We start from the raw sequence: 144,179 nt of genomic DNA on the forward strand, positions 1-144,179 counted from the left end.
ACTATATTGATATTATATGAAGTAGACTTCGGAGAAAATAAAATTATTAAAGATAGAGAAGGAGATTAATAACAAGAAAAGTTTAAATCCATCAAAAAGACAGAAATTCTAAATGTATGTACACCAAAAGACAGATCAGCAAAATAGGTGAAGCAAAAATTGATCAAACTGAAAGGAGAAATAGACACATACATAGTTATAGTCAGAGACATGAACACTACTCTCTCAGCAATTCATGGAATAAGTAAAGAGGATTTCAACAAAGATATAGAAGGGCTCCACCAATAAAATCTAATTGACATTTATGGAACACTGTATTTTCTTTTCTTATCTTTTTTTTTTTTTTTTTTTGAGATGGACTGTCACTCTGTTGCCCTGACTAGAGTGCAGTGGCATGATCTCGGCTCATCGCAACTTCCACTTCCCGGGTTCAAGCGATTCTCCTACCTTAGTCTCCCGAGTAGCTGGGATTACAGGCACCTGCCACCACCCCTGGCTAATTTTTGTATTTTTAGTAGAGACGAGGTTTCACCATTTTGGCCAGGCTGGTCTTGAACTCCTGACTTCAGGTGATCCACCCGCCTTGGCCTCCCGAAGTGCTGGGATTAAAAGCATGAGCCACCGCACCCAGCCAACTACATATTATTTTCAAATCATACCTATACCAACATAAACCATACTCTGGGTCATAAAACCAACCTCAACAACTTTAGAACAACTGAATTTATACAGAATATATTCTCTGATACAATGGAATTAAAATACAAATCAAAAACAGAAAGATTACAGAAAAGTTTCCAAACACTTGGGAACACATTTATAAATAATGCATGGGGTCAAACAAAAGTCAAGAGAATTTTAAAAATTCATTGAATTGAATGAAAATGAAAATACAATATAACAAAATTTGTGAGACACAGCTAAAATTGTGCTAAAAGGCGAAATTATAGCCCTAAATGCATACATGGGAAAAGAGGAAAAGTTTGAAACCAATAACCTAAGCTCCTACCTCAAGAACCTGGAAGGGAAAAAATATTATCCCAAAGTAAGCAGAATGAAGACAACAATAAACAACAGAAATCAATAAAACGGAAAACAGAATAGAAAAAATCAATGAAACACAGAATTGGTTCTTTGAAAAGATCAGTAAAATTGTCAAAATTTGTCATTAATAATTTTCAAAAAGAAACCTCCAAACCCACAGGGTTACATTGGAGAATTCTGTCAAAATTTTTTAAAACAACATCAATCATACACAATATCTTTCAGAAAAAAAGAAGAGTGAACACTTACCTATCTATTTTATGAGGCTATTGATGTGGTTTGGCTCTGTGTTCACACACAAATCTCACTTTTTTTTTTTTTTTGAGCTGGAGTCTCACAATGTCACCAGGCTGGTGTGCAGTGGTGCAATCTCGTCCCACTGCAACCTCTGCCTCCCCAGTTCAAGCGATTCTCCTGCCTCAACCTCCCAAGTAGCTGGGACTACAGGTGCCCACCACCATGACTGGCTAATTTTTGTATTTTTAGTAAAGATGAGGTTTCACCATGTGGGCCAGGATGGTCTCGATTTCTTGACCTCGTGATCGGCCCACCCTGGCCTCCCAAAGTGCTGGGACAACAGGCATGAGCCACCACGCCTGGCCCCAAATCTCACTTTGTATTGCAATAATGCCCATGTGTCATGGTGTTGACCCAGTGGGAGGTAATTAAATTATGGATGTGGGTTTTTCCCATGCTGTTCTTGTGATACAGTATAAGTTTCATGAAATCTGACGGTTTTATAAAGGGGAATCCCCCTGCACATGTCTCAGGTCAGCCACCATGTAAGACATCTCTTTGCTCTTCCTTCATCTTTTGCCATGATTGTGAGGCCTCCTGAGCCATGTGGAATTGTGAGTTTATTATACCTCTTTCCTTTACAAAGCACCCAGTCTCAGGTATGCCTTTATTAATAGCATGAGGATGGACTAATACAGTAAATTGGTACTGGGTAGTGGGGAGTTGCTATAAAGATACCTGAAAATGTGGAACTGGGTAACAGCCAGAAGTTGGAACAGTTTAGAGGGCTCAGAAGAAGATAGAAAACTGTGGGTAGATTTGGAACTTCCTAGAGACGTGGAGGGCTCAGAAGACAGGAAGATGAGGGAAAGTTTGGAACTTTCTGGAGACTTGTTGAATGTCTTTGACCAAAATGTTGAGTGATGTGAACAGTAAATTCCAGGCTGAGGTGGTCTCAGATGGAGATGAGGAACTTGTTGAGAACTGGAGCAAAGGTAACTCTTGTTATGCTTTAGCAAAGAGACTGGTATCACTTTGCCCCTGCCCTAGAGATTTGTGGAACTTTGAACTTGAGAGAGATAATTTAGAGCATCTGGTGGAAGAAATTTCTAAGCAATGAAACACTCAAGATGTGACTTGTGTACTGTTAAAAGCATTCAGTTTTATGTATTCCCAAAGATATGGTTTGGAATTGGAACTTATGTTTAAAAGGAAAGCAGAGCATAAACATTCAGAAAATTTGCAGGCTGACGACGAGATAGAAAGGAAAACCCCATTTTCTGAGGAGAAATTCAAGCCAGCTGCAGAAATTTGCATAAGTATTGAGGAGCTAAATGCCAATTGCCAAGACAGTGGGGAAAATGTCTCCAGGGCATATCAGAGGTGTTCATGGCAGCCCCTCCTATCACAGGTCTGGAAGCCTAGGAGGAAACAATGGTTTTTTGGGTTGGGCACAGAGCCTTGCTGCTTTGTGCAGTCTTGAGACTTGTTGACCTGCACCCCATCTGTGGCTAAAAGGGGCCAACATAGAGCTCAGGCCATTGCTTCAGAAGTTGCAAGCTCCGTGCTTTGGCGACTTCCACATGGTGTTGGGCCTGCAAAGCAGAGAAGTCAACAATTGAAGTTTGGGAACCTCTGCCTAGATTTCAAAGGATGTATGGAAATGCCTGCATGTCCAGGCAGAGGTGTGCTGCAAGGGCAGAGCCCTCATGGAGAACCTCTGTTTGGGAAGTACAGAAGGGAACTGTTGGGTGCCAGTCTCTACACAGAGTCCCCACTGGGGCACTACCTAGTGGAGCTGTGAGAAGAGGACCACCATCCTCCAGATCCCAGAATGGTAAAGCCACAGACAGCTTGCACTGTGTGCCTAGAAAAGCCACAGACACTCAATGCCAGCCTGTGAAAGCATTCAGGAAGGGGGCTGCACCCTGCAAAGCCACAGAGGCATAGCTGCCCAAGACCATGGGAACCCACCTCTTGCATCAGTGTGACCTGGATGTGAGACATGAAGTCAAAGAAGATCATTTTGGAGCTTTAAGGTTTGACTGCCCTCCTGGATTATGGACTTGCACGGGGCCTGTAGCCCCTTTGTTTTGGCCAATTTCTCCCATTTGGAATGGGTGTATTTACCCAATGCCTTTACCTCCATTCTATCCAGGAAGTAATTAACTTGCTTTTGATTTTACAGGCTCATAGGTGGAAGGGACTTGCCTTGTCTCAGATGAGACTTGGACTTGGACTTTTGGGTTAATGCTGGAACGAGTTGAGACTTTGGGGGACTGTTGGAAGGCATGATTGGTTTTGAAATGTGAGGACATGAGATTTGGGAGGGGCTGGGAGCAGAATGATATGGTTTGCCTCTGTGTCCACACCCAAATCTCACCTTGAATTGTAATAATCCTCATGTGTCATGGGAGGGACCTGGAGGGAGGTAATTGAATTGTGGGGGCAGGTTTTCCTGTTCTTGTGATAGTGAAAAAGTCTCACAAGATCTGATGGTTTTATAAAGGGGAGTATCCCTGCAAATGTCTCTTGCCTCCCACCATATAAGACAAAGCTCTTTACTCTTCCTTCATTTTCTGCCATGATTGTGAGGCCTCCCCAGCCACATGGAACTGCTAGTTCATTAAACCTCTTTCCTTTATAAATTATCCAATCTCGGGTATGTCTTTGTTAGTAGCATGAGAATGGACTAATACAGCCATTATTAGTCTGATTCTAAAACCAAGCAAATACAGTATGAAATAAAATTACAGGCAGATATCCTTCCTGAATATAAACATAAAATTCCTGACAAAATATTAGTAAATAGATTTCAGCAACATATAAAAAGATTATATAATATGACCAAGTGGGGTTGTTAAAGGGATATAAAGCTGATTCAATAAGAGGCTCAAGAACAATCTTATTATCACATCAATCAATGTACTAATAGCACTTGACAAAATTCAATACCCATATGTTATAAAAATGCACAGAAAAATTGGAATAGAGTTAAAATTCCTCAACTTGATAAAGAACATATACAGAAAACCCACAGCTAATATTATACTTAATAGTGAAAAATCAAATGCATTTCTCCTATGACCAGAGCAAGACAAGCATGTCTGCTCTCACCACTCTTATTTAACATCAAGGTGAAAGTTTTAAACAGGCAAGAGAAGTAAATACAGAAAAGAAGTAAGTACAACTGTCTCTATTTGCAGATGACATATTTGTCTACATAGAAAATTCCAAGGAAGTCTATAAAAGATCTTTCAGATCTAATACATGAATTCATCGAGTTTGCAGGACATGAGATAAACATACATTAATCAATTATATGTATATATACTGGCCATAACCACATAGGCACCAACATTAATACTACAATTCCATTTATAATTACTGAAGAAAATACTTAGGAGTAAATCTAACCAAACCTCTATAGTGCTAGTCTGCTGAAAATAACACAATGATGATGGAAGAAATCAAAGAGATAAGTAAATGAATAGATAAATCATGTTCACGGATCGGAAGACTTAATGTAGTAAAGATGTCAATATTTCCTAATTTGATGTACAGGTTTGAAATACTTATCAAAATTTCAGGGAGATAATTTTGTAAATATAGACAGAACTATCTTAAAATTTATATGAAACTAGAATAGCTAAAAACAATTTTGAAAAAGAAGAATAAATTGAAAAAATATATCAAAATTATGTATCTACAGTAATCAAAATTTTGTGGTATTGCTGGAGGGATACACACATAGTTCAATAGAACACAGTAAAGAATCCAAAATAGACCCACACACATATATATATACAACATCTGTATGATTTTTGACTAAGTTGCAAAAGCAGTTCAGTACAGGAAATGTAGCCTTTTCAACAGCTAGTACTGGAGCAATTGAATATCTACAGGCAAAAATAAAATTATAAACCTGGACCTAACTATTATATCTTATGCAAAAATTAGCTAAATAGGCCACTACTAAAATGTAAAATTTAAACCATAGAACTCTTAAGGAGAAAAAACAACAGGAAAATTTTTACAATTTGGGGCCAAATAATTTATAGATTTGACACTAAAAGCAGGATTCACTTAAAAACTTGCTAAGTTTAACTATATCAAATTTGAATGATTTTGATCTGTAAAAGACCCAGTTAATATAATAAAAAGACAAGCTATAGAATGGGAGAAAATATTTGCAAAGCACTAGTGTCTAGAATACACAAAGAACACTCAAAACTCACAATTAAAAAGCAAAGAATCCAATTAGAATGTGGGTAACAGATATAAAGGGACATTTCAAATAGGAGTGCATACAGATGGCAAACAAATATGTGAAAAGATGGTCAACATCACTAGTTATTAAGGAAATGTCAATTAAAACCATAATGAGATATCACTAAATACCTATCAACATGGCTAAAATTATGAACAGTGACAACAAATGCTGGAGAGAAGGCAAAGGAACTGGATCACTTCTATATTGGTGGTAGAAATGTAAATGGTATTCTCACTCAAAAAAACTGTTTGGCAGTTTAAAAAAAAAATCTAAACATGAAAGTACCATGTAACCCAGCAATACCACTCCTGGGCATTTGTCCCAGAAAAATGAACACATACTCACACCAAAAACTTTGTGTGAGTATTTATAACAGCGTTATTTGTAGTAGCTCATATAGTAGGAACAACTCAAATGTCCATAATAGATGAATGATTAAATTAACTATAGTGCCTTCATACCATGAAATACTACTCAGCAATATAAAGGTATGTACTATTGATACATTCCGTCCATACAACCATATGGACGAATCTCCAGAAAATTATGCTAATTGAAGAAGTCAAAAACAAAAGGTTGCATGTTGTGTGATCCTATTTGTACAATATTCTTGAAATAACAGAAGTACAGTAATGAAGAGGCGATTAGTGGCCTACAGGGTTTAAGGAGGACGTTGGGGAGAAAAAGAAGTGGATGTGGCCATAATGGGAAATGTCACAAACCTTTGTAGTGATGGAAATTCTCGGTATCTTGACTGTATCCACATCAATATCTGGATTGTGATATTGTGCCACAGTTTTGCAAGATGTGCCATAGTTTTCCATTGGGGGAAACTGGGTAGCGGATACATGGGATTTCTGTATTCTTTTTTTTTTTTTTTTGAGACGGAGTCTCGCTGTGTCACCCAAGCTGGAGTGCAGTGGCGCAAACTCTGCTCACTGCAAGCTCCGCCTGCCAGGTTCACGCCATTCTCCTGCCTCAGTCTTCCGAGTAGCTGGGACTACAGGCGCCCCGCCGCCACACCCGGCTATTTTTTTTTTGTATTTTTTAGTAGAGACGGGGTTTCACCGTGTTAGCTAGGATGGTCTGGATCTCCTGACCTCATGATACGCCCGCCTCGGCCTCCCAAAGTGCTGGGATTACAGGCGTGAGCCACTGCACCCGGCCGGATTTCTGTATTCTTTCTTCCAATTATATCTACAATTATCTCAGACAAAAATTTAATTAAAAGAATGGAAAATACTTGAATCCATACTTCAGAAAATAGAGGTACATATGGTCAGTAAGCTCATAAAAATGGTTGACATTATTAATGATCAGAGAAATGCAAATTTAAACCACAGTTAGATACCACTCTACATCTAACAGGCTGGTTACAATTTAAAAGATTGGCAATACCAAACTGATACGGTTTGGATTTGTGTCCTTGCCCAAATCTCGTGTTGAATTGGAGGAGAGGCTTAGTGGGAGGTGATTGAATCATGGGGGAGGATTCCCCCCTGGTATTCTCGTGATAGTGAGTAAGTTCTCACGAGATCTGATGGTTTAAAGGTTAAAGGTTAAAGGTGTGGCACTTCCCGCTTCTCTCTCTCTCTCTCTCTCCTGCTCCGCCACGGTGAGACCTGCTTGCTTCTCCTCACCTTCTACCGTGATTGTAAGTTTCCTGAGGCGTCCCAGTCATGCTTCCTGTTAAGCCTGCAGAACTGTAAGCCAATTAAACTTATTTTCTTCATAAATTATCCAGTTTCAGGTAGCTCTTTATAGCAGTGTGAAAATGGACTAATACAGAAACATTGTGGAGTATGTGGTGTAACCAAACCTGTGGCTCTTTCATAACGGGTTAACCATGAACAATTACGTAGGTAGTTAACTATTCATAATAAATAAAGATTTTGTCCACAAAAACCTCATACAATAATATTTATTGCTACATATATTTAGCATTATACATGTAATATTTATATGTATAAGCTATATATAAAGAGTAGGTGTTTGTGAAGTTTTAGATATAATCAAAGTTAAGCAATTGTGATAGAAATCATGTAAGTAGTTTCTGTGGTGGAGAATAGAATTGACTGGGTAAGAGACAGAGAGACTTGTTCAAATACCCTGTGCTTTGATCACATGGATTTCACAGCTATGTGCATATTTCCAAACTTATTAAACTCAAGTTATGCATTTTACTGTAAATAATGTATACCTGAATTTTAAAAAATCTTTAACAATGAAAGTGGAAAAAACATTAATAAAAGTTAGGTCTTATTACATTTTAGCTTTTAAAAATTACATATGTGTTTTTATCAAGGGCCTAGTGAGTAGTTGATTTTTGGGTCCTCACCACATTATAAACAGTAATCGACTTAGTAACTCAGAATAAATGAGCCATGCCTAATGATGATAGTCGGTGATGAACAAGAATTATGATGAATCAAATCTTATGTTCTTGAGATAGTCTCTCTTAAAAATATAATAAAACGGGCTGGATGTGGTGGCTCACGCCTGTAATCTCAGCACTTTCGGAGGCCAAGGCGGGCAGATCACCGGAGATCAGGAGTTCAAGATCAGCCTGGCCAACATGAAGAAACCCCGTCTCTACTAAAAACACAAAAACTAGCTGAGCGTGGTGGCACACACCTGTAATCCCAGCTACATGGGAGACTGAGGTAGGAGAATTGCTTGAACCCAGGAGGCGGAGGTTGCAGTGAGCTGAAATAGAGCCACTGCACTCTAGCCTGGGCAACAGAGTGAGACACTGTCTCAGAAAACAAACAAACCAACCAACCAATAAAATGAGGCCTTTTGCTGTTCTGATTTGACTCAAAGAAACAACTTAGTTTAGGCAGAAGAGAGTGGATAGGTAGCATTTACATTTACTTCCCTAAACTCAGTTTTTTATAAATATTAGCTATTATATGATTGAATTTTATATTTTTTGGTGAGAGCCTCAAGCTCAGACAGCATAATGTGGTGATGAGTAAGTGCAGTGATTTGGTAGTCAGCTGTCTGAGTTTGCAATCATAGTTCTGCCACTTATCAGCTGTATGTATGATCTTGGGCAGTTTTGTACTTAAACCTTCTGTTGTCTTTGTTTGTTCATCTCTGGGGTTGATAATCCCCAGATAATACTCATCTGAAAAGATTGCTTTGAATCTAAACAAGCTGAACACAGAAATGTGTCTGGCAGATAGCAACGGCTCAGTAAATACTAATTGCTATAATTGCTAATACTAATAATATTCAATACTATTGATTAAAATTAACACTACTGTTTTGGAAACAAAATAAGCAAATGGCATGACTTATTATATTATAAAGAAATATCAGAACAAATGATGCCAGTTTTCCACCAGAATCATTAATAAAAACTGTATAATAGTCTTATAGGTTGTGTTATTTAAAAGACAGTGACCTCTTGATATGTTTATGTTATTGACAAAATTCAAAATATTATTGACAAAAACAGAACAAAGTGCCCTGATGCATGGAATTAGTTAATATTAGCCACTTATATATTAGAGAATTATTTAGCCCTACTAAAATAAGAGGTACCTATGCCATCACAATTAATGTTAATGGCCTCTTCTTCATAGGAACTATTGACTTTATAATTCTTCTAAGGTCTATCTTGATCCAGGTGACCCTTGTAGAGAAGGGTAATTATTTTCCTCTTTACTGTTGCAAGTAGGCAAGGATCCAATTTCTTTAAAAAGAATATAAAAATATCTAGATAAAAATAAAAAGAAGGTCCAAAACTCATTTTATTCTTATGCATTTAAATTGCTGTCTTGCTTGATTCTGGCAATGATACCATGGATGTAGATTTTGCAAGCATATTAATAATTGGAGACTTATCTTAAACTCACAGAGCTTAAAAAACATATCCATAGAATCAAAGGCAGATGTAAAGTTAATCAAAGCTCTGAAGAGTCCTGAAAAGAGCAGTTTTTTCAATGAGATTAAAAAGAGTTCAATAATAATCAATACTTCAAGAGTGAGGTCTAAAATCTCCTTGCACTTCATATAAAGAATTACAATGAGAGCCCAAACCTTCAATTGTTCAATTAGAAAGATATTAAAGCTCAGAAGGCATATTAAATTAATAATTGGGCCTTTATTTTTAAAATATTGGTGGGTTACCATTTTTAAGTTGTAGAAAACAGCATGTTGAATGCATTTAGATGGAATTGTAACTGGGAGATATGTAGAGTAAATGACTTGATGCAGAACGGTGTCTTCTCGTAAGAACAAATTTCAAGTACATTTACTTTATTAAGCTTGCAATGGCTAATAATTTTAGTCTTCCCCATAGCTAGAACCTATAACCATTTTGGAGTTATACTCGCATTATGCAACTGTGTTAGGATCTTGAAGCCGGGAGAGGCTAACTTTCAGTATGTAGAGAGAACAACATGGTTCTTCAAAATTTCTAAATAGAACTCAGCCAATCAAGAGACAAATATCTCAAAATCTACCTTATTAACATCATTATTCATCCTAAAAGCCTTTCAGGAAACTTTAATTAGTGTCCTTTAAACACCTTCAGTAAATGTTTACGATTCTCTACAAGGTTTGTGGGAAATGGAATTTGTTTGTTTAATTTGTAACCATCTAAACAGTCCAGTTTTATTTGGGTTACATTAGTAAGGTATGAAAAATAGTCAACTTGTGTCAGTCACGTCTTCAGAATGACTTTATCCTTTGAAGGGAAATGTAAATATTTAAATTATAAAACAAAACAAACTTATATTCATATATATCAGTGGTTCTCAGCCAGAGGTGATCTGTTCCCCAAATCCCTTCTAGGAAATACTGGGCAACGTCTGGAAGCCTTTTTCGTTGTCACATCTAAGGTATATGCTACTGGCATTTAGTGGGTAGACACCAGGGATGCTGCCAAACATCCTACCATGTAACAGACAGCCTCCCAGAAGGAAGAATATCTAGTCCAAATGTCAATAGTGCTGAGGTTGAGAAACTTGAACGCATGAATGAACATATACTCCAAACCAAAGTAAACTGATTCTAATGGTCTGCCTTTAATCATTTCCATTAATGTGAATAGTCAAGTATTTACCACATTACATATAGTATGCAATACCTACTAGATTATTGACTAATCTATTACCTAAATAGATTATTGTCTAAGGATTTTCTTAAATGTAAGCTAAAGCTAAAATGCATCCAATTTTTATCTCTCTCATCCACTCATTTAACTGAAACACTGTGCAAAATAAATGTTTTCCCAAATTAAAAAGTAGCATGTTGTGGAGGTGAATTATTAAGCTTATTTGTTTATGTTTTTTTAAAACTTATTTTACTTTCATGATTTGAAATTTTAAAAGTGATGCTAACATACTAAAGATTTTATCTGGAGTGCTGTGTCCTGGGAATAACTTCTTCAGGCATTCAGCAAAGTGACCCTCTGAGGTTATATAGGCAGAACATCATGGAGATGTCTGGCTGCTGTGACAGACTCTAAATATCAATCAAAATCAATAAACAGGCATTAAGAATTTATTGCAGGCCAATCCTGTGCTTTAGCAGATGCCTTCTCCAAATATTGTGGGATATATTGGGAAAAAAAGCTCTCTTCTGTTCTCTAAATTGATATTTTTAAAAGCTGTTATTTTTTTTTAATTTTGTATATAAAATACATACACAATTATGCATTTAGTACTGTTTAGCTATCAGTCACAAGGCTAAACAACACATGTACTGTAGAGGTAGACACCAAAAAAGTAAAATACTCAGAGTTTACTTACTAGTTATAACAAAACAATTAAAGTATATAGAACAATTTTTTTGATTGAGTACCAAATTTCATCATAAATTAGGGTTATAGTCGTTAAGAAAATGGAATAAACAACATATGTGGAATGATAAATAATACATCAAAAGTAGACCTGACCTTGAACTTGGATGCCAAACCATGAATTAAGTTTGTACAATATAAATGTTAAAAGATAAGACAGGAAGAAAGTAAAGATGTTAACAAGGGTTTAAATAAAAAACAGTAGAGATGAGAAACAATGTGTCTTCCTAATGTTTACTTTGTTTTTTAAGTAAAAGATAAACTTTATATACCTTTTTAGTTCTCCTCTACATTATATAGATGGATAGTTAGTAGATAGGTAGATAATTATTTCAGTAATTGCATTTATTTATCAACATGAAAATGTTTATCCTGTCGATAATTTTGAAGGGCTATTATTGTACTGTGTCTAGCAAGTAATCACTCTCAGTTTATGTATCACTTTTGGAATGAAGATGTTTAACTGCATAACTAAAGTGCTATATTAATATCCTAAGTCATTAAAAACACTATTTAAGCTAAATAAATCAGTTGTGTGGTGAATAAAATTAAAATAATAAGCCTATGACATAATGTACAATATAAATTTTATGTCCGTTTGATTAGGTATATGTTACAATTATCATCATAATAATTCTTACATAATTTGATTATCTTGATAAATTATTATCAATTTATGTCTACCACTTACTAAGAAATTAGTGAATGTTACACACTGTGGTGAACACTTTATATATAATTGACAAAAATAAATATTGCTATCTAAAACCATGGCTGCCTTATAAAGCTAGTGGTTCATTGTAAAATAAAGGCTCTTTTATTCTTTTGAGAATCTATGATAAGAAAGAATTTGTAAAGATAGACTCTGCTGAGTTTGGAGTAATTGCCATATTTTTTCTGCAAAAAGACAAAGAAGAATTTGGAGTTCCTGTGGGTGATGAGGAAAGTAGTGGGAAGAAGCTCTGAGTGATTTGGCAGGAAGCAAGAGGATGTGTTTTGAAAATGGCCCAGAAAAGTTTTGATTACAAAATACCTACTATTCACTTTAAATAATTTTTGCATTTTTGTCTATCTGTCTGTCTGTCTGTCTGTCTGTCTGTCTATCTATCTATCCATCCTATCTATCTATCTATCTATCTATCTATCTATCTATCTATCTATCATCTGCTGTGGTTTGAGTGTGTCTCCTCTGAAATTCAGGTTGAAATTTGAATCCCAGTATGGCAGTGTTGGGAGATAGAACCTAGTGGGAGGTGTTTGGGTCATGGGGGAAAATCCCTCATGAATTAATTAATGCTCTTTCGTGGGAGTGAGTAAGCTCTCACTCATGCAGTAATGGATTGGTTTCCAGTAGAGTGGGTTGTTATAAGCAAGTCCAACCTCTTGTATGTGTCTCTTTGCATGTGCCCACTTGCCCTTCTGCTTTCCATCATGAATTGAAGGACAAGACCCTCACCAGATGGGCTGCCCGATCTTTGGCTTTCCAGCTTCCAGAATCAGAAATCGAATACATTTTTTTTTTAAATAAATTACTCAGACTTAGGTGTTCTGTTATCACAACACTAAGCAAACTAAGATGGAAAACTGGTACTGAGGTATGAGGTGTTGCTGTACAGATAGCTGGAAATGTGAAAGTGGCTTTGGAACTGGGTAATGGGTAGTGGCTTGAAGAACTTGGAGGAACAGGTCAGAAAAGGCCTGTACTGCTGTGCACAGAGCATCAAAGGTTTTATAAGGGGCTCTTCCCCCCTTTCCTGGGCATTCCCCCTTCCTGCCACCTTGTGAAGAGCATTATGGTGAGGGTGCAGGAGATGGGAAGACTAGGGAAAGTTTGGAACTTTTTAGAGATTGATTAAATAGTCATGACCAAATGCACATAGAAATTTGGTGACTAAAGGCCATGCTGATGAGGACTCAGATAAAAATGAGGAGTAGCTTATTGGGAAGTTGTTGTGCAAAAGTACACTTGTTATACATGTACAAAAAACTTGGTTGCATTGTGTCCGTGCTCTAGGGCTTTATGGAAGGCAGGACTTAAGAGTGATGAACTAGGATTTTTGGCAGAATAAATTTCTCAGCAAAATATAGAAGGAGTTGCATAGTTACTTTTGGCCACTTGTGCTGAGATTTGAGAGCAAAAGAATAATTTAAAGACAGAATTTATAATTAAAAGGGAAGCAGAGTGGAAAATTTTGGAAAAATTGCAGCCTGACTACGTAAACAGCAAAAAGCTGTATTTGGGAGAGAGTGCTAAGGGTGTCGCTGCCCAAGTACCCCTTGATAAAGAGAACAAAAGAGAGCATGAACAAAAGAGAGTCAGTGCTGTGTGCATCAGGACGTAGTGAAAAAGGCCCACAGGCCTCAGAGGGTAGAATGGTTTCCAGAGACAGGCTTGCGGTAATCTCCACCAGCTCACTGTTTAGAGTTGCCTTGGGAACGTGACTCCTGCATTTTGGTACTCTGATCACTTCAGCCATAGCTCAAGGAGCCGCAGGTGTGGCTTGAGTTTTTCCTTCAGAGGATGCAGGCGGTAGGCCTGTGGAGTGTCCACATCCACATGGTGCTGATTCATCAGGCCTATATAATGCAAGAGTCATGCAGGCATGGCAAACTTTATCAAAGGATGTACAAAACTGCCTGGGAGCCCAGGCAGAAACCTGCCTCAGGCGGAGCTGCCACAGAGAATAGTCACTGGAGTGCCTAATGGAGCTGTGGGAGTGGGGTTCCCACCCTCTGGACCCCAGAATGGTTACAGCACGAGCAGCATGCAATGCCTACCTGAGAAAGCTACAGGCACTGGACTCTAACCAGCGAACAGCCACGTGAGCTGCACTCAGCAAAGCCATAGAGGTGAAGCTACCTGAGGCCTTGGTGGGCCAACTTCCAACCCAGTGTATCCAGGAGGTGGCATATGGAACATTTTGGAGCTTTAAGATTTAATGTCTGACCTGCTGGGTTCTGAACTTGCTTTGTGCTGGGCACTCCTTTTTTTTTTTTTTTTTTTGGCCCATTTTCCCTTTTGGAATGGGAATGTTTGCCCAATGTCTATCCATTGTAACTTGGAAGTAGATAACTTGATTTCTGGTTTTGCATTCTTACAGCTTGAAGGAACTTACCTTAAGTCTCAAATGAGACTTTTGACTTTTAAGTTGGTGGTAGAGAAAGTTAGGACTTTTGGGACAATTGAGATTGGATAATTGTATTTTTTATGTGAGAACAGCATGGATTTCAGGGGGCCAGAGGCAGAATGCTATGGTTTGAATGTGTTTCTTCCAAAACTCATATTGAAATTTGATTCCCAAAGACATGGTTTGGCTGTGTTGCCACCCAAAATCTCGGTCTCAGTTTCAAGAGATTCTCCTGCCTTGGCATTCCGAGTAGCTGGGACAACAGGTGCCCGCCATTATGCCTGGCTAATTTTTGTACTTAATTTTTGTATTTTTAGTAGACACAAGGTTTTACCATGTTGGCCAGGCTGGTCTAGACCTCCTAACTTCAAGCGATCCACCTGCCTTGGCCTCCCAAAGTGCTGGGATTGCCGTGCCTGGCCTAAAATCTCATTTTGAATTGTAATCCCCATAATCCCCACATGTTAAGGGAGAAACCAGGTGGAGGGAATTGAACCATGGGAGCAGTTTCCCCATGCTGTTCTCATGATAGTGAGTGAGTTCTCACGAGGTCTGATGGTTTTATAAGGGGCTCTTCTCCCCTTTCCTGGGCATTTCCCCTTCCTGCCACCTTGTGAAGAAGGTGTCTTGCTTCCACTTCGACTTCTGCCGTGATTTTAAGTTTCCTGAGGCCTCCTGAGCCATGTAGAACTGTGAGTCAATTACATCTCTTTTCTTTACAAATTACCCAGTCTTGGGCAGTTCTTTATAGCAGTATGGAAATGGACTAATACACCCAATATGGCAGTGTTGGGTAGTGAGGCCTAATGGGAGGCATTTGGGTAATATGGTGAATCCCTCATGAAGAGATTAGTGCCCTTTACGGGAATGAGTTTTCACTCTTGCAGGAATGGAATAGTTCGTGTGACAGCAGGTTGTTATAAAGTGAGCCCAGCCTCTCTTGTATGTCTCTTTGCAGGTGCCCATTTGTCCTTCCACTCTGAGCAATCAGTTGAAGCAACACACGACCCTCACCAGATGGGCTGCCTGATCTTGGACAGCATCATTAGCCAAATAAAATTATTTTCTTTATAAATTACCCAGTTTCAGTATTATGTTATCGTAACATAAAACAGGCTAAGGCACTTCTATCATCATCTTCATCTATTTATCACCATCATCATCATTATCTTAATATCTAATTCTAATTTTCCCAAACCTATCTTCCGCCCCCAAAGTGCATGATATCCTCACAAATTCCTCATGGAAGTAATTTATACAATAGAAATAAAGAAAAAGACTGAATTCCGTATCTTGAAGGAGCTGCAAGCAAAGGATAGAAAGAGTCCCAAATGATCTACATAAGCAGAGGAAGGAGCTTATATTCAAACCTGACCAGAAGATGTTAGTAAGCACTCGGGGGCTTTGCAGAAAGTGTAGAGAAGCTATTGGACCTTTTACAATTTATAAGACAAAAATGTGTGCTATTCTAATCTAGATATTTTGGCATAGTGACCACAGAAAATAACAAAATTCCATATATATAATTCAATTTAAATTTATCTTTGAAATAAAGCTGCCTTACTTCATACTAGATAATTTGAAATAAATTATCTGAGAGATTCACCTTAAAGATCTAGATCCAGTGAAACTTTCCCAGTGAACCATTTCCAAAGCTCCTATTTCCCTTCCTCTTGGTTACAAAGTATTGAATCCTTTGTCTTGTGGTTGTGCTAATTATTGGTGATTTTACTAGAAGTTGTTTACAAATCTTCCTTCCTCTGCAGATGTAGCCTTGCCTTTTCTCCATTGCGAGACACATGAAAGTTGTTTCACAGTGTTTGTTGAATGAATTATTTCTTTGGTATCACCAAGGAGAGGAGTGATATCTTTTTTCTCTTTATATTCCCCAAACATATAACATAGTATCTACCATACAGAAGATGCTCTGTAAACCTTTACTATTTGGCCAGAGTAAGATATATTCAGTTCTGATAAGGTTCCTTTTAATTTCTTACTGTTCTGAGAAAACATGCAAATAAAGTAAGTATCTGTTGAGAGTGGGATTTGAAAGACGCTAAGTGTTTACCTACCACACAACTAATTTCTCAAACGCTCAGCCAATTGGTGTGATTTAAAAACAAAACCAAAAAAACATTGTGCAGTGTTGTAGCAAGATGAAATGTTTATCAGCTGCCTGACTTTGGGAAAACCACATGCATGTTATTGGTAAATTGGAAATGTGAATATTTTAGAAGATAGCTATGTGTTCAAGTCTGATAAAATATGTTCCATTGCCTAGCAGAGTTACTGGCACATGGAAAGGATGACAACAAAAGTTAATTCCTTTCTTTTTTCCTAAATTTTATATATAAAGCACTGTGAAGAAATTTCAGAAGTTCCCTATGAGAGTTAAACACGCTTCTAATATATTCAGTATATTCAATAACAAAGCTTGAAGAAAAACAATATTCGCCAACTGTCACCTTCTCTAGGATACAGCTGTAAAGCGATTGAATATGAGAAGAGCAAATATTTATGGTAGAATTTTCAAGAGTCTAAAAGAAAAGTTGACTCATTGTTTAGGCCAGCAGTAGGTAAATCTTAGTTTCTAGGAGCTAGCATGTAAAAACTGTCACCGAACAAAGAGGAAGGATGGTTAAAACACAGAAAATAGATGAACAGAGAGACTAGGTAATAAAGTATCACAGACAAACTTAATACATTGCTATTAATCAGAATATCAAAGAACATAACTGCGTTTTCCTTTTGCAAGCTTTATAAACCTATCTTTCGTTTGTCTCCTTAACAAGCCTTGTGCTCCAAGCAGTCATTAACTAGGTTTAATGCAAGACTTTTACAGACTCATAAGGAAGAAAAATGGAAGAACTGACTTCCTGCCTCTTTGGCACATAGAACTGCAGTTGCAATTGAAGTGAAAGGAAAAGCATGATTCTAGAGGAAAAAAAGTGCATGCCACCATTATGCCTTACATATCCTAGTCTCCACTTTAAATAACTTCCTGCCATAAGGTGGAGCTATATCCTATCAAGAGAAAAGTATTGGATATAAGTTCTGGCAAAAGTCCACTTAGATTATTTTTCACTTGGCTTCTTGTAGTTTGTGATTTTAAAAAGTTAAAATGCATGGCAGCAAATCCCAAACCCACCACCAACTGATGTAGAAAGAGTTGTTATATTGGTGCAGCTAGGATTTTTAACGTGGCGAAAAGGTGTGTGAAAGCAAGCAGGACCTTGTTTTTTAGCTTATGCTGTAAACACAGCTTCGGGGGAAACTCTTTGAAGTCCTGAGATCTGAGGTGGCAGGGTTTGAAGCCCCCCTGAGGTAGTACAGAGAAACCTCAGGTATCTGATAGTATTTGTTCTTGAGTAAATCATCCAGAGCATCAAACAGAGTGTTGACAAACAGAACGAAAAAATATAGTGCTTTATTTAAAACACTATATTGTTGCATATACTCATGTTAAATAGGAGCCTGCTAAAATTTATGATGCTGAATTATATTAGCTGCAAGAGAGGTTTTGCTTCTCAGTTTGTAATTGTAAGAGGTATGGCCATGAAAACCCCCAACTGAGTTATCTGTAAAACCCTAGTATCTCCACCCAAAGGAAAAAATGATTCCCTGAAGAGTGAGAGCACTACGGGTTTCCTGATAACACATCAAGGGTAATCGAGATAAAGGAGAATGGCTCAACAGAAGTGTGTGTTGCATGACTTCCTGGGCAGTGCTGTCTATCTGGAAATCAATTAAAGGGCAAGGTATACCAGCTCATAGCTGGTTTGGGATTTCCTTAGTAGAAATTTGCATATAAACCTTTCAAACAACTAAAACCTATTGTAAAATCCAAGGATGGGGTTGATCTTGGTGGAGAAAAACGTCTATCTAATAAGAACTAATATTGGGGCATATTTGTTACCCCAAAATTTATCTAATGTGCAAATCTATGTCTCACTTACTGATAACATAATTTATCAGAACATGTGCAACATAAAGAGAATTTGTAGTACATCCCTTATTACCTTCCTAGACACTCAACACACTTTTACAAACACGGAAAGGTGTTATTACCAGAGTGCTATAAGATGGCTTGCTATTATTAGCTTCACATCTCTGGATGATAAAATCAGCACTGTTGAGGGGATGCAGAGCAAAGCCAGGACAAAAGAATAGAGTCAGGACAAGTAATACAACTACTTCTATTTGAATATTTGTGCTAAGCATGTTACTAGATACTTTATATGCACTCTCTAATTTCATCCTCACCATAATCATGTGAAGATCATACATACCATTATAATTTTCATTTCATGGTTTTAAACACCTGCCTATGATCATACAACTACTAAGTGGTAGAACCAGGAACCCAAACTCAGGAAGTGTGATGACAGAGTTCTCAAACCACTGCATATCTGCTGAAGACAATTTCTCTTCTTAAACTAGTCATTCAACCAATGTATATATGTTCCCATGTTGTTTATTAACAGGCTAGCTAGCCCTTTCTCTTCTAAAAACTTACTGGAGAAGACACCATCTCTCCTTCTATATATGAGTCATCACTGGCTCCTCATAGAACCTTGTGCATTCCAGTTACGCAAGAAACATTTCCTGAATATGTAACCCTCAGTCCAACTGGGAAACCTGTACATGCAATGAGTCACCCTGTTCATTTATATAATATCCCTCCCCTCCCATATCTTTTCTTTCTTATGTATTTTCATTTTACCCTGACAAATGCATGTTGTTTTTTTAAAAAGTATGCTTTTGTTGTTGAAACAAGGCTCTTATCCATTCCCCTAGGCATTTTGTCTTCTAACTTTGAAGATCTTTCTGCTTTCTCTACTACAAAACACGACTCACAAGGCTTTGCCTTTTGCCACTCCCCTGAGTCTCTGAGCTACAGCTTCACACTGTAGGGGACTGTCCATCCATCTAGAGCACCTGGGGTTTAAGGTGTAAGCAATTTGACTGTAATTGCTTCTTCCCAGCAGTTATTCCTTGAAGTAGCGAAGGGGGACATTTGGTTGGTTCTCTTTTTCTATCTACATAAATAGGTATTGGAACCAAATCCAAAGAGCATGGCGTATTTAGAAATAAATGTTACCCCCCCTTGAGGAGAGTTTTTAGCTATGCTTTTGTCTTATTCTTTTCTTGGATTATGTTTTAGCAGAACCTTAGTTCACTCTTTCCATTTCCATTTGATCTGTTGATTCCTCTGGGGGAACTCAAACTTAGGTTTTAATACTATATTACTTAAATAAATCACATGTTCTTTTTTTTTTCTCTCATATCTCCATTTTGAATTGATGTAATACAGTATTGGACTCAACTACTATTTCTCAAGCTGTAGGTAAAAAGCATTTCAAAGATATCTTTTTATTATAAGATTTTAGTTCTCTCAAACCTCCTTACCAGTTTTTAGTAGAGGATAGCAGATATGGTTTCACAACAGAGAATGAATGGGTTCGAAAGTATATTTAGTAATTTTTTGTCTAGCTTGTGCTTCATTTCTATTTTATGCAAAGAATTACACTAGTATGGTCTTCCTTGTCAAGGGAAATGTTATGTGAGTAACAGAATATCTTCATATATACTTTAATGCAGAATTTAAAACATTTTAAAGGGTACTGAGACAAAAATTAAGTGCAATCTGTATAAAAAAGGCAGTTAGTGAGGTGGGCTATAATATTTTTCTCTTCTATGTTTATTTGCTTCACATACCCAGGTGTTCCAGCAAGTCCATTCAGGTGTCACTTTTTTGAAGAAAACAAGAGCATGGTTTACTAACAACCTGCCCTAAGATAAGGAGGTCATTCACCTTCCTTCTCATGTATTAGCATACTATCAGAGTGTCTTTGACCCTGGAGAGAAAATAAGCCAATGCATAGAAAAGTCAGTGTAATAATGTACTTGCACAATGATCCAGATTGACCTGATACAGGTTAAAATCTTGACGAAGAAATTGCAAGAGTAAGAATGGCACCGTCTCTCTAGTGGCTAGGGAACACTTTACTACTGTCTGATATGGTTTTGCTCTGTGTCCCCACCAGAATCTCAGCTTGAATTGTCATCCCCATAATCCCCACGTGTTGAGGGAGGGACCGTATGGGAGGTTGATTGTATCATGGGGATGGTTTCCCCATGCTGTTCTCATTATAGTGAGTGAGTTCCCATGAGATCTGATGGTTTTATAAATGTTTGACAGTTCCTTCTTTACACTCTCTTCTCTCTCCTGCTGCCTTGTGAAGAAGATGCTTGCTTCTCCTTTGCCTTCTGCCATGATTGTAAGTTTCCTGAGGCTTCCCCAGCCATGTGGAACTGTGAGTCAATTAAACCTGTTTTCTTTATAAATTACCTAGTCTCATCTATTTCTTTACAGCAGTGTGAAAATGAACCAATATACTTTCCCAAAGTAAGTGTGGAATTTTGTTTATTATATATTATTTATGAGATCATCTCATTTTAATTCAATGTCTTTCCATTGTAAAATTCATAGTTGTTGAAAAGCAGTTTCAGAGAAACTATACACACATTGATTAGAAATTAATGTTATTCCCTTGAAAACACTGATTTCCTCTAAGGGCAAACTCTCCTAGCATGCTATCCTTACACCATCATTTTTGATAGAGTGACCATTCAACTTCTCATCTAAATCAGTACACCTTTCAAAATAAAATTGGATACCATTAATAATTACATGGAGACAATAGGCACAAATTGAGACTGTTCTGGGAAAACTGGGGCATATGATTACTACTCTTATAATACACTATGTAAAGTGACACATAAAGTAAGTGTGTCAATTTCTAAGGTCTTGGTGACTTGAGACCCCGCCTCCCGTTACTGTGGTGGCTAAGACACAGACATCAGAAGCTGGAAATCCCATAACAAATGCAGCACATATTTTTGTTACGGTGATTTTTTTTCTTATTCTTGCAAGGATAAATGTAGTATATTAAGGAATAGATTAAGTAGCTTATACTACTAGAGGAAATTTGGATGTAACCAGGATAGATAGGATAGAGGATTGTGTGGAAAGGGGGTAGTTCTTCATTTAAATCCATGAGGACATCTTTCTTGACTCCTCTGAGAAGTCTACAGAGATGGGGAAAGAACACTGTCCTTGGATGATTTTGAGATCCCCTAAACAGTAGATGTCTCTGTATCCTTCGGTCTCTTCTATTCTGTAACTATGCCCTGTGTGATCCCTGGGTATTCCACTTAATTGCATGCCATTTCATCCTTGTTCAGTAATTATACTTGTGCATAGTTATGAGTAAAGTGATTTTCCTATATATGCATTAAAGTTAAATTTTGCTCCTGGGGTTTAGTGCATGTGCCTTCTAGTGGCATCAATAAGGAGCATGTGTGCTTCTTCCTGCCATGTGTGAGAGAAGAATATGGTCAATTACGATAGTGAAATTTACTAAATGTGATGATAAACACTTTTAAAAGCAGCTCAACAAATGATTATGGATTTCACACTTTTACTAATTGCTTCAATTTTTGACTGAAATAAAAATCTTCCACTTGCTTTAGTATGGTGGGATAGAGATCTCTAGAATATATTACAAATATCCTCAAAGTTTGTCTCACTGTGCATCTTACCCTTTTATTCTGGCCTCTTTATTCCTAAAAGCTGATAACTCTTTTCTTTTTTCCCATATAAAAGTTATTTGTAGAGGTAAATACATTCCTACTTTTACAGATCACTATTTATTTATATATAGTTATATCAAATGTCTTTCTGATATCAATAATCTCCAATTATTTTCAACATAAATATTCAGATTTTAAAATTCTTTAGGATACAGTGCAGATTCGAGTTGCATTTCTTCTTCCTCATTGCTTCACTTCTCTGCTCAAACATGGCTGTCTTAAGGAAGCTTTTCCAGATTCATGCCCATCACCTTACATCTTGACTATGTTGGTTATTCCCTGTTACACTCTTTCAAGTTGCTGTCTACTTTTTCACTATAGAATTTTCCACATTGTGTTTTATATTTATGTTTACTTGTTTCAGTTCTGCCCAGTAGAATATAATTTTATGATGTCAAGGAGCATGTCTACTTTGCTTGCTATTTTTTCCCATTGACTTATAAAGAACACACATATTCAAAATCTACATGAGAAGAAAAGAGGGATGAAAGGAAAGAAGAAAGGAGAGGGAGAACGGGCCAGTCACAGTGGCTCATGCCTAAACCCAGCAGTTTGGGAGATCGTAGCAGGAGGTTTGCTTGAACCCAGGAGTGTGAGACCAGTCTGGGCAACAAAATGAGAACCCATCTCTACAAAAATAAAGAAAATAGCTGGGTTTGGTGGTATGCATCTGTGGTCCCAGCTCTGCATGGGAGGCAGAGGCAAGGGGAATGCTTGAGCCCAGTGGGTTGAGCCACAGCTTTTTCCTTGAGGTCCTTTCCAACATTTCGAATGTTAATGAATCTGTCAATAAATGATGATTTTATGTATGTATATATATATGTATATACACACATACACACACATATATATAATTTGTTTTACATTGACATATGAAATTTATGTATTTACTGTGTACAATATGATGTTTGGAGTATATTTTATACATTGTGGAATGACTAAACCTATGCATTAGTTCACATAGTTATCATTTTGTGGTGACAACACTACATCCACTCTCTTAGCATTTTTCAAGAGTACAATATATGATTAACTGTAATTATCATGTTGTATGGTAGAACTCTTGAACTTATTCCTCTTGCATATCTGAAGTATATCCTTTGATCAACATCTCCCCAGGCCCCCCACCCACCGAAATCATCCCAGCTCCTGGTAGCCACCATTCAACTCTACTTCTACAAGGTCAACTTTTTTAGATTCCACATATGAGTGAGATCATGTGGTATTTGTCTTTCTGTACCTGGCTTATTTTCTTTAACATAAGGCCCTCAAGGTTCATTCTGTTGCAAATGACAGGATTTCCTTCATTTTTTTTATGGCCAAATAGTAATCTATTGTGTATATACACCGTATTTTCTTTATCCATTCATCCATTGATGAACACTTAGTTTGGTTCCAAATCTTGGCTATTGTGAATTGTGCTGTTATGAACGTGAGAGTGCAGATTTCTCTTCAACATACTGATTTCATTTCTTTTGGATGTACACCTGGTACTGGGATTATAAGATGAAATGGTAGTTTTATTTTTAATTTTTTGAGGAAGCTTCCCACATATTTATCATAATTAATTTACATTTCTACTTATAGTGTGCAAGGATTCCCTATTCTCCATACAATGATAATTTCTTTGAGAGTAAATATGGATATTCAGCCCCAGGCCAAGGTGACAAAAACAGAATATAATTTGTTCTGAATTTTGGGAGGAAAGAAGGCCTTTATTACCTTGTTTTTATTACCCCTTTTTTACATTGTATTTTCCTGTGTTCTTAGCCTTCTTTTCTTCTATTGCTTTTCCTTCCTTCCTCTTTATTGGGTCCTTCCTGTAATTTCATTATCTTTAATTTGTGGGTATCTGTTGCATTGGTTGATAGAAAGACAGCAATGTGAAGACTGAGGGCTTCATAAAGCCTTAAGTATTTTGTTCAATATTATTATAGAACCAATAACACTTTGCTATCCTAATTGGTTCATATGTCTGTCTTGTTATTATTCATTAAGCTATTTGAAGAAAATTGCTGTAGTATGTTTGTGTTGGATATTTGTCTCTATGTCATCCAAGCCCAATCTCTACTTTTTTCTGTTGTGTATTCCCAGGGGTGCCTGCTTGGGTTAAACTGATGAAAGGTACCAGCAGGGGATCATAGGTGGGGATAGAGTTAAGATGGAATTGATTCCCTGGCTCCTGAGCGATATCCCGTTCCATTCAGTGCTCTCTGGGCTCCAGTAACTGCTCCTTCTTCTTGTTACTTAGTCCTAGGGTGAAGTGAAGCCCCCCGTAGTTACTAGGCACGGGGCACTACATCATCCTTTGTTCTTTAGCCAATTTCTTCTAATTTGCCCACTTTGAATATGCTGTTTCCTGAATTCATATTTTTCTCAGTGCCTAGTACAAATTCTACATTTTTGTTGAATGAAAAATGCATTTTATCCAAAATTCTATTTTACAAATTATAATTTCTCTTGACTATTTAAGTTTCAAAAACATCAGAGATCCAAAATCGGAAGTTAGAGCAATAGTTCCTACTGATTCTATGAAGAATGACATAATATTGGAGTCCTTACTCTAGGCAACTGGTTTTTAAATTTATATAAATATTAGTCAGTTCCTAGACCATTTCTTAACCATGGTCTTAGAAAGAAAAGACACAACTTTTCTGAGCCAAGATTTCTTTACTTGTACTTTAAAAGGTGTAACTTACTAAATGGTTTAATGTACTGCTGGTAATATAATTAATAGTCAACATTTTCATTTTGAATTTTATTGAGATATCTTGGAAAGGATATTCAAATAAACAAAGAAGGCGCAAATGGACAAATGTGAGGACTAGTACTTTTGTTTGTGGAACTTATGTATACTATTAGGTTTAATCATAATAAATGTCCTTTTCAACTCTTTTCATCTGTGAGCCATGTTTAGTTGCTAAAGAATGATTTCTTTTCTACAGAAAGCATGTGGCAGAAAGGGTTTGAAATATCTTAGTAGTTTTATGTTCTTCAGATGCTTCTACTTTGAATGCAATTTTTAACCTTTTCTGTTTATTTATTTACAAAAATCATTTGGACACTAATTTTTCTCCAGATATGCACAACTTTTGGTGCTGCAGCCCATCAGGTACTTGGCATTTTAAAAATTTCCTACAAATTGCTAACAGATTTTTTTTCCCTTTCAATTTCCCTGCTAATTTTGGAAATTTTTAATGTTTCATGTGTATTGAAATGTGGTATAGCATTCATTAGATTAGAAAAGAATTGTTAATGAATACATGATAATGATAGCAATTGTGTTTTCTTTCTCAAGTACTCCAACATGAAAAATGAGATTTTTTGGTGTGATTTTATAGTTTATCTGAACATATAATGTGTACAAAATTGTTCATTGAGTACTCACAGCTTTTTTTTTGGTTTTATTTATAACTTGCACAGGTATTATATTTCATTATTGTAAGGAAGACAATATATCGTGTCCATTCCTTAAATAGTTTTGCTATGCCTCAGTTAAAATCCATGATCCACCACTTATTTCTGAGTCTCAGTTTCCTCATCACTAAAAAGTGGATAAAAATCATACTTACTAATATGGTAGTTATGAGAATTCAAGGAATTATTGCTAGTAAAGTGTTTAAGAATATTGTCTTACATTTTGTGCTGCAAATATGTTAGAGGTTTTTATTCTGAAATCTCATAGTATTTTTCTGTACCTTTCAAAATGCATGGGTATTTCTGCTCTCTATTTTACTTAGTTTTGTAAAAACTATATCATTGGTTCGTTATTTTTGTAAATTCCTACAGGCTTTTTTTTTCGTTTTTAAAAATTTTTTTTAATAGAGATGGAATCTCACTACGTTGCTCAGGCTGGAATGCAGTGGCTATTCACAGGTGTGATTATAGCACACTGCAGCCTCCACCTTCTGAGTTCAATCAGTCTTCCAGGCTTAGCCTCCTGCCTAACTAGGACTGTAGGTGTGCATCCATATCTTTGGCAGTGTTTTATCTACCACAACAACAATTCTTACTTTATCAGGTGTGTAATAAATATTTGCACACATACGAAGGAATGTATTTCTAATGAGTATATGTATTTTATTTTTTTACAGGAAAATCACTATCTGAAATTCTCCATTGCTTCTTTCTAAAATAAAATAATTTTATCATTTTGCTAAAAAGATGTAATACAAGCTGTAGAGCTTCAATTAGCCCTTAGAAAGCATGGCTATTTTCATGAAGTGTGAATGTTCTCTGAGAATGGAAATTTTAAGAACAGGAACTTAACTGAAAGTTAAGATTATAAAAGGGAAACAAGAATGAAAGAGGAATCATCAAACCACAGTTCATTAAGTGTCTTCAAGATGTTACCTACTTCGTATAGACTTAGCACTCCAGGTGGAGCATGGCAAAGGAAGATTCAATTCCCAGGCTGCTCTCCCTGTGGTTAGATAAAAGAAAAAGAAAAAGGAAAAGAAGGATACAAGTTATACAACTGAGATTATATGAGAATCTTTGCACAAAGTAATAAAAAGATAAAAAGAAAACTGGACTTGCTATAGACTCGCTGTGTGGCTGTGGGGGATTGTTTCTCCCTTCTCTATACGTTGGGAAAAACGAAAACTTTTTTAAAGTGCCACCAGACGAGATAATCTGTTAGATCTTTTACAGAGAATAAACATTAATTATTACCATTATGCTTTTTTTCATCAGAGATAGACTGCTTTTAAATTATTTTCAGTTATTGCATAACCGTTAGACTCTGTGAACAAAAAAATAGAGGCATTTGCTAGATGTTAAAAAAAAATAACAACTTAGGTTCGATTCTTTATTTGTGCATGACAAGAAACAGTGCTTATGAGCTAGAATTAAAGGACGTCACCATATATATATATTTCCATATTGTCCTGAAGAGGATGCTTTAGAGATAAACTATTTTTAAGGAGTTTGTGAGCTTGAAATATATGTATATATATATGTGTGTGTGTGTGTGTGTATACACGTGTGTGTATATATGTATATATACTAATGCAAATGGATCTAAAACTGTGATATCCTGAGTTTAGCTGTTCAGCTTGCAAGATCTTAGCCCAGAATTATTTAACCACTAGTTGAAAAAGGTGAAGGACTAGGAGTTTAAGCTTTTATATGGGCCCTTTTTGTTCCCCTTTAAGCATGTATTTTCTTTGTATTGCTGAATTTTGTTGATGCTCAAAGAATGAGCTAAGTCTTTCTATCTGGGTTGGGTTAAAGACGTTATTTTCATTTCTTTTTTAATAAGATAGAAAAAGCATCATTTCACTTTTACTAAAAATGCACTTTATAAAGTGAATTTCTCAAATTTAAATATGAGGGCATGAAAGGATAGAAAACAATGTTTGTCAGTCCATAGATATGACATATCTTATAAAACAAAATAAACAAACAAAAAAGCCCACCTCTGTAGGATTTCCCAGCCTGCTGTGCTTCATTTTAGATTGTAGAGCTATGATTAAGAAAAACCTGCTTTTTCTTTTATCTGTGCCACATATTGAATTCATTCTCCTCTAAGCTATTATGAGCACTCAGGTCACTAAACTGAAATCCTTTTAAAATTTCTGTCTTCAGTCTCTTTGTAAATATGCTAAGTTATTCTCCACACTCCCCGCCACCAATGAGCAGACTTAATCGAGATAATATGCAAAATGTTATTTCTCCACTGTTTACACCTCCAAAAGGGGAGCATTATTTTCAAATCAAGACACCTAGTGTAAAAGTAAGGGTGTTGGAGGATAACCCTGTGATTGCATAGCTTGTTGAGATGCACTGCCCTAGCCCAATTCTCATTTTGATTTATTTAAGTTTGGAAATAACAGTATTAAATTAGCAAAGACAAGCAATGAACAAAGCCCTGGAGATGAATTAGCCATTGCCTCTGGTCCATTAATCTCCTCTTCAATTCTAGAGAATTGTGGCTCACCCAGACCCGAAGATCAAATAAAATGCCTAATTGGGAAAATCCTAAACAAGTGTGTCCTGGGGAGCTTGAATTTATTTGTCACCCGCTCAAACAACTGTGTTGTTTATATAAGTCTTTAAAACCCTGATACTTTTCCGCTACTATGTCTTAATCCCTGGTTCTTTATGCTCAGGAGGGCAATTTAGAGTTGTTTTCAATTAAGTAGAATGGAGAGGGGCACTTATTCCAAAAACAGATAGCTGTGTTGTGAGTATTTTGCCAAACATGCTGAGTGGTTTAGATTTAAGCATCAGGTTGGGAGAAGCTTTGGGATCTCCTTGAAGATAATGATATCTGCTGTTTGGTGCTTTTAATATCAGTAATAAATAGTTGAACATAATCACAATTAACGACATAAATGTGGCAAGGAAGGTTGAGATGTTAAGGCTAAACACAAATGTGAAGCAAAGAGCTGAGATAATTATCTAGGATGGCAATCCAGATCATGCAATACTTTCGTTTGGAATATGCAGATGATATGCAAATAATTGAGGTCAAAATTTTATTTAACACCGGGCAAAATAGAATGAAAATCAGTCCATTGAATTTTGTTCACACAGAGGTGGGACATTTATTTTCATCATCTAAAATGTACCAATACTTTATGTTACACAGAAAAAGTCAAAGACTAGAAACTGGGTATCAACTTACTAACAGCAAAGTAACTACACACGCTGTTAATATTGACTCTGTCTCAACAATAATTTAAACTGCAGTACTTAGGTTCCATCGTGTTTTACAAAACTCATGTCATTTAATTCTCACAGTGAACAAAGGGAAGATAATGTTATTAACTCAATTTCATAGGTGAACAAAGGGCGGCGGCATTTAAAAGTTAGAGATTCACCCAAGATTGGTCAGCTGGTGAGTGGGTGGAACCAAAGTTTGCACTCAAGTCTACCTACTTCTAAAGACTAGGCTTTTGGTACTCAACTGCATGGCTATTAGCACTAAGTTTGCAGAATGACTAGTAGGGTTTGTTGAATGGGTTGTTTAAATAGAATAAAATAGAAGTTAAAAAATTGACTAACTCTTAGATGAGACACAAGGGCATTAGATTTCAGAAGTGCATGAAGAAATTTTCTACTTAGCAATATCTATGCAATGGTGAAAACCCACTTAAAGTCTTCACTGTCTGTTTATTTGGCTAAACTGACTGATGGCAGGGTGTCTACTTTGTACTGTGTTCCTTCAGCCTGGCTCCCTATTTTTTGGTGTGTTAGTATAGTTTGTTTTCAGCTCAAGTTATTAATTGGGGCAAAATATTAACATGCTTGGGAATGTTGCATATGGATTAGGTCAACCTGTTGTTATTCTGACTTAATTTTCTATTATTGATCAGCTATACATTAATTTGTTTTTAAGAAATATTCATTGAGGTAAAACAGTCCATATTTAAGATGAAGAATAATTTAAAGGAGAAGGGTTATGTGATGATAATTAGCCTGATACTTTAGGCATAACAATTTTAAATTTTGTTTATATTTAGGCTTATTGATAGTTATTAGGTTGGACAATCATATATCAAATGGATCATTTAAATATTTTAATATATAATAATCACACTGTGATTTACAATGTATTTTTCAGTTAAGAGATGTATAGGTACAGTGTTTTACTTGATTTTCAAAATAGTCTTGTGGGTTATGACATTTTTATTATTTTCACTTTACAAATGAAGAAATAAAGACATACAAAAAAAAGTGATCAGATTAACTATAGCAGTAAAACAGATACCTGAAGTAAAACCTGGGTAAAAGAACAAAACATTGAGACAGGAGGGATTATACAAATATTAGAGTGAAACACTGAAATATTTTAATTATTCTACTTTACCTTTTATGTGAAATTATAACAACTAGTAGGTTTGGAGTGGGCAAATCTAAGCATTCTCAACTCTTAAGGAGGCAAAATTTAGAGAAAGTCAACAATCCTGATAAGGGGCAAAAAAAAAAAAATTAAAAAAAGATACTGACAGGTTGAAACTGATGTAAAATTTTTATGTAACTCAAACGTTTCTAGGGCTAATTTCTACAATTTCAAGTACTCAAAGAGAATTTTAAAATTGAGTAGGATTATAATCAGATTTTCTAACCTTAAAAGAGATACTTATTTTCAGTCTAAAATATTTACTCATACATTACTAATCAGTTATATATCAGTGAGCAACAGATCTCTGGAAGACTCTAGGTTTGTGGTCAATAACATTGAATTTAAGAAATCTCCCTCTCTCTCAAAATAGCATAATCTCCATGTTTGTTAATTAATGGAAGGTGATACTGAAGCGTTGTCTATATCTGATATTGGAAGGTGTTTGGATTCTGAAACTGTACTTGTAACAATGTAGCCAGGCAGTTCAGGCAGATAACATACTGATTATTTAACCTTTTGCATAGAGAATTAATTATAGCTTGACTTTGATCATGTTTTGTTCTGGTTGTTTTAACACTGTGTAGCTTCTAATTGCCTTTTTAGAAGCATTCTATAAGAGAAGCAAAATTAATCTCACTGGCTAATAATTCATTTAGCCAGAAGTTAACAAAAATGTATTGATTACTTCCTATGCACCAGAAACTGTTAGAATCTGGACAAAACGTGAGCAAAAATGGACATACTCTCTGTTTTCATAAAATTTAATGTCAAGTGTAAAAGACAGATATTAATCAAGTAATGTGTAACAAATAATATGAAACTACTTTCTTAAAAGTCATGAAAGAGAGGTATATTGTAGTCTGTAACTATGAGAACATATGATCCAGGAAACTAAATTCGTCCGGAGAGTCTGGTAATGTTTCCTTGCAAAATCAACGAATAAATGAAAAGTGAATATAAGTTAGGTAAAAAGTGAAGGAAAGAGCAGCTGTACAATGTGTACAGTCCATGCAAAAGTCTCATCACAGGAAGAAGCAAGGCATACACAGTGATTGGGGAGGAGAAAGTGAGGAAGAGTATGGTGGATTATGAGACTAGAAAAATGGGTTGGTAACCAACCCTGTAGGAATTTGGCTTGTTAATCCCAAATGGTCATTTCTTCATATATATATACATTCAATACATTGAGAACTTATTATACACAATTGATTTGCTATGAATGATGGTTAATTTAATGGGTCCAGTTGGCTTTGCATGGTGCCCAGATGTTTGGTCAAACATGCTTGTAGATGTTTCTATGAAGGTGTTTTCTCGGATGGGATTAACATTTAAGTTGATGGGCTTTGAGTAAAGCAGATTACCTTCCATAATGTGGCTGTGCCTCCTTCCATCAGGTGAAGGACTTAATAGAACAAAGGCCATCCTCCACTCATCAAGAAAGACTTATGCCAGGAGACTGCCTCTGAACTCAAACAGTGAGTTTCTCTTGGTCTGTAGCCTGCCAGTCTACTTTGTAAGTTTTGAATTTACCAAGTCTTCAAAGTCATGTGAGCCAATTTTTAAAAGTTACTCTTTCTCTCAGTGTTTCTCTCTGTTCCTCTAGATAGGTAGATAGATAGATAGATAGATAGATAGATAGATAGATAGATAGGAAGAGATAGAGAGAGAGAGAAATGATAGAGAGATAGATCGATCCCATTGGTTCTATTTCTCTAGAGAACCCTAACTAATACACTAGGTTATTATAATGATGGAGGACATACCTATTTGGATACTTAAGGCAGAGTTTAAAACTAATAAGCAGGTAAGAAATACAGTGTGGTAATATGAAAGTAAGACAAATAAGTGAGCTAGACAAATCACAGTAAGAGCTATAAGAATGAGAGCATCTGGTGGGCCACAGTGCCTAGGCAGGCTCAAGGAGTTGGTAGGACTTGACAGATGGGACAGGGGAGGGTAGCCCGGTTATGGTATGCAGTAGAGTAGAGGGAGAAGTAAGTGTGGGATGTTTGCAAGCCTCTGAGCAGAACAGCCTGGATAAAGTAGAGTCTTCTGTTAATAAGCCCTCAAGCCTGGCATTCATCCCTCCCTCAAGAGGAGTATCAGAACCCAGAGCTATCTTGTTTTTAGAAGGAAGACACTGTGTGGAGGGAAACTGGATGTGTGGCAACCTCACAGGAAAGGCAAGTTGATAAGATTTTCTTTATGAATTATTCAGAAACAGAAAATTAAATAACGAGTCCTGTATGACAGTCTAGTTCTATCTGGATTGTTTTCACCTCACAGGGGGATACAGAATAAGATGAGTAGAGCAAAAAGAAAGTAAAATAACCAGTCAGCCAAATATAGCGAGAGAAACAGTGCCTTGGACTCACAGCATGTGGACTCAATGAGAGACGTGCTCCTGAGGGAGCGGTAAAGCAAGCCTTCTGTTCACTGGTGATGCGAACCTACGAGCGCGAACTGCATTGCCAGAGTCCTTTACTGCTCTTTATGCAACTAGGTTAATCCTTTTTGTTGCTTCTTTCTTTCTTTCCGGAAAAGAACTCAGAGAGGATTTTACTGTAGGTAATGTCTGGGAAAAGTTCTTTCTTTTATGTGCACTGTGGTGCTTGCTGCTATAAAGCCAGTGACTTAGCCAACTTTGAAGTCATCAGTTCCGATTTGTCACTCAGTAGGTTCAGTTTATGGGGGCAAAGAACCAAGCCATCCCATTCTGGGGAGGTATAGGATGCATTTCTTATGAGCTGCTAAAGGCAGAGGTTCATTTGTTCCATGGTCTCAACTGCTCTAAATAACAGATTAGTGAGATGTTGCACCTGACATTTAACCCTGGGCATTAATTAAAAGTGGCCTGCTGTGATATTTGGGCAGGTGTGGGTAGAAGTAGGCAGTAGTAATACTGCTAGAGAGCAAGCTGTGAAAATCTTTTAACAGCATTTTCACATATTTATGATGTAGAAATGTATTTTAATGACACTGACATAATTTTAGGGCAAAAGAAATAGCGTATCTCAAAAAATTCAGTTGTATTTTGCATTCAGTTGATGAGGAGGTAAGACACGGTACAGAGTGTTTCACTATTATTCAGCTTAATCACAATGTGTAGTCAATTTACAATATATGCCAGGCCCTGTGTTAGGCAGTCTATATGCTTTCTTTTATTGTCATGTTGGAACAACGTGTATTTAACCTTTAGTAAATTTTATTGAGCACTTATTTTGTGCCAGTTGCTGGAGATGTAGCTGTGTACACAATAGATGAGGTTTCTCATGTCAAGGAAGTTAAATTCTGGTCAGCCAGAGACAATATTCAAAAGTAGTGTGAACTTTGGGAGGCCTAGGCGGGTGGATCACGAGGTCAGGGGATTGAGACCATCCTGGCCAACATGGTGAAATCCCATCTGTACTAAAAATACAAAAATTAGCTGGGCCTGGTAGTGAGCGCATATAGTCCCAGCTACTCAGGAGGCTGAGGCAGGAGCATCACTTGAACCCGAGAGGTGAAGGTTGCAGTGAGCCAAGATCACGCCATTGCACTCCAGCCTGGGTGATAGAACGAGACTCCATCTCAAAAACAAACAAACAAAAAAATACAAAAAAATTAGCTGGGCCTGGGGGTGTGTGCCTGCAGTCCCAAATACTCAGGAGGTTGAGGTAGGAGAATTGCTTGATCCTGGGAGACGGAGGTTGCTGTGAGCCGAGACCGCGACACTGCACTTCAACCTGCCTGGGCAACAGAGTGAGACTCCCCATCTCGAAAAAAATAAATAAATAAAAATAAAAAAGAAGAGTGGAAGTTCCACAAAGACAGGGGTTTGTGTCTGTTATATCTACGGTTTAACTTCATCAACTAGAACAGTACCTGACAAAAAATATATACAACAACACTGTTTGTTAAATGCCTGGAAGGTAAGAGATGAAGATTAGAGACACTGAATTCTTTGTCCATGGAACCCTATGCCTATAAAATACACAAGCCTTCTAGATATTATTTGTTTTTTCATTTTCTACTTTTACATTTGTTTTCAAATGAGGAAAATTCTAACTTAAAAGCTCAAACCTTTCCCCACATGTTCTCTTGTCTGAATATTGAGGGGATTTTGTTGTTGTTGTTGTCACTCTTGTTAGAGTTGTTATTTTGAGTATAGCTTTCTTACATTTCAATTGAAACCATTATTCACAGAAAGTTAACAAAATGTTAATATCAAAAACAGTTTCTAAAGTACTGCCTATATCACACACATTCTTTTAGGTATAGAAGATACAAAAATGGGCTGGGTGTGGTGGCTCATGCCTGTAATCCCAGCACTTCGCAAGGCTGAGATGGGTGTATCACCTGAGGTCAGGAGTTCAAGACCATCCTGGCCAATATGGAGAAACCCCGTCTCTACTAAAAATACAAAAATTAGCTGTGCATGGTGGCGAACGCCTGTAGTCCCAGCTACTGGGGAAATTGAGGCAGGAGAATCGCTTGAACCCAGGAGGCAGAGGTTGCAGTGAGCTGAGATCATACCACTCCACTCCAGCCTGGGCGACAGAGCAAGACTCTGTCTCGAAAAACAAAAACAACAACAACAAAAAACAAGGCAATAAACAGGTAAACAAATAAGCATGTGATAAGCGACACATTAATAAGTTAAATGAAGAAAACAAAATATGAAAATATGATAGTGAACAGGGAGAAGTTGATGGTCAGGGAGGGCCTCTCTCTCTAAGTGGTAACATTTGAATTGAGACCTGAATGATGAAAAATATGTAGCTATGAAAGGAAATTATAGAGAATTGTACATGAAGAGAAAGTAATGACATATGGGAAAGAGTTTGGCTTCTAAGTTGAAAGAAATATTGCCATTTTGGATAGGACATGGTAACTCAAATGGTATGTGTAGGGAAATAGAGTAAGCAAGGTAGGTGTGAGAGGAGTTTGAATTTTAATTTAATTGCAATGGGAAGGATAGACTTGTCTTTGTCCTGGTGAATGAAAAGATCCAAATTGCACTTGGGAAAAATAACTCTGGATGTCATTGGAATGGACAGAGAGTGTTGAACATAATGAGAATGACCAGGTGAAAACTTGTTTTTATATTTTGGGCAAGAGTTTATGGTTGAAATAATGAGATATAGTCAGAGAAGGGTTATGTTTTAAAGACAAAAGAGACAGAATTATTGGTGGGTGGGATAAAAGTAGAGTGTGAAGAAAATAATCAAGGATGATTCTAAGTTTGAATAACTGGTTGAGTAACTGGTTGGGAGGTGATTCAATGGCAGTGAAGAAGACTTGAGAGCAGTGGTATATAAATGTACCCAAGGTGGGTGAGAAGAGTAAATACTGTTTGGCTTAGTTTGTTTTCAATGATATTAATGCAAAATGAATATGGTGATGTATGGAGATGGGTATGAATCTGGAGCAAAGAGAGATATTAGAGATAAAATTTTCAAAGTCCTCAAAGTGTAGTATTTGAAACCATGAGACTGAATTAGACAACTTAGGAGAAAGTTGTAGGTGGAGAAGAAGGCAGAAAAAGAGATCTCATGGGTGTTTCAATATTTTAAAATCTGGTGCACAGCCAGGTGTGGTGGTGTGCACCTGTAGTCTCAGCTACTAGTGAGGCTGATGTGGGAGGATCACTTGAGCCCAGGAGGTTGAGGCTACAATGAGTCATAAGGATGCCACTGCACTCCAGCCTGGGTGACAGAATGAGACCCTGTCTATAAACAAATAAAATAAGCAAACAAATAAACAAACAAATAAATACCTGGTGCAAAAGTCAAGAATCTAGCAACTGAAATTGGGAGGTGTCTAGGAATATAAGGTAAAAACCTAACAATATTTAGAAAAAGAAAGTATAACAATAAAAATAGTGCATTAAAGATGTCAGCAGGATTTTTCCATTTTAACTTAAGGAAAAATATGTGGTTAGGTAGGTTAGGGTAATTGGTAAAGAAAAAAAGGAGATATTGGGTAGATTTGCCTTACGAGATTTAGTTATTGCCTGAAGGTCATTTATAGAATTATGAGAGATTTGAGGAGAGGAGAGAGTATGAAATAATCATAATAAAGAGTGTGAATTACCAAAGATTTATTGTAGGACTGTAAAATATTGGGTTGTCCATTTGAGATTTTCAGCTATAAATTTTAAGGTGACCAGTCAGCAGAATTGTTCAGTTTTCTAGGGTTATATTTAGTATCTTGAGTACAGATGCAGAGTAAGATTTACATAATTTAATTTGAGTTGGGAATTTTTCAAATATGTACAGTAAGAAAAAGAAAGGCAAGGAGGTTGTGTGTGTTTGCAAGGAAATGGATTTAATGCTAAACCATGGAGCTGGTGCAGATAAGAAGGGAAGTACAAACATGAACAGGGTAATGGATATTGAATAAGTGATCAGTGGATTTTAATTCTCACAAAGATAGTTTTTAAAGTAGCAATATTAGAGTAAGTGATCTGAAAGAATAAAAAGTAATAGGTTGTTTAAAGTCCATGTTTATAGCTAATGTGTGGTATTGATGAATTCTAGGTCTAATTTTTGATCATGTGAGTGGATAGTTAAGGTGGGATGGAGGAAAAGGATCAATAGAGATAAGAATATCAAATAACTTGAAATTCAGGGTGTGGCAATTATGACAGGAGTAATGGAATATTTGATGAATTACGTTGTGGGGGAATGACTGGGAGTTTCAAGGAGGAAAAAATAGGAGAGGTAAAGGATGGTAAAAATATGATATACATATAAATACGCCCACACATACACATAAATATGATGCATACACCAAAGAAACTGAAATCGTTGAAGGCTGAAGGAGAGAAATAGTTTAGAAGTTGCAATGGTGGATGAATGCCTAGAGAAAGTCAGTTTAATGCCTTCTGCCTGGTACAATACTTAGTACCCCCTTTTATTTTAAGCATCCCAGTGTTAAATGGTCACTGCAATAAAATGATATTTCTATTATCTCCCTGTTTTATATGGGGTATAAGTAAGGAAAAATTAATACTCTGAAAGAGTTTTTAAAGCTATTTTTCTCAGTGGACGGTCATGTTTCTAATAGAACCAGAAGAGGAGGAAACTATTTAGAAGACAGTTTGCAAATATATGTGTACTTGTAGGGGGCTAGTTTGAGAGCTTTAAAGAGAGCCAAGGTTCTTGGGAGTAAGAGAAAATGGCTGCTGGGGTCATATTAGGGGATTCACAGAATGAGGTGAAGGGCATCTGTGAGCCTTAGATCTTTCACAGTGACCAGTCCTATACCACAGAGCATATGGAGATTGAATACCTCAGGGTCAGATGGGCGGTCTCACAAAAAAAAATGTAGATTCTGTTGCAAATGAAATTATGCAGTGATTGAAGATGCAATATTTTGGTGGCCAGTCATGCTTTAAAGAAGGGGCTACCTCACGGGAGCAATGGACTGGACAGAGACCTAATTTCTATTACTTCAAATCACAATGTAGTACATAGCTTAACCCCATCATTGAATTATCCTCTTGATTCATTCACTCATTGATTCATTTATTCAATAAAACATCATTTATGGATTGCTATGTTAACAGTCATGGCAGAATCTGTCTATCTAAACCTAAGGAGTATAAATTCTGGCTGGGTGTGATGGCTCACACCTGTAATCCCAGCACTTTGGGAGGCTGAGGTGGGTGGATCCCTGAGGTCAGGAGTTTGAGACCAGCCTGGCCAACATGGTGAAACCCCATCTCTACTAAAACTACAAAAATTAGCCAGGCGTGGTGGCAGGCACCTGTAGTCCCAGCTACTTGGGAGGCTGAGGCAGGAGAATCACTTGCACTTGGGAGGTGGAGGTTGCAGTGAACCGAGACTGCACCACCGCACTCCAGCCTGGGCAATAAGAGCAAAACTCCATCTCAAAAAAACAAAACGAAACAAAACAAAACAGTATAAATTCTACAAGAGGAAGCTCAGAAGATGAAATCTAACTACAAGAAAATTTGAGAGATAAATACCATAAAGCATATTAGTTGGTATTATTAACATCATCATATTAATGACTGCTATTTACTGAATGCTCATATAGTGTAGGAACTGTCCAAACACTAAAGCCCTGTTTATTGAGTGCCATGGGGGCAGATATTCATTACCCACCTTTTGGGACTGACTGGTTGATTAGTAAGTGCTTGGGGTCACTCACTTGGCACACACTTAAAACACAAAGTGCTCTGTTCAAAAATGGGTTGCTTTTACCAACAGAAAAGTCTTTAGGAGATAACGGCCTTTAGTTGGGCCTTAGAATATAGCTACATTCAAGATGTAAGTGGGGAAACACGAGTCAATGTGGAGGTGATTTTTGGAAGGCATTTCTATGAAACAATGAGATAACTATTTTGGCTAGATTATAAGCTGGTGAAAGGCATGAGTGAGAAATAATACTCAAAATACATGTCATTCCTGAAGCCATGTCATATATGCATTGAACATATAAATATCTGCTAAAAAACAAGGAAAAAGAAGGAAATCATAAATTGTGCAGCAATAGAACATTTTCAGAAATCCTAATCCATGTCACCTTCCTCTCTCTGCCGACCATAGCTGCTATTTCTACCTTTTGCCATTCCCCAAATTCAAGCAGGTGGCTTGATCTTTGTTTACAAAATCTTAAGTCTTATGTGGAATAAGGAGAGGATTTGGGAAATAGACAATGTGATTCCATCAAAGTCATAAAAGGACAAGGATTTTTCCTAGTCAGAAATAGAGGGAGGAGAGGCAGGGAGAAGAGGCGTGCGCAAATGACTGACAGCTGTGGCAGGAGGTCCAGAAGCTACCTGTGAGGAAGAGCCAAATGTGGCCAAACAAATAAATTAACAGTGATGGGATATCTGGACCTAAAAGAATATGATGGCTTTGAGGTTGGATATTGTGATAGGGTGATAAAAGACTCGAAGCCTAAGTGTCCTTTACCCTCTATAACCCCAAGTAACTTTGATAGAGACCTTGAATAGGGGTAGACAGAAGTATTAGGCTGGTGCAAAAGCAATTGCAGTTTTTGCCATTAAAAGTAACGTAGAAGTAATTAAAAGCAATGGCAAAAACCGCGATTACTTTTGCGCCAACCTAATACTAGTAGATGGAGTGGTAATCAAAGTCAAGAAAGACAAAGTTTCTCACATGTCTAGTATGATGGGAAGAAACTTGAACATAACATTAATCTATTAAAAATCAAGTTATAGAAAATAAAGCCATAGTTTTTAAATATCAAAATTTGTTGGCTGATTAGTGTCAGCTGTTTCAAACTATTCAGGCTGTATTTATCAGGCTAGGCTAGCCTAAGATGGGGCAAGATAAAACAAAAAACAAAAAACAAATCTCAGTGCCTTAACCCAATACACATGTATCTTTCTGCCTGCTTAGAGTCTGATATGGTTCAGCAGCCCTTCTTTATCTTGTGGAAAAATGAAACACTCTAAGGTTACTATTGAGAGAAAAGAGGTAGGTAGACAAAGCACACTAGTTTCTAATTGCTCCAGCCTGGAAAACACATTGTTGTCTTGCAGTAGTTAGATAGTTTTAAATTAAATAGTAGAGGGGAAGGGGCAGTGAGAAATACAGAATAGCGCATAGATATTTGGTTGGCACCAACCATCTGTGACCCAGAGACCCCAGCAGTTGGACAAAGGAGAAATCTTGTTTCAGCTTCTGCATTGCAAATACTTCACTTCTTCGAGATAAGTGCTATTTTCCTTCCTGTGGCAGAGGGCTTTTTGAATCCATGGTTCTTGCTTTCTGGACTCTCAGAATGTTCCATGAAGTCCATTTGTATGTTCAAATGATGCTTTAATTCTCCTTCCCCCTCATTTTCTGCCTTTCTCCCCCATAAAAGTTACAAAACTAATGAAACAGTTAATTGTGTGACATAAAGAAAAATTCATCAATTGCATTTCAAAATTTGTGTTAAAATTGAAAATCTGGGGTTATTTAATTATTGCTCTAATAATTCAATGGCATACTGTTTTAAGACTATTTTTTGGATCAAGAATTGAATTGCAGCAAATCTTTATCAGTTTGATGTCTGTAAATTTCTTCTACTAAAAAAAAGTCTTTGCAGTGATTGTACTAATATGGCATAAGGGTGGCATTTAAGATTGTCCCCTGAGGAGTAAAGAAAGAACAGACCATTTCAGACACTTTAAAACATAGGATATTCTCTTGGTGTCTGCAATTTATGCTCACACACTGCAAGCCATCCTCTACAACCATGGACATGTGCAAAAAACAAAAATGTCATGGGTCCCTGTAAATGCTAGATTATCTCTGTCTTGAGAATTCCATCTTATTAAACTGATTTGACATTGGATTAAAACAACTCACCAAACAGTGTGTTATAACCAGAGGCAAGAGGGCATTATAGGATTAACATTTGGTCCTAAGAGAGGTTAAGTTTCCAGCTGATTTGTCAGTGACTCAATTCAATGATCTCTACTGAGGTCTTTTTTTTTTTTGAGATGGAGTCTTGCTCTGTCACCCAGGCTGGAGTGCAGTGGTGCGATCTCGGCTCACTGCAAGCTCTGCCTCCTGGGTTCAGGCCATTCTCCTGCCTCAACCTCCCGAGTAGCTGAGACTACAGGCGCCCACCACCACGCCTGGCTAATTATTTGTATTTTTAGTAGAGACGGGGTTTCACTGTGTTAGCCAGGATGGTCTCGATCTCCTGACCTCGTTATTCGCCCGCCTTGACCTCCCAAAGTGCTGGGATTACAGGCGTGAGCCTCCTGCCTGGCCCCCCCCCTTTTTTTTTTCTTTAATTATAACCTATATCCTGATTCTAGCAAATAATATAGGGAAAATATGTATGTATGATTTGCATGATTTGTTGATTTTGTAGCAAAACTTTTCCCCAAAATGCAGATCTATGTAAATAAGCCTCTACATTCTGCTTTTAATGTGCTATTATTTCAGACTTAAAGTATAAAGAAAAATAAGAGATGAAAGGAGAGATAAAACAAAAAAGGAATAAATGAATAAATACATAAATGAAAGAAAAATGAGAAAAGAAAGACTGTACATTGCCATACATTTTTTTCTTCACTGATGATACAAGTTATTGCCTTATTCTTGGTTTAAAAAAAATCTTCAGGTGGACTCTACTAAATGATTGTCATTTATCACATCAGAGAACTTGGCACGTAGGTTTAGATAGTTTATTGTGTTGTATGCTGCTGATAAATTTACAAACACAGCAACTGTCACCTTCTCTCTCAAATTCATTTTCCATATGCTAAGTGGTTTTAAAAAAATATTTGGCCTGTACAAGTTTTTCCTGGCTAAATTGAGCTTGTTTGAATATTAAATGTTTTAAGAATCAGAAAGAATAAGATATTTACAAATGTACTCTGAGATATCAGCAAATTTGTTCAGATGATAAGAATCATTCTTTGACAACGCAGAATTATTACACCCTTTTGTACAGCAAAGCTATTGAGGAGTTGAAGAATGGATGTTAAGTGCAGCAATGCCTAAAACTGGGATATCGGCCCAGGATTTTTATTCTTTTGCCACTTACAGATGCCAGCAAGCTTATCTGCTTTAATATTCTTCAGCATTTAATTAATCTGAAGAGTAGCATGAAAATAACTTTTTTCCAGATCAGTTTGCCATCTGACCAATAGTTTATATTACACAGTTGGGATTGCCCATTAAACAGACCTTTACCTGTTACCTGGCTTGCTCTGACGTTGCTAAGGGTATTATTCTTTCAGCTTATGAATGATAGACTATACTTTCCTATCACTGAGGACTATACTTTTTCAATATCATTTTAGTAACTCCATTCATTTATGTGATAGGTCAGTCTTCTTTGAGATCATTTCACCGGCAGATAGGGAAAGTTAGAATTGTTCTTTTATAAAAGAATTTTATAACTTAGGACTTTTTTTCCCATTCCATCTAATACTGTTACATTTTGAAGAAAATAAAAGATTTTAAATAATAGTTTCCTATTTCTACTCTCTACTGGAACCCATCACAGTGTTTGAAAATATTGAATTTTGTTGTTGTTGTTATTCTTCTAATAACACTCTGAAGTTCCAACTTGGTGGGTCAAGTGAACTCCATGAAATATGGTAAACACTGTGTGGACATCTTCCTTCATATGTAGCTGCCAAGTTATTAATATTTTACACTTTAAAAGAAAGGAAGTATTTCTTTCTGACCCTATCTTAGTTTTCAACAGGTATTTTATGATGGATTTAAGGTAGAGATATGAAAGTTACATTGCCGTAACCAATGGCTTCATTTTGGTCTCTCTTTAGTTTTTGTTATTGTATTAAGATTCTGTGGTTTGACTGTATTCTTCTAACTTCTGTATTCTTTCTTAAATATTTATTTCTGCCAAGGGCTACATTTCTCTGAATTGTGAAATTTTTGAGCCATGTTTCAACATCACTTATATATGTCAGAATCTCAAATCAGTTCACTTTCTGGATGTTCGTGGTGCTAATATGAATTTAAAAAAAGAAAAGGAAAGCAGATATAGGGAACCTACAATTGAATATTATATTCAGAGCTTTCTTTTTTTTCTTTTAAATTATAATATGAATAACAAAGGAAGCATGCATTTGGCATCTGTAAATGATCACTTTATTAATCAATATTAAAAACATTTTAAACATTTCTGAATCTGATATTTTTCCAAAGTAAATTTAGAGATTGGTATCCCTTAAGTAGTTTTCCTTAAGTAGTTTCAAGTACTAAAGAATTCGGCTTTTGGAAATGTAATACATGGAAAGAACAAAGACATGGGGAGAGAAAGACTTGGTTTTAAATCTTAATTCCATAATGTATTATTTTATAGTCTGAAAACATTATCTCTTTTGAGTCTCCCAGTTTCCCAGTCCTGGTTGAGGTATAGTGATAATCATACATATTTCTCTGGGTTATTAGAGGTTTAAATTAGAAAATATATAAGTTCTCAGTAATTGTTAGTTTTTCCCTCACTCTATTCCTCCTGTTTCAGATCTGTTTTATGTAATAATTGTCCATTTAATATCTTAGCTGTAGGCCAGGGGTTACAGAGGTATTCTGGTAAATGTTTAACAACTATTTCTTCAGAGAAACAAAATCCTGATTTATAGTGCTTATTAGTTTCTTTGGTGGTGGGAGGAACCAACATGACCAACTAGAAGCTGTCAATATGATGTCATGAGGGAAGAGTTGGGAAAAGATGCACACAATCCCTTCTTGCAGGCTGGCAGGACAGGGCCCTAGCACACCACTAATGTTTCACATATAAAGCTGATTCCTCTATTCTTTCTCCACAGTCTTTCTATAGTTAACTAAAAAGAGGGAAAATGGAAAAGAATTAGTTCAGCAAGTGACAGCTTAAACAAAAATAATCAAGTGGAGATGTCTTGTGATTTATTTATAGGTTCTAAATTCAAGATGGTAGAAAGAGCTGAAAATTTGGATGGTGAGTCCTGACTTCCTCCCTGCCTCTCACCCACTTCTTGTTTTAATGCAGACCCTGTTTTCGGTGTTGATTATATGATTTTAAATAAAAATTATTGGTTTCTTATTACTTTATGACGTTGATAGTCTTACGAGAGATTAACAAGCAAATAAAAGCAAAAAATCACAAGTTATGGTGTGTATATGAAGAAAGTTTTACAGCTGTCATTCAAACCCTTCCCAAGAGCTAGTTTCCTTCTAGAAAATATTTGGAAAGGAGAGAATTTATTTGTACTTCTTCTAGGGTAAGATATTAAGGCTTCTCCATAATCTCCTGGTGCCTTTTCACTGCCCCTGGTCTTACTGTGACAAGCTCACTTTGCTGCCAGTTACTGCCTGGAACCTGCATTCAATCACCTTTGACAACGGAGAGGTATATGAAGATGGGCCACACCTCCTCTCCCTGAACTTCTGATCAAGATGGCCTTAAGATTTCCCTCATCTTGACTAAACTTTAAAAAGCTTTATTCCTGACTCTATTGTCTTCTAAATTCCCTTTTCTTGGAGCATTTACTTTAGAAAACTTGCAGTTATAAATTATTTCTCTGACCCTTTGAGATGTAAGTCTTCTACAACCCAGAACTTCTCAAGGACATGAGAGCCGTCTCTTTGAAATGTAATAATAAGAAAAGATCTAAAAGATCACATCCCATTTCAGTGGGAAGGTAGGAGACTACTTTCTTTGGTAAGTGCTGATGATGGCCTTACCACATTAACCAACCTCATCCTAAGATTCTCCAGTACTTTTCCACTAGCTCACCTTAGCTGAAAAACTCTTCTGCCTTTTATTTCAACGGAGTTGAGTTCAACCTCTTTCTTCTTACAATAGTCTTGATTGAAGTCTTCCTTGCCTGTTTAACTGGTCCAGTGCAATTTTTCTTTTACACTTATGTATTGATTTTTCTCTGTATAAAAATACAACTGAAGAGCATTGAGTATAAATAAAGCCAACAAATATGGGAAGGAAACTGCAAAGTAGATCCTAAATAGGACTTTCTCAACAACCTACAGAAAAGGCACCTTCATAACCCCATAGAAGTGTCCACTCACAGGTATACCTCACTTCATAACCTTAATGCTTTCAGGTATGCATTTCACAAAAAACAAAGACAATAGAAACAAGGGCAGCAAGAACAATGAAACACTTTCCTTTCTTTATGCCTTCCCTGAGCTTTACTGTTGTTATTTTCTTTTTTATGGGAGACCTCACCCTTTGTCCTCAAAGATTGTTGTGCCTTTAGTAAGCAACCCTTCCCTTTTCCCACACCCACTGTCAGTACGTTGTAGGTTTCTCCAAGTTAGAGTATTCAGTCAATAGCCCTTTGACATTCTAGGGACAGCCTGGGGAGAGAAGCACATTTGATTAAATAGCCCAGGGTAGAAGTGAGCATTCCAACACAAGTCCACTTAGAGTTTTCACCACAGCATGAGTTGTAAACATGTTTGTCTAATTATCACATATGTACAAGGTAACTGCTGGATCCTACACACAAAGACATGTCCCAACAACAAATAGTAATTCTCAGAAACATTCTAAACCCACCAGGAGGAAGAGGAATATTTTCCAAATTGCATTCGTAATTTACGTGGCTATCTCTTTCACCACGAAGTCAGATCTTGGCATTAGCATTCATTTTTTTTTTCTGTCTCTGCTACGTTGTGCCCTTTTGATTGCCCAAGAATAAGAAAAGGGAATATTCTTCAGTAGAATTGCAACTTTTGCTACACAAAGACCTCTATGCCGTTTTGGCATAATATTTGTGAACTTTTGGTAATGACCATCCTCAACATCTTTTGAGGAGTGAGAAGTGGACAAAAGTGATTCTAGTTAAAATAAAACAATAAACAGTAAATAATAGGGTAAGAATTAAGCAGACACTTAGCTTTTTTCTTATTTTATTGATGAGTTATAAAATCTCTAGATTTGAATTAAGGTTTGATGTTATAGCTTATTTAGTTTTACATCTTCCATAATGTCTAGTACATGACCTTAGATCTTTCAGACTCATATGAAATATCAGGGCCAGGGAATGTAATAGGAGAATGGTATTTCACTGACAACAACGTTATAAGCATATCTGTTGAACACACCAGTTTTCCAAAAGTCTCAGTGAATTTTCACATCATTATAGACTTGCTGTTATTACTATACTATAAGGAATTTGGGATTTCAAAACTGACTTTGGAGAATGAGAGACCTTATTCCCAAGAAATATATGTCTTTCTAGAATTCACTCTCTAATTTTTTTGATACCTTTGGACTTTCAGAGTAAACATTAATGGACATTGGTAAAATTGATGAAACAAGTAAGTGGATGAGTAACATTGGCATGCCTCCATTTGTTTCTACAGCTTGAGATAATTGTGATAGCAGATTTATCCAAATAATGCAGTTAATTTTTTAAATGGGACCTCAGCTCTTTATCTAATTGTGCATGTTTCAAGAGAGTAGAATTCAAGTGGCAAATTTTAGTTCTGACCACAGATGACAATATTTGGTTTTCTGTGAAATATATTCAGTTTAGGTTTAGTTATGTGTATTAGTTCATTTTCATGCTGCTGATGAAGACATACCCAAGACTGAGCAATTTACAAGAGGTTTAATAGACTTACAGTTCCACATGGCTGGGGAGGCCTCACAATCATGGCAGAAGGTGAAAGGCACATCTCATATGGTGGCAGACAAGAGAAGAGAGCTTGTGCAGGGAAACTCCCCTTTTGAAAACCATCAGATCTTGTGAGACTTTTTCACTATCATAAGAACAGCATGGGAAAGACCTGCTCCCATGATTCAATTACCTCCCACCAGGTCACTGTCACAACATGTGGGAATTCAGGATGAGATTCGGGTGGGGACACAGCCAAACCACATTATTCCACCCCAGCCCCTTTCAAATCTCATGTGCTCACATTTCAAAACCAATCACACCTTCCCAACAGTCCCCCAAAGTCTTAACTCATTTCAGCATTAAATCAAAAGCCCACAGTCCAACATCTCATCTGAGACAGGGCAAGTCCCTTCCACCTATAAGCCTGTAAAATCAAAAGCAAGTTAGTTACTTCCTAGATACAATGGAGATACAGGCATTAGGTAAATGCAGCCATTCCAAGTGGGAGACATTGGCCAAAACAAAGGAACTCCAGGACTCATGCAAGTCTGAAATCCAGCAGAGCAGGCAAATCTTAAAGCTCCAAAATGATCTCATTTGACTCCATGTCTCATATCCAGGTAATGCTGATGCAAGAGGTGGGCTCCCATGGCCTTGGGCAGCTCTACCCCTGTAACTTTGCTGGGTATAGCCCCCCTCCTGGCTGCTTTCATGGACTAGTGTTGAGTGTCCAGAGCTTTTCCAGGCTCATGGTGCAGACTGTTGGTGGATCTACCATTCTGGGTTCTGGAGGACAGTGGTTCTCTTCTCACAGCTCCACTAGGCAGTGCTCCAGTAGGGACTCTGAATCGAGGCTCCAACCCCACATTTCCCTTCTGCACTGCCTGTTACGTGCGTCCATATGAAGAGACCACCAAACAGGCTTTGTGTGAGCAATTAAGCTTTCTAATCACCTCGGTGCAGGTGGGCTGAGTCCAAAAAGAGAGTCAGTGAAGGGAGATGGGGTGGGGCCATTTTATAGGATTTGGGTAGGTAAAGGAAAATTCCAGTCAAAGGGGGATGGTCTCTGGTGGGCAGGGGCAGCGGTCACAAGGTGCTCAGTGGGAGAGCTTCTGAGCCAGGAGAAGGAATTTCACAAGGTAATGTCATCAGTTAAGGCAGGAACCAGCCATTTTCACTTCTTTTGTGATTCTTCAGTTACTTCAGGCCATCTGGATGTATATGTGCAGGCTTGGGCTCAGAGGCCTAACACTGCCCTAGCAGAAATTCTCCATGAGGACTGTACCCCTGCAGCAAACTTCTGCCTGGGCATCCAGGCATTTCCTTACATCCTCTGAAATCTAGGCAGAAGTTCCCAAACCCCAGTTCTTGACTTCTGTGCACTCACAGGCTCAACACCACATGGAAGCTGCCAAGGCTTGGTGCTGTACCCTCTGAAGCCAGGTCCTAAGCTCTATGTTATTTCCATACATCCTCTGGAATCTGGGCAGAGGTTCCCAAACCTCAGTTTTTTACTTCTGTGCACCTGCAGGCTTAACACCATGTGGAAGCTGCCAAGACTTGGGGCCCTCACCCTCTGAAACAACAACCTGAGCTGTACCTTTGCCCCTTTTAGTCATGGCTGGAGTGGCTGGGATGCAGGGCACCAAGTCCCTAGACTGCACACAGCAGAGAGACACTGGACCCAGCTCACAAAACCAGTTTTTTCTCCTAAACCTCCAGGCCTGTGATGGGAGGGGCTGCCACAAAGTTCTCTGACATGCCTTGGAGACATTTTCCCCATTGTCTTGGAGATTAACATTTGGCTCCTTTTTACTTATGCAAATTTATGCAGCTGGTTTGAATTTCTCCTCAGATAATGGGATTTTATTTTCTATCGCATTGACAGGCTGCAAAATTTTCAAACATTTATGCACTGTTTCCCTTCTAAAACTGAATGCATTTAACAGCATCCAAGTCACCTCTTGAATACTTTGCTGCTTAGAAATTTCTTCCATAAGATACCCTAAATCATGTCTCTCAAGTTCAAAGTTCCACAAATCTCTAGGGCAAAGCAAAATGCCACCAGTCTCTTTGATTAAACGTAACAGGAGTCACCTTTGCTCCAGTTCCCAACAAGTTCCTTATTTCCATTTGAGACCACCTCAGCCTGGATTTCATTGCCCATATCATTATCAGCATTTTGGGCAAAGCCATTCAGCAAGTCTCTAGGGAGTTCCAAACTTTCCCACATTTTTCTGTCTTCTGAGCTCTCCAATCTGTTCCAACTTCTGCCTGTTACCCAGTTCCAAAGTCACTTCCACATTTTTGGGTCTCTTTTCAGCAGCACCCCACTCTACTGGTACCAATTTACTGTATTATTCTGTTTTCATGCTGCTGATAAAGAAATACCTGAGACTTGGAAATTTACAAAAGAAAGAGGTTTAATGGACTTACAGTTCCACATGGCTAGGGAGACCTCACAATCATGGTGGAAGGCAAGGAGGAACAAGTCACATGTTACATGGATGGCAGCAGGCCAAAGGAGAGATTGTGCAGGGACATTCCTGCAGCAACACAATTTGATAAAACCATCAAATCTCATGAGACTTCTTCACTGTATTCATGAGAACAGCATGGGAAAGACCTGCTCTCATGATTCAATTACCTCCCACTGGGTCCCTCCTATAACACATTGGCATTCATTAATGAGATTTGGGTGGGGACGCAGCCAAACCATATTAACAATATTCGGTTTTCTGTCAAATATTTTCAGTTTAGGTTAGTTATCCTATTTTATGCAGGTTAATTTTAAGTCTAACTAGTTTTGTGATGGTTATGCAAAGAAAATATAACACCATCATAATCACCGCATTTTGCTTACAGGTTAAACAACATGTCTAGAATCTTCTAAACATCTAAAAGCCTGGATTATGCCTGTAAACTGTAGTTTTATTTACTATTCTCAAGAGACTGTATAGTAAGTATTAAGAATGTTTTGGTGGAAGCAACTCAATTAATCATTTAGGACCATGTCTGGCCCTAGGATAGAGTGAAGTTATTTTATAACAGAAACAGAAGCACAGTCTTGATATAACCTGTTAGGGATTTACTAATATACTCCAGTGTAATTACCATTACCTGTGCTTGTGGTTGCTCTACTGGGATTACTTGGAAGATATCATAATCTTGGATGATACTCACTTCTGAAACATTCACTTTGAATTCCTGCTTTAGTACCTCAGTCAAAGAAAGTGTAACAATGTTCTCAGTTATTATCAATCCAGGTTAAGAGCAATAATTTTCATGATACTCTCATTTGATAATCTATTAGTGAACAATGTTATGATTTCATCTCTGTTATTTGTTAATATTATTACCTTGGTCTGAGTCTCATTTTGGTGAGTCAGAAAATGAAAGTATTGAATTAGATAATGTAGTAAAAATTCTTAGTTCTTACGAATGTTTCTGCATTTGCCCCATTCTGGAATGCAGTGATGTCTCCTTTAAGTTAGGAGTGGTACTGATTTATTTGAGTGATGACACAAAAGCTGAAGTGATCAGTATTAGCTGCTTTAGCCCATGGTATTTTCCCCCTCCACAGGGATTGTGGAAGCGCATATTGAGGTAGAGGTGCCATGAAACTGAAGGCATCTGAAATGCTAAATCATCTCATGGAGGACAGCTGCCCTGGAGGGTCATCTAGACTTTGCTTGAATGATAAATTTTCACTGTGTTAAGCAATGAAGTGCTTCTGTACTTTGTTGCCACAGCATTACCTACACTATTCTTATTGATGTAGATGATTCCTAGAGCATCTTTCCCTCCTATGAATTTGTGAACCATGATAAAATATGCTTGTCTGAAACTTCAACAAAATCAGTAAGGAAGACTATTGACTTAAAACGCTTATACTGTATGTCAAACACATGTTATTAGAGATAGAGTTTGGAATTCTTCAGAAATAGCTCACATATACTATAAATTTTCTAATGGTATGCATATGCAGTATCTTTAAGGTGTACCAGTAGGCTTTATATCTTGAAACTATTTTACAATCTGATGTATATTTTTTTTCTCTAGCAAATAGTTACTTGACTTAGAACAAACTTAAAATGGGTAAGCAGTGTTCAACAAATTTAGTATGGTCTTTGGGATTAAGTCATGCTTGAATAATTCTTGACATGTAAATTCATAATGACAGCATTAATTTGCAGCAATGGATTTGGTTTTGGCCTTATGAAAGATGGATATAATATGGAATGGAGACGGTCATTAGCTCCATGGTGGAAATGAAATGTCAGGTGTCTGTTATATTGCCCATCAATAGTTCAGGGTTGCCAGCTTTTCAGGCCTGGTCATATTTCATTCAAAATAGACTTGGAAGAATATGATTTAATTCAGGCTGTTATTGTGTTATTAAATTATTCTTGGAAGATATTTGAACACTTATTGAGGTTTTAATCTTATGTTTAAAAGCACTACACTTTGATCCATGGATTTTTAAAATATGACATATATTTCATTTTTGCAATAAGGTGTTCAAGTTTACAGTTTTTGAGCTGAAATCTTCCTGACAAAAAGTGGGAAAAATTAAAAAATGTTTAAGTATATTGATCTATTTCATATTTTTTGCAATATGAGAATTTTTTTTTCTTTTCTTTTTTGAGGTATTTGTGGACTATACATCTCGATGCTTCTCTCCAAAAAATGTAGTCAAATAAATTCAGAATATATATGAAAATTCCAGAAGTACAAATCTTTCATAATAAGATACTTTGTTTTGGCTGGGCATGGTGGTTCACACCTGTAATTCCAGCATTTTGGAAGGCCGAGGCAGGTGGATCACCTGAGGTTGGTAGTTTGAGACCAGCCTGACCAACATGGAGAAACCCCATCTCTACTAAAAAAATATATATATATAAGATTAGCCAGGCATGGTGGCGCATGCCTGTAATCCCAACTACTCGGGAGGCTGAGGCAGGAGAATCGCTTGAACCCAGGAGGTGGAGGTTGCGGTGAGCTGAGATTGTGCAATTGCACTCCAACCTGGGCAACAAGAACGAAACACCATCTCAAAAAAAGAAAGAAAGAAAAAGAGAGAGATACTTTGTTTTGCTCAGATGCTATTTTGCTTCAATGAAAATGAAATTAATTATGCCAAAGTTAGTAAGAAGAAATATAAAGAAATATAAGTAATCTTAATTCTATCCCACTCTCTGCTGTCTTCATTTTCCTTCATAATCATTCCTTGGATAATTGTTAATGCCAAGTTACTATTAATTTTATATATGTGGAAATCATAACACTAAGCTTCAAATGTTTATTGAATGCTTATTCAGCTCTAAAAGTATCTGCCTGATTTTTATTATCCTAATTATTACTGTTGTATGGCATTTTTTCTTATCAAATGCCAATTGTGTCATTCTTATTTGCTTAATAATTCTTTTTTTCCCCACTGTTTTCCAATGTTCCCTCTATTGTTCTTAAAGTTCTCATTTATGCCTACATTTAAAGCTGAGTAACTTTTTAATCACTTTCCAGTTTATCAGTTCATTGATTAAGAAATTGAGAGTTAAGAATGATTGAATACTTTTTCCAAGCTCGTAGTTTCAATTAAGACGTACTAACAAACAGAGTCAGAAATTAAATGATCCTTAAGTGTCTTCTTACAAACATCCATGCAAAAAGAAAAAAATAAATACAAGGTCGTAAGGTAGTTGCTACTCGCTTGTTGGACATAAGTGGAAAAGTCAGAGAACCATGGAGAGAGCAATTAGAAGTTGAATTGTTGTGAAGCAAATTCCTGAAGGAAAAACACCTTCATTCCTTTCAAGTAAAGCAGGTAGTTGCAACTCTTCCACCAGCAAAGACTAGGGTTGGAGAGGGAGATAAACTCACACTGGTTGTCTCTATTTTGTTCATCACAGTGAACAGAATAATGAGAGTAGGATAGCTTTGGCTTTAGCCAAGAATGCAGGCTGGGAATTTCTTGTAAAAAAGTTAAATATTTAATGAAAAAGGAATTGAGAATTGAGTACAAGCCGTGGGTTAAAGGTTGATAAAGTCTCAAATCAACTTTATTTGCTTGGCATGTTTCACAGTCCCCTTGTGCTCAGAAGGGGACCATCTAGAGCCAATTGTCAATGTACAATGTGTGCAGTGTGTCACACACTGAGCTAATGGTACTGGTTGGGCTAGAAGTAATTGGCCTGTTATAAATTACAGGACAAGCTTATGATTTGTCATTCTAGAAGGAGAAGCCTGTGAGAATCGTGCCAGGTGCACACCATAGATCAGTGTCAATATTCATGATTACACCTGTGAGTAAACCTATTTCATTTTTCTGTACATCCAATAAATTGTATATCTAGACAGAAGATGTATCCACTATTAGGTAGTGATAGCTGGTACAGAAGTAATTTTTCTCTATGTTTTTTTCCAGTGATGCTTGCTACCTTTCCAGTAATTCAAATTGAAAAAAATGTTGGAAGAATACATTTAATATACTGTATGTTGCTTTATTCAAATATCATCATATTTTAGATTAGTAGAGAAAATGAACAGAATAATATTATGAGATGAAAAAGCAAATGAGACTTATTCCTGTCCTTTTCTTTGTCATCTTTAAGAGATTTATGCCCCAGTAGTTTGAGATTTTTTTTTTTCTGTATCTGAAACCATCTGCTGCCACTTTTTCATTTCAGGTTGCTGCTTCATTTTATATTTTGAGAGGCAATAAACTCAGTCATCTACTCCTATGAGCCTTATTTCACTATCTATACTGTAGAAGAGCTATCTTTTAGATGGGTTCAAGCAATTTGGGGCCCAGAAAATATTTTCTATCTTTTTATGCGTTCCATTTTATAGTCCATATTTATTGTCCAGTGCATTTATCTCCTTCAACTAATTATTGTATCTGGAAACAAGTAAGATATCTATTTTACTATTGCATATAGCTCAAGGGACCTACATAAAGTAATTTAGTAGATTACATTGTTGTCATCATTCACTAGTTCTTCAATTTAAAATGACCTGAATACTATATTCCCCCCTTATCTGCGGGGAAATGTTCCAAGACCATTAGTAGATGCCTGAAACCATGTATAATACTAAACCATGTATACACGCGCACACACACACACACACACACACATACAGACATTATGCTTTTTCCTATACAAACATACCTATGATTAAGGTCTAATTTAGAAATTTGACACAGTTAAAGATGAACAATAATAATGAATAAAATAGGACAGTTGTAATATACTGTAATAAAAATTATGTGAATGTAATCTCTTTCAAAATATCTTCTTGTACTGTATTGACCTACGGGCATTTTCAGACCTATTTACCGCAAGTAACTGAAACTACAGAAAGAAAAACTGTGGATGAGGAGTGGCTACTGTAATTTGAGATAAGGTATGTGATATGGTTTGGCTGTGTCCCCACCCAAATCTCATCTTGAATTGTACTCCCATAATTCCCATGTGTTGTTGGAGGGACCCAGTGGAGATAATTGAATCATGGGGGAGGTTCCCCCATACTGTTCTCATGGTAGTGAATAAGTGTCATGAGATCTGATAGTTTTTATAAGGGGCTTCCCCTTTTGCTCTCATTCTCTCTGGCCTGCTGCCATGTAAGATGTACCTTTCGCCTTCCGCCATGATTGTGAGGCCTCCCCAGCCACGTGGAACTTTGAGTCCAGTAAACCTCTCTTTCTTTATAAATTACCCAGTCTTGGATTTATCTTTATCAGCAGCATAACAGACTAATATAGTATGCATTTTCTAAATACCACCCAAGGGGGATTCATTATTGCATGTGTCCCATTATACATGGAGGCATTTATAATATGGGTACATAGTATGAAGTTTGATCATGTATTTAATTATTTAAATTAGATTATTAGAAATTTTTTTAATCCATCAGGTGACTTAAAAAAACTGTGAACACTGTCTTTGGAGTTTATCCCCGCAAGATAAATTTCTATGGCAACCTATTCAAAAATAATAGAAAAGGAAAATATTATATTCCTTTGGGATATACTGATATTTTTCTTCAGGTCTCAAACGTGGATTCATGTATGTAAAAATAGTCATTGTTAATGACTACTGGTGTGATTTGTAGAGTTTGTCCAGCCTGAGCTAGCAAAGAAAGATTCTTTTTTCTCATCTTGTAAATGAAGCTGGTTGTTAGGGACAAGGATACAAAGAGAAACCATGGTGAATCATAAAGGAAATGATATAGGTTGGTGCAAACGTAATTGTAATGTTTACAATTAATTGAGAAAACCGCAATTACGTTTGCACCAACCTTTATATTATCTCAGTTATGCAGAGTTGAGGCCTTAAGGTTTGTTCACTTCTACCATTCACTGTCCTTCTCCTCATCCCTACATCTAATAGGATACTAAGGTCTCTGGAATCTTCAGCATTTCCATTGCTATCATCTTTGGGCCCAAGTTTTTGTTTCATTCTTACATAGTCATGGTAGGAGTACCCTCTTAATGGCCTGCCAGCTCCAGGCGTGTTCTTTTCAAGCTCATCCTGGTTTCCCATTCTCTATCATATAAAATCCCAGCTCTCTAATTTGGCCTTATTCTAGATCATTCCCAGTAATCTTGCACTATTATTTTTCCTCATTGTTCCCATGTTTAGGCCTATGCTCTGAAATGTTCCAGCCCTATATCTCACCATTTAAGGTATACTTTTTCAAAAGTCAACTGATGAAACACCTCCTCTGAAAGCTTTCTGATCACTCTAGCAAGAAAATAACTTCTTTCTCTGAACTCCTGAACCTTTGTACTATTTGATGCTATTAACATTTAGTGATGAATTTTGAGTGTCTTGAGTTCATGGACTATGCTACATATCTTTTTATTCCTTACAATGTCTAATACATTGTTCTAAACATAGTATGCATTTAGTAGATAAGGTTAAAAGTATGAATTAACATTCATCTGATTTAAGATCAGTTTTGTGTTTCTACGAATGCAACTTTAATTGTTTATTTAATCCAGTGCTTTTATCCTTTTCTCCTTGGTCACCTTTCTAAGGAATCTTTTTGGATTTTTTTTCCTAGTTGTCAATTAATGAAATAATATCACACAAATATTGTATTTATGTTTATGTATACCTGTGTTTTAGGCATAAAAAGCAGCATTGTTTTCATCTATCAATAACCAACATTTGACCTTTTAGAAGCAATACTGCTTTCTTTGAGAATGTAAGGTTTAGTTTTCTCACTGAAAGCAGTTAGCATTTGCAAGCAGAAAATCTTGCTTAAGTTACAATGCTACAGACGAATGATGGAATTTAAACATGTGGAAGAAGGGAGAGAAGGAGCAATTGTTTATTCACCATCCACAAGTTTGCTGAACTTCATGCCATGTGTTTTGCATACATTATTTTATTGACTCTCCTAAAAATCCTACAAAGCAAATAACACTATTCTGCTCAGCTTGCCACAAATTATCCATTTTCTCTTAAAATTCCTGTCTCTGTTAATATTCGCTAAATACTATTTTTTCTTTTTGAAATTTCTTTGCATCATCAATAGTAGTGATTTTATCTGCTAGTGTACCTTAGTTAGTACAGCATCAGCAAGGATTCTTCCTCCTTTAAACTACAGACACTACTTGTTTATCTGAATTATATTTATGGGATTCAAGTAAGAATTTTTGTGAGAAAAAGTGAGTTCTACTTTTTAAACAAATTCTGAAAACTGCTCTTCTGTTATAATTCTCTTCCATTCAATTTTATAGATGACAACCTGTCTCTGAGAAGTTAGCTCTCTTACTCTGGTTACATATTAATTTAGTTGTACAAATGGAAGTAGAGTTCAACTTTTTCTTATCCAGTGGACAAATTAATTCCCTAATAAAGAAAGTTCAGATTTGCTCTAAGCTATGTTGCTAGCTCTATTTAGGTCTTATATTAATTCTTCATTAACTGTATTATGTCTATACATTTTGACTATAAAAATCTATTCACCTTATAGTATATAGTCTTTTGATTACTAAGATTCAGTACTTATTCTAAACTGAAATATATTTCATGATTCACTATGGTGCAAAATTGGTTTTACTTATCAAAAGAAAGTCACCCAGTTAATGAAAATGTTTTGAACAGTACATTAAGTAAATGAACAATCATTTGGATATTTTTACTACACACTAGTATTTATAAAAATTCCATTGATAAAATTAAGTGGTGCTGAATGAAAATAATTTTTAGTTATATTTTTTAGAATGTGTGTATTTTGGTGAACGTGTGTTTTAGGCATAGTGTCTTAAAAGATTATTATTTTGTATTTGCTAGGATCTGGCTTTCATCTTAACTGGTTTCTTTCTGTTTTCAAAGGCCACGTAGAATGAAAGTGTGACTCAGTAATATTTAAACTTTTATTGTTATGAAATCTATAATTAATATGAGGTGTACATTCAAAATAGTATGTCAGATTCATTTTTGATGACAAATTTAACAATCCGAAGAATAAGATTAATGAGTTGAATAAATTGATGGCTTAGTAGAAGACTGAATAAAAATGGATTTTCTTGGTTCATTTTTGTGTTGCCTCTTTACTTCTCCATCTACCCAGATCCCCGCCATGTCACATCTCTGAGTGCTGGGAAGAGGAAATTATTTATTCTCTCTGAAGGCACGTATATCTTTCTTCCTTATTCTATAGTTGTCTGTGTGCTTGTTTTATCTCCCCTACAAAAATATAAGCCATCAACAAATGGAGCCTGCAACTTTTCTAAAATGAACAGAGCTTCATGTTTCTATTACTTATTTTTCTCATAGCTATGGCATTTGGCCCAAGATTTGATGAATTAATGGAGGTGATTTCCTTCAGTTTTAGGCTTTCTATTGCTTGAAGAATAGAAAATGGTACTTGCCACCTTCCCCATTTTTCTCTAACTAGTTAGTTTGAGAGACTGAAAGGTTGCCATTTTAGCATAATAGCTGCCAGTGCTGCTAAGAAGGGTACCAATTAATTCTTATTGCAGTGGCAACTTTTAGGATGTTGACTCTTCTTTATTAGGATTATAACCAGCAATTTAATACACATAGATCACTATATACATGTCAAATAACAGCAACTTCCAATCAATTTCTACCTCTATTGGATTCAACCTGAGACCTAGAGTTGAGTATCAGTCCCTTGAGTCATCACTTCCTCAAGAAAATAATGTTTATTTTCTTTCTAAATCAGGCATTTATGATTGCTTTTAATACCACCTCAGTGTCACCAGGTTTGGGAAGTGAACTTTCATGTACAAATGTTCATTTTAATCTTATAAAGTTATAGTGATGTGTTTAAGGCATATAATGTATATTTTCTTTCACAGAACATATCTTGATAGATATAAAGGGACATTCTTTATAGTATAATGTGCAATGAAAATATTTCATGGTCAAGTAAAACTATGAGTCAGTGTCAAACTGAATATTTTAAAGTGCTAAAAATAGAATCAAACTTTTTCACAATGAGACACATCTCTTTAGGAGATCTCTTTCAGTAATTATTTTAAATCAGGAAATTTGACTAGAATACATAGAGTGATATTGAGCAAAAATGAATAATCATAGTAGCAATTAAATATTTGACTCTATATTGAAAATAGGATGGAACATAAAGTTATAGTTTTGCTAATGAGATTATATTTTATAACAAAAAAGCTGCTATTTTTCTAACTTTATACAGTATATCATAATAAAAATTTCTAATATTTGTTATATGTCTGTAAGTGTCTTTATGGTGTTTTTTTAAAGCATTGTTTTAAGAAGAAGGTACCATGTATGTCTAGTTATAGGACATTTATTCAAAACATGGATAATTCCTACATGACTTTTTCACTGGAATGACATGTGATTCCAGTGTTCATCTGCCTCTACTAGGAGTCAAAACTATCATCACTCAAACCAGAATCTACAGTCCATCCCAAAAGAGAGTAGGAGGATTACAGAGAAAGAAAACCAAGCAATAGGATGTCTGAAAAGGCAGCCCTTGCTAAATTCTGAGACAGAGGTACTCTCTGAAGGGAACCACAACTTTAGGGTAAATTTACTGGACTCACAGATATAAACTCAGTTGATCCTATTGAAAAAAGATAAAGTCTTTCGTATTGAAAAATGATAAATTTTATAAGCAAACATACTATTAACAAAGACCAAACCTACATTTGATTGCTGTACCTGAAAGTGATGGGGAGAAAGGAACCAAGTTGGAAAACACTCTTTAGGATATCATCCAGGAGAACTTCCCCAACCTAGCAAGGCAGGCCAACATTCAAATTCAGGAAATACAGAGAACACCACAAAGACACTTCTCGAGAAGAGCAACCCCAAGACACATAATCATCATATTCATCAATGTTGAAATGAAGGAAAAAATGTTAAGGGCAGCCAGAGAGAAAGGTCAGGTTATCCACAAAGGGAAGCCCATCAGACTAACAGCAGATATCTCAGCAGAAACCCTATAAGCAAGAAGATAATGAGGGCCAATACTCAACATTCTTAAAGAAAAGAATTTTCAACCCAGAATTTCATATCCAGCCAAACTAAGTTTCATAAGCGAAGGGGAAATAAAATCCTTTACAGACAAGCAAATGCTGGGAGATTTTGTCACCACCAGGCCTAACTTATAAGAGCGCCTGAAGGAAGCACTAAATATGGAAAGGAAAAAATGGTACCAGCCACTGCAAAAACAAACCAAATTGTAAAGACCATCGACACTATGAAGAAACTGCATCAACTAACAAGCAAAATTATCAGCTAGTATCGTAATGACAGGATCAAATCCACACATAGCAATATTAACCTTAAATGTAAATGGGCTAAATGCCCCAATTAAAAGACACAGACTTGAAAATTGGATACAGTCAACACCCATCAGTGTACTGTATTCAGGAGGAATGGATAAATTCCTGGACACATACACCCTCCCAAGACTAAACCAGGAAGAAGTTGAATCCCTGAGCAGACCAATAACAACTTCTGAGATTGAGTCAGTAATCAATAGCCTACCAACCAAAAAAAGTCCAGGACAAGATGGATTCATAGCCAAATTCTACCAGAGGCACAAAGAGGAGCTGGTACCATTCCTTCTGAAACTATTCCAAACAATAGAAAAAGAGGGAATCCTCCCTAACTCATTTTATGAGGCCAGCATCTTCCTGATACCAAAACCTGGCAGAGAAACAACAAAAAAAGAAAATTTCAGGCCAATATCCCGGATGAACATTGATGCAAAAATCCTCAGTAAAATAATGGCAAACTGAATCCAACAGCACATCAAAAAGCTCATCCACCGCAATCAAGTCAGCTTCATCCCTGGGATGCAAGTCTGGTTCAATATATGCAAATCAAAGGATTATGAATCATTCTACTATAAAGACACATTCACACGTATGTTTACTGCAGCACTATTCACAATAGCAAAGACTTGGAACCAATCCAAATGCCCATCAATGATAGACTGGATAAAAAAAATGTGGCACATATACACCATGGAATACTATGCAGCCATAAAAAAGGATGAGTTCATGTCCTTTTTAGGGACATAGATGAAGCTGGAAACCATCATTCTCAGCACACTAACACAGGAACAGAAAACCAAACACTACATGTTCTCACTCGTAAGTGGGAGTTGAACAATTAGAACACATGGACACAGGGAGGGGAACGTCACACAGCGGGGCCTGTAGGAAGGTAGGGGGCTAGGGGAGGGATAGCATTAGGAGAAATACCTAATGTAGATGACAAGTTGATGGGTGCAGCAAACTACCATGGCATGTGTATGCCTTTGTAACAACCCTGCACGTTCTGCACCTGTATCCCAGAACTTTAAGTATAATAATAATAATAATAATAATAATAATAATAATGACCTAGAACTATATTTGTGGTAGACCTTAGTTGTCTTCTAATAACAAGGCCTGATTTAAGCTGCAGTCTTCTCAAAACACTAGATTCCCTTGGAAATAAGATGCCTTAAGTATCAATAGGATTGCAGAGGTTAAATATATTAACATGTCCTAATCTGTTTGATGCATTTACTGTGATCCCAATTAAGACACAACTAGTTTTATTGCTGTTGTTATTGTTGTTTGTTTGTTTTTACTGGGACACTTGAAAAAAATGACACAATATTTACAGTAAAAGAACACACGGAAAATCTTGAGACAGAATCATGTATTTCCCCTACTAGATATTTAACATAATTTAAAGATATAAGAATTAAAATAATATGGTACTATTATATAGTCAGTAGATGATAGTAAGAAGAGAGTAAATAAAACCAAGCATATTTGTGAATTTATTATATAATAGAGGTGATAATTCAAATCAAGGGGAAAATGAATTATTCAATAAATATTATTGAGACAAATGGCCCCATAACCACTAGAGGGAAAAGAAAAGAGAAAAACAAAACTGACTAATAGGGGGCTGGGGGAAATTCAGCTCTTTACCTTCTTCTTTACCTCCAAAATTTCAATATTAAATGAAGGTTAACTCCAAAAATAAAATCAGAAAAACACAAGAAGAGAGCATAAATGGCTGTGTTTAGTCCTGAGTCCAGGATGAGACAACAATGGTATATAATTCACAGTCTAAACTTTAAAAGTATTTGATAACATATAAATTATATCAGTTCGTTTTAACACTGCTGATAAAGACATACCTGAAACCAGGAGGAAAAAGAGGCTTAATGGACTTAACAGTTCCACATGGCTGGGGAGACCTCACATTCATGGTGGAAGGCAAGGAGGAGCAAGTCATGTCTTATATGGATGGCAGCAGTCAAAGAGAGAGCTTGGGCAGGAAAACTCCTTCTTATAAACCATCAGGTCTTGTGAGACATACTCACTATCATGAGAACAGCACAGGAAAGACCTGCCCCCATGATTCAGTTATCTTCCACTGGGTACCTCCCACAACATGGTGGAATTATGGGAGCTACAAGATGAGATTTGGGTGGGGACACAGAGCCAAACCATATCATTCTGCCCCAGGCCCCTCCGAAATCTCATGTCCTCACATTTCAAAACCAATCATGCCTTCCCAATAATCCTCCAAAGTGTGACATTCAACACTAACTCAACACTAATTTCAACATTAACTCAAAAGTCCACAGTCCAACATCTCATCTGAGACAAGGCAAGTCCCTTCTGCCTATGAGCCTGTAAAATCAAAAGCAAGTTAGTTGCTTCCTAGATACAATGAGGGCACAGGCAATGGGTAAGTACAGCTGTTCCAAATGGGAGACATTGGCCAAAACAAAGGAACTCCAGGCCCCATGCAAGTCCTATATCCAGCAGGGCAGTCACATTTTAAAGCTCCAAAATGATCTCCTTTGACTTCATGTCTCACATCCAGGTCATGCTGATGCAGGAGGTGGGTTCCCATGGTCTTGGGCAGCTCTGCTCCTATGGCTTTGGAGGGTACAGCCTCCCTCCCAGCTGCCTGCATGAGCTGGTATTGAGCGTCTGTGGCTTTTCCAGGTGTACAGTGTAAGCTGTTAGTGGATCTACCATTCTGGGGTCTGCAGGACAGTGGCCCTCTTCTCACAACCCCACTAGGCAGTGTCCCAGTAGGGGCTCTGGGTGGGGGCTCCACCCCACATTTTCCTTCCACATTGCCCTAGCAGAGGTCCTTAATGAGGGCCCTGCCCCTGCAGCAAACTTTGGCCTGGGCATCCGGGCATTTCATACATCCTCTGAAATCTAGGCAGAGGTTCTCAACCCCCAGTTCTCGACTTCTGTGCACTCACAGGCTCAACACTACGTGGAAGCTGCCCAGGCTTGGTGCTTGTACCCTCTAAAGCCATGGCCTGAGCTCTACATTGGCCCCTTTCAGGCATGGCTGGAGTAGCTGGGACGCAGGGCATCAAGTCCCTAGGCTGCACACAGCACGGGGACCCTGGGCCTGGCCCACAAAGCCACTTTTTTTCTCCTAGGCCTTTGGGACTGTGATGGGAGGGTCTACTGAGAAGACCACTGACATGCCCTGGAGACATTTTCCCCATTGTCTTGGGGATTAACATTCTGCTCCTTGTTACTTTGCACATTTGTGCAGCCAGCTTGAATTTCTCCTCAGAGAAGGGGATTTTCTTTTCTATTGCATTGTGAGGCTGCAAATTTTCTGAACTTTTGTGCACTGCTTCCCTTATAAAACTGAATGCCTTTAACAACACCCAAGTCACCTCTTGAATGCTTTGTTACTTAGAAATTTCTTCTTCCAGATACACTAAATCATCTCTCTCAAGTTCAAAGTTCTACAAATCTCTAGGGCAGGGGGAAAATGCCATCAGTCTCTTTGCTAAAATGTAACAAGAGTTACCTTTGCTCCAGTTCCCAACAAGTTCCTCATTTCCATCTGAGACCACCTCAGCCTGGACTTTACTGTCCATATAATTATCAGCATTTTGGGCAAAGCCATTCAACAATTCTCTAGGAAGTTCCAAACTTTCCCACATTTTCCTATCTTCTTCTGAGCCCTCCAAACTATTCCAACCTTTCCTGTTACCCAATTCCAAAGTTGCTTCCACATTTTTGGGTATCTTTTCAGCAGTGTCCCACTCTACTGGTACCAATTTACTGCATTAGTCTGTTTTCACACTGCTGGTAAAGACATACCCAAGACCGGGAAGAAAAAGAAGTTTAATGGACTTAAAGTTCCATGTGGCTGGGGAGGTTTCACAATCCTGGTAGAAGGCAAGGAGGAGCAAGTCACATCTTACATGGATGGCGGCAGGCAAAGAGAGAGCTTGTGCATGAAAACTCCTTCTCATAAAATTACCAGGTCTCTTGAGACTTATTCACTATCACAAGAACAGCACAGGAAAGACCTGCTCCCATGATTCAATTATCTCCCACCAATTCTCTCCCAGAACAGGTGGGAATTATGGAAGCTACAAGATAAGATTTGTATGGGGACACAGAGCCAAACCATATAATAAATTAAAACCTTAATTAAACAATGAAAGAAGACAAAATTTAAAGAACAAATTGGAAAAATATTCATGAATCAAAATACTAGAAGGCTAATATTTCTTACAATAAGAACTCTTAGCCATCAATAAGAAAAGAGCAAATTTAATTGAATAAAAATATCAATAATCAATTTAGGAAAGTAAAAGAAGTCATACAATAATATGTGTGGTCTCATATGGCATTATTTAAATAAAATATTCTTACCACCAGTTTCTTTCAAGAAAAGATAAAATTTTGTGTAAAGCTTCTTGTTTTTAAAATATTGACTAAATTACAAAAAAAATGTTGGCCAAAAAAAATTAAAGAAAAGGCAACTCTCTGGGCCATGACTTTGTAAGCATGATTGAAAAAACTTAAGGATGAGTAGCTCCTTTATCAGACATCTAAAGATGTCTTCTAGGCAGCACCAAACAAGCTCTGCAGAGTTTGGGATGGCATACTTTGTAAGGATGACAGTTACTTTTCATGATTTACTTTCTTGAGACCACTATTAAATAGTACAATGGAATTGTTCTTCCATTAGTAGAATTTTCTGCAAAGTTTGAGATTACAACATTTGACATGGTGAATGAGTAGAATTTTGGTAAATAATAAAAGTAATTACATTTCTTACTATTCCAATGTCTACACAATATATAGTTACTTTTCAGGAGAAAAATACAAAGATGTACTGGTATTGTTTTTATCAGCTGTATTGAAATATAGTTTGCAAACAATAAAATTCACTCTTTTAAAATGTATACTCCAAATTTTAAAAAATATATGTATTCTTGTGTCACAAAAAAGTATGCATAACATTTCCATCACCCTGAAAGTTCCTTCCTGTCCTTTTACAGTTAATCTTCTCTTGCAGCCCCTAACTCTAACAATCACTGATTTGCATTCTGTTACTATTGTTTTGCCTTATTTTGATTATATAAATGGAATCATGAACTATGTGTTCATCTGTCTACATTCTTTCCCTTATTATTATTTTGAGCATCATCCATGTTTATACTGTATTTCAATAGTATGATTGAAGACTATATGCCATTGTATGATTACATGATAATTTGTTAATTCATCAGATAATGAGCATTTGGGTTGTTTCTGGTTTTTGGCTATTAAGAATAAAACAACTGCAAAACACTGCACATAAGTCTTTTTGTGGAAATATGTTCATTTCTCTTCGGTAAATATCTAGGAATGAAATTGCTAAGCTATTGGTCACTTGATTGAATGTTTAACTGTATAAGGAAATGGAATAGTTTTTAACATAAATATACAATTTTGCATTCCTGTCTGAAATGTATGAGAGTTTGAGTTGCTCCACATCCTCATCAATACTTGATTTTATCTGTCTTTTTAACTTTAGCCATTTCAGTCGTGTAAAGTGCAATTCCACTGTGCTTTTAGTTTGCATTTCCTTAATGTTTAGTGATAATGAACACCTTTTCTTGTTCTTATTTGCCATAAATATCTCTTCTTGAGTTAAGTGTCTGTTTCAATCTTTCACTTATTTGTTAATATTTGGGTTTATTACTTTTTAATTATTCATTTCTGGGAACCTTTTATATATTCTGGATACAAGTTATCAGGTATATGTTTTACAAATATTTTCTCCCAATTGGTATCATTTTGAGTTTCTTTAACAGTGCCTCTCAGAGAGCAAAATACTTTACTTTTGACAAATATGTTTTATCATTTTTAATTTTTTAAATTATATATATATATATACTTTTTTGAAACAGAGTTTAGCTCTTGTTGCCCAGGCTGGAGTTCAATGGCACGATCTTGGCTCACTGCAAACTCTGCCTCCCAGGTTCAAGCAATTCTCCTGCCTCAGCTTCCTGAGTAGCTGGGATTACAGGCAAGCACCACCACGCCTGGCTAATTTTGTATTTTTAGTAGAGATGGGGTTTCTCCATGTTGGCCAGGCTGGTTTCTAACTTCTGACCTCAGGTAATCCACCCACCTCATTCTCCCAAAGTGCTGGTATTACAGGCATGAGCCACCCTGCCCTGCAGATCTTTTATCACTTTTAAATAAACGTTTTAATGGTTTATATATATTGCAGAAGTGGAAAGGTGGTGATTTTTTTCTTCCCCATCTTAAGGGTCCCAGGCGATACTACTATAACAGAAGACAGGTTAACAAGGGAAAAGCCAACAAATTTATTAATGTGCGTGAGCCTGGGATCCATTCAAAAAATACAAATAGTCAAAGAAAGACCAGATGGTTGAGGTTTAAAAACCCTCTTAATGGGGGAAGGAAGTAGGGATGTGGACGTAAATTATTTTTAGTGGAAATGGATGATCCCAGGGAACGATGGTCTGGGATGAAGTTTCTCTGAGCTCTGGGGAGATGGTGGTAAGGTGAGGGGTGGAAGTTTACTGTGAACAAAGATTATTTTATCATACAGATAAAATGCCCCAGATAACCTCCTGGAGCTGTTCTCAAAAGAATAGATAAAAATTTGTTGGGGCTTGGTGAAGTCCTCCAGTCTCTTCTTGAGCAGCTAATCTTTCCTGTTTATTTGATGAGATTCCAGGGATGAGGGGTTAAGACATTTGCATTCGTTCTGAAAAGAAATTTTCTGCCATGCATGGTGGCTCATGAGTGTAATCCCAGCAGTTTGGAAAGCCACAGGACTGCTTAAGTCCAGGAGTTTGAAACCAGCTTAGGTAACATAGCTACATCCCTTCACTACAAAAATTAAAGATAAAAAAATATCATGGTGTAGTGGGGTGCCCCTGTAGTCCCAGCTTCTTGGAAGACTGAGGTGATATGATTGCTTGAACCCAGGAATTTGGGGCTGCATTGAGCTATGATTACAACACTGCACTCCAGTCTGGGCAACAGCACAAGACCCTGCCTGTCAAAAAAAAAAAAGAAGAAGAAAGAAAGAAGAAAGAGAAAGAAAGAGAGAAGGAAAGAAAAAGGAAGAAAGAAAGAGAGAAAGAGAAAGAGAGGAAGGAAGGAAGGAAGAAAGGAAGGAAGGAAGGAAAGAGAAAGGAAGGAAGGAAAGAGGAAGGAAGGAAGGAGGGAGGGAGGGAAGGAAGGAAGGATTGTCTTAGTCAAATAAGGAAATTTCAGAGAGAGTCACTCCCAGAGCTTCAGGAAAGAAAGAATGTCTCAGAAACAGGGAGGTGGGAGAGGGTCAGAGGGAGACCTTGAAGCTGCTTCTTTCGTTCGGTATGCCAAAATGTCATATTTTGGGGTGTTTTCTGAGCCCAGCATTATACATACAAATGCATATATGTGTGTGTGTGTGTGTGTGTGTGTCTGTGTGTCTGTGTCTGTGTATATGTGTATAAGTTTATATCCAGTATGGTAAAATATCGGATGAAGAAAAATAGTAATTGTTATCTCAGATTTAATATTATTCTATTTAATAATATTTAATATTATTCTTTGTGAAAACTTTCTCAATTGTAAGAATATTTTATATTTGCTTAAAAAGGTGTTTTTTTTAAATTTTTCTTGAGACGGAGTCTCGCTCTGTCGCCCAGGCTGGAGTGCAGTGGCGCCATCTCGGCTCACTGCAAGCGCCGCCTCCCGGGTTCACGCTATTCTCCTGCCTCAGCCTCCCGAGTAGCTGGGACTACTGGCACCCGCCACCAGGCCCGGCTAATTTTTTGTATTTTTAGTAGAGACGGGGTTTCACCATGTTAGCCAGGATGGTCTCGATCTCCTGACCTCGTGATCCGCCCACCTCGGCCTCCCAAAGTGCTGGTATTACAGGCGTGAGCCACTGTGCCCAGCCAAAACGTATTTTTATGAAGATACTGACTTAAGTTGAAAGGCCCCTTCTGAAAATGGACAGTGTATACCACTTCACACCATTTCTCTAAAGAAAATATATAAATGGCTAGTAAGTACATGGAAAGATGCTCAACATCACTAATCATCAGAAAAGTGGAAACGGGTGGATCACCTGGGGTCAGGAGTTCAAGACCAGCCTGGCTAACATGATGAAACCCCATCTCTACTAAAAATACAAAAAATTAGCCAGACTTTGTGGCACATGCCTGTAATCCTAGCTACTTGGGAGGCTGAGGCAGGAGAATCTCTTGAACCCAGGAGGCGGAGGTTTCAGTGAGCCGAGATTGCACCGCTGCACTCCAGCCCAGGCGACAGAGTGAGACTCCATTTCCATAAAAAAAAAAAAAAAGGAAAGAAAAGTGAAAATTACATTTACTTTTTTTCATCAAGTAAGATAGCTATTATTAAGAAAACGAAAGGGAAATAACTTTTTGAGAGGATGTGGTGAAATTAGAATTGTGTCTTGCTGGTAGGAGCATAAAATGGTACAGCCACTACAGAAGCAGTAATACAGTTCTTGGAAAAAAATAATAATAGAATTACCATATGATAAGCAATTATACATCCGGATATATACCCCCCAAAATGAAAGTAGAGATTCAAACAGATATTTTTACATTCACGCTCACAGAAGTCTTACAGTAGCTAAAACATGGAAGCAATCAAGTATCAATTAACAGATGAAAGGTATATACCTAAAGTAGAATATGACTGAGCCTTAAAAAAAGGAATGAAATTTTTAAATATACTGTAAGAGGGATGGCCCTAGAAAACATATGCTTACGCAAATAAGCCAGACACTAAAGGAAAAATATTGTATAATTCTACTCAAATAAGGTACATAGACTAGGTAAAATCATAGAGACAGAAAGTACAAGAGAAGTTACTAGGGGGAGTGGGGAGGAGTGAGGTTATTGCTTAATGGGTAGGGAGTTACTGTTGGAGATAAGTTTTAGATACAAATCGTAGTGATGGTAACACAACACTGTGGCTATATCTAATGCCACTAACAAATGGTTAAAGCACACTTAGGAGTGGTCAAAAGAAGTATTGTATATATTTTACCATAATAAAAAAGTTCCAAGCAAGGTATCCAACAAAGAGATACTTTCTATTTACCCATTAGATTAAAAATTAAGGAGAAAAAATGGAGAAGGAGAAACACGAGGACAAGAAGTGGTGATGGTAAAGGGTAATGGGTATGCCCACACACTCATAGTGTCAGTACAATTGTATATACCTTTTTTGGATAGTATTTAAAAGTATATATCAAAATTTTAAATGTATATAACTTCTGACATAATCATTACATTGTTAAGGGTCTGTACTATAGAAATAGTCACACAGGTATGCAAATATGCAGATAAATATTCAGAGAGAGAGATACTCATTACAGAATTCTTTTAATACTGAAAACTTACTGAATACTGAAATAATCTAAAGTTAATAGAGGACTATGAAGTAAACGTTGGTATGTTCACATAGTAGAATACTAAGATAAATTGATTAGCTTTTAACTTAACCCGAATATGTGTATCTAAACATTTTAGGGATAACCACGAAAAACAGAAAAAGAATGTAAGATTTCCAAATCAGTAGCAAAAAAAAAGGAAGAAAAGAAATCATTCCACAAGAGTCAAGAAAAAGAGGAAGTTTTTCAGTTAAAAATACAAAATAATATTGTTAAAATAAATTCAAATATATCGGTAATTTTAATAAACATTAATCAAAATAAAAATGGGACAATGTACAAATACATTTGTATTTTAGGTTTTTTTTTTTTTACAATTTCTCTTATGTTTTATTTATTTTTATTATTATACTTTAAGTTGTAGGGTACATGTGCACAACGTGCAGGTTTGTTACATATGTATACATGTACCATGTTGGTGTGCTGCACCCATTAACTCGTCATTTACATTAGGTATTTCTCCCAATGCTAGCCCTCCCTGCTCCCCCCACCCCACGACAGGCCCTGGTGTGTGATGTTCCCCACCCTGCGTCCACGTGTTCTCATTGTTCAACTCCCACCCATGAGTGAGAACATACGGTGTTTGTTTTTCTGTCCTTGCGATAGTTTGCTCCTAGTTCTTTCCATTCCAACACAATTACTCTCTATTGTTGTATAATTTTTGGCTAGTCTTAAAACATACCTAGTGGTATGTTTTAAGGTTTGAACCTAGTGGTATGTTTTAAGACTAGCCAAAAGTTATACAACAATAGAGAGTAATTGTGTTGGAATGGAAAGAACTAGAGTTACTTAAAGACCAGCTATACATTTGTCATCTTACTATGTGTCCTTAGGCACAATCCATCACTTTTTAGAGCCTTCTCTTCCTACATGTACACTAGGCATAATATATACTTCACAGGTATTTGGGATGATTATTTACAGAGAATGAAATGTAGCTAGCACAGTGTCTCATTTATATGTTACTAGAATAAGAATATCTCTATAAAATTATGACTAAAATTTACTATTGGTATATGAACAAAACCCAAATTAGTAAGTTCACTAATAGGGCTTTCCAATTTATGGAGGGTGCCCTTGGTTCTTTTTTTAGGCATAGCATGCATTTTCAAACACTGCCTTCAGTTTTATAATAGAAAAGGTTAGTATTACTTGGGTGAACATGAGATGTATTATCTTCAGCAATTAGATTCACAAGACTCTTTGCTATTGGCACCATTCTTTGAAAATAATTAAGGTGATAAAACACCCATTTGGATGTACTAGTAATAAGTTGGGAGGATTAGATATATAGTTGAGCTGGGATTAGGGGATTTTATCTCATTCTGTGTATATTATAGTACCTAGCATATTTTTGATAATGAATATTAATAATGAGAACTACAATAATTTCACTTTAGTGTTCTATGTAGAGTACAGATGTAGCAGAAATTTCTGCTGAACTTTTTCTCCTAATGCAAATTTTGAGTATTACTTCCAATTTACCCCTGCTATTGACTGAATCTATGTTCTTCAGCAAATTATTTAATATCTCTGTACCTATGATTCCATCTATAAAATGGGGATAATAATACAGACCTATTTAATTATTCAGTTCTCCAAACTGCTGATACACTTTATTCAAGTTAATTAAATAAAAGGTACTTCAAGTTCAGTCTATTATTAAATATATTTATATGGTTTTGTGCAGTATGACCTACCAATTATACAGACACTAAATTGAACACAGAGAACAAAGATAAAATGAGTTTAAGATGGGTGTCTACTGCAGGCTAGCAATGGAGTTATAGGTTTTTTTTTTTTAACATAGTACATAATAGATTATTCCAAGTTGCTAGATATGAGCATTTAAATATGAAAAAACTTCAAGATTGTTATCTTTTCCTTGATACAGTTTAAGTTTAGCTAAAATAAAAATAAAATGCTTTGTTTTAACATTTACATGTTTTACATGAATATTGATATAGTTTTCATATATTACAATATTTATTAAAACTAATGTATTAATAACTAATAATGATGCCTTGATGTTTATATTTGTTTCACTTTAAAATACTATCTTGAAGAAATAAAATGTCTGCCATAGATACAAAACACAATAGAATTAATAAAAGTAATGGTGTTTTTCATCTTTAAAATGAAAATTAAAATGATGATTGAACTAGTATCTATTATATGTCAGACACTATGTTAGGCAGTTTAAATATATTACTTGTAATTCTTTGAAAAAAATGCTGTGAAGTAGGAATTTATAATTTAAATAAAGTAATTTGCCCCAAGTCACATAGCCAGTGATAGAAGCCAGCTTTTTTGATCTTTGTGAATCCAGCCTAGGCTCATTCTTTAAAATATTCTTCATGTAATTGACCTCACTTTTTCTTCTATTTTTTACCTAACATATCTCCTCACTAATGCAGATATCCTCTCCACTTGTTTCTCTTTCTCTCTTTTTGATATACATCTTTCCTCAGGGAGAAATCTTTCCCAGTATGTCCAGTTTTGTGCCACCTTGCCACTCATTGATTCCTCCCAGTCTTTTATTTTTAATTTGCATGGTAGATGTAGCAAGTTATGTCCCAGTATCCACTTTTTTCTTTGATAAGGGAACCTATAAAATTTAGCTGGTCGTTAAAGATGTTGTATCCCAGCTTCGCTTGCATTGGTTGTATTTATATGACTAAATTCTGATTTACCATAGAAGGCAGAAGAATCTTGTCACATTCATCTTAAACTCACCAAAAGAGAAAGCATTGTGTGTTCTTTACCTTCATCTGTTTTGGCATTGTGTTTCATGTGAAGTTGATACTGCACCATTACAGTAAGGCCACAGATAATGCAGCAAAAGGATAGAAGAAAGTTGGGTTCCCGATACTGTGGGGCACCGTATCAGTACTGGCAAGGCTGGCTTTGCAACTTGTGGGGCCCTGTGCAAAATGAAAACGTGGGATCGTCTTGTTAAAAAGAAAGGGAAAGGGCCAGGCTCGGTGGCTCATGCCTGTAATCCCAGCACTTTGGAAGGCCGAGGCCGGCTCATCACGAGGTCAGGAGATAAAGACCATCCTGGCGAACACAGGGAAACCCCGTCTCTACTTAAAACACGAAAAAAATTAGCCGGGCGTGGTGGCGGGCCCCTGTAGTCCCAGCTACTCGGGAGGCTGAGGCAGGAGAATGGGGTGAACCCGGGAGGCGGAGCTTGCAGTGAGGAGAGATTGCGCCACTGCACTCCAGCCTGGGCGACAGAGAGAGACTCCATCTCAAAAAAAAAAAAAAAAAAAAAAAAAAAGCAAGGGAAAATGTCATTAGAAGTACATAAATACGAAACTTTTTCCTTTCTTCCTTCCTCTCTCTCTAGACTTGTTATGCTGTTTTTACTTACTATTTAATGTGATTGTAAGTAAAAAAAAAAAAAAAAAAAACAAAGAAAACCTAGTAAATTATTTGCATAAATTTTAGTGTCTACTTTTGTATTGTTTGGAATGCCGGTTTTAAATGAAAATATAAGAGAATTTAACTTATATGCATAATTACCGAAATGACACAATTTTTATTTAATATCTTATGCATCCTCATGCCAAAAGAGTGAAAATGCCAAATAAAACTAACACAATTATTTTTATTTCACTTCCGGGTAAGTTCACACTGTGCCAACACTATCCACATTGGCTTATTGATGAGTAAGAAGGGACTCAAAGGAAGAGGAACTCTTGCTTGCCATATCTTTCCTTTTCTTCTATACCATCCTTATCAGTGTAAGTGATAGCTAATACAGGTAAGTGACCTGTGTAAGAAAGAATTCAGTAGAGTTCCTTGGTAGTTCGCATATTTTAGAAAGTCATTGCCTTTTTTTTTTCACATTTGAAGCAAGTTCTGCTTTGAGCAGAAAGCATGACCTCTGATGCGTGAGTACCTCCACCAAGTCTTAGAGATAACACTCTTATGTTGTACTTGCTTTGAGTTTCACTGAACTTAAACATACAGTGGATTTGCTTGGATTCTGTCCTTATTAGATATCATAAAGATTATATACAAATGAGACAAGGAATGGCAGGCAGTGCATGGATCTCCTCGGCTTATCCACGTCTGCCGTTTTCTCCTTGGACTTCACGTACCAAACATAAATTCCTTGAATCCTTGAATTTATGTTTGGTACATAAAATAAGAATTTTAATATGGCTCCTGAATAGTATGAAACTAAGCAGGACCTTGTGTGACTGCCCAGGCCACACACTTATCAAGCTGGCTGGCACTGATTCTAGTCTGCTCTCTCAGACCTTTACATTTCAGACTCTGTTTAAAGCTCTCTTATTTGAGGTCTTCTGTCAAAGAGAGCTAAAAGGTTTTAGTTAGACAAAGCACCCACCTTAGATTATGACACGTAATAAAGACTCAATAACAGTTGTAGTTATTATTAACAGTAGTGGTATTAATTATTCCTATTTATAAAACATTCTCTTTCTCATGAATACCCTTTGTTTATAACTATTTTAGTGTTGTCAGCTATTTTAATTGCATACTCTAATGATGCACCGAAGTTCCATATGGATAAACTTACTTCTTGAATATAGTTAGGTTGACTGGGAAAATCCAATTCAAAACAACTGCATTGCTTTTTCATGAGATTTAGCCTAAATCTCAAGGCAAAAACAAAATCATTTGTTTTGAATCCTTGTGACCAAAAACTATTTTCACAATAAAAATGTTTTTACAGTTCTATTCTCATCAGTTTGAACAAATTACTTCATGTAGACCAAGATTAGAAGAGTTACTGATGACATTAAATTTGTTAGGAAAATGACATTAAATTTGGTATGAAGAGCTCACCAGCCTCTTTGCTAAGTATTAGAGTAGATGGGATTGATGGCTTTGCTTAGTTAGAATGCTGGGTAGAAGACAGGGCACCAAATATGCCAGTAAGCCTGGTAAGAGGGAAGTAGGTTAAAAGGAGTCACACAGACTTATTCATCCTAACATAAAAATAGTGAATTTATAATTATAGAATTAAATAATTAGTACTAAGTGGAGGAGCAGAAATTCAGAAAGGATAGAAGAGAGTTAATCTAAATTGTAGCGGTCAGTTTCTTAGACTCTATAAGAAATGTTGACAAATTCTATTCTCCTTTATTTGTCTGAGTTCTTTAAGAGGAGAAAACAAGTATTATATTGTCCCCCTGATGCATAGCATAGTGACTTGCACCCAGTTGGCACTTCTTAGATGTTTGTTTTATTCTTTGCATAGGAAAATGCAAGACAAGATCAGGCAAAAATGAAATGAATTGAGAACATACTGACACCCTCAAATAGCTGTCAAGGATTTAGAGGCCATGTCTTAAATGGTTTGGACATCTGGTGAAGTAATACAAAAATAGAAACCCCAGTAGGGTTTTTTGAAACTGAAGTAGAAAGCAAGAGATCTAGAAGCAGCCCTTGAAATCCCTGTAGGAACATAATAAAGAAAAGACTTTAAATAGAAGCCTTGAACAGAAAACTTCATATGCTACAGGAGTTTAAAAAGGTGGAAGGAGTTTGTACCTCTGATAATACGATGAAGGTCTTTATTCTATATAGATATAGGAATTACAAGATTCATAAGAATAACTACTCACTTGAAAATATATGCAGTCAAATCCTGACCATTTAGAAACTATTTTCTGCATCTTCCTTCAGTATTTTTACATTTGTCTATGGGTAGAATTGTCTACTTAAGTAAGACCTGTAACACTCTATTCTTTAGGCATTTCAGAAACTAAGAATTTTTTGAAAAAAATCTGAAAATACAAATATGTATCAACAAGTACTATGCATTATATAGATATAAATTAATTCACAAAAAGTATAATTACAATGATATCTGCAGAAAGTTTTCAAACTAATTTGTCACAGAATGTAAATATAATGGTAAAACTTATTAAGTCTTAGTCCTAATTAACCTTTTTGCAACTCCTTTGTTTTGCCACAAATCTTTTAAATACGTGTTTTAAACAAAAACTATAAATGCTATATTTTAAGGAACCAAGGTGTTCTTAGAATTCAATTCTAGTCCGTTTAAAATCAAGAAGCGTAATATGCTTTAATTTCAGTGATAATAATTAGCAAAGGTGTTTTGCTTGTATTTCCAGTGCCTGAAAATCTAAAGCAAAAACAAGAAACAAAAATATCTGGTGTCAACAATTTGGTTAAAAACTAAGCAAAGGACCTAAATAAACATTTCTCTACATTCTTCAGCAAATAAATGCAGAGAAAGTTTGAAACTCACTGACCCATCCAGGACATTTCAGTTCAGAACTAATTCAGTTCTGTTTTTATTTCAGATGTTATTATTTTTTTTCTTTTTATACTTTGTCACATTTTTGGTGTCTTTGAGTTCCCAGTGCCTCCCAAGCAGTGAGATGTGAAACCTTTTGAGGCTGTTTGACAATGGACTATTGAACTGAAAAGAGAAAGTTTTACTGTATTCTCCTATGATGACATCCTCATCTTTTAGTGACTTCGTGTTCTGTTTACATAGGGGTTTTGACAAGTGTACCTTCTGAGGACAAGGAACTCAATGTGCTTTCTCAGCCATCTAATCAGCCAGGCGTCTGTACACATGAAAGCAGAACTGGCATTACAGTTAATGATCAAGCTCCCTGAGGTGAAGAGTGACTAGAAGATATTTTTAAAATGACATTTATCTATTTTTTTAAAATTCTATGAATGTTTGTGGAAAATATGGGGTGAAAAGTTACCAGTCACAGGGGGTAGAGTATTTTTTTTTAGTTAGCTCAGGTTGCTATAACAAATAACCTTAGACAGACTGGTTTAAATCATGAACATTTTTTCTCACAGCTCTGGAGGCTGGGAAGTCCAAGATCAAGGTGCCTACAGATCTGATGTCAGGGAAGGGCATACCCCCTGGATTGAAGTCAGCCATCTGCTTATTATATCCTCTTATGGCAGAGAGTAGAGAGCCATCACCTCTCTCATGTATCAACTTTATTTACTTTTAATTCATCTTATAACTGAAAATCTGTACTCTTTTGCCAGCATCTTCCTATTTCCCCCACACTTTAACACCTGGTAACCACCCTTCTACTCTCTGCTTCTATGAGTTCAATTTTTTTAGATTCCAAGCATAAGTGAGATCATGCAATATTTGCTTTTGTGTGTCTGGCTTATTATACATAACACAATGTCACTGAGGTTCACCCATGTTGTTGCAAATGGCAGGTTTTTCTTCTAAGGCTGAACAATATTCCATTGTGTATATATGACATTTTCTTTATCCATTGATCCATTGAAGGACCCTTAGATTGTTTCTACAATTTGTCTATTGTGAATAATGCTGCAGTGAACCTGGGAGTGCAGATACCTCCTAGAGATAGTGATTTCTTTGGATATACACCCAGAAGTGGGATTTCTGAGTCATATGGTAGTTCTATTTTTAATTTTTTGAGGAAGCTCCATATTGTTTTCCATAATAGTTGTAACCAAGTGACATTCCCACTAACAGTTTTCAAAGATTCCCTTTTTTCCACATCTTTGCCAACACTTTCTATTATTAGACTTTTTGTTAACGTCATCTAACTGTTGTAGGGTGATAGCCCATTGTTTTGATTTGTATTTCCCTGACGATTAGTAATGTTGAGCATTTTTTCATATACTACTTGGCTATTTGTAAGTCTCCTTGGGAAAAATGTTTCTTTAGGTTCTTTACTTATTTTTTAATTGGGTTATTTGTATGTGTGTTTCTTTATTTGATATTGAGTTTCTTAGGTATTTCGGATATTAACCCCTTATTGGATATATGGTTTCAAGATATTGTTTACCTTGCTATGCTGAAACCGTTCAGCTTGATATAATCCTATCTGTTTATTTATGATTTTGTTGCCTGTGCTTTGGTGTGGTATCCAAAAACCATAGACCAATAGCAAGGAGTTTTTCTCCTATGTTTTCTTTTGGGAGTTTTATTGGTTTCAGGTCTACGTGTAAGTCTTTAATCCACTTTGAGTTGATTTTTGTATATGGTTTAAGATAAAGATAGAATTTCTCTCTTTGTTTTCTTTTTTTGCATTTGGATATCCAGTTTTCCTAACACAATTTATTGAAGAGAGGATTTTTTTTCCTAATTGTGTATTCTTGACAGTTTTGTCAAAAAAGTATCAATTGTATATGTGTGAGTTTATTTCAGTAATTTCTATTCTGTTTCCTTTGTCTTCATGTCTGTTTTTATGCTAGTAGCATACTGTTTTAATTATTATAGTCTTCTGATATAATTTGATATCAGGAAGTATGATGCCTCCAGTTTTGTTCTTCTTGCTCAAAATTATTTTAGCTTTTTGGAGTCTTCTATGGTGCCATATAAATTTTAAGATTGTTTTTCTATTTCTGTGAAAAATATTTTTGACATTTTGATAGGGCTTGCATTGAATCTGTAGATAGGTTTAGGTAGTGTGGACATTTTAACAATGTTAATTTTACCAGTCCATGAACAGAGGATGTCTTTCCATTTATTAGTGTCTCCTTCAATTTTTTTCATCAGTGTTTTATAGTTTTCCATGTACACATCTTTCACCTCCTTGGTTAAATTGATTACTAAGGATTTTATTCATTTTGATGTTATTTGTAAATGAAATCATTTTCCTAATTTATTTTTTGTATAATTGGTTGTTAAAGTATGGAAATGCCCCTGATATGTTGATCTTGTATCCTGAACTTTGCTTAATTCAACTATTAGTCTGAAAAGATTTTTGGTGAAGTTCTTATGGTTTTCTAGATTGTGTCATCTGCAAAACAGACAGTTTTACTTCTTTCTCAATTTGTATGCCTTTTGTTTCTTTGTCTTACCTGATTTTTCTGCCTATAACTTCTAGTACTATGTTGAATAGAAGTGGTGAGAGTGGGCATCTTTGTTTTGTTTCTAATCTTAGAGGCAATATTTCAGGTTTTCATTGTTGTATATGATGTTAGCTGTGGGCTTGTCATATATGGCCTTTATTGTGCTGAGGTACCCTTGTATACTTAATTTGTTGAGAGTTTTAATTATGAAAGGATGTTGAATTTCATCAAATGATTTTCTACATCTAATGAGATGATTATACACTTTTTGTCCTTCATTCTGTTAATGTGATTTATCACATTTATTTATTTGCACATGTTGAATCATAAATCTCATTTGAGCATGGTGTACAATTTTTAAATTGCTGTTGAATTTGATTTGCGAGTGTTGTGTTGAGGATATTTGCATCTATGTTTATCATAGATGAGCTGTAATTTTCTTTTCTTGTAGTGTCTTGTTTGGTATCGGCATCAGGGTAATGTTGGCCTTGCAAAATCAGTTTGAAATTGCTCCATGTTTTTCTACTTTTTGGAAGAGTTTAAGAATTGATGTTTGTTATTTAAATGTTTGGTAGAATTCAGCAGTGCACCCATCCCTCAGCTTTCCTTTAATGAGAGACTTTTTATTAGTGATTCAATCTCCTTACTCCTTATTAATCTGTTCAGATTATCCATTTCTTCACGACTCAGTTTTGGAAGGTGTTTTTTTTGTTGTTGTTTTGTTTTTAAGAATACATTTCTTCTAGGCTATTCAATTTGTTAGAATATAGTTGTTCATAGTTGTCTCTTATGATCCTTTATATTTATCTGATATCAGTTGTCAGGTCTTCTGTTTCATTTATAATTTTATTTACTTGAATTTTATTCTTTTCTTCTTTGTCTAATCAAAGGTTTGTTAATTTTGTTTATCTTTTCAAAATGAACTCTTAGTTTCATTGATCTTCTAATTGTGTTTCCAGTGTGTATGTCATTTATTTCTGCTCTGATCTTTGTTATTTTCTTTTCTTCTAGTAACTTTAGGCTTGGCTTTCTCTCTCCCTCTTTTTTTTTTTTCCAAATTCTTCAATATGTAAAGTGAGGTTGTTTATTTGAGATCTTTTTAATTTTTTTAAAGAAGTATGTATTTATTACTATAAACTTCCCTCCTAGAACTGCCTTTGCTGCATCTCGAAATTTTGGTATGTGTATTTACATTTTCATTTGTTTCAAGATAGTTTTGTTTCCCTTTCAATTTCTTCTTTGACCCATTAGTTGTCCCAGGAGTGTGTTATTTAATTTCCACGTAATTTTTCCAAAATTCACTTATTTCTGGTTTCATACCATTGTGGTTGAAAAATATACCTGATACCATTTTAATTTTCTTAAGTTTGTTAAGGCTATTTTGTGGCCTAATATATTATCTAATCTGAAGAATATGCCATGTGCACTTGTAAATAATGTACATTTTGCTGCTTTTGGGTGGAATGTTCTCTGTATGTCTGTTAAGTTCATTTGACATAAAGTGTATTTTAAAACCTATATTTTCTTCTTGATTTTCTGCCTGGATGATCTATCCATTGCTGAAATTGGGGGTATTAAAGTCCTCTACTATTATTGTATTGCTACAATAATAGTATTGAAGTGGGTTATTGAGGTTTCCCATTATTATTGTGTGTTTCTCCCTTCAGATCTGTTCATATATGCTTTATATATTTAAATGCTTTGATGTTAGGTTCATATATATTTTCAATTGTTATATTCCCTTGATGAATTGACCCTGTTATATCATGAGATTCATTGTCTATGTTTACAAGTTTTGACTTAAAATGTATTTTGTTTAATATATTTAGCCACTTCTGCTCTCTTTTGGTTACCAATTTCGTGGCATATCTTTTTCCATCCCTTCACAGTCAGTCTTCACTATGTGTCCTTAAAGCTGAAGTGAGTCTTTGTAAAGCAGGACTTAGTTGGGTCTTGTTTTTTTAAGCAGTCAGCCACTGTATGTTTTTAGATTGGATAATATAATCAATTTATGAGATTAATCCATTAATCTTGTGTCTCTTCTTATAAGAGCACTGATTCCATTTATGAGATCTCTGCCCTTATGACCTAGTTACTTCCCAAAAGCCCCACCTCCAAATACCATCACATTGGGTATTTAGACTTCCACATACGAATTTTGGGGGACACAAATAGTCTGTCGATAGCAGACTATTTTCATAAAAAGTATTCTATCAAGGCCTCAGATATTAGAATAAAAAACAATATATTATCTAGTCTTTAGTTCTTTAATTTTTAATCACAGTGGTCATACCCAATGTGGCCATATGCAAGCAAAAAGCAAACAAACAAACAAAAAAGAAGACTGTTTACTATTTTTTATGATTCCTTTGAACATTCCTAGTCATCCAAATATTTGAATCTCTAGTTTGAGAAATAAAGGAGAAATGTTTGTCATGTTTTTTAAAGAATAAATTTATTTAACACACTCATTGAATATTTATGATGTGCAAAGTTTCCTGCTGGGTACTCTGGGGAAGGTACATTGTGAATATGCTTACTCTCTTAGTAGTTTAATTTCAATTGGAAGAAGACAGGGCCACAACAATCCAACATGCAATATAAAAGTTCACAAAATAATATATAATTTGAGACAATGTGAATTCAGAGAAATAGAAAACTCTTAGAAATTTTAATTTATACATTTAAATACTTTACTCAGAAGAGAAGTATGGTTTTCATTTGACTGGATGGGTAAGTGAACCTGTGCTATATTCCCAGTGAAGTGAATGGTAACAGCAAAGATAAGAATGTTTGAATGGGAAGGAAATTTATTATAGCACAATGACTATGTGCACTGATTCCATTTAAATCATCTTGTACAAGGAAAGAAATTATCTTCATTTTATTACATCTTAATATTGTGTGCAAACTATTGCACTAGAAAATGTAAGCACTATAAAGACATGCAAGACTCAATTCATGCCCTCAAACAGCATCTTTTATTGTAACTTTTGACACCAATAAATGTTTCATTTCAAATATATTGTTTTTAATTCTTAAGGTTCTCAGAGGATACAGTCAAATTAAAAACAAAAAGGATTGAAGAATGACAGAAGACAAGCTGTATGGAGAAATATGGATTTAGGGATCTAAGACCTTCTCAGAAAGTAAAGTTGATTTAAGCTTACAGTCTCAAAGTTTGAGAGCAGTCAAAGAGAGGGAAAGATCCATGCCTAAGAAACTACACAGGTTTTTTAAAGTTTTTTTTTTTTCTCCCCTTCTAAGTTCTCAGCTGAAGTCTGTGTAATGTTCCTGTCTCTATTGCCCTGTATTATTAAAGCTCAGACTTTCTATCTATGAAGAATTGGCTGGTGAGGAAATTAGAAATAGAGGTGGAATTAAAGTCATCTCCCTTGGAGATCATATTGTTGGCATTAATTGGGGATTGCAGGCTGAGTACAAAGTACCTTGTAATGGCCCAGAAAAAGAAATAGAAAAAATTTTTTCCCCTGGGAGAAAAATGACACTAAAAAAAAAAAAAAAAAAAAAGAACAAGCACATAGTGATTGTCAGTTTCCCCAAATATTTTCTTCTCTGGCAACTCTTTCAATACTGTTCTATAAAATTGCTCTCATCTTCGAAACTACTAAAATGTGAACAATAGAGAAATAATGAGGCATTTACTTTTTTACTGATTAATTTAAAATAATTATATATTTATTTATTAAAATGTGCTGCTTAACTAATTTTTTATTACACAAATCTATTCCTTCATATATATTGAAATGGTTGTTTAGAATTTTTCTATTTTTTACTTAACTTTGACATTTGCTGAACTCAGAAGTATGTAAGGATTTGTTTGACATAATAATACACAGTTAGATTATTTCCTTCAAGTTCTTAGATGCAAAAACAGAATAAAAGTTCAAAGTCACCTAATCAGCTTAATTCCCTGGCACTTAGACTTGTGTCCCTCCCTTCTAGGAGAATATATTGCTATTGCCCTCTTAGACATGAGTTAAGAACTGTGAATTATTTAAATTATTCATTTGTTTACTCATTTTTTTCAATCACTCAAATAACCAAGAAATTAAACATGAGTTTTAGTTAACTTTTTGGATTGTAGTAATTCCTTCTAGGTTGCCAGTAAATCATTTTTCTTACTCACTAACGATAGAAAAAATGTATCATGGACGTCAGAGTCCTCAGATACCATGCCATTAACCAGGGATTCTATCCTAAAACAAGGCCAAAAAGAATTAAAGCTGAAGAAAAATCTCTTCCAGAACAGAGAAATGGGTGGATAGCAGGACTGATGAGATATGGGCCAACTCTGTTCTGTCAGTGAGCACACAAGTCAGCCACTGTCCCAGTCTTCCTGCATTTAGTAGAAGTAATGAGACAAGTTCTCACTAATTGAGAGAAGTGAAGTGTTACTTCTGGGCCTAGAGCAGTGGTCTGCCCAAAGTCTATTGTGTTGATTAGTAAGCTAAGAATGTTTTCTATTGTGTATGGTCAGTGAGCTGAGACTTTTTTTTTTTTTTTTTTTTTTTTTTTTGGAGACAGAGTCTCGCTCTGTCGCCCAGGCTGGAGTGCAGTGGCACAATCTTGGCTCACTGTAACCTCTGTCTCCCAGGCTCAAGCAATTCTCCTGCCTCAGGCTCCCAAGTAGCTGGGATTACAGGCGTGTGCCACCACACTTGGCTAATTTTTGTATTTTTAGTAGAGACGGGGTTTCACCATGTTGGCCAGGCTGGTCTTGAACTCCTGACCTCAGTAATCTGCCCACCTCGGCCTCCCAAAGTGGTGGTATTACAGGTGTGAGCCACCGTGCCAGGCTGAGAATTTTTTTTAACCTTTTCAAAGGGTTGAAAAAATTTCTTATACATAATATATTAAATATACATATCAATATGTATATACGTATGTGTATATACACATATATACATCAGAAATAATACATAACTCACAAAGTCTAAATTTATTATTATTATTATTTTGAGACAGGGTATCACTGTGTCGCCCAGGCTGGAGTGCAGTGGTGCTATCTAGGCTCACCACAACCTCCTCCTCCTGGGCTCAAGCAATCCTCTTGCCTCAGCCCCCTCAAGTAGCTGGGACTTCAGGCGTGAGCCACCACGCCCGGCTAATTTTTGTATTTTTTGTAGAGATGGGGTTTCGTCATGTTGCCCAGGCTGGTCTTGAACTACTGAGGTCAAGTGATCCACCCACCTGGGCCTTCCAAAGTGCTGGGATTACTAGCATGAGCCACAGCACCAGGCCTATTAATTAATTATTTCCTATTTATCTGTACACATACACGCACACAATACATGAAAAACTGTGAGTTTATACTGATACTTCTGAGTCCAAACTGATACCACGGAATTCATTTTAGCCTGCTAACTTTCTCTGATTTATATAGTTTTTCTCCAACTGCGACAATCCCTTCTCCCATTATCTACAATTGAGTTACTAATTTTCTCAAACCTAGTAAACACGTAAAATAATTTCAAAGTTGTTGGGCCGTTTTCTTGTGAGAAACACTTTGCTAACTATCGTACAGCCTGTCTTCCATCTCCAGTACTTTCTTGCTGACCTATTTTATTTTTTGTTAATGTTGTTTTCATTCTCTTGGTTTTTACCTGCCTTAGATGCTACTTACTAAATTTTTACTTGAGTTTATTCCCCCTTATAACTTACTCTTCATTTTTGAAATGATTTTCTTTTCTTCCATTTATTTTCTGATTTCAATAAACTATTTTCATTTCCTCCTGTTTTTTGTCCATTTCAGTTATTGGTTTTCGAGCTTCTGATTTAAAGTGTTCTTGTTATAGTCTCAGATGTTTGAGAATATCTAATTCTATTAGGGGTGTAGATTTATAGATTTCTTGTGCTTCATAGCTGTTTATTTTGTGGGAGCAGGGTATTCCTCAGTCAATTTGTGTGAAAGTCCATTTACTCTTTTTCTGCCATTGTTCTGTGTAGATTTAATTTCTGCTTGTTCATCATTATGGTAGTGTGGTGTTTTCCAAGATTCCTAGTTTAATGACATGCTTTTCTGTCAGCCTAATAAAATCCAGTACTTTTAGCAGGTTTGCTTGATTTGGGAGAGGCACATGGCCATTTATAAAATTTTCTTTGGCGTGTCATGACCTTAAAACATTCTCTCTTTTCTTTTATTCTTTTTTAATTTTATTTATTTATTTATTTATTTTTTATTATACTTTAAGTTCTAGGGTACATGTGCACAACATGCAGGTTTGTTACATATGTATACATGTGCCATGTTGGTGTGCTGAACCCATTAACTCGTCATTTACATTAGGTAGATCTCCTAATGGTATCCCTCCCCCCTCCCCCCACCCCACAACAGGCCCCGATGTGTGATGTTCCCCTTCCTGTGTCCAAGTGTTCTCGTTGTTCAATTCCCACCTATGAGTGAGAACATGCGGTGTTTGGTTTTTTGTCCTTGCGATAGTTTGCTGAGAATGATGGTTTCCAGCTTCAGGGTATTCAGTTAGGAAAACAGGAAGTCAAACTGTCCCTGTTTGCAGATGACATGATTGTATATCTAGAAAACCCCATCGTCTTTTATTCTTTTTACCACCCGGTTGCTCATGGAGCCATCTTCCTTCCTTTTCCCCCTTTTTCTCTGCCAGAAGCTGCATGTTTGTATAAACGACTGTCCCTTTAAGATCATGCTTCTGCCTTTAAACAAAGTCTATCTTTTCCAGTGCTGAACTTGGCCCTTCAAGTGGCTCAGACTTTTAAATCCTTTTCAGTCGGCTGCTCCATTTGCCTGGTTACTTCTTAAGTGGTTCAGATTCAGGGTGGATTAACCTTTCTGGCGGTCGCTCCATCTCTTCCCCAGGACCCCTGGCCAGCCATCCTCCCCGGTCTACCCTGCAGATTTTCCATCTGCCTCAGTTCCCAGCAGGACAGGACAGTGGGACTGCGAGGGACTCACAGTTATTTCTTGGTCTGGGCATTGCTTGAGGCCTAGGGATGCCAAGGTTGTGGGTCTGCCAAGAAATTCCATAACTGAAGTTATTTCCTATCATTTGTGGAGAAGACATAGAAGGTTACTTACTTCACACTCCACATCCACCATTGTCTTCAGCTACTTCACAAATTATTATAATTATTTCTAGACCAACAATCTAGTAGGAAAAGAGCAAAAGGATAAAGGCACTATTCCTATAAAAACCAGTAAAACAATAATAAACCATATCCATTAATAAATAAATACAAATGAGATACCATCTCATGCCAGTTAGAATGACAATCATTAAAAAGTCAGGAAACAACAGATGCTGGAGAGTTTGTGGAGAAATAGGAATGCTTTTACACTGTTGATGGGAGTGTAAATTAGTTCAACCATTGTGGGAGACAGTGTGGCGATACTGCAAGGATCTAGAACCACAAATACCATTTGACCCAGCAATCCAATTACTGAGCATATACCCAAAGGATTACAAATCATTCTACTATAAAGACACATGCACGTGTATGTTTATTGCAGCACTATTTTCAATGACAGGGACTTGGAACCAATCCAAATGCCCATCAGTGATTTACTGGATAAAGAAAATGTGGCACATATACACCATGGAATACTATGTGGCCATAAAAAAGAATGAGCTCATGTTCTTTGTGGGGACATGGATGAAGCTGGAAACCATCAGTCTCAGTAAACCATCGTTCTCAGTTCCTGTGTTAGTTTGCTGAGAATGATGTTTGCTGAGAACAATTTTGTTTGCTGAGAACAAACACCGCATGTTCTCACTCAGAAATGGGAGCTGAACAATGAGAACACATGGACACAGGGAAGGGAACATCACATACCAGGGCCTGTTGGGGGGTGGGGGGCAAGTGGAGGGAGAGCATTAGGACAAATACCTAATGCATTCAGGGCTTAAAACCTAGATGACTGGTTGATGGGTGCAGCAAACCTCCTAGCACATGTATACCTATGTAACAATCCTGCACGTTCTGCACCTGTATCCCAGAATTTATAGCCAAATAAAAAATAAAAAAATAAAATAGAGATAGAGTTTTTTATTCCATTATATTGAGAAACATCAACAAAGTTGATATCAAATACTAACAAGGTGTGAGGAAACCTTCATGCATTACTGATGAGAGAATAAACTGGTGCGATATTTTTAGATGACACCTAAGCTGTGGCTTTGAAAATTAAAGTGACCCATAGCTTTTGGCACAACAATGGCAGGTCAAGATATTTACATTTTTAAAATTTATCTGCATACGTGCATAAAGACAGAAATGTGAGTTTATTGCAATATAGCAAAAGTCTGAAAATAAACTCAAGTTTAACAAAGTGAACTAATGTAGTTTGGTTTTAAAAAATGGAAGCTGCCTTAGGCACTTAGAGATGTTATTCCAGTATATGCTTAGAATTAAGTGTCTTAGAAATATTTATGAAAGAAATGTAGCAGCAGAAATTTCTAGTCTGCAAGAACCAAAGGTATCAACGGTTAAGCAACATAAGATAAAGATTTTACACATTCAACTTGGTTTGAGGCTCATTTTGTCTGTTAGAGATCATGGCATAGTTGTATGCTTAGTCTCAAGCATAAAGTGCATGAAGCAAAACAAGAATGATAAAGGCTTTGATATAATTAGATATTGTTTTTCAAAAAATCTTTAAAATAATAACATGGTTTTATTTTAAATATCAAATGCACATTATATTAAGAAGAAAACAGAAACAGCCTTGTATGCTCATAATTTGGCGATTTTCCTAGCAGCCCTCTTTTTTCTTCTATTTTATATACACAGTGTGTGTAATTATGTCTCATATCACAGATACATTTTTATACTTTTTCACTTAACATTGACTGCATCATCATGACCTTTTTCCAATATCATTAAATGTTTTACAAATGAATAATTTTAAGAGCTGCTTATTTTTCAATATATATTTCAACACCAAATTGTATTTTGCACTTTGGTACATGTTGGACATATGAGTTACTTCTGGCTTTTTTTCCTTTCTACATGCTATAGTACATGATGGAACAATATGCATCTCTGAGTATAAAGTCCCCATCTTTAAATGTTTGGTATGAATATGTGGTAAAGTCATAGGAATCTGATTCAAAAATTACAAATAATATTTCTGAGAAAGATTTCCAAACTGATTCCATAAAGATGACAGCAATTTGTAGTGTGTAGATCAGTGATGTTAGAGTAAACATTATAGTAGGTGATGTTGCTTAACAGATCATAGTGGATAGAGTTTTGGTTTAAGCTAAAAACAGTGGCTGATAGTGTAGGGTAAAAACGATTGATTAGCTTTGGCATTTAGAAAGACTTGAACTATAATCAGACTTCAGTTATTGACTGTGTAACTCAAGATAAGAAAATAAACAACCGTTGTGGAAGACAGTGTGGCGATTCCTCAGGGATCTAGAACTAGAAATACCATTTTACCCAGCCATCCCATTACTGGGTACATACCCAAAGGATTATAAATCATGCTGCTATAAAGACACATGCACACGTATGTTTATTGCAGCACTATCCACAATAGCAAAGACTTGGAACCAACCCAAATGTCCATCAATGATAGACTGGATTAAGAAAACGTGGCACATATACACCATGGAATACTATGCAGCCATAGAAAATGATGAATTCATGTCCTTTGTAGGGACATGAATGAATCTGCAAACCATCATTCTCAGCAAACTATCACAAGGACAAAAAACCAAACACCGCATGTTCTCACTCATAGGTAGGAATAGAACAATGAGAACACTTGGACACAGGAAGGGGAACATCACACATCGGGGCCTGTTGTGGGGTGGGGAACGGGGGGAGGAGGGAGGGAAAGCATTAGGAGATATACCTAATGTAAATGACGAGTTAATGGGTGCAGCACACCAACATGGCACATGTATACATATGTAACAAACCTGCACGTTGTGCACATGTACCCTAGAACTTAAAGTACAATAATTAAAAAAAAATAAAATATAAACTTCTAAAAAAAAGAAAAAATAAACATCTTTTAGCTTCCTTATATTTACTCAAACAATGATTCTAGTAATAATTACCTAAAATGTGATTGTGAGAAATAAGTAGCAAACATAACACCATTCAGTTCCTGGACCATGCTTTGTGTTTAGTAGAAGACAAATTTTATTATCATTATAGTAGGTAGGTAGGTGGAAAAATTTATGAGGAGTGAACTTATTCCAATATCATGTATCTATTAACTACAATTTTAAAATATATTAATTTAAAAATGTTAAAGTCTATATTAAGTCTATTCAAGGCTGGCAGCAGTGGCTCACACCTGTAATCCCAGCATTTTGAGACGCTGAAGCGGGCGGATCACTTGAGATCAGGAGTTCGAGACCAGCCTGGCCTACATGGTGAAACCCTGTCTTTACTAAAAATACAAAAATTAGCTGGACCGTGGTGGTAGGTGCCTATAATTCCAGCTTCTCGGGAGGCTGAGGAAAGAGAATCACTTGAACGAGGGAGGTGGAGGTTGCAATGAGCTGAGATTGTGCCACTGCACTCCAGCCTAGATGACAGAGTGAGACTCCATCTCAAATATATATATTTGAGAATGAATAAAAATTATATATATATTTCTAGAGAGAGAGAGAGACTATTCATTTATGCACCTGTTACTAAAATTTGCAATTTAAAATATTTTTATAAAGTATGCATATACTATTGTGATCATAATCATCTTACTAATCAGATGTTATTGGAATACAATTTACAATTTTCCAATAAAATACATCAAGTAAGAACAAAAGCAAAATTTCTTGAATAAGGTCACTTTCAGTTAATGTGTACTCTGAAAGTGAACATGATCTCCATCAGAGCACTTCACACTTGGATACTATAGTCCTGCAAGATTCACAAGGAAGTTTCACTGATTATTTTATTTCCATCACAACATTGAGTGGTAATTGAAATATAGTGTGGGTGGAGATATTTTCTCACACTTTATAGATGAGGCAAGTGAGGAATGAGCAGAGGAGTGACTTACATAAGGTCATAAGGTGACATATTCACTAAAATATAATATTCTGGAGTCTCTTTCTACCATCTCATATTTTAGCCTGCGTGTGTCACCATTTTTCAATAATCATGGAATTGAGCTGAGTGTCAGAATGTTCAGAAGACTCAGATAAACTCTCTTAATAACATATATTTCTGATTGAAGCATTATGTCAATAAGGCAAACAAAATCAAAGAGGGCAGGCAGAATGAATAAAAATTAAAAATGTCCATTTGTCCATAACTGATGTTCCCCATACGTATTTCTCAAAGATAACTGAACTTATCTATCTTTTTAGATACTTCCAATTCATATGCCAGACCATATGTGTATATAGATATCTACAGAATTATTTCTATAATATGTGGTGTAATATACAGTCTATTCTGACCCTGGGTTTATTCTAGTTGAAGTATCTTGAAAACCTTTTATTACAAAAAAATATAGCATATTATATTTTCATATTGCCTACTCTTTTATGTAAGAGTGTGACAGAATTTATTTACCCAGTCCCCTGTGAATGGGTATTTCGGTTGTTTCCATTTTTTTCCTGAGTTTTTTTTTTTTTTTTACTGTGTGCTATTGAATTAAAGAAATTTTGTGGAGAAATACTTCTTAATGAAGTTTAAATTGATATATGTGTATAATTTTGAGGTAAGTGTAAAACAGAAGTAGAAAAGGAAAACTAAAATTTTGTAGGCAATGCAGATTTTTAGCCAATATAAGAGGTTTGCACATAAAACTACATCTTGATCTTTCAGAAATGTGCAACACAAAGAGCAGGAAAAAAAATTGCAGTGCATTGACGCATGTGTTCTCACAGGCTTTCTATGCCATAATTGTTAGAAGAACAATGATTTCTAGAATTGTGAAGAGAACCCCAAAGGCAAAGCTGTTGGCCAACACAGCAACATCTTCTCCTATGATATAGAAAACAAACCTGGAAATGGAAACTGTAATGGAGATTGTGTCAGAGAAAGGAAAGGTCAGAGGGAAAATCCTCCCAGAGTTGTTGCTTGGAAATGTACAGATTCGGACTGTTTAGATTGATTCATCTGAAAAGCAATAGTGGTGCATAGAAAAAGCTGCAATGGGAGTAAAGTGGCAATGCTTGGACCACTGTATGAAGCAAAATAAATTGTTACTCAGTGAGAGGAGAAAGGTCTCCTGTAATGCATCCAAGAACTTCTGCTTTCACAGTTCCTTGTATGGAAAGAGCGCATTAGAGGACTAAAAACCTTGCCAGGTTACCTGCAATTTGACAATACCAGGCTGTTTGTGGAGCTGCTCTCTGAGGGGCTTTTAGCTTCCATATGAGGTTCATGATGGCTTTTTAAAAAGAATTGTTTTAGCTTTAGTCTATCAGTCCAGGTAACCCAATGGTCTTCTATTCAAGGCTGAAAGTTCTGGAAATACAGCACCCCTTTGGCAATCATCAAAGAAGCTCCTAACAATATTAATATACTTAAAAATAGCAAAAAATTTCCCTTCCTATTTTTTTTGAAACTCTACAGTGGCTCTGATTTATGAATATCTGATATATCTTCTTGCCAGATATCACTCATGGACTTGGATTATTATTTATTTCAGCATCTAAAAATATTCTAGGCTACAGTAATTAAGATAGAATTAAATATCAAGAATAACTTGACTAGAGCCAGAAAATTCAAAGTGAAGTAATTTTGTATCTTGGACCTGTCGTTTATTTTTCACTGTGAACTATTATAACTCATGAGGGTTTTTTTCAAAGAACAATTATTGTTGATTATTGTGTTCTCTTTTGGGAATTTTAGGGTGGAATTGTTTTATATGTTGATGCATTTTTTTATATGTTGATAAATTTTTGTTGTCTTAAATTGAAGCCAGAAACTTGTCTTATTTTTATTTATTTGTTAAAAATAGCCTTTCTGCTTTGTATTCGTCCTATTAGAAACATTGCTCCAACTGAAATGGCACAAACGTGCTGCTTTTGAAATTTTGAGGGTTGCCCTCTCCCGTATTTTAGGACTGGCCCAGATTCATTCTCACTCAGCAGTTCTGTGAAAAGAAACAAAGAAAATAATCAGAATTCTTTAAAAATATAGAACCCAACAGATTCAGATTAGATTTAACCTATTGTCAAACAACTTTCATTTAAAATTTGTTTTTAAAAAATCAAGCATGTTTTCAAAAACCAATACTTTAAGCAAGGATTTGCTATTGTATGAATTATGGACAGACAGTGTGTCTCTCATTTCTGCTGATTGTGGTGGTATCAAATAGAAGAATGCTCTGATGAAGTCAAGATCGAAATTGTGGTATAGATTGAGATAAAATGAAACCATCTATATATTCTTTCACTTTGGAAACATTAGGGAAATACTAAAGGGTTGGTACTGAAGGAGATAACAGGGGGAATAAAAAGGAAGAGCTTTAGGAAACTGTATTGATCCAACCTGGCTGTGAGGCAACGGATTTACCATTAGTGCGTGATTCTCCACAGCCCCTTGAGGGACCAAGGTAGGCCTCCTGACAAAGAATTCCTGTGGAAAAGGCTCAGAATTCTCAAAGTTAGTTCTCCTCTGCCTTGCTTCATGGTCTTTTGCCTCTTTTTGTTTTCTAGACTCTGTGTTGATGATTCTCTCCTAAATTCAGTGCAGTCGTTCCTCCTGCTAGGATGATTTGTACCAATTGACTATCCTAACTTTTGAACTATCACCCTATTCATTTGCTATTTTTACCAGCTTTTGGTAAAAGGATGCCTGAAGAAGACCACTTAAAAAACGGCTTTTGGTTCCCAATCCTCGAAACCTCTTACCCTTAAACAGTGTTATGGAAACTGTCATTCACTTAGGTGAGATTAATGGTTAACACATCCTTTTCCACCCACTTTATTCTAGGGCAGCACTTTCAGGTAGTTAAAAAAAAGAAAAAAGAAACACAACTGACTTTTAAATCATCGTTATTCTGTTAACACATAAAGTTAAAGGCAATTACTTTTTCTATTTCTTTTTGTTTTCTTTTTAGAAAAATCTTAGGCATTAAGATGTGCTACATTAATGTAATTGTTTCAACTTACAGTTTATCAAATCAGCAAATGCAAGCTTTAAATCAGTGTCATTTTTTAGCCTTAAAATAAATTGTTCTCTGAATTTGGGCAGCTTATTTCTGGCAGTTTGCAGATGGACAGCCTCATGGCATTACTGAATGTATGCATTAGAACATAATTAGCTACATGTAAAGATAGGTTTAGCTCTTTCTAAATGGGTTAATCAGTTCTCACTGAATTCAGGGAAATATAAGGGAAATTCAGTGCTCAATGTGTTTAGATTTGTTGGCTTAGGCTTTAAGTAAGCTGGATATAAATAAATACATACCCCAATGGGAACTAGTTCTGTCATCTTCAGCCTTTCTATCAAGTTATCAAAGCATGAGTATTGCTTGGTCATTTTCCAGGAAGCTTCTTTGTTTTGATTTAGTTTGTTTTCATTTGTAATCTGGAGTTTTCTGTTTGCATCATTAAGTAGATAACTTTTGTGGTGCACTGCCTTTGCAGGTGGGTTGTGAAAGGGCAGGGCTCATTTAGTTAGTTATTAGAATACCTTCAGTAAATGAGTTGTAAAATATAACACAATTAAAAACAAGAAAACTGGGCTGCATCTCTGCCTTTCATTTCATACCCCAGGTGACTGGGATTTTTTATTCCTTCTGCTCCAGGTGACATCTAAAGTTGCTGTTCCTCCAGGGCTCTGCCTGGGGTGTCTTTGTCTCTATCTTCTCTGTTAGATGTCCTTATCTAGTTCTATACCTTTAAACACTATCTATAGGTTGATGGGGTTCCTTAATGTGTATATCTTGGACTGATCTCTCCCTTGTATTCTATCTTCATCTGGATGTGTAATAAATGTCTCAAACTGAAAATAACAGGGGAAATAAAAAGGAAGATCAAACAGAACTCCTGATTACCTCTAACCCCAAATTTTCATGTGACTATCCCTCACTTCCCAGTCTTCTCAATCTCAGTAGAAGACATCACTATCTACGTAGATATCAGAAATTCTGGGAGGTATTCTGGGTGACTCTTTTTTCTTCAACCCCAATCCAATCAATTAGAGGTACAGTTGATTCTACCATGTCTAAATAGATCGAATCCCTTCAGTTTAACTCTTCACCGCCAGCCACCCAGTAGTCTAAACCTCCGTTCTCTCTCTCCTGCATCACTGCAGTAACCTAACCAGTCTTCCTGCTTTCACCTGTGCCTCTCTTCAAAATTTTCCAAAGGTAAGCAAGGTCTTCCCAGGTTCCTTATGTCTTTTTGTCTTTCACAATGTAATTGTAAACATTTTTAAACATTCAAAAGTTTAAAGAGAGACTAGTACAATGAATCCCTATGTACCCATCATTTGGATTGAATAATTATCATTTACTCTATCTTCATGTGCCTTTCTCCCCAGACACACTCTTAAATACTCTCAGATGAATTCCAGACATCATATTACTTTATCGGTGAATACTTCAGTATATATTTATGAAAGATAAAAAATCCTTAACAAGTTTATAACTACAAATAACTGTTATGTTCCAATTTCCGTGAAAACCTTAAAATATTATTTTATAGTTTCAAGCAAGTTTCATACAGGTATTCGGCTGCTTATTTCTTAAATCTCTTTTTAATTTATATATTCCCCTTTCCTCTCTCTTCTTTTATCTTCCAACTTATCTGTTGAAGAGATCTGCCATTCAATCTGCAATCTGTCATTCAGTTTACTTCTGTCCCATCTGCAGACCTCTTTCTGAATTTTCCTAATTGCATGCCTTCCAACATGGTGCCTTTTAACATTTTCCTCTGACCTAGTGATTTTCTGAAACCTAGTGGTTACATTAGGGACTAGATAACATTCACACTTATACTGTGGCAATAATAGTTCATAGGTGATGTTTGTATTTCCTAGCGTAACACATCAAAAGGCACGTAATTTTTGATTGCATCATTCTTTTTGAGACATTAAAACCAATTAGTAGGTTAAGGTATTGTTATCAGCTTGATGCATTCATAATAATGTTTCCGTCCATAACTCAATTAGGAATTGTAGGTACTGTTCATATTTGTAGCCTGAATCTGTTTTTTGTTGTTGTTGTTGAAGGTTGCAAATGCTTATATTCTAACTCTACATTCTTTCTTCACCTATTTTCTTGAAAATGTCTAAAGGAAAACACTTTCATCATCTAGTTGTTAATACTGAGATGAGTTTGTACAGGGAATACAGGATAAATGAGAAATTTTTCTCCTTATTTACAGATTTTAGAATAACGAATTGGTTTTTTAACATCTTTCATGGAGATTGTATTTTTTCTTATTATTTCATAGATTTAAATCTATGAAATCATAGATTTTAAGATATGTAAAGTATTTTAAACACTTATTCATTGCAACTATTATTGCAGCTGTTCAAAATATTTTTTCTTTCTTTCTCCTTTTTTTTTTTTTAGCCACTGAGCTACTTCAAATTGGCTTTGTTGATGTAACTCAAAGCCTTCCAACTCTCTCTGTTAAGATCTGTGCTCTTCTTATGTATTTCTTGTCCAACACCTGGAAGCAGCCAGTTTTCCAAAAACTCTGGCTTCTTTAAGAAGAATGTGATTTTTAAAGACCTTAATTTAAGGCTAGAGATGCTCATGTCTACTGTATTGTATTGGTCAGTGTTTCTAGACTTTTTCACTGGAAGAGCTTGGAAAAAAAGTGAAGATAAAAATATACCATGAGTTGATATTCAGATTTGATTCCAATATTAATTTGACTTCATAAATACTACATTTCCATATATTCTAGGGTGAAAACCTTGGATCCTAATAATAGTATATAAGTACTTTTTACTCATCCAATGTGTGTGTGTACAAATGGTTTGCTTGCCAAATACAGACACACATACATATACACTAGCTACAGAATAACAACACGATTAGAAAAAACAGTTAGAGATCTTTACAGCGTTTTTTGTCCTTACCTTATATCCCATTGGATATGTAAAAATTACTATATTTTAAAATCATTTGATATAATGCCTGTTTGTGTGGTTTAGCCCCCTGATATGCAGTTTATTTCATTTGTTTTATTTGGCTTTTATTTCATAAAGATTTATTTCTGCTTATATTTCATATAGTTTTTTTGTATGATTATAAGAGCATTTACATGATTCCAAAATCAAAACTATAAAATCAGGGGCAGTCAGAGAAGTCTCCCTTCTAAGCCAATCCCCTTCATTCTAGTCTTCTCTTCCCCTCTAGGTAACCTAATCCTCAAATTAGTTTTTGGTTTATTCTCTATTTTCAATATAAGAATATTCGTATGCAGGGGTGTGCTTTTGTGATTTATGCCCTTTTTAAAGATAGCATACAGTATACACTTTTTGCCACCTTCCTTTTTTACTTAATGATATATACTATGTATCACTCAATAGCAGTTACAGAACTGTTTCTCATTCCTTTTTATAGCTACATAACACTCTATTTTATGTATATGTCATAATTAATTAAACCAGTCACCTATTTATGGATCTTTGGGATGTTTCTAGTCTTTTGCTTTATAAATATTGCTCTCTTCCCACTTGAAACCTTTCTATGGCTTCCCATTGTTTTAAATAAAAATTTGAACAACTTTCCATAGCTTACATGGCCCTGCATATTGGGTTTCTCTGAATTCTCCAACCTCAACTCACACCGTTTTCTGTCTGTCTAATTATATTCCAACTTCTCTAGACTTCTTTCCATTTGTCAAATACACTCCAAGATTTATCCATCTTTTAGAGTTTTGCGTTTGCTAGTCCCACCTAATACTTTCTCAGCACCTATTTTCATGACTGACATATTACACCCTTCACATTAGGGGAATTCAAATGCTACTGGCTCAGAAATCTCTTCTGGAACAGCCCTACCTTAAGTGACACTACTAGTTATTCAAGCTAGTCACCTATTTATTTTTTTCACAACACGTACCACAATCTGTAGCAGCATATGACAGATCACATTGTTATTACTCTATAACATCCTATTGTGTTAGATTATTTGTTCATTTGATGTTTGTCCTCCTCGCCTAAATGTCTTTCTGACTATTGAATCTTTCACATGCTGTATAGTGTCTGACACTATATAGTATGGGCTCAAAAAGCATTTGTTGAACTAATGATTGAATCAATTAATAATATCAAACGTAAAATATGCTACAAATGAAAAAATACCTATAAAGCCTTAGCAGCTTAAAATTGAACAACCTAGCTCTTTTTGTATACTTCTGTAATGTACCCAAAATTGTATGTCTTTCCCAGTATGCTACGTGTCATGGAATTAATGTTTTGCGACCTCACTTGAGTGTTGTCATACCAGACTGTAGGATCTAAATTTTTTATTGTTTTAGGGATCAAAGCAATAACATTATTCTGTGATGTGTAACTCCAGTAAGCTGTGAGGCCTTTACATTTGTTTTGAGATTCTAGCTAAAGTTTTAACCATAAACCGCAGATCGTCGCCCACAAGTGAGAGAAGATATCAGACATATGGTTGTCCTAACTAGAGAAGTAGTGTTATTTCAATTTTAGAGATGAAGACTGGACCTCAGAATTGGTAAGCAAGCTGAAAATGTGACATATTAAGTGACTTTGCTGGAATTGAATCTTACGAGTCCTTAATTCCAAATCTGATGTTTTGTGTCTGTATACAGTGAATATGGAGACATAACTAAATAGGATTTTTATAATTTCTGGCCATGTAAAAATTTATAGCTTAATAAGAAACATTAAAAACTTTTATATAAAGTTATATTTGTATAGAGAAAAGTCATCCATTTTGGTGTATTTTCATCTACCTCTATTTACTTAGCCAGGAATGTTCTCAGACTCCATGACTCAGACACCTAAAATTTACTCATGTGATAAATTTTTGACACTCTCTACAGTGTTAAAAGTATTCATAAATACTCATAAGTTTTTGGCCTAGTTAAGCCTTATAACTAACTTAACTAGTTTTGAGATGTTTTCTTTGTTCTGTTACAAAACAGCCTACTCAGCACTACACCATCCTCACGCTTGCTACATCTGTCAATTTTCTTCTACAGTTTCTTGTCAAACTGCCATTTTCCTCAACAGCCTCTATTAGACTCTCCACACCCCACGCCTGCACTGCACAGAAATGGCCTAAAATTCTAAACGGACGGAACCTTTAAATGCTCAGGCACATATATTTTTCATTATTGCATTTACAGCGAAAATATCCAAAGCATAAAGATTATTTTAACAAAAGGCTATAAAATTTACATCATTTTAAAAATCATAAATCCCATTTAGTTCTGCATAAGGGAATGATATAGCTACCATTATTTATTGACTTCATGACATCACTTATTCTTTTGCTTGGTTAGGACTTTTGGTAGAGGCAAATGTTGAAAAATGTAGTCCGTATTTCACTTTATTTCTTAAACTTCTCTAATTGTCTACTATATGTCCACCTGGAAGATGTCATAAACATACAAATGCCCACGCTTCATGCTTGGAGGAGTTGATTGGCCACAGTTGGAATGGATTCTGGGAGTCTGTATTTATAACAAAGAGCATGTGATTCTGATGCCAGGGCCAATTTGGAGTTGTCACAGGTCTAAATGCTCTACTGTTTACTTTCAGAATTCCTTGAAGGTGAGAAATTTATCTTTGTCAACTAAAGAATGTCCTAATACTTAATTGTGCATATGAGTCATCTGGGAATGGTGTTAAAATGTGGATTCTCATTCTGTAGGTCTGGGGCCGGGACTGGGAGTCTGCACTTCAGAAAAGCTCCCAGTTGATGCCAGTGTTGTTCATCTGTGGAACACAATTTGAGTGCCTCTTGCCTATATGGCTTTTAGAATAACCTTGAGACATATATATATATATATATATATATGTAGTTCAATTAAGTCAGGATCTTTAAGAGGGAGAAGTTAGGACATAAGTTTATTTAAAACGATTCTCAGGTGATTCTAAATTCACAGGTGATTGCATGTGTAACCAGGGTTCAAAACCAGTGTCCTAAATGAAAATGCAAGTGAGAAAGAAAACTAAAATTTCCCTTTTTTAGTTATCAGACTTTTAAAACTCATGCCACTTAAACTCCAGTGGTAGGCAAAGAAAACTTAGGCTGCCTAAATGCATATTTTTTATGCCAAGTAAAAATTTCTGTGAGTTCTTCTCTACTTTAAGTTCAGATTCCAGGATTCAGGCATCTGCCTTTGTGTGTGTGTGTGTGTGTGTGTGTGTGTGTGTGTAAAACTACAATCAACTATAGTTATCATAATCCTCTTTTACATATCATTGGTAGGTGAGTAATAGGGCAGATGTCTAGGGGCAGAGCCTTAATATTTATTTTGTGTGACTACGAATACTCTGTGCTAGTGAATTACAAAGACTTGAATTGCTGTCCATGGTCCTAGTGCTATGACCCACTTGTTTTCCTCAAATATAGTTGTTAACAGGTTGTCAAAGACTTTTATTTATTTATTTATTTTTTACCTTATTGGCTCTTTCTCCATGCCCCTTTCTTATCTACGTATGAAATAAGAGAATATTATATTGTATATATTCTTAAAAGTACCAAAAGAGAGGGAAAGAGAGCTAGAAATATCAGGATATCACGAAGCGTTCTTTAGAGTAAAAGCAAAATAGTACTACCATTTCTCCCTGTCAGCAGAGCATTTCATTATGTGGAAATTTATAGTGACATAGGTAAGCTTGAACATGTCATTGCATATTTTATTTTTCATAAGATTATTCATAAGATTATTGATAAGCTATTAACAGATATTTTTATAGCTGCCACTATTTATCAGAAAATTGCAGTTTTACTTTTTTTTCTGTTCAAAAGCAAGTTCTTAAAATGAAATTCAGAATTCTATTTTTGGACATGGGAGTCCTGAACATGCCCTCCTACCACAAACCACTAGAAAACTGTAAAATAGAAGAAAGAACCATTCTCAAACATTGGAAACAGTTTAGGGCTGTTATCCATGATTTAAAAAAAAAAAGGAACATGATGGGCAATATGATATTCCCAGATTTCTCCCTGGAGACATAGTCTGGACCATGACCCGGAAAGGGGGCTCCCAAGCAGAGCACATCAGTCTTGCTAAAATGGGATGACAGCAGTCAAGAGCTTGGAGAGGCTAAGGTAGCTGGTATTTGTAGGACAGAATATGACAAGAAGAGAGAGAAATACAGAAAAGGAGCTTCATGGATCTGTATAGGAGTCACCTTGGGTCTACTGCTGAATATTAATCTGCACAGGCTAGCACAAAATTTTATCAGGCTGGTAAAGAATTACCAAACATATATAAGCTGAACACTTATCAGAGATTACGTAGGACTGGGAGATATACAAGTTACAACAAGCCAGATTGGAGACACTTTGTAAGCATGCCTCAGGGCATTCAACAGAGATTCCTGAAGGATAATACTTTAGTATTGGAACAAAGTAACACTAGACGAAAGACATCTCTAGAACAACCACCACAAAGCAAAAATAAATAAATAAAAGGCCTCAAAAATATGAGACTGATCCACAAATTACTTAACCGACTGCAAAACAAATTGCAATATTATTTAAAAGAAGGCAACATGCAAATATGTAATTTTACAATATCTGGCATCCAATAAATTATTAATTAAGATCCAAAGAGGCAAGAAGAATGTGCCCTATTTACCGGGAGAAAAATTCAACAATAAAAAGAGACTTATCAACAACAGTAATAATATTAGCAGACAATTTTACCCTAGTTATTATAAATATGCTCAATAATTTAAAAATATAAAAAATAATGTACAGATAAGTAAAAGATATAGAAAGCAAAATGAAAATTCTAGAGCTTACAAATGCAATATCTCATTTTTTAAACAAAATTCAAATTATTTCCAATATTCTTTACATCCTCTCACCATCCCACCTTGGAGACTTCAATTGAATGTTTGAAATGGTCCCTCAGCTCACTGATGACATTATCCATTACTTTCATCATTTTTTCTTTCTGCTTTTGATTTTGGTAGTTTCTAATGCTATGTAAGTCCACTACTTTTTCTTCCGTAATGCTTAATCTTCTGTTCATCTCATCCAGTGTACTTGTCATTTCAAACATTGTAATTTTCATATATTGATGTTTGATTTGAGTCTTTTAAGTATTTTCCATGTATCTACTTAACTTTCCAATCTTTCCTTGAATATATGGAATGCAGTTATAATTACCTTTTTAATGTTCTGATATACTAATTCTATCATGTATCATTTCTTGGTTAGTTTCAATTGAGTATTTTTTTCTCCTCGTTATAGGTCATATTATTTTGTTTCTTATCATATCTTGATTGGATGACAGACATTGTGAATTTTACCCTATTGGTTGTTGGATGCTTTTGTATTTTTTTATTTTAAAATATTTAGTTGACAAGGATTAAATATATTCAAGGTGTACAATGTGATGATAAGGTATACATATATATGTGTAAGGATTACCACAATCAAATTAATTAATACATTAACCACCACTTATGCCTTACTTTAAATTCCCCAGAACTTGTTCATCTTATACCTGAAAGTTTGTACTTTTTGACCAACATCTCCCCATATCCTTTTCCTCCCATCCACTGAAAACCACCCTTCTACTGTCTGCTTCTATGAGTTCAACATTTTCAGAGTCACATATAAGTAATATCATACAGGATTTATCTTTCTATGTCTGGGTTCTTTCACTTCCTATAATGTCTTCCAGGTTCAGACGTTTGTTGCAAATGGTTAGGATATCCTTCTTTTTTATTATTGAATAATATTCCATTATGAATATGTACCACAATTTCTTTATCCACTGTACCATCAATCTTTATCTCTGGATGGAAAATTAGGTTGTTTCTATATTTTGGCTATTATGAATAATGCTGCAATAAACACCAGGATGCATACATCTTTTTGAGATCCTGATTTCATTTCCTGTGGATACATACCCAGAAGTGAGGTTTCTAGACCATGTTGTAGCACTATTTTTATTTTTTTGAGGAAGCGCCACACTGTTTTCCAAAATGGTTGTACCAATTTACCTTCCTACCCACAGAATAGAAAAGTTCCCTTTGTTCCACAACCTAATCAAAACTTGCCTTTTTCATAATAGCCAGCCTAATAGGTGTGGGGTGATATCTCACTGTGATTTTGATTTGCATTCCTCTCATGATTAGTGATATTGAGAAAGTTTTCACATACATTTTTTCCATTTGTAGGTCTTTGGAAATATATCTACTGAAGTTATTTGCCCACATTGTCATTGAATTTTGGGTTTTGGGTTTTTTTTGTTGTTGTTGTTATTGAGTTGTATGAGTTCTTCCCGTATTTTGGATATTAAATCCTACTAGAACATATGATTTGAAAATATTTTCTCTGATTTAATTGATGCCTTTTTATTTTGTTGATAGTTTCCTTTGCTATGTGGAAACTGTTTTAGTTTGTTGTAGTCCCACTTGTTTGTTTTGGCTTCTGTCGCCTGTGCTTCTTTTTTGTCATATCCAAAACATCATTGCCAAGGCCAAAGGCAAAGGGCTTTTTCCCTATGTTGTTGTCTAAGAGTTTTATAGTTTCAGACCTTATGTTTCTTTTATATGGTACAGGACAAAGTTCCAATTCTTTTCTTTTGCCTGTGGATATCCAGTTTCCTCAAAACCATTTATTGAAGAGACTTTCCTTTCCTCATTATGTATTATTGGTGCCTTGGTATTAGTTAAATATCATTTAACTCTGTTCCTGAATAGCTTAGAAACAGTTTACTTTTCAACTGTTAGGTGGAAACGGACCTGTTCAATCGGGAGCTAATTTTGCCCCATTAATGAGGTAAATGTCTTTTGGGAACGCTCTCCGATGCCTTTTGAGTTATCAGGTTATCTGGTGTGGTTGATGAGAATGGGAACTATTTCAAGTGTGAGTTTCAGGGCTTGATCTCTTTAACCCTCCGGGTGGTTCTATCCCCAGGCTTGGATAGTTCCCTCACATTTGTGCATTCAGCTGAAGACTATAGAGGAACCCTTTGCAGATCTCTGAGACACTCCCTCTGCACAACTGTCTCCTGTCAGGTATATGCTCTGCAAAGTTTAGCTGTCTCTGCCTTTCTGAACTCCCAACGTCATCTTCTCAACTCATAGAGAAGGCTAGGCTCCTTTTGGGAATTTCCTTCCTTTGCCAAAGGCTGTAAACCCTATGGCAAAGAGTTAAGGTGGTATGCTGGGGCAACTGCAGGCTCACCTCCTTTATTTCTCATCTCTGAGATTGCCATACTTTGTTGCCTGATAGGCATTGTCTTAAACACTGTTGTTTTATATTTTTTGTTTCTCTCTCTCTCTTTTTTTTTTTTTTGTAATAGTTTTGGGTGGAAGTGTATATCCAGTTCCTGTAGTTTCCTTAGGCTGAAAGTGGAAATTCCTTCCGCTCTAAAAAAAATCAGATTAAAGAAAAAAAATCCCACTCATTTTTCTGTAACTTATCTTCTATCATTAATTTTACATCTTCTTTTCTCAATTTGAGAGTAACACATTATAAAAATGTAGCTTCAACAGGGAGACTTTTTCAAAGACTCTTATTGTCTATTGTTAACTATTGACATGAGTTTTCTACTCATTCACTTCATTTTATTCTAAAACAGAGTTTTGTTAGGCTAATATACTAATGGATCCTTATGATAAAATATAGATAATACAGAAAGAAATTAAAAATAAGTTTTAAAAATGTTTCTTGATAAATTGGTTTATAACATCTTTTCAAAATACAGCTTGGTCAAACATAAATATTCCTAGTCACCACACAAAATAATTAATTAAAAACAGACAATAAAATGTCTAATTGGTGCCTTATTACACAAAAAGTCTATACTAAAATATAGACATTGAAGCCAAAAAAGGATTTTTAAAGAATCAAAGCAGATTAAAAACCAAAATTTCTTAGAAAATTGTATTCTACATTAACAAAAAATCCAGTTAAAATTATTCTGATGTATACAAAACTTGGTATGTTAAATAGCATTAAAAAACTGAATTTTTAGAAAATATATTTTATATATTCCACTGAAAGCAAGAAGCTGAATAGTTATTTGTAATTATGAATTTAGAATCAAATAAAGCAAAGAAGGCTGAAGGTGGAAATAAACATGAAAAATATACTAAAAATGTCACATATGCCATGCAAGTGGTTGGATTGTTCTAAAACGATTCCCTGATTCACAGAAATCATCACTGTTGTGAAAAAATGTTAGAATGCTTTCAAGCACTTCATTGTTTTGGATACTGTGTCAGAATCAACTAGTTTGGGGCCAATTTTTATTTGTCTTTATTGTTTATTTCTAAAAATGCTTCACAATGTTTATCCCCGTGAGAATCTACTTTAATCATATTAATTCGTTTTTTCTTTTTAAAAGAATTATAGGCAAATTATATAATATATAAATCATATTACATACAATTTATTTGGAACATGCACATTTTAGGAAAATATGATGACCATCCGTAATTTACCTGCCATTCTCCCTTCATTAGTAATTATTAAAAAATTTGTTATTGTAAATGCTTATTGAATCATTATTTGCAATTTAGGTTATGCCCTTTTTGTATTTCTTAAGTAGAACTTACTGGATTCAGTTTTAAGACAGTTTTTCATCTGCTTTTCACATGTTATAAAGTGGCTTTTCAAAATGTATGGACTGGCCCCCAGTGAGCACATGTTTGTTTCACTGTTCTGTCTACAGAATGTCACTTCTTCAATGAATGCTAGTAGCTATCTTAAGTGTAGTTTCCCTTTGTACAAATAGCATTACCTGTCTTTGCTGTTGACCTTGTAGTTCACTTCTGTGCAAGTTACTCATACATTAGAAAAATTCCCTTATGAAGGTGACTTCATTGCTAAATCTTTCTAAATATGATCTACAAAATTTATAACACTGCAGAAAGTGATTGATAAGAGATAATCTTCTAAAGAATGTCATCCAAAGAAGGCTAGTTTGGGTATTGAAAGATAAATAGATTGATGTTTATTTTATATGTATTTCTTCACCATACCAAAATTTGTTGACTTCTTAACTGCCCAGTGAAAAAATAATATCACTCCTGTTTTATATTTCCAGGTAAGTGGCTCAAGGAAGTGAACTAATAGAGAATGCCACACCAGAGGATATTAAATGCTCCTAGAAGTTGTTGTGGAGGAGAAATACTGAGCATTTCTCTTATTAAAACCCTTGGTAAAATATTCTGAAAGAGAAAGCAGATAGAAGTAGATTTATTATCTTCATTTTAAAATAATTTCAGGAATTTCCTTGGAAGCTGCCTTTCGTGATGTTATTAAGGTCACTCATCGTATTTCCTGAAGTGCTGTTCTTCCTTCCTAGTTTCCTCTTTATTTCCTACTTTATGGCTTTTGTATATTGCTGGGCTACACTCTTTGGCCAAATTTTGTTTTTTAAAACAGAGAATTATAAAAGCAAAAGCTCACGTGAAAGTTAGTGATGTAATGGTTTTATGAATATTAACTAATTTTACCTTTAAACATTACTATGGGATGTGTACTGATATTTTACTTTAACAAAGAAGGAAATTTAGCTAGAAAATATAAGTAACTTACTTAAGATTCCACATCTCTAACTGGTAGAGCCAGAAATTGAATTCATTGAGCCCTGACTCCAGAATTTATGTTCACTGCTACTATACTTTTCAGGCTTTATGATTGTTTTGATAGTTCTTAATTCCAAGAAAATAAGGGAGGGAGGGTGAAAAATAGGAATAAAGGAAATAAGAAAGGAAGAAAAGAAGAACAGGCAACTGATCTACACTTGTGATGGAAAATTGCTTTTTTTTTTTGCTCAACATCCCAGTTATCTATCATTTTAATGTCACAGGACACAAACTGATTCTTCAGTTTGTTAGAGTATTGATTTCTTGAAATTTCTGCTGTGGTTGTTTCCAAATAAGATATTAATATTTAACAGCCATCTAAAGGAAAAGAGGTAGACAGTTTGACAGAAATTAAACTAGTGAGTTTGGAGGTGGACTGCAGTGGCACCACAGTATTCAAACTGGTTCTTGTTTTGTTCTGTGTTTTTTTGCATTGTTGTTTGTTTTGTTTGTTTGTTTTTAACATTGACTTTCTTGCTTTATTTCAATATGTTTAGCGTAGGCTTACTGAAGAAATTTTGAAAAAAAATAATGCACACAGATTTTTTTTTAATTGCTGGCTTCTTCATTCCTACCTTTTCTGGGGGAGAAAAACAGTGTGGAATACATATTTGGAAATAAATGTGTACACCTAGACTCAGTATGTGAGACATGGACATAATAAAGTTCCAGCCAATTATTAAGCATCAAGGTTACAGAGTTTCAGTTCCTAAAAGCAACGTGACGTTGGAAATAACGAATGCAGATTTCAGTAACTAACCTATTCAACCAAGGAGGAAAAAATCCAGATTTTTTTGAATTATGGTGTATTCTAAGGAATGGTATTTTTAACTTTATTTTGAGATATTGTATTATTTTTCTTTCTATTAGGAAATACTCTTTTTACCTTTCTAGTGGAGCTTGTCTTCATTTAGCTTTAAAGCTAACTAGTTTTCTATTTGATATAAGTTACTATTTCATTACTATTTTCAGTGCTGTTCAATGAATAGATTGCTTAGCTAACATAATATATTCTCTGTTAAATGATACACCTCAATTTTATTAAAACCTTGATTTACAAAAAGCTGCTTTTGTGGGTTACTTTTTCCTTTAAAGTGAAAAAAACCTAATTCTATTTTGGGAAAAGAATATAGAATTAGTAGATTCTGATTTTGTAGACTGTTGAGGGATATCATCCAATAGCAATAATAATGTATCCTGTTAAGTATGTTTAAACAGTAGACTGTATGTTAACACTGCTCCTCTTGAAATTACAACTTTCTCTTTACATCACATGATTTATTATGTAAACTTGAGTACACTGACCATACAGATTTTTCTTATCTCTGTAGTAATTCACAAGAATGGCTTTTCTTTAATAATGATAGTGTATAGCATGCCTGTCAAATTTCTAAAATTGATTTACAATTATTCCCATTAATCCTCCAAGCTTACCAATAAGGTAGGTGATGTGAGCTACCTAGCCACTGGAGGTAAGTGAAACAGAAACATGAAAAGTGGCTATTTCTAGTTTCTCCAGTAAGTGGCAAGAACCAGTAATGAAAATCTAAACCCAAGGAACCAGTTAGTATCTGTGCCTTAACATATTCCTAACACAATAATCTTAGAGTAGTTGGAAAACACAATTTGAGGACAATGTGAAGTAATAATAGAGCAAGACTCTTCTGACCTTCGAGGGCACCTTTTGTCTATTAAATTGTTATCCTTACAGAGCTTCTCCAACCCCATCCATTTCATAAAGATCAAGGCATGGTTTTCATAAAAACCGAGCTGAGTCAAAATACTCATGATTATTTATAACTTTGAAACAATACTCACAGGCCATACTCATTTCTCACTTGATATATTTATAAATATACTTTGACATTGATTATTTTCTGCTTCTACCACTAAACATCTGACTTGTTTAAACTCACATTTGAGCATTTGGAAGCAAGAGCAGGCATGCAAAATATGTGATAGAATGTGATGTCCAAAATAACAAATTTTGAGGCTAATTTTTTTTTCTAAGGTATATATAACAATGCTTAACCTATTTGTGGTTAAGTATCGCCGTAAGACTAATTAGAGAATAAATTTAGGTAAGATAAATTTTACCAAGAAGTAGAGAGTAATATCTATGATAGAAGAAAAATACAACTTGTATTTATTTCTTAATGGTTGAGATCAATCTTTTACTATGAAATATATTATTTCAAAATATACTCATTCAAAATATGTTGTCATAGCCTTAATTACTTCCTATTTTGTTAAAGTAACTGGGAAATAATTTTGGGTCAGAGTTACAGAATAGTATTGAAATACTCTATCAGACTTTATATCTTTTATGCAATAATTTATGGAGATTTCCTTTCGAGAGAGCAAATTAGCATTCCTAAAAACAAGGGCTAGCTTTTCTTTTGTTATTAACACCTAACATTCACTCTTGAAATTTTATCATAGTTTTACAAGTTACAATTAATCAAACCACTTTGCCACTAACTGGCAGTTGTTGCTAAAGTTTTATGGCAAGTATTTCCATTTATTAAAGGATGTACACATTCATTTCTCTTGAATATTTATTTATCTTATAATGTTCATCTAACAGCAATTCAACACCTCTCTGCTTCCCTTTTTTGCATAAAGTGGATTCCTGTGTAATCAATAATTTCTAAGAGTACAAAGACTTAAGAGAGCAATGAATTCTCAAAGCTGAGGTTATTCACAGCTCGGCTAACACACTTGTACTAACTGAACAAGTTCTCTTTCCACATTTTCAAATGTGTCTCTGAGTCTCTAACCTCTCCTGTCCATTCACCCTCCCCAAATATTATTTATCTTTCCACTCCCACACCCTTTCTCATTGGCATCTTATCTATTCTTACAGTTCCAACCGCCATCTGTTGATATCTTCCTAATCTGTATCTTCAAAATAGACTTCTATTTCAGACTTGTATAATTTAATGGGAAGCAGATGTCTCACAGACACCTCAAGCTCAACGTCCTGTTCCCACCCTCTCACTTTCTATTGAAACTGTCTCTGCTGTCTGTACTCCCTTCCTTGTTCTTTTGCACGTAAGTACGATCATACAAAACCCTATGTAATAGACACGATAAGACCCTTTAATGTCTGTTACTGACCACATTTAATTAGTCACTAAGTTTTGATAAATTACATATCCTAAAATGTTTCTGTTTCTACTTTTTATGTCTTTGGGTCAGTCCCTTATTTGTGTGTGTGTGTGAACATTAATATAGGATTTCTTGACCTCGACAATATTGACGTTTTGGGCTGGATAATTCCCTGTGGTGGCAGGCTGTCCTGTGCATTGTAGTATGTTTATAGTATTACGGACCTCTACTCAATAGATGTCAGTAGCACTCCCATCTTTTTCAGTTGTGAAAATAAAAATATCTCTAGATGTTGATAATTGACCCCTGAGGGGCAAAATCACCCTTTACTGAGAATAACTAAAATATTATAATACAATTGCTTATTAACTTGTTCCTGCATTTTTTCCAGTCCATCTTCCACAAAAGTTAATTTTTCGAAATTAACTCCCCTGTTTAAAACCTGTCAGTGACTCCACATGGCCTAAAGCCATTGCCCAAATGTCCTTAAGCCATTTATTGCCTCACTGATCCATTTTCTTTTGACTTGTGAATGTTACTCAAAGAGAAAAGAGTTAACTCTGAAATCTTTGTATTTAATACAATACATGGTACAGACATCCTAACAAACATTCTTACATTCTTAACGCTAATGTTTAACCATAACTTCTAGGTAGCTTTGACTAAATTTAGAAATATATTTAATTACCCCAAGTCTTTCTTTCCTTGATTTCTTGTATTATATTTCTATATAGCTGGACCAGACAGAAGACTACAGTTCAATAAGAAGGAAACACATTCATTTTCAGTATTGTTAATAAAGAAGCTTACCTAAAAGAAGGAAATCAAAACAAGGTCTGTAAGCTGTAAATTTTAATTCCTATTCTCCTTTCCAAATTATGTTGAGAAAACAGAGAAACAAAAACAACTGCCCTACAGAAAGGACAGCATATATTTCAATGTACAATTCAGAAGCACCTGCATTAGTTAGAAATGCCATAGCAGTAACCTGACCTATTGTTAGAAATCTAGCAAGTACATTTTTCATTGTTCCCCAGTGGGACTTTATGCCAACCAGTATTGATTGTGAGAGTTTCAAACTTCTATTAGATTCTACTGTCACTTAGTTGGTAATTATTTCAGCCCAACAATAAGATGATTTAGAGTTGTGAAAATAAATGGACGGAGGCTATGCAGACTGGGTTAAACTGCCCAATACTTGGGCAAGCCTTATCTGAGTTCTCTTTCTCCTTTGATATCAGAGCATGAAATCTTCCCAATATAGATATTTCTGTAAGACTTTTGCATTCTTAACTTTTAATTAGTCATGGAAACCATTGCTTTAATTTCTTTAAAGTATGATATGTTCAGTTGCTATAAGAACTTAATGTAACTCAGTATAGTTCAGAGGGATACCTAGAGTTTGCACAAACATAGACATAAAGTGATGTGAAGCAGGACCTAAGGTAAATGGGAAAGAATAAGTAGGCACTGGTAAAAAGGAGCATACACAGGAATAGAAATGGGATGTCACCTGGTTTCAATAAGTATATAGGATTTTACCTCTTTGAAATAGAGACTAGTAGAGATATTTTGTTTTGCTTCCTCTAACATAGCATTTCTACTAAGCTCCTGTAAGCCATCTATTTCTTCCTCAGTTGGCAAGTGCATTTACAACTTTCATCAATCTATAGTGTGTGTAAAAAGGGTGGGCTTTGGAGGCAGGCTGCTTATACTCAAATTCCAACTGTACCACTTGCTAACCGTGTGGTGTTGGGTAAGTCATTTAACTTCTCTGTGCCTAGGTTTTCTCATCTGAAAATTGTGGTGGTAATAATGCTACTGATCTCATAAGATTGTGATATTGAATTAATGACCCATGTAAAATGCTTATAACATTGCCTGCTAATGAGCAGCCATTCAATAAATGCCGTCTATTACTATCCAGCACAGACTCATACAGCTAAATATTAATACAAAGACAAAGGCAGGTAGCACCTCAGTAGTCAGTCTCAGATGGCCAGGGCATTCCTGACACAAATGGGAACAACTTCAAATAACTCTTCTTTCTTTCTGTTCTACCTTCTTTCAGGTATCTGTTTCCTCTTCATGTGAAATTTGTAGTACTCAGTTGTCTCCTAGTTTACCTTATGGTTTTGATGCCTTCGACACTTGGCCTAAGTTCAGAACTTGAAATAAGAAAAAATAAAGTCAGTTACATCTTTTACTTGTAATTTTAAAAGGTCCTGGGTGATGGCTTTCAAATATGAATACTCCATAATGTGTCAAGATTTTTCTAGAAAAGTTTGGCCAAGGAGCATGGATTTGTCTGCTGTGTTCACTAGCTGTTAACAGATAATTTCTTCTTTTGATTTTTCCATTCTATTTTGTTCTAAATCATCTTTTCCTCCCTTGTTTCCTAACATCTATTTTTTTTTCACTAACTTGACATTTTGCAACGCTTATTAGACAAACGTTATTCACAGAATTTGGAAGCTTTTGCCTGATATCCTATAGACTTCAGGAGAAAGGTACTATGGAAAATATTACTGTGGTTATTATTAACAATAGCAATAATAGCACACCACAGCTGTGAAAGAAATGGGAGGAAGTGCATCCAAGGGCTTTTGCAGACATTTTAAGGTTCACACAGCAGAAGCTTAGAAATAGATCTCCTCTTGTATTTTGGCCAAACCAAATCTATCTCTCGATTTATGTTAATTATAACTAAAAACCCAATCCCCAAGGTCTTGGTCTTTTCGTCTCCTCATTTAGAGCTCATTCTTTTTCACTGGCTAGTAATTACTGTCCAATGTCCTGACCACCCAGCTGTGCTCTGGCAATGTTACCTAGTTTTAGCAATGCCATCTTCTGCTGAGGTGAGCACTCTTTCCTGCTGCTTAGTGACCATTAAATCACCCCACAAAGATGCAAATACCTGGCTCCTTAGTGCAAAAAGAGATGGCAGTATAAGTCATCTATTTTTGCACGATGCAAGTAAAACTTACATATGAGGAGCAAATGAATTAGATTTTTCTGGATATTTGTTTCTCAAGATTGTATTTAAAGGTTTAGATCGTATGGCCAGGGAAGGCACCTCTGCAGCTTACCACAAATGGTTCTAAATAATTTTCCAAACAAGTGCTAAATTGCTGAAGGAAGAAATTTCATGTTTCTTAAAAAAGTATGAGAGGAAATAAAACCCTGATACATGTCACTTTAATAATCATTTAAAGTAGAGTCTGGAGTTCTGTTTTTTAATTGACACCTTCTCTTCATTCTACCATTTGCAAAATGTACAAAAGAAGACAGTCATTACTTTTGGAGCCAACAAATCACTAACTTTCAGCATGACCTATTGACTCCAGGTGAAGCAGCCCCAAAAGTGTGATTTTTAATCATATATAAGTGAGCCCTCATAACCTTATTTCATTTTATCATATCTTTCTCATCTTCAAATTCTACCCAAAAGAAAGTTAGTTTTCAGCTAGTCACATGATTAGGAATTTAGACACATGATTTAGCCCATAAAGAGGAAGATATAAATGACTAAAAATAAAGCTTAGGTATCCACATTTTGAGATGCGTTAGTGGAACCACTTACCATGAAATCACATTTTGGCATTGGTAAATATTATCATTTTTGAAACACTTGATGAGAAATTTGGGGTATAAAATCTGTTAAAGGATTCTACCCTTTAAAGGAAATTTCAGAACGATCAAGCTACTTCTTGTAGCTAAAGCTTTCTCTGTTTGATGGTTCTGGAAGCCTTGTCTTTAATATGTTTATGTTAATTATAGATATCAAAGGTAATTATACAAAGGTAAAAAAGTGAAATATCCATTTATCTGAAGAATGAAAGTTACATTAAGTGGTAGTAATTTACTGTTATTTTCCAAGAAATTGTTCAGCTATTTTCAATTTATGTAAGTTATAGTCTTGATGGAAGATTGTTTCAGCAACTACTTAGGTCAAATGGGGTTTTTGGCTCTTTAGAGCTGCATTGTCCAGTATAGTACCAGTAGCTGTACTTGACCATTAAGCACTTGAAATGTGACCAGTCTGAATGGCAATTTGATGTCAGTGTAAAATAGACACTGGATTTCGAAGACTTAATACCAAAGAAATGTAAAATATCTTATTAATAATTTCTATATTGATTTCATCTTAAAATAATTATTTGGATACAATGAGTTAAATAAAATGTATTATAATTTCATGTGTTTCTCTTCATATTCTCAAGGAAAAATTAAAATTTTAAATGTATATCTAACTCATTATATTTCTATTAAATTATTCTGCTTTGGAGAATTAAACATTGTTGACAGCAAAGATCCCAGGAGAAAGAAGAGAAAAGAATGAAGAGGACAATATGGGTTTGTGTCCAAATGCATCTCTTTATTCTGGTATCTGAACAATATATAGAGAGAGCTACCAATAGGAGCAAAAAAAAAAACAAACAAAAACAACAACAACAACAAAAATAAAACAAAAAAACCGTTTTCACGAGGAACTTTGAGGATACAATCATCTCTGCTTGGGAGCCACTGCCACAGAATACAAAAGAAATGAACATGAAGAGGTTTGCATTTTTCTTGCTGCACGTTAGGCTATTAAACATCCTGCACACATTCTGTGGCTTCTTTCAGATAATCTTCTACACTGCAACTAGGGGAGGCTATTGAATGTGATGGTCCCCTCAGAGGCCTAGAGGAAGATGAAAAATGGTAATCAGATATCCTAAAGTTATCTTTAGGGCACTGGCAAAATAGCAGCAATGCCTGGTGGAAGCTGACTTTGTGCATACACATGAGAGCCCACAGAAAACTTCAAACTTCATGGTGGGCTGCAGAAACAATTTGGGAAGATAGTATGAAGAGCCAAATTCCTATTGCCATTATGTCACTCCATAGGTACCTATAAACTAGGGAAACTTGGAAAAAAATTAGAGTCCCCAGATTTACTCTTCAGTGGTCAAAGTAAGAAGGAATATTGAGATTTGAATTTTAATCACTACCTTCTGTTTTCTTTCAAACAATAATTTTCAATTATCATTAGGTTTTTTTTTTTGAGCTACTAGCTGTATTTTAAAATAAAACATTACTTTTGGATAACTTATTTCTTTTCAACAATTGAAACTTTATTTTCCTATACAATATTTGGGAAAAATCATTTCTCCCTGTGGGTTTATTTTGTTCCATTTGTTCTCCAGTGCTGGGCCTGGTTAAGAAACTTTTCTTTGACCTTTTTGGACATTTATTTCTCTCAGCTCCTCTTACAATTATTTAAGGCCCAATTCTTATTGTAAGTTCCTAATTGATGCAGGTAGTTGAATGAAAATCACCCATTGCCACTCCCCCAATTCGCTTTCTGAATTGGAGAGAGAGGATAGCTGGAGGTGTTGTCCGTGTCTGTGGATGTGGTGGGGAGGAGTCAGAAAGTGGAAACATGGACATATTTTTGTTAGAGCTCTAAATCTAGTGATACATTATTGATTTTGTCTCTGCCAGGAAATAAAACCTTCAGCTGCAGCTAAGAATTTGGAGGTTACTGAAGGAGGTTACTTTTTCAAGAGCAGAAGTAAGGATTCCACTGAATTTGCTCACCAAAGATAAGTCAGCAAAGAAAACTTACTGAAGAATACAGGTTGTCTACTGTGTTTTTCTTATTTTTTTTGTGGAGGTTATTTGATCATGTTTATTTGAAAATTGACCCCTGTATGACAATCCATTCTGTTGAGTTTATTGTTAAAAGAGCAGGAATGATTAATGACTATAGTGAAATTATGGATTCCTATTGTTGCTAAGCTAATATTGTAAGAACCAGCTAAATCTTATAATGTATGATACATTTATGTGTGGCATTCTTTGGTATAGAAATGATTTTGTAAATGCTGACGCTATGGGGTTTACCTTCTGCCTAAATCAACATCAGTGCTAAAAATACATATAAATAAGGTGAATATTTTGAATTTATTTAAGTCCCTTCTCCAAAAAAGAATAATAATTTAAATTTTTTTGTAGAACTATGAGAAAAGCTAACTAATTTGCATAAACTGAGGAGCACAATTGGAAATAGAGAAAAATTATTTATTATTTTTAAGTGAATGCAAGTTTATTAAGAAAGTAAAGGAATAAAAGAATGGCTACTCCATAGGCAGAGCAGCAAAAATTATTGAATTTTTAAGTGAATATAATCATATTGCTTTGACTTATTGTCATCTATTTATAAGAAATAGCTATTCCACAATCTTCTTAATGTTTAAATATTTTGTAATAAACATATTAATATTGTATATTATATGTTATTCATATATATTAATAATAACTAATAAATATATATTTCTTATTATGTACCTGATATTGGAGTAAGTATTGAGCCTGTGAGGTGAGTAACATTATTATGTGATTTAACAAATGAGGAAACTAAAGTCCTTAAAAATGGTGGCTTTTGTTGACATATGTTGTTTTGAATGCTTTCCTTCCTGTTCCCCATGATTTGGCAGGAGTTCCTTGGGAAACGACTCCTCCACTGAATGCAATCAAGTTAAAACTATCAAGCCATATACTTTTCTGCCTTCTATAAGAATAAATGATGGTCAAATGTTCTTTCTTTCGGGAACATAAATCTTAAGCAGGCTTACATAAGGAAGGGAAGTGGTTGAATCTGAGGTAATTCCATGGTAGTCTTTGAAGAAAGCCTTCCATGAGTTCCCAGTCCATATCCTCCAAAAGGTTTCTTGGATATGCTTCATTTATGCCTAATTTTCCAGTCTTCTCTTTAATATTGTGTGCTCTAATATTTTATTCTCTCTCTTTTTTTTTGCTTCACTTAGTTAGAATTTCTTTCAGCCAATGAAGAATTCTAATGAGAAGCATGAATCTGTAATTTTGCATATTCCAGAATAGTTATGATCTAAACATTACATCCTGCTGTATCCCTAAGTACTTGAAATCTGGATATTCCAGTTTCAACAACGAGATCTTAAAATTGTAATTCCCATATCATGTTATACATAAAGTACCAGGCGATCACTGTACTTTATTAGCCTACTTGCAGGCTTTGAATTATTATGTTGGAAAATGTGGTCACTTTGAGTACATTGCCTTTGAATCATGAGTAGCTGGAGATTAATTATGTTCTTCCAACTTATTGGGCTTTGTGACCTTTACTTATTTATTCATTTATTTGGTACATTTCCTTTAATGATTTCAACTTCTGTTCCTGTGACCTGTACTGCAGTCTTTCCCTTTATATGCAAAGATTCTGCAATCATTGGATATTTTTCCATAAGATTTTTAAATTGAGATGCAATTCACATACCTTTGCATAATTTTTATTATTTTTAAAATGTACAATTCATTGTTTTTTAGTATAGTATATTCACAATGTTCTGCAACCATCATAACTAATTCCAGAATATTTTTATAACTTCAAAAAAACCCTATTCCCATTGACAATCACTTTCCATTCTTTTTTCCCCCAGCCTCTAAAAATCACTAATTTATTTTCAATCCAGTTACACTGTTTAAATATCTTAACATTTTTCCTTTTATAAGACAATTGTTCTTTTATTTCTTCAACTTATATTAAATGCTTAGGCATTCTCTACTTTTATCCACTGACAAAAAAATCAAGACATGTTTTCCTAATAGCAATTGAAAGAGATAAAATAACTGCAAAACATTTAATCCCATATTTTTTTTCAGACCTCCTTAATTCTCCTTTTAAAATTATTAATTTATTTCTGAGCTTGGGAAATTGTATAACATTATGATTGAATTTTATCTGATTCTGGACAAATAAAAAATGACAACAGATTGAAAAGATATGAAAAGTCAGATTCAATAACCTTCCATATAGTCATTTGGGTTTTTTTCAGCTTCCAATCCCACACTTCCTTGACCTAAAATAGATAAGGAAAGTCTCATCTTTAATTAAACAACTTGAAGTAATTTGGATTTTTTTTGAATATACACTATTTCTCATGATCTTTTTAAGGCCACTTCTGAAATAAAAATATTTTATTGCAAGCTTTGGATAAATATGCAGTTAAGAAGTATGACATAATTATGTCCATTTACCCATGTATAGTTATCAAATAATAATTATTGTTTTCCCCTGCCTATTCTAGAAAAGATTTTAAGTAGCTGTGTTTTTAAATTTAGTAATTTTTAACTTGAATCTCCACTGTTCTCAGACAGCATATCAGCTCCTGCTTTCCAGACAAACTTCCTGGGTCTTGGGAAGAAGAAAGCCTCAGACTAAGAACTCTCTCTGGACTCAGACAGCCTGAATTCAAATCCCATCTCTATTCTTACTAGTCATATGAACACAGGCAAGTCATTTAACTTCTTTGTGTCTCAGTTTTCTTATATATAAAATGGGAATAATATAACTTACCTAGAAAATTTGTTATCAGTATATGAATTAATAAGAGTAAAGTTCTTAAAATTGTGAGCAATATATTCCAAGGGCTCATTTTATACTATCAATTGTGAATTAGAGCTATCCTTTCTTATCTCATCAACTCAGTTATTGAGACAGCAACAGTTTAATTAAAATACATCTAAACCGACCCCACACCAAAAATTAGTTGTTCAACAATTTAGTTGAACAACTGTTAAGTGATGAGCATGTTGATATGTTCTTTCCTTGCTTTCTTTCCATTTCCTGACAACCCTGTAAGTTGGGTAGTATTTTCATTTTACCAATGAATAAGCCATCTTTCCGAGTGGCTGAGTAACCTGCTCATGGCTTGGATATTGTTTACATTACTTTCTTTCCAAAAATTCCCCTGTTGAAGTGATTCCTAATGACTGCGAGAATTCCAAAAGCCCAAATAAATAAACTTTCTGGTGTTTTTAAAGTCTCATTCTTAATGTGATCTCAGATTTTGGTCCTATCATTTGGTCTTGTCATATCTTCTTTTTAGCAAAGTTTAAGTAGGATAGCACTGTAGGACCACGTGTAGAAAGCATATAAAAACCAGAAAAACAATCATATAAAATTCATTTCAGGAAGCAAGAACCTATGTTTTTAAAAATCTGTCACACGGCCAGTGTTAGGGTTCTTAAGGTCTAAACTAAAGGTATCTCATTCAAAATTTTAATTCTATATTTATTTCTAAAAATGGAGAAGATAGTGAAGAATGAAAGAGAAGCAAAACAGATCCTGCAGGTTGTGCTCACCACGGTGAAAATCATTATTTGCAACTCCCACAGGAGAACCATATCCATTCAGCTCACTTTGGGCCACCTGTGGAGCCTGATAACCAGGGAACAGAGAATCTGTTGAGATCCAAATTTGTGTGCCAGGTAATAAACTCCCCAGGATAAGCATCACACATCATCCTAAAGTAGCAATTTTACCAACTGTAAGCAATTTAGAACAGTCTTTATATTAAAATCTATTAAAGTCTTAAAGGAGCACATATATTGAATCACTTTAAAAAATATAACATCAGGGTCCCCGTTGGAAAGAGCTATTATACCTTGTATTAGTCCGTTCTCGTGTTGCTAATAAAGCTACATCTGAGACTTGGTAATTTCTAAAGGAAAGAGGTTTAATTGACTCACAGTTCCACATGGCTGGGGAAGCCTCACAATCATGGCACAAGGCAAAGGAGGAGCAAAGTCACGTCTTACATGGCAGCAGTCAAAAGAGAGCTTGTGCAAGGGAACTCCCATTTATAAAACCATCAGGTCTTATGAGACTTATTCACTAACAAAGAAAAGTATAGGGGAAACTGCCCTCATGATTCAATTATCTCCACATGACCTCATGTGGAGATGGACATGTGGGGATTTTTACAACTCAAGGTGAGATTTGGGTGGGGACACAGCCAAATTATATCATACTCTAAAGTATTTAATTAAAAAATTAGTGAAGAGACTGTTTACCGAAATGGGTATAGAACAACAAAGGATGGTGAAACACCCAGGAACTGTCAACAGTAGGGAAGTCATTGCCAAATTCAGAGGGATTATTTCTCACTCATCTTTACATTAGTGTCTAGCACAGTTACCATCACATGATTGCTATTGTGATCATCATTATAATTGCTATCATTTAATAAATGCTTCCCATATCCTGGCCACTAAGCTAAACTCTACATATACCATTTCAAATGTTCTTAGCCACTTTGTGAATTGGGAACTATTGACTATATTTTATATAAGATGAACAATAAAACACAAGAACCAACTAATAGGTAGAAGGTCATATAGGTAATCTGAAACAGAATTAAAAATCAAGCTTCACTGACTCAGAGGTCTGTACTATCCACGTTATCATAAGTAAAATCCTGTTTTAGACATCAAATAAATGCTTTCTACTGTATTTACTGTTAAATTTTTACTATTCCAAAGACCAGTAGACCAGTAGTTTACCATCTAAACTTCAGGAAATTGTTAATAATATATAACTCTGTCATTTCTCTTAGTGATTGTGAAAACACTGTTTATGTTTTGTCTCCCAAACAGATCACAAACTCATCTGAAGCAGATGCCACGTGTTACACTGTTATGTATCTCTCAGAGACTCCAGCACTTTGAAAGTATTAGGCCTTGCTTATCGAGATGAATATTTTTTTCTAGGCATGTCCCAAAGTTCTCAGCATAGCTACAACCCTGATTTTCACAGGATTTTCATTAAAATTAGGTTCTAGAGCATTACTTCCCTAATGTGCAATGCAACTTACGTTTAGTTTTCAAATCAAAATTAGTTTTGTTTTTCCACTGTCTTTATCTTTGAAAATATTGAACTTGGGATTTCCAAAACTATAATTAGCAATTATTTTTACATATCTTTTATATACATAACTTTTACAATGGCTGCCATTATCATGTAGGTTCTTAGGAAGTGTTTCTGATCCTTGTAAATAAAAGTGAAAGAAGAAATCTTTACTGCTTGCTGACCCATGTGACTAACCTTGAAATCAGAGAGGCAGATTCATTTAAAACAAACTTGCAAACTGTTAAGCAAAGTTCTGAATCTCTGTGACTTGACCAAAAGTAATTCAGACTTGACTATTCCAGGCTCCCTTCTATCTCTGTAGCAACCCATGCATCATAGACTCCAGTTGCAATGGATGGTCAAGGAATCTGCTGTGCCTTTTGAGTCTCTCCATTTTATATTGCCAAATTTATCTTCCTTTAATACTTCACTTCACATAAGACACTAAGATAAACAAGGATGCAACTCACTTATATTTCAAAATAGTACCTAGTGGTTAAAAGTACTTGTTCTGAAAGCAACTCTATTTTTCTAGTTCTAACATGTCTCCAACTAGTTATCTCACCTTGAGCTTGGCACATAATCACTCCGTCTTACTTTTGCATCTGTGACACAAGAAAAATACCACCCACCTCAACATAGATCTTATGAAGATTAAAATAAGATTATGAAAGTAAAATGCTCAGCACAATGTCTAAACGAAAATAAATGCTCAGCAAGTAGGAGCTACTATAATTATTACCCAGATCAAATATTTTCTCCTCTATGAAGCTTTCTTATTCTTCCCCAGCTGGAATTACTTATTTTCTTCCTTGCTTTCTACACCACACTTTAGTCACCACCATGCTGGCACTTGTCTCACCGCATTATAATTATTTATGTGCCTGTGTTCCATAACCAGAATATGGGACTTAAGCTTCTTTATACCTCCAGCATAATTGTTTCATGTGTGCTTTTAGGTAATGGAGTAAAATGGATGAATGAGTGAATGCGACTATAGTACTAAATGCTCTTAGATAAAGATGTAATTATTCTTAAGTGATAAAATTGTTCGAACATGAGTAGTTCAGATAATGAGAGACTGTCATAGAATTACTTGATAAAATCTAGTCAATAAAATGGCTTGGCAATATAACCTTTATGATTTCTTTAAACAATCATTAATTTCTTTCTGAAGATGAGAAGAGGAGATTCCTTCTCCCATCTTTATATTTCAACAATGATTAGAAAACAAATTGATCTCTGGGATCAGTGCCCAATACCATTAAAGTGGTATACATCTTACAATTCTTAATTAATTTGTGGCATACATATACCAGTCTCCACAGCCAGCTTCATCTGCATACAGCAGCATAATCACTTTTTTCCTTATAGTAAAGACATATTATGAGTCATAAAAGTCTTCTCCGGGGGGTGTGATTATCATCTGGTAATCACACCCTTGGGAGGTTAAAAACACTTATCTTTGGATCATGACTTGCAATGCCCCAGGGGTGTGATTATCTCAGGCAACTCACACTTTCTGTCATGCCTAATTGCTTAATTATTATAGCTGCAAGTTCACACCACCATACAGGAACTCATGTTGTGTCAGCATTTCCACTATAAATTCCTTTTTCAAGAGTCTATAACTCAGCCATAAAAAAAAAAAAAAACCTATGGTCCATTGAAGCACTGCAGTAAGAGTCTTTTTCCAGGAAACATTTCTGTAATAGGTTAATTGTATCTTAAAAATTGGGTCCTGATTCTCATAGTTAGTTCACCAAAGAAATAAATGCTAATTAAATGTCTCTAAATTATATATTTTTCTGTATGGCTGGGTAAATAATGTAAATCCTAAAGACATAAATATTATTTTTTAAATATAACAAGAATGACTCATACAATTTCCAGTTTTTTGGAAATACACTTACACATATTTATAAAATATTATATAAGTGGAATGAGCTAAAACATAGTTAGAGAACATTGTCATATGCAATCATGTACTACATAATATTTCAGTCAATGGACAGCATGTGGCAGTGGTCACATAAGATTATAACGGAGCTGAAAAATTCCTGTTGTCTAATGACATCATGGCTGTCATAACTGCCATGGCGGTCATGGCCATCTGAATATTGTAGTACAATGTATTCCTCATGTGTTTGTGGTGATGCTGATGTAAACAAGCATCTGCACTGCCAGTTGTATAAAAGTGTAGCACATACAATTATGTACATACAATTATGCACACACAATTATGTACAACACATAATATTTTATAATGACAATAAACAATTTTGTTACCTGTTTATGTATTCACTGTACTATACCTTTCATCATTATTTTAGAGTGTACTCTTTCTACTTATATATAAAAAAAAGTTAATTGTAAAACAGCCTCTAGCAGGTCCTTCAGGACATATTCCAGAAGAAGGCATTGTTATCATAGGAGATGACGGTTCCATGCGTGTTATTGCCCCTGAAGACCTTCCAGTGGGTCAAGATATGGAGGTGAAAGACAGTGATATTGATGATCCTGACCCTGCGTAGGCCAAGGTAATGTGTGTGTTTGTGTCTTAGTTTTTAACAAAAACAGTTTTAAAAGTTTTAAAAAATTAAATTTTAAAATTAGAAAAAAGCTTATAAAATAAGGATATAAAGAAAAAATATTTTTGTACAGTTATACAATGTGTGTTTTAAGCAGAGTTACTATAAAAGAGTCAAAGAGTTAAAAATTTTGAAAGTTTATAGCATAAAAAATTATGGTAAGCTAAGATTAAATTATTATTGAATAAAGGAAAATTTATAAATTTAGTGTAGCCTAAGTGTACAGTGCTTATAAAGTCTACAGTAGTGCGCAGTAATGGCCTAGACCTTCATGTTCATTCACTACTCACTGATTAACCTAGAGCAACTTCCATTCCTTCAAGCTTCACTTCATTTTCAGTGCCTTATATAGGTGTACCATTTTTATCTTTTATACAGTATTTTTTTACTATCATTTTCTATGTTTAGATATGTTTAGATACACAAATATTTACCATTGTGTTACAATTGCCTGCAGTATTCAAAACAGTAACATGCTGTATAGGTTTATAGCCTAGGAGCAATAGACTATACCATATAGCCTACGTTTGTAGTAGGCTAGACCATCTAGGTTTTGTAAATACACTCTATGATATTGGCACAATGACAAAATTGCTTAATGATGCATTTCTCAGAACATAATCCCATTGTTAAGTGATGCATGACTGTATATGTAAGTTCCAAACCTCAGCCAAGTATTTTCTTAGCTCATATACTGTTAATTATCTAGAGGATTGAGTAAAGAGCACAAAACTAGATAATGGGAAACAAAATGTAGCCCAAACACTGTGTAGTTGTATATGACCAGGTGCCTCAGACTGATGAATGTCTCAAAGCCTAGAAGAGGCAGACTCAGGCAGGTCAATTCACAAGAGCCCCAAGATTATAAACTACTCAACTAATGCACTAATATAAGAGGTATATTTACCCTGGTAGCTGTAATTCATCCATAGTAACACCATCCCAACAACAGCATTTTTGAGATGCTAATAAAATGTTTTGCTGTAAGTATGGAATCAGATCAAATAAAATGAGAATGTTGAGTGGTATTTCATACAGATTGTGCTGAGAGCTAAATCCTCTTGTTTTTTGCACTGGGGGATACCCCTCTTCTGTTACCGAGCAGTCACTAGAATTTCCAGAATTTGACCTTCAATTTTGTTATGCTACAGCCAATGTGACTCAATGTATGCATTTGAAAAATATGACTTGGATTGAAATCTCCCAAGAAATTAAAAGAAAATAAGTTATTACTAATTCCTTAATTCCTCACTCATCCTTTCAGTTTATTTTTTTAAGTTTCTTAGTCATCTTTTTCTTTCAAGAGGTGCTGCAATTTCTTCATTAAATGCCACAGAGTTGATGAACACCTGACCCTCCAACAGAGACCATCTTTGCCAGACTATTACTTTTTATATCAGTCCTGTCTTAATCTATATTTTTTTCTTCAAAAAAACCCTGTGTAATGTTTTATAGAACTTAGAACAAAACACAAATATCACATTTTCTTATAAACAAAACTAAAATATCTCTGGATAGTAAAAGTATGTGTCCACTTTTCCTCACACAAAATGAAAATGGTTCTCCTCATATGTAATCAGACCATCTCACATTGTTGCATCCGAGATCAATAAATGCAAGTGAATTTCATGATTTTTCTTAAAAAGTTAAAATGTTGAATCCTGTCTTACTCTTCTTAACACATAAGCATATGCTCCAAATGTTTTGTTTTGTATTGTTTTTGTGATAATAAAACACTAATAATCCATCGGGGAAACAGAAGAAAAAGAAAATCAAAATAGAAACTCAAAACTTTTTTCTTTTTTATTATTTGAAATATAAATTTTGCTGTAATTCCTACTTGGAAAAGTGTCTAATCACTTTACAGGTATATATGTTGGCAGCACCCACTACACAGTTATTAGTGATAAGGTAACAGCAGATGAAAACACAAAATGAAAACATTTTGTGACTGTGGAGATCAAAGGTGGTTTCTTACAAGACGAAAGAATAACAGTTGCTAAATGTTAATCAGTATAGAAGCCAATGTGTATATGTGTTTATGTTAATGTTTTATTTTATGTTGTGTTATAAAACAAAAAGAAAAAAATAGATTCGCCGGTATTTGAAGATGATTTGGAAATATACAAATGAAAAAAAAATGAGGTATTGAGAGGAAAAATATGTGGCAAAATATTACACAACTATTCTGAAGCAAAAAAGTTATGACTTTATCTTGTTTAGTATTCTTATTTATGCACAAAAATATATCAAGAGTATTGATGGTAGACATTTTTTAGGTTAAGTAAGAAGGAAAAATAGGTTATTTACTACTACTCTGTGAGGCTTTTAATAGGGGGAGAGACTTCCTAATAATATGTGGTTAAACATAAAATATAAAGTAGCCAGGATTTTTTAAATACAAAGAATTTATTTTTTTAACGTTTTGCGGGGTCTGGAGGTCTGGCAAAAATAAGTATCTATATATGGATACACACAAAATTTAGCGTGTAATTTCAGAGGGCTCATAGATTCTTTAGCATTCATCCAGAGGCATAAGTTAAAAACCTCAACTACACAGAGAAAGTGTACAATATATAGTTGTTACTGATGACTAATGTAGGCAAAATCTGTCCCCCCTGCTCCCCCACAAAGTGGTTCGGGAAGATAGTACTTACTTGAGTTTTGATAAATGTATACAGCTATTAAACTGCCACCACAAACATGATCTTGGACATCTTCATCACTCCAAAAACTTTCTTCATTCCCCTTTGCAAGCAATTTCCACCCCACCACCAGCCCTAGATAACCCAAGACCTACCTTCTGTTCTTGTTAATTAGATTTGGCTTTGTCTAGAGTTTCATATAAGTGAATTCATACAGTTTGTACTCTTCTCTGTCAGCTTCTTTTGCTCAACATAATGTTTTTGAGATTCATCCATGTTGTTGTATATAACAGTAGTTTGCTCTTTTTGTTGATAGTAGTCCAATGTATGGATATACTATTGATGGATAATTGTGTTACTTTCAATTTTGGGCTATAACGAACAAACCTGCTATGAACATTTGTGTGTAAGTTTTTGTGTAAACAGATGTCCTCATTTTCTTGGGTAAAGATCCAGGATTACAATTGTTAGGTCATATGATAAAAGTAGATTTAACTTTAGGAGAAACTGCCAAAATGTTTTCCATAGTGGCTGTGCCATTTTACATTCCCACCAGCAATGTATGATAATTCCAATTACTCCACATCCATGCCAATACTTGCTATTGCCGGTCTGTAAAATTCTAATGGCCAAAATTAAAAACGAAAGGGGACATATACTGCATCTCATTGTAGTTTAACTTTGTATTTCCTTGATGGCTAATGATGTTGAATGTCTTTTTATGTGCTTATTGGCCATTTGAATATTTATTTTTCATGAAGAGTCTGTTCAAATATTTTATTCATTTTAAAATTGGATTGTGTGTCTTATTTTTGAGATTTTAGAGTTCTTTATTCTGGGAAAGGATCCTTGGGAGATATCTATATCTATATCTATCTATATCTATCTGTATCTATCTATATAAAATTTTATTCCAATTTGAGACTTGCCTTTTCATATTGCCAATGATAAATTTTGAAGAGCAGTTTTTCATTTTATTTTATCAATTCATAAATTAGTCTAAATATTACTATTTTTCTTTATTTTACATGCATTTTGTGTGCTTCCAATAAATTTTAGCTAACTCAAGGTCAGACAGATTTCCCCCTTTGAGAGAGATAGAGAGAGAAGAAGAGAGAGAGGTAAGTTAAGGGTTGAAGTTCATTTTTCGTCTTATAGATATCCAAATGTTCCAGATCAATTTGTTGAAAAGACAGTCATTTCCCCATTGAGTTGACTTTACTCCTTTAGCAGAAGTCAATTGACAAAATATTCATGGATCTATACTGGCAGACCCTTGATTGTCTGCCATTAATCTGTTTGCTTAAACTTACATAAATATTACACATTTTAGTATACTCTTATCTTGATAGTAAATTTTAAAGTCTGGTAGTACATTCCTGAACTATGTTCTTTTTCAAAATTATTTGAATTTCTGTATGAACTTTAGAATTAACTGTTTACTTTATAAAAAGTGCTTTTTAGAGTTTCCATTGGAATTTTATTGAATCCATAGATAAATGTGGACTTTTGTTGAATTCATGGAATTGAATGAAATTGTATTGAATCCATAGATAAATATGAATAGAATTGACATCTGACCAACAATAGTCCTCCAATTCATGGAGAGCATATATTTCACCATGTACTCACGTCTTGAATTTTCTACCAGGATTGTTTTATAGCTTGCAGTGTATAGGTCTTTCAAATGTTTTATTAAATCTATTCCTCAGTATTGCTTATTTTTTAAATGCTATTGTAAATAGTATTAAAGGTCCATGTCCATTTTTAATTGTTTGATACTAGTGTATAGAAATAACATTTGATTTTTGTATACTGATTTATTATCCTGTAACTTTGCTTTGCTAAACTCAGGTACTAGGTCTAGTAACTTTTGGTTTATACTTTTTTGTACTTTTTACATATAGAATCAAGTCATCTATGAATAAGTATATTTCATTTGTTTCTGTCTGCTTTTTATTTATTTTTCTTGCTTTAGTGTAGTAGCTAGGAAGTTGCATAAAATATTTAAAGGAAGTAGTGAAAGGGGACATCTTTAATGTTTCCTTGACTTTTCAGGTAGGATATTCGTATTTTACCATTAAGTATGATATTAACTGTAGAACATATTTCATAGATGTCCTTTATTAGCTTGAGACTATTCCCTTTTTTCATAGTCTGTTCAGATTTTTCTGTCAAGAGTGCTGAATTTTTCAAATGCTTTTTCTGCATCTATTGAAAAAATACGTGTCTCTCCTTATTTCATTTACTATGATTAATTATGCTGATTAATTTTGAATATTAAACCAAATTTGTATTCTTAGAATAAACTTCATTTGTTCATGGCATGCTACTCTTTGCATACACTGATAGTATTGATGGATTCAATTTGCTAATATTTTGGTAAGATTCTTTTCTGTGTTCAGGAAGCATAGTCTGTAGCTTATAATTTGGCTTTGTTAATTTTTTGCTGTTTAGGTGTTTTTGGAATTTTTGGAATTTTTGCCTGGTTTTAGTATCAGGGTAATGTTGGTTTCATAAAACAGTTGGTATATGTGCTTCCCTCCTCTAATTTTTAAAAGTATTTTTGTAAGAGAGTTATTATCTTTTTTGAATTTGTAGAATTTATTGTGAAGTCATTTTTCTTTGTGGGAAAGTGTTTCATTAGGAATATATTTAACTGAAGTGGAAATATGCACATTCTACTTCTTCATAAATCAGTTTTTGTAATTTTTGTCTTTCAATGAATTTTCTCATTTCCTCTAAATTGCTGCGTTTACTGGCAATATACAAATATATTATAATGTCCCCGTCTCTTTGTCCCTGCTCCCCCTGTGCCTTTTGCCATGAGTGAAAGCTTCTTGAGGCCTCACCGGAAGCCATTTATTTATATAAATTCTTACTATTTTACTATATGTAACAGGGCTCAGCAAACTTTTTCTATTAAAAGCCAATTAGTATATACCTTAGGCATTGGAGGACATATGGTCTCTTACAGCTTCTTAAATCTGCTACTGTAGCATGGAAGAAGTCTTAATGAAACTGTATCTATGAAGTGGTAGATAGGACAAGATTTTGCCCATGGGCCATAGTTTGTGATTCCTTCATCTGTAGGATCTGTCATGTGGTATATGCTTTATTCACTAATGTTGGTAATTTCTGTCTTCTCTCCCTCTTTTTTTTTTGATTACTCTAGTTAGAGGTTTATCGATTTTATTGAATTAAACAAGCAAGCTCTAAATTTTATTGTTTAATTTTCATTAATTTTGTTATGTATTTGTAAATATCCATTTTATTGCATTAATTTCTGCTGTTTCTTGTTTTCTACATTCTAATTATTTTTAGTTGAATTTTCTCTTCTTTATCTAGTTTCTCAAGGTTGGTACTTAGACAAATTATCTTAAATATTTAATCTTTTCTAATACAACCATTTAAAACTGTAAATTTCATTCTAAGTACTGCCTTATGCAGTACTTACGCAGATTTGATGAGTTCATATTTCCCTGAATTTTCTTGATGTTTGTGGACATATGTTGATGGTTGGACAATAAAAAATTATATATTTATTCCAATCTTTGTAACAGTCTTTATTCAGAGGGCCTTCCGGGAATTCAAAGGAGACTGACTGTTGGGCGCCTGTAGTAACTGCAGCCATTCCAGCACAAGAGGACATCCTAAGGCCGAGTTCATCGTGACTCTGGCAGACTCTGAAGTTCCTGACCTGAATGGGCCTGGGGGAGATGAGGGAGGGTTTTCTGGGTTCCAAGGCAAAGTCTCTCATTCACTTTCCTCCCCTTTCCCCAAGGGAAAGAAGTCTGTTATTACAGTGTGCTGCCTAGAGTTTGAGGAGGGGTGATGCAGTCAATGCAAGACTGTTTTTTCTGTCCTCTTTGATGTGTCTTTTACCATTATGCTAAAACAAGGTCCTGTTTATTTAGTTCTTGTGAAGGTATTTTCTTCAGTGGTTGTTTCAAATTGATGTTTCTGTGGGGAGATGATCATTAGAGGTTTTTATTCTGCCATCTTCCAGTGGGAGAAGATCATTTGTTTAACAATTTGAGGAAATGCCAAACTGTTTTCCATAGCAGCTGCATCATTTTGCATAATTTCCAACAACATAGGATGTTTCTCATTGTTCCACATTCTTGCCGAAACTTATTTCTTTTATTGTTTTTTAATTATAGCCATCCTAGTGGATATAAAGTGGTATCTTATGATTTATGTTTGCATTTTCCTGATAAAGATGCTGAGCATCTTTGTATTAGCTATGACCATTTGCATCTCCCTTGGAGATATGTCTATTGAAGTCTTTGACTATTTTTTAAGTGGGAAGTTTGTCTTTTAGTTGCCGAGTTGTAAGAATTCTTCATACATTCTAGATACTAAACTCTTATCAAATATATGGCTTGCAAATATTTTCTCCCATTCTGTAGTTTGTCTTTTTCACTTTCTTGATAGTGTTCTTTTCTGCACAAAAGTTTTAAATTTTGATGAAGTTCAATTTAACTATTTATTTTGTTGCATGTATTTTTTATGACATTTCAAATAATCCACTGCCAATGCCAAGGCCATAAAATTTTATCTCTATATTTTCTTCTAAATTTTATAGTTTTAACTCTTTGATTTAGGCCTTTGATCCATTTTGAGTTCATTTCTGTATATGGTATGAGGTACAGATCCAACTTCATTCTTTTGTATGTGGATATTCAGTTGTGACAGTACCAGTTTTATGGAGAAATGATTTTTCTCCATTAAATGATTTTGGCACCTGATATGGTTTGGATATTTGTCCCCTTCAAATCTTTTTTTTTTTTTTTTTGAGACACAGTCTCACACTGTCGCCCAGGCTGGAGTGCAGTAGCACAATCTCGGCTCACTGCCACCTGTGCCTCCCAGATTCAAACAATTCTCCTGCCTCAGCCTCCTGAGTAGCTGGGATTACAGGCACCCACCACCACACGTGGCTAATTTTTTTGTATTTTTAGTAGAGACAGGGTTTCACTATGTTGGCCAGGCTGCTCTCAAACTCCTGACCTTGTGATCTGCCCGCCTCTGCCTCCCAAAGTGCTGGGATTACAGACCTAAGCCACTGTGTCTGGCCTTCAAATCTTATATTGAAACTTGATCCCCACTGTTGGAGGTATAGCCTGGTGGGAGGTTGGGTGTTGGGAGTGGATCCCTCATGAATGGCTTAGTGTCCTTCCCATGGTAATGAGTGACTTCTCTCTCCATAGTTCACATGAGAGTTTATTTTTTAAAAGATCCTGATACCTCCTCCTCTCTCTTTCTTGTTCCCGTCTCTCTGCAGAGCATGCCTGCTCCCCCTGTGCCTTCTGCCATGAGTAAAATCTTCTTGAGACCTCACCGGAAGCCAAGCAGATGTTTGTGCCATGGTTGGACAGCCTGCAGAACCATGAGCAAATAAGACTCCTTTCTTCATGTTACTATATTAGTCTATTTGCACATTGCTGTAAAGATACTACCTGAGATTGGGTAATTTATAAAGGAAAGAGGTTTAATTGACTCACAGTTCTACATGGCTCGGGAGGTCTCAGGAAACTTACAATCATGGCAGAAGGTGAAGGAAAACAAGGCACATTTTCTCATGGCGGCAGGAGATAGATAGAGAACCGAGAGGAAACTGCCACTTTAAAACCATCAGATCCTATGAGAACTCCTTCACTATCATGAGAACAGCATTAGGGAAACCATCCCCATGATCTGATTACCTCCCACCAGGTCCCTACCTCGATAGGTGGGGATTACAATTCCAGATGAGATTTGGGTGAAGACACAGAGCCAAACCATATCATTCTGTCTCTGGCCTCTCCCAGAGCTCATGTCCTTTTCACATTTCAAAACCAATCATGCCTTCTCAACAGTCCCCCAGTCTTAATGCATTTCAGCATTAACTCAAAAGTCCAAGTCCAAAGACTCATCTAAGACAAGGGAAGTCCCTTCTGCCTATGAGCCTGTAAAATCAAAAGCAAGTTAGTTACTTCCTAGATACAATGGGGTTACAGGCATTGAGTAAATGTTCCAATTCCAAATTGGAGAAATTGGCCAAAACAAAGGGGCCACAGGCCTAACGCAAGTCTGAAACCTGGCCAGGCAGTGATTGAATCTTAAAGCTTCAAAATCTCCACTCCATGTCTCACATCCAGGGCACGTTCATGCAAGGAATGGGTTCCCACAGCCTTGGGCAGCTCCATTTTGGTGGCTCTGTGGGGTACAGCCCCTATGGCTTCTTTCACAGGCTGGCATTAAGTGCCTGTGGCTTTTCTAGTCACATGGTGCAAGCTATTGGTAGACCTATCTTTGTGGGGTCTGGAGGATGGTGGCCCTCATCTCACAGCTCCATTAGGCAGTGCCCCAGTGGGGACTGTGTGTGGAGGCTCCAACCCCACATTTCCGTTCTGCACTGCCCTGGCAGATGTTCTCCATGAGGGCTCCCACCCATACATCCTGTGAAATCTAGGCAGAGGTTCTCAAAGCTCAACTCTTGTCTTCTGCACACATCCAGGCCCAACACCATGTGGAAGCTGCCAAGACTTGGGGATTTCACCCTCTGAAGCAATGGCCCCTAGGTGCACCTTGGCCCTTTTAGCCACTGCTGGAGCTGGAACACCTGAAATGCAGGGAACCAAGTCCTAAGGCTGCACAGAGCAGCCAGGCCCTGGGCCCAGCCCACAGAATCATTTTTCCCTTCCGGGCCCCCGAGCCTGTGATGGGAGGGGCTGCCATCAAGATCTCTGACATGCCCTGAAGACATTTTCCCATTGTCCTTGCCATTAAAATTAGGCTACTTATTACTTCTGCAGATTTCTGCAGCCAGCTTGAATTCCTCCCCAGAAAATGGGTTTCTCTTTTCTACTGCATGGTCAGGCTGCAAAATTTCTAAGCCTTCATGCCCTGCTTCTCTTTTAAACATAAATTCCAATTTCAAAACATTTCTTTGTGAACACATATAACTGAATGCTTTCAGAATAAGCCAGGTGACATCTTGAATTTTTTGCTGCTTAAGAAATTTCCTCCGCCATTTCTCAAGTTCATCTCTCTCGAGTTCAAAGTTCCACAGATCTCTAGGGCAGGGGCAAAATGCCACAAGTCTCTTTGCTAAAGCACAGTTAAGAGTGACCTTTACTCCAGTTCCCAATAAGTTCCTCATCTCCATCTGAGACCACCTCAGCCTGTACTTCATTGTCCACATCACTATTAGCATTTTGGTCAAAACCATTCAACAAGTCTCTAGGAATTTCCAAACTTTCCCACATCTTCCTGTCTTCTTCTGAGCCCTCAAAACTGTTACAACCACTGCCTGTTACCCAGTTCCAAAGTTGCTTTCACATTTTCAGGTTATTTTATAGCTGTACCCCACTCTGCTGGTACTAATTCTCTGTATTAGTCCATTTTCACACTGCTATAAAGATACTACTTGAGACTGGGTAATTTATAAAGGAAAAAAGTTTAATTGACTCATAGTTCCACATGGCTGAGGAGGCCTCAGGAAACTTACAATCATGGTGGAAGGCAAAGGGGAAGCAAGGCATATCTTATGGTAGGAGAAGAAACAGAGAAGATGGGGAAAATTGTCACTTTTAAACAATGAGCTCTCTGAAGAACTCCTTCACTATCCGAAGAGCCAGGGGGAATCCTTCCCCATGATCCAATTGCCTCCCACCCAGACCCTCCCTCAACACATGGGGATTATAGTTATCCAGTCTCAGGTATTTCTTTGTAGCAAGACCAAATAGACTAACCCAGTGTCCTTAATGATAATCAATTGGTCATAGATATCTAGATTCATTTCTGTAGTTTCGATTATATTCCATTCCTTTATGTAACTATACTTATTCTAGTACTATACTATTTTGATATCACACTGTAGCTTGGTAAAACCTTGAAATAGGAAAGTGAGTACTCTAAACTTTTCTTCAAGTTTGCTTTGACTATATGTGGCCCTTTAAAATTCCGTGTGAAATCAAGGATGGGCTTTTCTATTTCTATAAAAAAAAGATTGTTTCAATTTTGATAAATATTGTGTTGAATTGCTTTGAGTAATAGTCTATTAAACTATTTTTTTAACCTTTGTGGGTACACAGTGGTGTATACATTCATGGAGTACCTGAAATATTTTGGTATAGATATGTATATCATGGAAAATTGGGTATACATTTCCTCAGGCATTTATCCTTTGTGTTACAAACAATTCAGTTCTATATTTTTAGTTATCTTTAAATATGCTATTAAATTATTATTGACTATAGTCACCCTATTAGGCTATCAAATACTGGTTCTTATTCATTCTTTCCATGTTTTGTTTTTGTCTTTTTCCCATTAGCCACCCCTACTGCCATCCCATGTTTCCACTAACCTTCCCAGCCTCTGGTAACCGTCTTTCTACTCTCTATCTCTCTATCTTCATGAGTTCAATTGTTTTGATTTTTGGACCCCATGAATAAATGAGAATATGTGAAGTTCGTCTTTTTGTGCCTGGCTTATTTCACTTAACATAAGGACTTCCAGTTCCATCCAGGTTGTTGCAAATGACAGAATCTCATTTTTTTTTCTTTATGGCTGAGGAGTACAACACTGTTTATATGTACCACATTTTCTTTATCCATTCATCTGCTGATGGACACTTAGGTTCCTTCTAAACCTTGGCTATTGGGAATGGTGCTGCAGCAAACATGGCAATGCCAATGTCTCTTTGATATACTGACTTTCTTTCTTTTGGGTATATACCCAGCAGTGGGATTGCTGGATCCTGTGATAGCTCTAATTTTAGCTTTTTGAGGAACCTCCAAACTTTTCTCTATAGTGGTCCTACTAATTTACATTCCCAACAGTGTACAAAGGCTCCCTTTTCTCCACATCCTCATCAGCATTTGTTATTTTTATCTTTTTTATATTAAACATTTTAACTGGGGTGAGGTGATATCTCATTGTAGTTTTGATTTGCATTTCTCTGATGATCAGTGATGTTGAGCACCTTTTCATATTCCTGTTTGCCATTTGTATGTCTTGTTTTGAGAAATGTCTATTCAAATCTTCTCCCTATTTTTAAATTGAATTATTAGATTTTTTTCCTCTAGAGTTGTTTGAGCTCCTTATATATTATAGTTATTAATCCATTGTCAGATGGGTAGTTTGCAAATATTTTTTTCTTATTCTATGGGTTGTCTCTTCACTTTGCTGATTGTTTTATTTGCTGTGCAGATGTTTTTTACTTGATGTTATCCCACTTGTCCATGTTTGCTTTGCTTGCCTGTGCTTACTGTGTATTACTCAAGAAATATTTCCCCAGATCAATGTCCTGGAGAGTTTCCCTAATGTTTTCTTGTAGTTGTTTCATAGTTTGAGGTCTTAGATTTAAGTCTTTAATCCACTTTGATTTGATTTTTGCATGTGACAAGAGATAGTGGTATTTCTGCATATGGATATTCAGTTTTCTCATCACCATTTATTGAAGAGACTGTCTTTTCTCCAATGTGTGTTCTTGGCACCTTTGTCAAAAATGACTTCACTGTAGATGTGTGGAGTTAATTCTCGGTTCTCTATTATGTTTCACTGGCTTATGTATCTGTTTTTATACCCGTACCATGCTCTTTTGGTTGCTATAGCTCTGTAGTATAATTTGAAGTCAGGTAATGTGATTCCTCCAGTTTTGTTCTGTTTGCTTAAGATAGCTATGGCTATTCTGGGTCTTTTGTGGTTCTATGTAAATTTTACAATTATTTTTTCTTTTTCTGTGAAAAATATCATTGGTATTTTGATAGAGATTGCATTGAATGTGCTCTGGGTAGTATGGGCATTTCAACAATATTGATTCTTCCAATCCATGAGTGTGGGATATCTTTCCCTCTTTTATTCCTCTTCCATTTCTTTCATCAGCATTTTATAGTTTTTATTGTAAAGATCTTTCACTTTTTTGGTTTATTTTTGTGTTTTAAATTTCATTTGTGGCTATGAAAAATTTTTATGAAAGTTTTTACATTTCATTTTCAGATTGTTCACTTTTGGCATATAGAAATGCTACTAATTTTTGTATATTGATTTTGCATCCTGCAACTTTATTGAATTTTTTTTAGTCCTAATAGCTTTTTTGGTGGATTCTTTAGGTTTTTGTAAATATAAGATCCTATCATTTACAAACAAGGATAAATTTGACTTCTTCCTTTCCAGTTTGGATATCCTTTCTTTCTTTCTCTTGTCTGATTGCTCTAGCTAGGACTTCCAGTACTATGTTGAATAACAGTGCTGAAAGTGGGCTTCCTTGTCGTGTTCGAGATCTTAGAGAATGGTATTTTGTTTTTTTCCCATTCAGTATGATACTAGCTGTGGGCCTTTTATATATGGCTGTTATATGTTGAGGTATGTTTGTTCTGTACCCCATTTTTTTGAGGGTTTTAATCATGAAAGGATGTTGAATTTTAACAAATGTTTTTTCAGCATCAACTGAAATGATTATACGGTTTTTGTCCTTCATTCTGTTGATATGATGTAGCAAATTGATTGATTTATATATGGTGAACCATCCTTGCATCCCCTGGATAAATTCCACTTGATCATGAGGAATGATCTTTTCAATGTATTGATTCAGTTTGCTAGTATTTTGTTGAAGATTTTTGCATCAATGTTCATTAGAGATATTGGCCTATAGTTTTATTTTTATGATTTGTCTTTGGTTTTGGTTTCAGGGTAATACTGGCATCATAAAACCAGTTTGAGATTATTTCCTCCTCATCTTTTTTAGAACAGTTTGAGTAGGATTGGTGTTAGTTCTTTAAATATTTGATAGGATTCAGCAGTGAAGGCATTGAATCCTGAGCTTTTCTTTACTAGGAGACTTTTTATTAAAGCTTTGATCTCGTTGCTTGTTATTGGCCTGTTTAAGTTTTGGATTTCTTCATGGTTCAATATTGGTAGGTAGCATGTGTCTAGCAATTTATCTATTTCTTCTAGATTTTCCAATTTATTGGCATATAGTTGCTCATCATAGCCACTAATGATCCTTTACATTTCTGCAGTGTCAGTTGTAATATCTTCTGTTTCGTCTTTGATTTTATTTGAGTCTTCTCTCTTTTTTCCTTCATTATTCTGGCTGAAGGTTTGTCAGTTTGATCTTTTCAAAAAATCAGCTTTTTGTTTCATTGACCTTTTTATTGTTCTCTTCATTTCAAAGTCATTTATTTATGCTCTCATATTTATTATTATTTTTTCTACTAACTTTGGGTTTGGTTTTTCTCTTACTTTTCTGGTTCTTTAGGATGCATCATTAGGTTATTATTTGAAGTTTTTCTTCGTTTTTGATGTGGGCACTTCTAGCTATAAGTTTCTCTCTTGGTATAGCTTTCATTATACCCCATAGGTTTTGGTATGTTGTATTTTCATTGTCATTTATTAATGACATTTATTAATGAATAAATGTTTCAATTTATCTGATTTTTTCATTGACCCAGTAGTCATCCAGAAGCATATTGTTTAACTTCCATGTGTTTTATACTTTCCCAAATTTCTCATATTATTGATTTCTAGTTTTATTCCATTATGGTAAGTGAAGATGCTTGATGTTATTTCAATATTTTTGAATATTTTAACACTTGTTTTGTGACTTAACATATAGTCTATCTTTGAGAAAGATCCATGTGCCAAGGAGAAGAATGTATATTCTGCAGCTGTTGGATGAAATATTCTGTAAATATCTATTAGGCCCATTTGTTCCATACTACAGATTAGGCCCAGTGTTTCCTTGTTGATTTTCTGTCTGGGAGATCTGTCCAATGCTGAAAGTGGGGTAATGAAGTCTCTAGCTGTTATTGCTATTATTGCATTGAGGTCTATCTCTCTCTTTAGCTCTAATAATGTTTGCTTTATATATCTGGGTGCTCCAGCATTGGGTGTATATACATATATAATTGTTATAGCCTCTTGCTGAATTGATAACCTTTATTATTATATAACGAACTTCTTTGTGTCTTCTAACAGTTTTTGTCTTGAAATCTATTTTTTCTGATATAAATACAGCTACTCCTACTCTTTTTTGGTTTCCATTGGTATGGCATATCTTTTCTCATCTCTTTATTTTCTGTCTATGTGTATCTTTATAGATGAAGTATATTTCCTGTAGGCTACAGACCATTGGGTCTTGTTTTTTCCATCCATTCAGCCACTCTGTGTCTTCTGATCAGAGAGTTTAGTCGATTTACATTAAATGTTATTATGGATAAGCAGGGATTTACTCCTGTAATTTTGATAGTTGTTTCCTGGTTGTTTTGTGGTCTTCTCATCCCTCTTTTTTCCCTTCCTGTATTTCTTTTAGTGAAGGTGATTTTCTCTGATAGTATGCTTTAACTTCTTGCTTCTCATTTTTTGTGTATCCTTTGTTTTTTGATTTGAGGTTAGCATGATGTTTTCAAATAATATCTTTTACCCCATTATTTTAAACAGATGACAACTTAACACTGATTTCATAGACAAACACAACAAACATGCAAAAATACAACTAACAATAACTCTACAGTTTAACTTTGTCCGCCTGCTTGTTTAACCATTTTAAATTTCTCATCATGTCTAATTGTACTGTCAATACCCTGAAAAGTGGTGGTCGTTATTATTTTTGATAGGTTCATAGTTTAGTCTTTCTACATATCCTAAGAGTAGTTTACAGACCACAATTACAATGTTATACTATTCTGTGTTTTCTGTGTGCTTACTATTACCAGTGAGGTTTGTACCTTCAGATGATTTTTTATTGATCATTGACATCCTTTTCTTCCAGACTGAAGAACTCTCTTTATCATTTCTTGTAGGACAAGCCTTGTGTTGATGAAATTCTTCAAGTTTTTGTTTGTCTGGGCAGGTCTTTATTTTTCTTTCATGCTTGAAGTATATTTTTGCCAGATATACTATTGTAAGGAGAAAGATATTTTTTCCCTTTAGCACTTTGTATAGGTCATGCCACTCTCTCCTGGCCTGTAAGGTTTTCACTGAAAAGTCTGCTGCCAGACATATTGGTGCTTCATTGTATATTATTTGTTTATTTTCTCTTGCTGTTTTTAGGATCCTTTCTTTATCCTTGACCTTTGGGAGTTTGATTATTAAATGCTTTGAGGTAGTTTTCTTCTGGTTAAATTTACTTGGTGTCCTATAACCTTCCTGTACTTGAATGTTAATATCTTTCTTTAGGTTTGAGAAGTTCTCTGATGTTATTTTTTTCTTTATTAAACTTTCCACCTCTGTCTCCTTCTCTACCTCCTCTTTAAGGTCAATATCTCTTAGATTTGACCTTTTGAGGCTATATGCTAGATCTTGTAAGCATGCTTTACTATTTTTATTCTTTTTTTCCTGTCTCCTCTGTTTACTTTGAAGCTCACTAATTCTTCAAACTCACTAATTCTTCAAGCTCACTAATTCTTTCTTCTGCTTGATCAATTCTGCTATTAAGAGAGTGATGCATTCTTCAGCATGTCAATTGCATTTTTTTTTTCTTGGTCCTGTTTTATTTATTTATTTATTTATTTTTATTTATTTATTTTTATTATACTTTAAGTTTTAGGGTACATGTGCACATTGTGCAGGTTAGTTACATATGTATACATGTGCCATGCTGGTGCGCTGCACCCACTAACTCGTCATCTAGCATTAGATATATCTCCCAATGCTATCCCTCCCCGCTCTGCCCACCCCACCACAGTCCCCAGAGTGTGATATTCCCCTTCCTGTGTCCATGTGATCTCATTGTTCAATTCCCACCTATGAGTGAGAACATGCCGTGTTTGGTTTTTTGTTCTTGTGATAGTTTACTGAGAATGATGATTTCCAATTTCATCCATGTCCCTACAAAGGACACGAACTCATCATTTTTTATGGCTGCATAGTATTCCACGGTGTATATGTGCCACATTTTCTTAATCCAGTCTATCATTGTTGGACATTTGGGTTGGTTCCAAGTCTTTGCTATTGTGAATAATGCTGCAATAAACATACGTGTGCATGTGTCAATTGCATTTTTCAACTCCCGAATTTCTGCTTGATTCTTTTTAATTATTTTCATCTCTGTTAAATTTACCTGATAGAGTTCTAAATTCCTTCTCTGTATTATCTTAAATATCTTTGAATTTCACCAACACAGCTATTTTGAATTCTCTATCTGACAGATTATATATCTCTGTTTCTCCAGAATTGGTCACTGGTGACTTATTTAATCCATTTGGTGAGGTCATGTTTTCCTGGATGGTGTTGATACTTATAGATATTCATCAATGTCTTGGCATGGAAGAGTGGGGTATTTATTGTGGTCTTTACAGTTTGAACTTGTTTGTGCCTATCCTTCCTGGAAAGGCTTTCCAGGTATTCAAAGGGACTTGGGCCCTAAGCTCAATGAGGCTGTGGTTTTTGCAGACTCATAGAGGGACTACTTTAGTGGTCTTGGATAAGTTTAAGAAGAATTCTCTGGATTACCAGAGAGATACTCTTGGTCTTTTCTCTTACTTTTTCCTGAACATAAGGGCCTCTCTCTTTCTGTGCTGAGCCATCTGGAACTGGGGATGTGGTGATGTAAGCATCCTGGGGCCACCATCACTGGGACTGCACTGGGTCAGACCTGAAGCCAGCATATCACTGGGTGTTGCCCCATGCCATTCCCTTCAGGGTAACGAGTTTTCCCAGGTCCCAGTCATGTCCAGAAATTCTGTTTGGAAGTGAGGTATTGTGATCAAAATCCTTGGTAATTTACCTGATATTCTCTTATACTGAGGCTAAGCTGGTACTCAAACTACAATACAAAGTTCTTCCCACTCTTCCCCCCAATTTCTACAGGTAGAGGAGACTTTCTATGTGGCCACCACCACCATCAGTCCCCAGAGGGGTTCTGTCAGGCCACTGCCAATGTTCACTTAAAACCTAAGGGCTCCACTGGTGAATGCTGCCAGGCCTGGGACTCAACCTTCAGAACAGTGGGCTCCCTTCTGTCCCAGGGCAGGTCCAGGAATGCTGCCCAAGAGTCTAGTCTTGGACTTGGGGATCCCAAGAGCCTGCTTATTGCTCTACCCCACTGTTGCCAAGTTGATACTTAAGGTGCAAGACAAAATCCCCTTTACTTTTCCCTCTGCTTTTCTCAAACAGAAGAAGTATTTCATCATAGCCACCACAGCTGTGAAGGTGCTGGGTCACACTTGAAGCCAGCATTTCTCAGAGCCCAAGGCATGTGGCATACTCTCTGGGGACCACTGCTGGGCATTCATGGCCCAAGGACTCACAGGTGATGAATCTTGCCAGGACTGGTTACTTCGCTTTAAGGCAGTGGGTTCCCTTTTGGCCCAAGATGTATCTAGAAATGTTTTCCAGAAGCTAGGACCTGGAAAGGGGCCCTCCCAGCTCTGCCTGCTGCCCTATCCTACTGGGACTGAGCTGGTATCCAAGATGCAAGAAAAAGTCTTACTCTTCACTCTTCCCTCCCAATTTTTGGTTCTTGTGATGGTGCTTTCCTGTGTAAGGATAATTGTTAATATTTGGTGTTCAATTGAGGAGAGACAAACAATGTAGGCTTCTATTCCACTATCTTGCTCTGTTTCTTTGGGTAACCTTAAAATCTTGATGATAACAAGTCTTCCAAGCCATGAACATATGATGTCTTTCTATTTATTTAGTCTTCTTCAACTTCTTTCAGCAATTTTTTAAATTTTGTTTTTCAGTAATCAAAATACAAATCTTGCACATCCTTGTTTAAATGTATGCCTATGCATTTTACTCTTTGGGGTGTTATTGTGAATATAACTGTTTTTTGTAATTTTTGATTCAGATTTTTTATTACTGCTGTGTAGAAAAAAACTAATTTTTTTATTGGTCTTGCACTCTGCAAATTTGCTGAATTCATTGATATGTTGTAGTAAGTATGTGTGTGTATGTGTGTTGTGTGTGTGTGTTCTTTGGGTATATATATAATCATATTGTAAATTGATGTATTTTTACTTCTTACTTTCCAATTTGAATGCTTTTTGTTTTCATACCTAATTTTTCTAGCTAGAATTTGTTATATAAGATTGCATAGAAGTGGTGAAAGCAGATATATTTGACTTGTTCCTGATCTTAGGTGTAAAACTTTTGGTCTTTCACCATTAAATGCAATATTACTATGGGCATTTCATAAATACATTTTATCATGTTGAAAAGTTCCCTTCTACTTCTTGTTTTTCTGAGTGTTTGTTTTTTTAAGTGTCCAATTTTGTCATTTTTTATGCTTCTATTGATATGATCATATTTTTAAAACTCTATTAATAAACTATGTCATATTGATTGATTTTGTTATCATTTGGTAATGATATGCTCTTGGATTTGGTTAACTAGCATTTTGTTGAAGGTTTTTATATTTGTATTAATAAGAATTGTTGGTATATAGTTTTTGTTTTTCTTGTGTGTCTTTGTCTGGCTTTGGTATCAAAATAGTGGTTACCTTATAGAAGGAGTTAGAAAGTTTTGCCTTCCCTTCTATGTTTTGTAAGAGTTTGAGAATAATACATGTTCTTTAAAAGTTTGCAGAATTTACCATTGAAGCTATCTGCTCCAGGTATTTTTTCTGTTGGGAGGTTTTTGATTGTTGATTAATCTTTTTAGTTGCTACAGATATTGTTAGAGAATCTACTTTTTTCTTCAGTCAGTTTAGGTAGTTTATGCATTTATGGAGATTTATTCATATCATCTAAATCATCTAATTTGTTGGTGTACAATTATCGATAGTATTACTTTACACTACTTTTATTCCTGTAAGATCTGTAGTAGTGTCACCACTTTCATTTCTGACTTTGATAATTTCAGCCTTTGGATCCTTTTTTGGTCAGCCTAGATAAAAGTTTGTGAATTTTGTTGATCTTTTAAATAATAAATTTTGTTAATTATCTATTAATTTTATTTGATCCATTTCATTAATATCTACTAATTTTTATTATTTACTTGTTTCTACTAGCTTTAGGTTTAGTTTATTCTTTTCTATTTCTGAAAGCATAGATTTAGTTTATTTATTTTAAATCTTTATTTTTTCCAATATAGGTATTTATAGCTGTACATTTTTCTTTGAAGAATACTTTTGTTACATCCTATAAGTGTTGGTATAATGATGTGTTTTCTTTTTTATTGATCTCAAAGTATTTTATATATTTTTTGACTTACAGGTTTGTTAAGAGTGTGTTGTTTAATTTTCACATATTCATGAACTTTCCACTTTTTCTTCTTTTATTAATTTCTAGCTTCTTTGTATTGTGGTTGAATAAATTTGAAAACTATGTTTTATGATTTCAACCTTTTTAGATTTATTGAGACTGGTAACATGACCTGATGTATAATCTATCCTGGGGAATATCTCATGTGTTTTTGAGTGTGGATCTCTTTTCATTTGTATTACTTGGAGACAACTGAATGTCTCAGACTTGTGGATTCATGAGTTTCATCAAATTTGGGAAATTTTCAGCCATTATTCTGAAGCCATTATTCTGTTTACCTCTTTCTTCTCCTTCTAAGACTCCCACAGTGTGTATGTTGGTTCACTTGATGGAGTCACAGAAGTCATTTAGGTTCTGTTCACATTCCTTTATTATTTTTTCTATCTGTTTTTCAGACTGGGTAATTTCAATTGTTGTATTTTTAAGTTTCCTGATTCTTTATTTTTCTGCTCAAATCTACTGTTGGGGCACATTGCATTCTAGATTCCACAGTATATGTAGTGAATCTTCCATGCTCTGTTTCCTCCAAAAAGTATTCCTCCTCACCCTCTACCTTTCCAGGCTTTGGGTCTGTATGCTGCTTGTCTTGCCCACCTTTTCTTTTCCTGCATGGATATAGATAGTATACTTCTTTAAATGCTTTTAACAGATGTCACTGAGAAAGTTGCTCCTGATAGGAGTGAAAGCAAGGTCAACTTTTGTGCTTGTCCATTAGTGAATAATTCAAAAGGCCAAAACACACAACCACAATTTATTGGGAGCAAAGTTTATATTCTACCCCCCACCGCCTACCCCCAGCACCAGTAAGGCACACCCTGAATGATGATCACCTTTCCAATGGCCACCACAGCACTGAAGACTGGGGGTTGGTAAGCAGCTAAGCAAAAATGCCACAATGTTTTCTTACCAAAAATTCGCAGCCTTTTTCTTCAGTAAGTACTCATTTGGTTGATATAAGTTTCTGACTAGATTTTAAAGTTTCAAAATAGTTGATTTTGTCAGTTTTTGCCATTTAATTGTTGTTTCCAAGGAGGAAATAATTACTGGAGCATCCTGCTCCAGCATTCTTATGATATCATCCCTCCTGAATTACGAATTTTGGCACTGTATTTTCTTTTTTATTCATTAAAAATATTTTTCTAATTTTTCTTATGATTACTTTTTTTGACTTGTGGCTTATTTAGAATTGTGCTGTTTACATTTCAAATACTTTATCCACATTCTTTATACTACTAATTACTGTTTAATTGTATTTTGGTAAAAAATACTCTATATTAGTCATTGTTTTAAATTTATTGGGACTTGTTTTATGGCCTTACTTATGGTTTATCTCAGTGAATATTTCCTATGCATTTGAAAAGAATGTGTATTCTGCTGTTTTGGGGCATTGTGTTCAATGATGCCAAATAGGTCAGGTGGGTTGAATGGGCTTTTATGTCTGTTTACTTCTAGATTTCTTTCTATTTGTTCCATCAATTACTGCAAGATAAGTGTTTAATTCTCCAAGTATAATTGTGGATTTATCTATTTCTCTTTCTCTTTTTGTAGGTAAAATTCTTTAATCAGATACAGACACCTTTAGAATTATCATGTCTTTTTTATAAATTGATCTTTCTATCGTTATGAGTTGTCCTTTCACTCTGGTAATCATTGTTATTCTGAGGTGTACTTTGTTTATTATTAATATAAATTTAATTTGGCTCCTTTAGTGTTTGCATGGTATGATCTTTTCTATACTTTTACTGTTAATGTAGTCTGTGCCTTTAAAGCTTGCTTTCATAGACAATATGCTCAAATCTTTTAAATAAGGTGTTTTACAGTTTAGAGTTAATGCACTTATTGAAATGTTTGAGGTTTAGTCTACTATCTTGCTAGTTATTTTCTATATGTTCTATCTCTTCCTTCTTTTCTTTTAAATCTTCTTCCTTTGGATTAACTGCATAACTTATAGGATGCCATTTTATTTCTATTATTGACTATGGCATAAGCAGCGAGACAGTTACAGAGAATTTTCATTTTTTTCTTTGTCACTTTTAAGCTTATTTATGACAGTTGTATAATAACCTTTCTTCTAGTGATATTTTAGTAGCATTATTAAGTCATGGCACACTTCTTGGGTTTCTATTGAATACTCCAGCTCATCAAAGAGAACTCTTCATTCTGGCTGGTTGGAACTCAAATGCCTCCTAGCCCTGTGTAAGCTTTTGGAATCAATCATCTTGGATTTTTAGTAACTCTTTGTTAGGCCCTGTGGTGTTTTGTCTTACACACACACTGCTCAATATTCAGCAGAGAATCAGGGCACCCAATGTATATTTCTGGAGCTGATTTTCTAAATGGGTTCTTTCTTTCTAGAATCCACAACCTTCAGTCACTTCAGCCTCCCTAAATTCTGATCTCTATTTCCTCAAATCAGTGAGATCCTCATCCTCCCCTTTGGGAACTTCCCTCGTACTAGCTTTGTTCAGAATGTTCCTTTGAGTGAAAAGTCAAATCAATGCCAGGGCTTATCTTACTTGTTTTCTTATTTGTCTAATTTCAGGTTCTCAGACCTGTATTTCCTCAAGTATAAAAATGCTTAACATTCTATAGGGCAAAATACTTAGCCAACAACTGTTTGATTTTTAAGAATAACCACCTTATGTGAGAAAGGAATAATACAAGTGGCTGCAGGAGAATAGAAAATTCCAGGCAGCAGTTTCACATGACTAGAATAAGGAAACTGCTGAAATAGCTACATAAACTTGGGACTGATAAGACCCTGAAAAACCAACGTGTGGGCTAAGTTAGCTAAGACCAATTGGACCCAACATGGCACTGGATTTGACCTAGGTTTCACCCAGTACCTCTTATATGCTCATTAACATACTAAATCACAGCCCACCAGTGCTGTAACAGTTCTACAAGCACCCACATTTGGTGTAAAATGGGTAGCACAACAGTTCTAAGCAATTGCTACTATTTTCCAGGAATCTTCATGAATATTTCACTCCTTGGCTAAAGAAACCCATAAAGGTAGAAGTCCCACAGCTCCGTGTGTGTGACTTTCTCTAAGTGTGCCCATGCTCCCCTTTCTTGAGTGTACTTTTCACTTTGCAATATATTTCCATACTTTTACTATTTTCCAACTCATCCTTGAATTCCTTCTTGCAACAGTGTCAAGAGCCTAGACACCAGATGTGTCAAGATCCCACTGGCATTTGGGGACATCCCCTAGCCCACTGGTATCATATAGACTGAGAAACAGTTTAATTCATTCTGTAAGATACACACACACATACACACACACTATTTTGGGGGTGTAATGACATTTATTCATTTAATCTTATAGATCCTTCCTTTTTAGTTTATGGATCATTGCTGATTTCATTAATAGAATTTTGCTCTTCTCCAGACATTCTTGGGTTTCTTTAAAATAATAGGATCACAGCTGAAAATAAAGTATGCACTGATCACTGATAAGTTTAGGGAATACCGATATACTTTTTAATATAATATGTAAAGAGGACTAAAATTTTTTTGGAATTATTTAATAGGAATTGTGAAGAGAATTGACATCTACTGAGTGCCTATTAATACTAACAACTTCTAAACTTTTTTTCAGAAATTACTATATATTAGGTACTATGCTAAGCAAGTTACATTTATTATCTCATTTGCTTTCCACAATAATTCAAAAACGAGTTTCCTAGATTTAGAGTTGATGAGATCAAGGCTCATAAAATGAGGAGCTGAAGGGCTCAAAAGAGATTGTCTAATCCTTGAACTTATGAGAGTTAGACAGCAAATTATTCACACAGCTAGAAATGGCAAAATCTGGCAAAATATCATGTCTTTCAATTTATTGCTTTTCTTCATAACTTATTTATCTTACATTGCTAATGTCAGAATATTGATATTGTAAATATATTCTCCCTTGTGTCATAATTTTGATAATTCTTCCAGAAAATGGAATCTACGATGGATTTTGTAACTTTGCTAAGACACTAGCTAAAGTAGAATTAGAATACATGATACATGATTCCTGATTCTCATGGGGCTTTCTCATCCCTTGACGA

General features: G+C 35.5%; 1 long non-coding RNA gene across 1 annotated transcript; it reads left to right on the forward strand.

Moving 5' to 3' along the window:
- The first annotated feature begins 7,101 nt into the window (after window positions 1-7,101).
- LOC107976858 (uncharacterized) lies at window positions 7,102-118,823 on the forward strand. Its single transcript, XR_001721143.3, has 6 exons — window positions 7,102-7,259; window positions 107,708-107,807; window positions 112,464-112,599; window positions 115,154-115,291; window positions 116,178-116,270; window positions 117,438-118,823. It is a non-coding gene; the product is annotated as an uncharacterized LOC107976858 (long non-coding RNA).
- The last annotated feature ends 25,356 nt before the right edge of the window (window positions 118,824-144,179 follow it).

Source organism: Pan troglodytes, chromosome 11 (assembly GCF_028858775.2).
Source record: "Pan troglodytes isolate AG18354 chromosome 11, NHGRI_mPanTro3-v2.0_pri, whole genome shotgun sequence".
In the NCBI taxonomy this organism is placed as follows: Eukaryota; Metazoa; Chordata; class Mammalia; order Primates; family Hominidae; genus Pan; species Pan troglodytes.